Raw genomic sequence first — 137,989 nt, 5'->3', positions numbered from 1 at the left:
CCCCTCACTCACTGAGGTAGGGCCCCACTCAGCAGCCCCCATGCCCCACAGGCTGAAGGCAAGGCCGGGGTCCTGGAAGCCTCCCACCCCTACTCCGTACTGTCCCCTGGCTGTTTGTGGCATGGCCCCGGAGGCTGGCTGTCCCATCATGCAAAAGGTGGACGCCATGGCCCCTAGGTGCCCCGGATCCCCGGGCATGGTGGCAGCTCCTGCTCTCAGCAGAAGTTCTGCCCCCTCCTTCCTGCTGCCGCCATCAGGCTAAGGCCACCCAGGAGGCCATGCTGGGGGAGGCCATGCTGGGGGAGGCTGTGCTGGGGGAGGCTGTGCTAGGGGAGGCCGTGCTGGGGGAGGCCATGCTGGGGGAGGCTGTGCTGGGGGAGGCTGTGCTGGGGGAGGCCGTGCTGGGGGAGGCCAGCTGGGGGGGAGGCCGTGCTGGGGGAGGCCGTGCTGGGGGAGGCTGGGGGACGTGCTGGAGGAGGATGTGCTGGGGGAGGCCGTGCTGGGGCAGGCCGTGCTGGGGGAGGCCGTGCTGGGAGAGGCCATGATGGGGCTGTGCCCAAAGGCCAATGGGCCAAAGGGGCGAAGGGGCAAGCAGCTCGGGGCAGCCGCATCACTGGGATCTCCCCGGCCCAGGGACTCATTCAGCCAGCAGCAAAGGCCCAGCTCTTGGTCCAACACCAGAGTGAGGAGGGGGCAGCTGGCTCTATGGGCTTTTAAAATCAAAATGTGTCAAAAGCGATTCTTTAATCATAACAAACGCACCACACTAATGGAAGACGTTAGTTAAAATAATGACCTGCCAAATCCGATCCTCTCAAATGCTTTGTGTAGTGTGCACAGGGTTTTAAAATTATTGTAATTAGTTGCCAACTTTAAAATCAGGAGCCTGAGCCTGAAGACCTGGATCTGGCTCCCCTTGGAAGGTTGAAAGACCAGCCACATGGGACCAGGAAGAGGGTCCTCTGCTCTGGGTGGCTGCACTTTCCTGGGGAGACCTGCCCCCCTAGCGGAGCCCCCACTGCCGCCATCCCCACCATGTGACACTCCTGGCCGGTCACTTCTGGGACATGTGGGCCTGTCCTGGGTTGGTGGCGTCTGCACTAACCCGGCTCTCACTGAACAGATGGGGAAACTGAGTTCTGGGGAGGGGTGGGGACTCCCTGAAGTCACCCAGCAGGCAGGTGACCAAGCCAGGACAGGAGGGAGTGGGACAGAAGACAGAGGGAAGGAACATGAGAGCATCTCAGGCTCCCCCATCTCCCTGGCCATCACAAGGGCACTGCATCCCCCCGCCCCCCACCTCCAGCTTGGGAGGGAATCTGCCGGGGAAGCGTCAGAGACTCATGGGCCCGCTTGTTCCAGAAGCCCTGATCCGCAGCCAGGACGACGCCTCTGCCAACTTTTAAAAATCACCCTGGATAAATTTTCAGAGAAACTACATTTCTTTTTTTAAAAGAAAAAAAAAAATGTATTGATGGGGTAGGAGGAAGAAGGACCATGTAATTACCCCGATGTATTCCTTCCTGTAGTGTTTGCCATGGAATTTCAAGTCTACCTGCCATCCCGGCCTGTCCCACCTATTCCTCGGCCCAAGGCTCCCAGGTGGCTGCTCCTCTTGGCTGAACCACAGGGTCTGAGCCTGGGCAGGCACAAGGCCCAGTGGCCTCTGGGGCCCTAGAGCACCGCTGCTGGCCGGGCTGGAGCCCAGCTCTGTACCTGGGCAGTAGGGGAGGCTGGCTGGGCAGACACCACCACGCACTGGGAGTCTCTTGGGGTCAGGGAGTCTCCCCACAGACCCTGGGCCACCGGCCCCCTCATTCAATACTATCTAGAGAGTCTCTGAGGCCCTTGGGATCAGCCACTGTGTGGGCTGTGTTCTCTGAAGACAGAGTGTCCCTGATGAGAGCTGACCTGAGGCCAAATCCGCATGACACGGGCACATCGCAAGGAGCTGTCAGAGTCAGCCTGGGGCCGGAGTCTCCCTGCCCAGCAGCCCCAATGTTGGGGGTGCTGTCAGAGTCAGCCTAGGGCCGGGGTCTCCGTGCCCAGGGGCCCCACTGGGCAGGTCAAGGTGAGGGGCAAGTAGGAGCTGGCAGCCTCGTGTCAGACAGCCAGGCCCTGTGACCCAGGTCTGACCTTGAGATGAGCCAAACCTCATGTCCAGGGCGTGTTGGGGACACAGGGACCAGTCCACAGCTGTCCTGCCTAGGAGCATGAGCGGCAGCCCCTGCTCACAGCAAATGCACTCTTCTGGGTGTGGTAGGAGAAGCACAGCTATGGAGGTGACACTCGGGTGGCAGCTCCTTGCCCTCAGAGAGTTTGCCGACGCCAGGAGTCGTGGCCCATCTGTGTGGAGTCGCAGACACAAACGTGGCCAGGTTTGGCCTGGGAATCGCTGCGTCAAGGGCAGGGCCCATGCGGAGCTGCAGCCAGCACAGCGTGCGCTGTGGTTGAGCATCCAGGGAGCACAGCGGGGGCCTGAGTTCACCCTGTGCTCTGGGGGCCCCACATGCTCCTTGAAGAGGAGCAGGAGACACTCAGGCCGAGTTCCCACCTGCCTGAGGGCAGCCTTCTAGTTACCTGCCTGCTCCGGGGGGTGGGGCTCACCCTCTCCCTGGCATACAGTCACCCTCTCACCACTCTCCAGCGGGTTCCTAGCCCGGACCTTGGGGGCATTGAGCAGGTCTGTGACGTCCCCCATACAAGAAGGCTGCTGAGTTTGAAACCACAAGGGCCTGCCTCAAATCCCTGGGCACCTGCTGTGGTCCTTGAGCTCTGGAGGCAGTCCCAGTTTCCCCAGCTTCACCACCTTTGGGGTCATTGGGCCAATGCCATGACCCCAGTGGACCATGGACCCCCAAGGGTGGGACCTATCTCCTTAACCCTTGGCCTGTGACTGGCCATAGTAGGTGCACCTGCAGCTGGCTCAGAGCAGAGCACCCACCAAGTCCCACCTAAGATGGGGCCAGGCCCAAGTCCAAGATCCCTCATGGCCCTTGGAGGGTGATGGTGGAGGATGCAGAGAGGAGGGGCCCAAGCCCCCACCTGTCACCAAGGAACAGTGAATGGCAATGACTGCTGAGTGAGAAAGCCACCAGCCCACGGAGCCATCATCCAGCAGGTGAACTGAAATTGTAGGAGGGTGTCTCATGGAGTTCAAATATACCTCAGGAAGGTGAAGAATGGGAGGTCTGCTCTAAAGGCACAGGCAGGTGGTTTCGGAGAGAACCAGAAATTAAAGTGTAAAGAGGAGGGTTTTTTTTTTTTTTCTGGAATTAATCCCCAGGCTCTGTCCTGACCTTCTGCTATTCAAAAGGCAAAGGGCCAGAGCCCACAGGGACAGAAAAGGGGCCACAGCACTTTCCCATGGTGAGGGTGGGTGCTAAGATAATGATGATGGTTGTGATGATGGCGGTGATGGTGATGATGAAGACAGTGATGATGATGATGGTGAAAATGGTGATGGTGGTGATAATGGTGAAGATGGTGATGATGATGATGATGCTGATAGTGAAAATGGTGTTGATAATGATGTGGTGATGGTGATGGTGAAGATGGTGGTGATGATGATAGTGCAAATAATGATGGTGATGATGGTGATGGTTATGATAGTGATTGTGATAGTGATGATAGTGTTGGTGATAGAGATGATGGTAATAGCTGTGATGGTGGTGGCAGTGATGATAGCGATGATGATGATGATAGTGGTGATGGTGATGGTCATAGTGGTGATGATGATGGGGATGATGGTGGTGGTGGTGATGGGGATGACGGTGATGATGATGGTGATAGAGACAGTGGTAGTGATGGGGATGGCGGTGATGATGATAGTGATGATGGTGATGGTGATGGAGATGGTGGTGGTGATGATGGGGATGATGGTGCTGATGGTGGTGGTGGTGATGGGGATGATGGTGGTGATGGAGATGGTGGGGATGGGGATGATGGTGTTGGTGATGGTGATGATGGTGGTGGTGATGATGGTGATGGTGATGGAGATGGTGGTGGTGATGGGGATGATGATGGTGGTGGTGATGATGGTGGTGATGGAGATGGTGGTGGTGATGGGGATGATGATGGTAGTGGTGATGATGATGATGGTGATGGTGATGGAGATGGTGGTGGTGATGGGGATGATGATGGTAGTGGTGATGATGGTGATGGTGATGGAGATAGTGGTGGTGATGATGGTGGTGATGGTGCTGATGGTGGTGGTGGTGATGGGGATGATGGTGATGATCATGGTGATGATGATGGTGGTGGTGATAACCATGATGTTAGGAAAAGGCTGTGAGGGACCAGGGGCAGATGCTTTTCCTCCTACCTGTTTCCCCATCTGCTAAATGAGGGGACTGGGCTGGATCACTTTGGGGTCCTGTCAGCTCCCGTGATCTAAGACTAGCCAGAAGGAGCTCTCCCCCTGAGCCTAGAGAATACCTCAAACCCTCCAGGCAGGCAAGTGGGCTGGCTGAGGGGAGGGTGAACAAATGAGCAGGTCAGGATGCCTTAAGGACAGGAATAAGACAGAGACTGACAAAGCAAAGTGCAGGTGCCCCCTCCCTTTCACATGATGCCAGCAGTGAGTGTCATATGGGGAGCATCCCCATGACACAAACCTGCCTGGGAGACAAGGAGTCCTTCCCTGGACTCTCAGAGGCGAACAGTCCCTCGTGCTTGTGCCCATCTTGGTGCTGCCAGCCCCATCCTGGCATCCAAGAGCTTGCTCTGGAGCCTGTGCGGCCGGTGCATTCTTTGTCTGCCCAAGAGGGAGGGAGATGGCCACGGCACTTCACATTCCACTCACCCTTTCCCACTTACATTCCCGCCTCCCCGGAGAGGATGCTCAGCCCCTCCAGCTGCCAGATCCAGCCTGTCAGTCAGGCCACCACTGGTAAGCCTGGGCCAGGAGCGAGCAGACGAGACGCAGCCCCCACCAGCCTCCCCTTCCCCTCCCCACTCTGTCCTGGCTCCTGCTGTCTGTGTCTCCCGCCTGACGCCTGACGCCTTTGGTATCAGAGGGGTCAGAGGCTGGGGAAGCCAGGGGCCTGCTGATAAGGGCATGCTGCCCACCTGGGGCTCTAAGGTCACAGCCCCCATCCACAGCTTGGGGGGTCTCTGATAAGGTGGCGTTGGAGCACAGGGCTGAGGGAGGAGATGAGGAGAACCAGGACATTGGGGTCGGGGCATCACAGGGAGGAGGATATGCAGAGTCCTGAGGCGGGAGTACGCTCATTAACGACGTCCTGAGGGACCTCTAGGTGCAAATTCACCTTGGCGGTGTCAGGAATGCAGGCTTCCTACACTGCTGAGGAGGGGTCACCTGCCAAGGCCAGATGACCGGCTTGTCAGGGGCTAGGGGAGGCAGCCAGGGCACCCCATCCACCCCAGCTACAGGATTGTGGCAGCGCTGGGCGGGGAGTCTGAGAATTGCCCTCCACAGCTTGGAGAGCTTAGTAGTTTTGAATATTTTCCCTTAAAAGGATTCCCACCGAAGGTTCTCCAGGAGACACGTGGGGACAGCCGTCCTCGTCCCTTGCACCCAACAGAGGGTCTGTCCTGGGGCCCAGGCACTTCTGCAGTGTCTGTGGGGCATCCCTTCTCGGGGGCGGTATGCTTTCCCCTCCCCACGATCAGATCCAGGGAGCGGGACCAGCGGCTGCCTGCACTCCTCGCAGGTTGAGCAGCTGCTGGCAAAGGCCAACTGAGGGGCAGATGCCTGGGGTCCCGACATGATCAGGAAGGGCAGCTCTGGGCCAAGGCTGCTCACAGGCCGGGAGGTGGGGAGCAGGGCGAGGTCAAGCACCAGAGGAGGGGGCTGGCAGGGGCGACCAGGAAGAGGAGGAGCAGGGACGTGGGGAGCCAGTGCATAGAAGCTTGCAGCCCCTCCCATCTGCTCGAGGGGCTTCCACCTGGGAAGAGCTGAGGCCCAAGGCCCACCGCTCTGTGGGAGCCCCACCTGGCCCTGGGCTGAGCCCATGGGTCAGGGCAAGGCTGTGTCCCAGAAGCATGAGCTGCCCCCAGCAGACCTGCTCTCCCTGCCACAGAGCCCCAGGAGCTGTCAGGGAGCTGGGCCCTTCCCTCGACCCTCACGTCCCCACCTGCCATGACCTAGCTCCCGAGAGACGACCCTGCTGGGAGCCTCCTGGCTGGGCCGCCCCTAGCAGGCCAGCTCAGGGCACCGATCCTTCCTTAATCCCACCCCACACACCAAGAACTACACCCAGGCGGGGGATGGAATGGGCAGCAGAACCGTGGGTGGCCTAGCCCACTACACTCACTTGAGATCCCTGAGCAGCCTGCGACCACCTAGCCCCACCTTAGGGTCTGAGTCTCGGTGCATCTGCGAAGTGGGTCTTTATGAGTCCGCTCTCACACTGCTATGAAGAAATACTCCACTGGGTAATTTATAAAGAAAAGAGGTTTGATTGACTCACAGTTTCACCTAGCTGGGAAAGCCCCAGGAAACTTACAATCATGATGGAAGGCACGTCTTCACAGGGTGACAGGAGGAAGAATGAGCACAGAGCAAAAGGAGGAAAAGCCCTTATGAGACCGTCAGATCGCGTGAGACTCATTCACTGTCATGAGAGCAGCATGGGGGAGCCGCCCCCGTGATCGAATCACCTCCCACGAGGTTCCTCTGCCAACCAACACATGGGGATTCCATGCAGATTACAACGCAAGACGAGATTTGGGTGGGGACACAGAGCCAGACCGTATCAGGGTCCATACTCGGGGTGGTGAGGGGTCCATGCCACACGCTGGGAGATCTCAGCCCTGCCAGGCACAGGCTTAACTGACAGTGTCATTGCCAAGTACTCACAGCCATCCTCAGAGCCACAGGCTGCCCATGGGCCCAAGGTCCCGCTGCCACACACAGACCACCCTTGACTTCACAGGTGCCCCCATCTCTGCTCACAAACCCTCTGGAGGTGTCAACACAGGGCCAGGTACAGGGCCAGTCTGCTGGGGTCACCTGGAGCCAAAGAGAAGATCCCGGTCCTGGAGCCTGCTGGGGGGTCCCCACTACACACTCAAGCCACCTGAGATGCTGCCGTCACAGACCAGCTGCTCAGAGAGCTGGGGCTTCTGGGCTTGCGTGGTATCCACGGCTCCCAATCCATGGCAGTACACGCAGACACATGCTCACCTGCACACACAAACACCCACACTAGCAGTACACGCAGACACACGCTCACCTGCACACACGAACACCCACACTAGCAGTACACGCAGACGCACGCTCACCTGCACACACAAACACCCCCACACTAGCAGTACACGCAGACACACGCTCACCCGCACACACAAACACCCACACTAGCAGTACACGCACACACTCACCCGCACACACCCACACTAGCAGTACACGCAGACACACACTCACCCGCACACACGAACACCCACACAAGCAGTACACACACACACCCGCACACACGAACACCCACACTAGCAGTACATGCAGACACACACTCACCTGCACACACCCACACTAGCGGTACATGCAGACACACACTCACCTGCACACACCCACACTAGCGGTACATGCAGACACACACTCACCTGCACACACCCACACTAGCGGTACATGCAGACACACACCCACTTGCACACACCCACACTAGCGGTACATGCAGACACACACCCACTTGCACACACCCACACTAGCGGTACATGCAGACACACACTCACCTGCACACACCCACACTAGCAGTACATGCAGACACACACTCACCTGCACACACCCACACTAGCGGTACATGCAGACACACACCCGCACACACGAACACCCACACGAGCAGTACACGCAGACACACTCTCACCCACACTAGTGCAGGAGGCAATGCCTGCACACACCTTCACACGTATGGACATACGTGTGGACCCATGCTCACAGAGACACCCTCACACTCAGAGATACAGTAAGACATGCCTGCACACACCTTCACACGCGTGGACACACAGACACGCTGGCTTACCCCATCACACATATACAGTAAGACACAAATACACCCTCACATTCATGCATATACACCCCTGCACACGCCCTCACACGCCTGGCCACACCCTCACATGCACAGTGTCTGTGCATGTGACACCCTCACAGACACCCTCACACCTGCACGTATACAGTAAGACACGCCTGCACACACCCTCACACGCATGGACACAGACACGCTGGCTCACACCCTCCCCCGCCCTCCCGCACACCCCCGTTGGACGCGGCCTCGGGCTCCCCCTGGTGGTGAAGTGCCGCACACACCGGGCATTTTCTCTGGGGACCGACGGGCAGGGGCAGCCCTGGGCCCACGCTCTGGATTATGACCGCCTGGGGGTGGGGCGGTCGGTGCGGCTGTGACCCTCCTTGTTCACTCTGAGCTTCACTTGAGTCTGCGCTCCTGACTCCTCCCGGCTCCGGCCCACCACACACATACAGCCGTTGCAGGAATAAGGCTTCTCCCACAGACGCACAATCACGATGCTGAGTTATGAATGGAGATGCTTAAGTTTATTTTCCCAAGCACCTTGTGAGTGGAGCTGCTGGGGCTCCAAGCTGCCCACGGCGTCTGGCCGAAGTGGAGGGTGCGCTGGTGTCTTCTACGCCAAGGGGACAACTGTCCAGGTGAAGCGTCGGCCCACATCCCGATTTCGGTTCCTGGCCTGGCTCGGTGATGCGGGACGGAGCTGAACACTCCGTGAGGGGCTCACGGAACACTCCTCTAGATCCTCGTACCTTTAACTTGGGATAATCTATTGTGCACGATCAGTTCTTCCTGTTTCTTCTCTGTCTCTGTTTGAACAGGTGCAACCCCAGGAAGACAAGACCTCCCGGCGCCAGGTTCTCAGAGGCAGCTGCCACTCAGTTTCTTTAACGTCCTTAAATAAATCTCTTTCTAAAGGAACCCACCATGGTGGCCACAACAGGCAAAGCAGCGTGGCTCTCGACCTGCACAGCGACCACAGAAATAAACCAGGAACTTCCCACAGAGGCTCGCCCATCCCAGCCTGTGGCTCCTTGGTCCCCAGGACCTGAGCTGGGCTTGGAAAAGCATTAGGGACCCACGGCACCAAGAAGGCTTCCTGCTTGACAAGGCAGAGGACAGAGGGGACTGGGATGTGCCCATTGCTCCCACATAGGGGGTCCCTGCCCCATGCCGAGACCAAGGACCCCCCTCGCTCCTGCCTTGCTCTTCCCCAGGGCAGCTCTCAGCTGCTGGAAAACCCCAGCCCACCTTCCTGTCACCTTTGCTGCCATAAAGAGTGCCTTCTCTCCCTGGAAACTCTTGGTGACTGACTGGTAATGACAGTGCAGCCGTCTCTCTCCTTCCCTGTCTCCCTGGCCTCACTTCCCAGACTGCTCTCCTCTGCCGCCCGCTGCCTGCCAAGCCCACCTCTCTCAGCCTGTCGGGGTCCAGGGAGGGGTCAGCCAAGGCAGGTCCCGGTTGCCCCCACCCTCCAGAAGCTATCCCAATACTGACCTATCCCAACACTCACCCACCCCAACACTTACCCACCCCAACACTCACCCACCCCAACACTCACCCACCCCAACAGCCATCCACCCCAACAGCCACTCACCCCAACACTCACCCACCCCAACAGCCATCCACCCCAACACCCACCCACCCCAACACTCACCCACCCTAACAGCCATCCACCCCAACAGCCACTCACCCCAACACCACCCACCCCAACAGCCACTCACCCACCCCAACAGCACTCACCCCAACACTCACCCACCCCAACAGCCACTCACCCCAACACTCACCCACCCCAACACCACCCACCCCAACACTCACCCACTCCAACAGCCATCCACCCCAACAGCCACTCACCCCAACACTCACCCCCCCAACAGCCACTCACCCCAACACTCACCCACCCCAACAGCCACTCACCCCAACACTCACCCACCCCAACACCCACCCACCCCAACAGCCACTCACCCCAACACTCACCCACCCCAACAGCCACTCACCCCAACACTTACCCACGCCAACACCCACCCACCCCAACACTCACCCACCCCAACAGCCATCCACCCCAATAGCCACTCACCCCAACACCACCCACCCCAACACTCACCCACGCCAACACCCACCCACCCCAACACTCACCACACCAACACCCACCCACCCCAACACCCACCCATCACCAACACAGACCTACCCCAGCACCCACCACCCCAACACCCACACACACCAATACGCTCGGGTGCTGGTGGCCCTGGGAGAGGAGATTCAGTCTGTTTGCAACAAGCAGGAGTCACACTGGGTCAGGGGGCCTAAAGCCCAGGTGCTGGCTGGGTCCCGAACGCCCGGCACCTCCTGGAGACCCTCGCAGACCCAGGTCCCAGAGAAGTGCCCCGCAAGGCCACCAGGGGGCGCGCATCGCCCGTCAGCCCTCACCCCGCAACCCCCCAACCCATCCAGGAGGGTCGGGCGTCGCCTGCTGGAACCCCCACCCCCACCCCGCAACCCCCATCCCTCCCAACCCACCCAGCAGGTCCAGGGCCCGGGAAAGGGGCTCAGGTGGAGGACGCACAGGCCCTGCGCATGGCTGCTCAGACAGCGAGGGCGGACCAGGGTCTCCCTGGGTCTGGCCCTGCGGGGGTAGAAATAGGCCACTCAGCGGAAGCCCCGCAAGCCCAGTCCTCCACTCCCCAGGCAGCCTCCCTGACCCCCCTGCACCTCCGCGGGGCCACCATCCAGGGACCGCTTGAGAGCCCAGGTGACAGAGGCAGGCCAGCTCCCAGAAAGCCAGGAAAGCCTTGCGGATGTGCTGAGGCCACTGGCCCTGCGCTGGCCCCCACCTGTGTCCACACACCCAGCCCCTGAATGGGAATCACCACTGCTGACCCATGGGACAGGGCCAGGTGGAGACACACGGGTCCCAGCCCTCCCTACAAGAGGGAGTGGGTGGGAAGAGGAGGGGGCGCAAGGCTCAAAGGGCCGGACTCAGGAGCAGCCGGGAGACACCAGCAGCCAGAAGCTGGGGCTGTTTCTTTCTCCTCTGCAAACCGAGCTGAGCTGTGGGCAGCCGCGCCCCCACCTGTGAGAAAACAGCCTGGGGAAGGTAAATGGCCTTCTGGGAGCCTTTGGAGTGATCACCTTCCTGGGTGCCAGGTGAGTCCAGGGTGAGTCCAGGGACCGCCAGCTCCACGGGAGCTGCTGGGAGCCTGGGCCGGGGCTGGGAGGAGCAGGGAGGCCACAGGGGCCAGAGCCGAGGGAACCTCTGTCTGTACCCCTCCCTCCAGAAGCCTCCATCTGTCACCCACACGTGCTCAGCAAACATCCCTCTGCGGCAGGTGGTGAGGAAGGTGGATGAGGCCTGGCCTTGGTGGGCTAGTCCGCTTGGGAAGACGGGAAGGAGCCTTCACCAGACAGACTGGGTGGGGTGAGGGGCCCTCGGGGCCAGGGCAGGCAAGGAGAGCTTCCTGCAGGAGGCAGCAGAAAGAGGCCATGGCTTCCCCGGGGCCTAGGCTCCCATCTACCCACAGCCTCCTGAGGACGGCCTGATCCAACAGGAGGGCGCCAACCTCAGCCAGTCTTGGCACTATAGGGGGCTGAGGACATGCTCGCCACGTCCATCTGTCTGCTCTGAGTGTCCATTAGGGACCCCACGTGCCTCCTCCCGATAACGACCCCCCGCCCACCCCACAGGACATTCAGAGTAGATTCGGCTTTCTGGAAGACTGTGTGTTGTTGAGCATTAATTATCGGACACTTGGAATAATGTGTTCCGGGAAGTTTCACAGCTATATTTAGTCTGGCTGTTTTTCAAGCCAACTGACATCTCCCCGAGCCTCAAAGGAGAAGAATTGAGTGCCAGGCCCCATCCTGGCGCTCGATCTGCACCCAAGGCCAGCGCCAGCGTCCTGGGGCAGGGCCCTCCTGCTAGAGACCTGGTGTGTCCTCAGTTTTCCTGTCTGCGATGCTCATGTCAATCTGTTCATTCCAACTGCAACCCACCAGCGCCCCCAACATCCCTGCACCCAGGAGGCCAGTATCTGAGGCTCTGCAGACTTCCCAGGGGGGTGCTATATGTCCTGTCCCAGGGCCCAGGTCGAGGTCTGACCATTTTAAATCTCCATCTGAACAGCACTCACAGGAGACAGGAGCCCTCAGTAAACTCCTGTCGCAAACGACCCCTGCCACCTTCTTGTATCTGCAGCCCGGCCCTAAAAATAGGCTTGGGATGGGGGCGGGGACTGTGTGAGGCAGGATTTCACCTTGAGAAGGCACAGTGGGGGAAGACAGGAGCAACCATTTCACACACCTGGGGAGTGAGCTCGAGGCCTGGGCTCCCACACTCGCACTGACCTGGCAAGCTGACAACCTTAGACAGGTTACCTGACTTCCCTGAGCCTCAGTTTCCCCTCTTTGGGTCCCCAGCAGAGGTCTCGTGGCCTCATCAACGCTGCCCTGGTCTGAGGGGGTTGAGGAGCTTTGGTTTCAGGATGTCCTGGGTTCAGATCCCAAACCCAACACTCTCCGCTGGTGGGGGGGAGGCGCCTGAGCAAGTGCCTCCTAATTCTCATCTGTAAAATGGGTGGCAATAATAATACCGCCTCCGTGGCAGACAGAGTAACAGCTCCCCAAGATGTCCACATCCTAATCCTAGGACCTTTCAGTATGTCACCTTAGGTGGCAAAAAGGACTTTGCAGAGATGGTTAAGGACTTTGAGATGGAAAGATGACCCCAAATTATCCAGGGGGGCCCTACATGCGACCACAGGAGTCCTTACAAGAGACAGGCAGAGGGAGATTTGACAGACAGAGGAAGAAAAGGCCCCATGGAAGACACAGGCAGGGACTGGAGCAATGCAGCCTCAAGCCCAGGAATGGCCGGAGTCCCCAGAGGCTGCAGGAGCAGGAAGACTCCTCCCCCAGGGCCTCCAGAGACAGCAGCTTTGACTTTAGTCCCTTAAGGTTCACTTAGAACTTCTGACCCCCAGCACTGTACCCTGAGGAACTGGTGTGGTTGAGGGCCCCAAGTTTGCAGTGATTTGTCATGGGGGCTTGGTGACTAACACTCCCGGGGCGTCTGGAGGGTTCCACACAGGACCTGCGCAGAGGCACTCGGTCCATGCATGGAGGCTCCTGCCTTCCACCTGCTGAGGCCACCCAGGGCGTCTCATCCACCCTCACCCTGCTGGATCCAAGCAAGACGCCCCCACCACCTCCCTGTCCTCTTCCCTGCACAGCGCTGCTGGGACCCTTCCAGGGCTGGGGGCCTCACCTAAAGCAGCCTGCCCAGAAAGCAGAGCATGACGCCAGCATGGGGCCACCTGGGGTCAGGATCACAGACCCCCGAGGCCAGCCCTGCCTGGGAGGCTCCGGGGTCAGTCCTTGGGCTGAGCCTATGCCAGCCTTGCCCCCACGCACCCACGCGGCACGGGAGTTTCTGGCAGCCAGCTCTCTGGTCCCCAACCTTCTCTGGCATGTTTTTTTTTTTTTTTTTTTTTTGAGACGGAGTCTCGCTCTGTCGCCCGGGCTGGAGTGCAGTGGCCGGATCTCGGCTCACTGCAAGCTCCGCCTCCCGGGTTCACGCCATTCTCCTGCCTCAGCCTCCCGAGTAGCTGGGACTACAGGCGCCCGCCACCTCGCCCGGCTAGTTTTTTGGTATTTTTTAGTAGAGACGGGGTTTCACCGTGTAGACCAGGATGGTCTCGATCTCCTGACCTCGTGATCCACCCGTCTCGGCCTCCCAAAGTGCTGGGATTACAGGCTTGAGCCACCGCGCCCGGCCTTCTCTGGCATGTTCTATCTCCCCACCCTCCTGGCTTCGCTTCCAGGGCTCTGGATACTTCTGATTTCCCTCCCAGGGTCCTGGCATGTGTGCCCAGGGCAGGGATCCCTATCTGATGCCACAGCCACTGGGCACCTGCTGTGTCTGGACACAAGAAGGCACTGCCTGGGCCTTGGGGAGGTGGTCTCCAGGGCCCTGGGAGCTGGGTCTCCACTAGGGTTCCAGGGCAGGCGGAGAGAGTTCCTGGAGGGGTGCTGAGCGGGCCGGGCACAGCTGCAGCAGGTATGAGGGGACTTCCTAGGACCCCCTTGGCAAGGGCACAGGAAACCCCACCAAGAAGGGAACAGGAGGAGCAGCTCCAGGGACCCAGTGGGAGGCAGGGCTGGCTGGGCCTTCAGAAGCTTAGCTGTGCCTAGAGGAAGTGGGGGGCTGTGGGGTTTCCAGTGAGGCTGGCAAGAGCTGTCCCCCCTCCCTCTCCGTAGGCCCCAGGGGCTGTGGGGTTTGGGAGTCACATCGTGCGAGGCAGCCTCTCCCCAGGAGCCAGATGCTCCACTGGGCCGGAGCCCCATGCCAGGCTCCCCACAGCTATCCTGCCCAAACAGGTGGGGCTCAGCACGCCCCAGTGTTGCACAGCTCCCGTGCTCCAGGCCTCTCTTGTGGCTGCAGCCCCTAGAGGTCTCACATCTCACCAATTCCCCTGCTGGGGGGACTCTGAGGTGGGCCCCAGCTGGGCCTGCTGCACTGGGAGAAAAGAGGCCCCACCCGCAGCTGGCCTGGCCCCGGAAGCCCCAGGGCCCTGGGATCAGTAGCTCCCTCCTCCCCGCCACCTCCATCCCAGCCTCAGGCGTGAGTGGCTACTGTGCAGCAGCTAGGCTTGGGCTGTGCTGGAGGTGGGGCTGGGGCTCTGGGCCCTCATCATCCATTCTCAGCACCCACATCACCTTCTGTGGGAGGCCTCCCTGATCACCCCTCGAATGTCAGCCCTGAGGCTCTGCTGTTTCTGCTGTGCCTTCCTCACCATCTGTCCTTGTTTCCATGTTTATTCTTCTTCTTTTTTTTTTTTTTTTTGAGACGGAGTCTCGCTCTGTCGCCCGGGCTGGAGTGCAGTGGCCGGATCTCAGCTCACTGCAAGCTCCGCCTTCCGGGTTCACGACATTCTCCTGCCTCAGCCTCCCGAGTAGCTGGGACTATAGGCGCCCGCCACGTCGCCTGGCTAGTTTTTTGTATTTTTTAGTAGAGACGGGGTTTCACAGTGTTAGCCAGGATGGTCTCGATCTCCTGACCTCGTGATCCGCCCGTCTCGGCCTCCCAAAGTGCTGGGATTACAGGCTTGAGCCACCGCGCCCGGCCTTCCATGTTTATTCTTTTCCCCTCCCATAGGCCCAGGGACAGGGCCTTCCCTGCAGGTCTCTGCCCCGTCTGTCTGCAGCACCCAGCCCACCATGAGGTCCATGCCTGGAGGGCCTCCCTGTCACCACCACAACTGCGGACGCATCCTGCCAGCCTCACCACTCAAGCCCTGGGTGCCCGGGAGCTCCAGGGAACCTCAGAAAGCTCAGGCCCCACCTACAGCAAGAGAGGCTTGGGAGACGGACCGTCTCCTCCATCTGCAGAAATAATAGATTCTAGGGCTGCAGGAACCCCTGTGTCACGAGAGAAAGAAACTTGGCACTTTGGAGCAGTGAGGCCATCAGGGTGGAGGCCCGACCCGCACAGCGGCCATTCTCCCTACAGGCCTCCAGGCCCCTGCTGCTGCTGTGCCTTTTCCAGGAAAACTCCTACTCAGCCTCTGAAGCCCAACACAGAAGCCCATTCCCCTTGGGCAGCTCCTCTAGATGCCCCCCTAGGTCACACTGGGAAAGAATCCCCAACCACACCAAAGGAGGTGCACAGTGGGCACCTGGCAGGGCCAGGGAGAGGCTCCCCTGGGAGCCTGGTGGGGGTGGGGTGGGTGGAGCTGGGAGAGAGGAGAGGGCGCTCTGGGGTGGGGGTGAGGGCTCGGGGGGCTTCCTGCAACAGAAGGGCCTGCAAAGAGAAAAGGGGGCGGTGAGGACGCCTGGCAGAGATTAGAGGCTCAGTGTTGGCTCCAGGCAGGCAGAGAGGAAGGAGAAAGGGAGGGAGACAGGAGCGTGAGTGCAGGCAGCGGGTCCCCAAGTCATGCCCTTCAGAAGAGCAGACTAGTGTGAGGGTGGGAGTCGGGCTCACAGCTGGAGTGGGGAGCAGGCACAGACAGGAGGTCACTTAGCAGCCGCAGGCCCTGAAACCCAACTGGAGCTCCCCTCATACGTCTTCTCACGGGCTGGGTATCCTCCTCCAGAGCTCTCTGGGGCTGCTGTCCCAGGCACTGCACCTGCACACAGGGGTGCCTCCCAGCCTCCCTCTGGGGTGGGGGTTCAGAGTCGTGCCGCTCTCCAGGCTACGGTGCTCCCCCACCTCAGGACTCAGTTTCCCCAGAGGTGACAAAAAGGTTGGAAGGGGCCAGTTTCTGTGATCGCCCTGTGTCCAAAGCTCCACGTGGCATGGGGAGGAACAGGCAGGGGTGCTGAGCACAGCAGGTGGGAGGGGGACAGGGCCAGTGTGAGGGTGAGGGGCAGTGTATTCATCAGGGTTCTCTAGAGGGACAGAACTCACAGGACAGATGTATTTATAAAGAGGAGTTTATGAAGGAGTATTAACTCACATGATCACAAGGTCCCGGAATAGGCCATCTGCAGGCTGAGGAGCAAGAAAATCCAGTCCCAAAGCCGAAGAACTTGGAGTCCAGTGTTCAAGGGTAGAAAGCATCCAGCACAGAGAAAGTTGCGGCTGGGAGGCTAAGCCAGCCTAGCCTTTTCACGTTTTTCTGCCTGCTTTATATCCTAGCAGAGCCGGCAGCTGATTAGATGGTGCCCACCCAGATTGAGGGTGGGTCCGCCTTTCGCAGCCACTGACTCTAATGTTGATCTCCTTTGGCAACATCCTCACAGACACACCCAGAAGCAATACTTTGCATCCTTCAATCCAATCAAGTTGACGCTCAGTATTAACAATCACAGGAGGCCGGGCGCGGTGGCTCAAGCCTGTAATCCCAGCACTTTGGGAGGCCGAGGCGGGCGGATCACGAGGTCAGGAGATTGAGACCCTCCTGGCTAACACGGTGAAACCCCGTCTCTACTAAAAAATACAAAAAACTAGCCGGGCGCAGTGGCGGGCGCCTGTAGTCCCAGCTACTCGGAGGCTGAGGCGGGAGAATGGCGGGAACCCGGGAGGCGGAGCTTGCAGTGAGCCGAGATCGCGCCACTGCACTCCAGCCTGGGCGACACAGCGAGACTCCGTCTCAAAAAAAAAAAAAAAACAATCACAGGAGGGGAAGGTCAGGGCAGGTGCCAGGGGCGGCACAAGGGGGCAGCGCAAGGGTGAGGGGTAGGGGAGGGAGTGACAGGCGGGCAGGTTGCACAAACATCACTGCCTCAGGGTCTCTATAGTTAGAGCCCCGCAGTCCAGGGTGACCCTTGAACTACAAGGACCCCAGGGCCAGCAGCCCTATTCCTGGCCGCATCAAGGGATCCCGCCAAGGCTCTGCACAGCAGGGCAGCTCCCATCCCTCCCGCCTGCTTAGTCCCTGGGAGACTCCGCTCTCTGGTGGGGAGTGGGCCCCCCAGGGCCCTTCCCTTCTCTGGGAGAACATAGAGGCACCCCGCAAATCACGATCCTGCCCCACGTCATCACTCACCAATCCCCACACATCCCAGTCGGGAAGGAGCTACTATGAATCCCACTTTACAGATGAGGAAACTGAGGCACGGAGCGGCTCAGCAGATTGCCTGGTGTCAATAGGGAGGAAGTGTGGTTTGAATCAGACACAGTGGTCCCAGTGCCCATGTTCTTGGATCTGTCCCCGCAGCCCCCAGGAGCATGGAGGGCCTTGGGCTGAGCAGAGGTGCCTGCTTCCTCCAGCTCACAGCCTGGACAAGCTGAGCATCCTGGCCCTGAGCTCTGCAGCCCACTCTGTAAAGTGGGGGACAGACGACCTGTGGACTGTGACACTGTTAGTTCTCCATCTACCCTTGCTCCCCCTCCCTGGGACTCAGTTTCCCCAGCAGTAGCAAATGAGTTGGAATGAGTGGGTCTGGAATGGTCCCAGAGTAGCCCAGGCTGCCCTCCTGGGGAGGGAGCTCTGCCCAGCACAGGCTGCAGGAAGGGGAATGACGTTGGGGCAGGGACTCCAGGGAGCATGGCTGGGACACTGAGCCTGTCATCCTGACTTATGGCTGGATGAGCAGTGAGTCACTGCCTGTTATAGGCTGTGTCATGCACCACCTCCCTGGGGCAGCCCCTTGCCCTCCTGTCCCAACCCTCGGGACACCCAACTTTCAAGGCTAGCACCCCCATCTGCAGTTGGGATGTTGCTAAAGGTTAGGGTAGTGTGTGCTGGGGGACGCCCTCTCCCTGGCCATCAAGGGCCCAGGCTCAAAGTCCAGAGCTGCCTGCCTACTGCACCAGGCTTCTGTCTCAGAAGTCCTCGGCTGGCAGGAGGGGCCCGGAGCCCACTGGCCATGCTGGGCCAAGCCCAGGCTCAAGTGCAGAAGGCCCAGGTGAAGCCTGAGGGCCGAGCCACTTCAGGACAGTGAGAGGTGCAGGGCACACTCAGGGTAATAAAGTGCCACAGGCACAGGTGAGTGTCTTCACCCCTCCAGTGGCCAAACATTTTTTTTTTTTTTTTTTTTTTTTTTTTTGAGACGGAGTCTTGCTCTGTCGCCGGGGCTGGAGTGCAGTGGCCGGATCTCAGCTCACTGCAAGCTCCGCCTCCCGGGTTCACGCCATTCTCCTGCCTCAGCCTCCCGAGTAGCTGGGACTACAGACGCCCGCCACCTCGCCCGGCTAGTTTTTTGTATTTTTTAGTAGAGACGGGGTTCACAGTGTTCGCCAGGATGGTCTCGATCTCCTGACCTCGTGATCCGCCCGTCTCGGCCTCCCAAAGTGCTGGGATTACAGGCTTGAGCCACCGCGCCCGGCCGGCCAAACATTTTAAACAGAAACATCAGGCATGGAGGGAGAGGAACCAGGCCTGCCAGTGCACAGCTGAGATGTCCTTCATTTCTGGAAGAGATCTGTTAAATGACATGTCTGTAACTGTCCCCGCAGGCCCCCTTCGGGGAACTTGTAAAGGCCACTCACTGCAGCCGTTTACGTGGGCTGGGAAAACTGGACATACCTGCATGTCCATCTCCAGGGACTGGCCAAAGCTCCTCATGCATCCCATCGCAAAACATCCTGCATCTCTCAAGGCAGGGAGAGCAGACACCCAGCCTTCTGGGGGCTTGTGGGGAAAGGGTGGTGTGTGGGAGAGGCAATGGATCATTGCTTTTCTTTTAGAAACTGTATTTTCTAAATGGTTACTGTCAGCGTGCATTAGTCTTTCAAAAAGAAAGTCCAAAAGGAAATCCTATGGAGGGCTTTGCTTTGCAAAAAGAAAAAGGAATTGATTCTTCTTGACTTAGCACCCACCATCTTCCAGATAAATCCCCAACTCCTTGGGCACCCCCGACCCCCAGGTGTCCTTCCCCATCTTCAGTCACCCCAGTTCCAACCACTCACTCATAGCAGTCACTCTCTATGAGCCTCAAGACCCTTCTTACTACCCCTAACCTGTTCCCTCTGCCCTGAAAACCCTTTCTTCTCATTTCACTCAGCAAACTCCTACTTATACCTCAAAGCCCTGCCCAAATGCCCTCTCCTCTTTAAGGCCAACAGACACACTTCCATGGTGGATAAGCTCCAGGCTGGGGCAGGCTGACCTGGAGAGGCCTCTAGGTTCTTCCTTATGGAGCCTGAATGATTGGTCTTTAGCTATAAAACAGGGCATGATGGAGAGTGCTGTCCTCATGAGCTCTAAGTGGTTGACACGGATGGTGATAATCATGACAATGATGCCATCATTGTGAGGACCACGAGCCAGACTGGGGTGAGCTCTTCCCACCTCCCACCTCCCTGCGAGGCTGGGCTCATCACCCCACTTCTTGGATGAGCGCTCTGGGCACATGGGGTGCTGACTTGCTCCAGACACAAAATGAAGGAAGGGCTGGAACTTGTACCAGGAGGGCCTCCTGCCGAGCCTGAGTCTATGTGCCCAGAAGCCTGTGTGGAGGACCCGGTCTCAAACTCATTTCCTACTGATTCCCAGGGCTTCCTGGTCAACTGGTCCGTGGCCACAGGGCCAATGTAGCTCAGGGCCACAGCTGGGAGGTGGGCAGTGGAGGATGGCTCCCACTCATCCGTGCCCCAGGTGACAGGTTCCTGCCCAGAGGGGCCTCTTCAACCACCGGCACCCCTTGCCCTATTGGAAAAGAAAGAGCAACAGGAAGGGGGTTTTCACGCCACCCCCTCTCCCTCCACCCCCAGCCCCAACAGCCTGCAGGGGCCAAGGCGGGGGTGGGGAGGGCGGACTGGGCAAAGCCCTGGTGTTCTCCAGCCAAGGCCAGGGGATTATGCAGCCAGATAAGGCCTCTGGCTGGAGCAGGGCGCTTATCAGACCTCGGGCAAAACCAACAAAGGAATACCGCAGCAGGGGTGGGTGAACGCCCCATCCACCCTCCCCTGGTGCAGCCCTCTGTAGCCTTCTGTCCTCTCCTCGTCCCCGGGTGGGGACTAGCTCTGACTTCAAGGCTTATCTCCAGGGAAAATGTTCCCCTCCTTGAATCAGGTGCAAATGCTGCCAGCTGCGTGACTTATCAGCCCCCAAGTAAGGAAAGTGTGAACAGCCTTGGGGGAGACACCAGGAGATCTGTGGAGGCTGCGGAGCCCCCGGTCTGCCTGGTAAACAGGCCCCGCCTCACCCAGAAAAGGAACCCGAGCAGGGAGAGCCCACTCCTCCCTCCCCGAGGCTCTGAGACCCCAGGACTCCACAAGCTGAAGTCAGCTCACAGAAAAAAGATCCCATCCCTCCCCCAGCTCTCAGCGGGGAGGGGCAACAGATGGGACGGTGGGGAGCACAGAGCCACAGTCAGACCTGTCCCGTGGCTTAGTCCAGCGCTGCTGAAAGATGTCTGTCCGGAGAAACCTCCTCGCAGAGCCACGGTCAGTGCCTCAGAGAACGTAAAGTATCTGAGCTCTCACTCCCAGCCCCAGGCAGGGCGCCCGAGCCCGCCAAAGACGGAGGGCAGAGACCCTTCCTAAGCCCATTTCTGTTTATTTCCTCCTTGTGTTTCAACTCCGCAGTCCTTTTCCAGTAGTGCCTGTGAGGGCCCCGCCAGGCTTGCTTTGAGAAACCTGCTCCGCGGATTCCATTCATCCAGGCCGATACGGGTGAAGGAGGGACCTCCGAGGTCTGTCCCCAAGAAGAGAGAGATAAATGTATCCCCTCCCACCTCGGTGGCTCTCTCAGCCATCTCTAAACCTCCCAAGCACCAAAGCGATGGAGAACTTCCCCACCAAAGGAGGGCTGTCCTTCCGCCGTGTGCCGTTGGAGAGCGCACTTAGAGGCCAGCGTTCCCACAAAGGCAGCCACCGCCAAAGGCTGTGCAGTTCACACGTTGCGTCCACAGCGCAGACGTGGGCACACACAACGCTGCCCTCTGCGGCGGAAGTTGGGTGCACACAGGGACCTGTGGCAAAGAGGCCGTCCCCAGCTGTGAGCTCTGTGCTTAAGCATGAGCAAGTCTGCTGCTTCTGAGAGCCTCGGGACAGTCCCACGACACAGGCGTTAGCCCCTCTTACAATGGAGAAACCGAGGCGCAGAAAGGCAAAGTCCTGCTCAAGTCACAGGGTGAGCGGTAATGAGTGTCCAGTCCCGCGTCCAGGCCAAGTGACCTTCCTGAGAAGGATGGCCTCCCCGTGGGGGCTGGGTCTTTCAGTGAAATATCTGAACCAGGGGATGGGCCATGAGGAGGCCCAGCAGGGACCGGGTGAGACAACAGGGAGCGGGGGCGTCTACGGCAACCAAGAGCACTGCCTGTTCCGAGGGAAGAGCCCCCAACTTGTAGAAACAAGCCCACGGTGGTCACACTTGGCTGTCAATTTTTTTCAAGAAAAATAAATCTGGGCTTTTACATGAATTGTTCCAATTTTTAAAAACCTGTTGGGATAACCGCAGCCACAGGTTTGCAGCCTCTGACCTCAGACAGAAAGGCATCCCCAGCCAGGGCGCCCATGGTGCTGGAGGTGCTGGGGGCTGGGTGGTGGTCTCCGCCCCCGCCCAGGGAACTCGTGACAGTCGCTGTGGGAACCCCCTGGCCCTTTCTGCATCGCCTATACCTCAGCGAGACTCCATGGTTTCCCTGTGTGCCTCTCCACGCCTGCCATCCCACCCCTGGAAGGCTCCAGAGGGCAGCCACATCCGCTCGTTCACCCTCGTGTCCCCATGGCAGACGCCATCACAAACTTGGAGAAGGAGTCAAGGAGAGAACACATTTGCTCTTCCCTGGCTGTGCCCAGCTCCAGCTGGCTCTGACTGGGAGATGGTGCCCCCAGGAATGAGCCCTCCCTATGCCTGGGCACGCTTCAGAGCCCCTCAGTCCTGGGTTGGCTGGAGTGGGCCACAGCTACAGAACGGCCCCCAGGCTGGGTGGGTGGACCTTGGGCCCTGAGGGCTTCTGTCTGCAGCAAGAGGGGAGGGGGCTGCAGGGGCTGAGGGAGGTCAGCGGCTGCCTCTGGCGCCTCCCTGTCAGCGTGCTGGGCGAGCTCTTCAGCCTACAAGATGCCAGGAGCCCCTTATCTCCCCTCCAGAGGAAGCCAAGCCGGGGACAGGGGATCCAGGGCTCGGACGCCAGCCCATGTCTGCAGGAGGAGACGGGAGACGCTGGTTTCCCTCAGAACGACCCATCTGGAGACAAGTTCCAGCTGCAGCGGCTGCGGCTGCTCGGGAAATTCTTTGCACATGAGGAATGGGCTTGGCCATCTCCAGTCAGGCACTTGGAGGCAGGCGCAGCCTGGGACGGGTAGATTCGGGGTGGAGCAGGGCAGCTATTGTGGGGGTCAGCCTGAGAAGGCGTCCACAGACCTGCCAGCCCTGCCCTCCTGACAGGGGACAGCCCAGCCAGCCTGGGAACTGCCCAGTGATCTCAGCGGCCCCAGGCCCCTCAGCTGGCTCTGGGCAGGGGTGTGGCCGGGGCTGCAGCCTCTCCCGGGCTTGGGCGGCCAGGACAGCAGAAGCCGTGGACTTTCTTACTGCCCTGCCGGTTGCAGGGCTGGGGACTTTTCCAAGAGTGACCGCGGTGGCTCCTCCTTGCTGCCCTGCGGTGCCAGCCAGTGCTCCCTGGGTGCATTTCTCATTTCCTCACATCAACCCCACCATGGATTGGGAAACTGAGGCTCAGAAATGGCAGGACCTGACAAAGGTAATCCCGTCCACAAGCAACAGGGCAGGTTCTGATCCCAGAAACAGAGTCACATTCCAGCAGGGACTGGCCGCCCACCAGAGCAGCCCTGAGAGGCCACCCTCGGACTGTGCTCAAAGAACCTGGCAGGCCTGGGGCCCTCACCCTTGAGATGCAACCATCGTCCCGAGAGATAGTCATCACCACCCTCCTCCAGGGTCACAGACCGAGGCGCAGAGCATGCAAGTGGCTCCCCCAGCATCCCAGAGCCCAAGGGGCAGGGCTGGGCTTGACCCCAGGTGGCTCCCCAGGGTCCCACACATCTCACAGCCACTCCAAGGTGACACCCAACTCCCTGCTCAAAACTGTGCTCTGTGCAGCCCCCAAACAGTGGACGACGCACGCAGGCAGGTATCCTGAGGTGTGGGGGCAGCAGCTCCAGGCCGGGTCTCCAGCCACCCTCTCCAGAGGACCTGGGGGTCCTGCTGCCTGCAAAGTGCCCTGGAACACAAAGGCCCTGCTTGGTCCGTCTGCCTCCACCTGCCAAGACCCTGGGCCTGTGGAACATCGCGCAGGGCTGCTCTGGCCCCCTCAGCATCAAGGTGTCAGTAGGCCTGGCCCCCAGCTCCTGATCAATGGGAATGCCTGCCCTTTGCTCTGCTCCACCTGGCCTCCACCTGCCAGGGAGGAGTTTCCATAAGGCCAGACCCGCCGACATGCGGAGCATTGGACATTCTTTTGCTGCCCCAGGACCCTCACTGGGCACTGAGTCAGGGACTCAGCAGATGCAGGAAGGGCCCTGGTTGCCCATTTGGAGGTCGGTGCCCCAGATGGCTGCCCACCTACGTGATCAGGCCACTCCAGGGTACTCACCTCCCCTACCCTGAGCCTGACTAGGGTGAGGAGTGACTGCGGACTGGGGCAGGGAAATAGGCAGCAGTGCGGCTGCTCCCACCGAGCACGGCAGACGTCGTCGTATGGAGAAACAGTCACCTTCCAGGCCTCTGCGAGCACACATGCCCGCGGGCGTCCATGTAGAGGCGTGTGTGCGAGTGTTCAGGTGCATCTAGATGTACACACAGAAGTATACCCAGGGGTGTCGTGAGCACTGAGTGGGTGCATAGGAGTGTGTGTAGGTGTGCATGTGCACGTGTGCATGTAAGTGTGGGGGGCACACAGGTGTGCATGCATGTGAGCATGGGCCTGCGTGTGTGCACATATATGAGTGTATGCATGTATGTGTATATGCATGTGTGTGCACAGGCGTATGTGTGTGGCTGCACACGGGTGTGCATGCACAAGCTCAGCCCTTGCTATCCCCATTCTCAGACAGGACGCACCCCACGGCTGCGCCTCTGGAATGACAGTGCTCACCCAGAAAGCCAAACCAAGACCTCGGTGCTCCTTCTCCTTCGCCGCTGAAGACGAGCAGCTTTCTCTCTTTGCTCAGGCCCAGCAGATGTGTGTCTTTGTTGCAAATCCTCCGAGCTTGAAGCGGTGGCTGGGCCGAAGGTGCCTCTGCGTTCTCACTCCCTCAGACAGGGTTTTGCATAATCCCCAGAGAAGCTTCAGCCAGACCCTAGAAAAATGTTATTTTCCTTTTCTGATTATCTCTTTGAATCATCCATTAAATATTTGAGTCTCTATTATCAATGAACTTTGTTCATGATGGAAAATACAGAAATGCAGAATAAGTTAAAGGATGAAAATAAAAGGCTCGCACCGTTCCAGCCCCTCAACCATCCTTTTTTTCTGCATACTTTTGGATGCTTTCCGAAGCCTTTTAACTCCCCTGGATTCACATCTCGGTCCCCTCCCACCCACAGAGTGGGGCTAACGCTTTGACACTCACCGAAAGCTGAGCATCCGGCAGACATAACTGGAACTGACGAACTCTGCTCCTAGCCAGGAAACCCCACTGTCCTGCTCAGAGGCGAACAGGCGGCTGCAGGGCTCCCGGGCAGGAAGTGGCAATGCAGCCCACAGGCAGGCCGGGCTCTCCCAACTCCTCCACGCTGCTCCTCTGTGGACAGCCCAGCCCAGGACAGGTCCCCTTGATGAGGCTCCAAGCCTGTCACTGGCAGACCTCTCCAGGAAGACAGGGGAGAAAGAGGAACATGGAGTCAGGAGGCTGTGGACTCCCCAGGCTCCTCTATCAGGGGGTTAGGAGTAGAGAAGGAATGAAGGAGCAGGCAGGCCAGAGCAGGGAGGGAGGGGAGGAGTGGAGAGACGTTTTTAAAGACCAGAGCAAAAGAGAAAGCAAAGGCTAGAATGCGGGGGATGGGGGGCGTCCCAGGCACCAGGCAAAGCCCTCCCCCAGCTGCCTGGGCCAGGCTATGAGCCTCCAGCCACCCTCTGGCTCTAAGTCTCCAGAGTAAATCCTGCCCCCACATCCTAAGGAGGTGGTGTTGCTGAGGTGGTGGCCAGGCTCCCAGACAGGGCCACAGTCTAGTCGTGCTCAGCCCAGCCCAGTTGACACCTCCCCTCACCCCCACATCGGCACCTGAAGGCGAGAATTGGGTGCAGGCCCCGTCATAAACACAGGGCCAAGGTCATCACCAGCCCCGTCTGCATCCCCAGGTAAGTCTGTCATCTGGGAGACTCTAAGGGTGCGGAGAGGGTGTGACAATGGGTGTTGCCAACTGCAGGGACACCAAAGCATCACTAAGATGCCCTTGGCCGGGCGCGGTGGCTCAAGCCTGTAATCCCAGCACTTTGGGAGGCCGAGATGGGTGGATCACGAGGTCAGGAGATCGAGACCATCCTGGCTAACACGGTGAAACCCCGTCTCTACTAAAAAAATACAAAAAATTAGCCGGGCGAGATGGCGGGCGCCTGTAGTCCCAGCTACTCGGGAGGCTGAGGCAGGAGAATGGCGTAAACCCGGGAGGCGGAGCTTGCAGTGAGCCGAGATCGCGCCACTGCACTCCAGCCTGGGTGACAGAGCGAGACTCCGTCTCAAAAAAAAAAAAAAAAAAAAAGATGCCCTGCAGGCCCCTGGCTTGCGGCCCTAACAGCCCAAACCTGCTTCCCCTCCCTGCCCTCCGGAGGGCATGCCTGCGGTGGGTGGGGGGGTATCCCAGCACGTGGCAGGACGTTTGAGAACCCTGCAGTCACGGGGCAGACCTTGAGTGTGATGACCTTCTCCCCGAAAACAAACTCGCTCTGGGCTCATCCCCAGAAGACCGCCGGAGCGGTCCTCGGTGATCTGGCGGCCAGTGCCTGCCATGCCGAATGCGGAACCCGCGTTGCAAGGGGCTTTGAAAGCAGATTCGGTTACACAGGCGACGGAGCTGAGAGCTGTTTTCCTTTCCCGCTCCCTTTTCTTGGCAGCCAGTTTGGGCCTGGCCGGCCGGGTCACCCACAGTGCAGGCTGTTTCCAAGGCCCAGCATCTTCCGTTGGCAGGACCTGGCCACCACCTCCACAAAGCCTGCCCAGGGGTTGGAGATGGTGCTGGTGGGTGCGGGGCGCTGAGCTCTCTCCCCACCCCGTGGACCCTCTGAGGGCTGCAGGCACCTTGGACGAAGGAACACCCACAGAGCAGGCGCCAGAAGGAGCTGACAGGAGGCTGCGCAGCACCCAAGAGGCACACAGCTGGGTTCAAATGCCAACTCCACCCCTGCCCAGCTGTGGCCCTGGGGCAGCTCACTTCTGTCCTGGCCTTGGCTTCCTCATTCATGAAACCAATATGAGAATCACCCACCTCACAGGATAGCTGTGAGCTTTCAAATGTCAGCTTGCTGAGCTGAACCAGGCACATGGGATGCTCCAGAAGTGCCCAGGCTGGAGTCAGGCAGAGAGGGGACACTGCCAACCTGTCCTTGCCCCTGGAGACTGACCCAGAAGTGGCACCAGCCAAAGGGGCAGTGAGCCTGGGCTGCCCTTGGGCTGTTGAACTCAAAGGTTCCTGCAGAAGGGGGCACACACTGTGTCCAAAATGAATTCTTATACCTGTATGGTGCCCCCAGGCTCCCTAACCTCACCCAGTTGGGACCTAGGCACCCACCTCCCTGGCCGCCCTCACCATTGATGAGCTCTGCAGTCCTTGGCCTTCAGGTGAATGGAGCCCCCTGTGTAGGAGAAGTCCTGGAATGCTGCCTTGTGGATCCCAAGGGGTGGGAGGTCCTGAGGGTGCTGTGGGCCCAGTGGGCTCAGCTGATGCCCCAGGCCCCAAAGCCCTGCCAGGGTGGAGCCTGGGGAGAGAGACAGTGCTGAAGGTGGGGAGGGGGCCATGAACTGACTTTTCTCCCACTCTGGGGGCCCAGGGGCCCTGCTGGAAGCAGATCTGCCCCTCCCTCTAACCTCCTGCCCCTCAGACCACAGGGAGCAGCAGAAGGCCTCCCCTTTCCAGGTCCCAGCACAGCCCCCAGGCCTTCTCCCCTGCCCTGGGGTCTCTGGGGCCTTTCCCCACAACTTCTTATGGCCTCCCCACTTGCAGGGAGGGACAAGAACCAAGGAACCCCAGGACTGAGGTTGAGGGGGGTCATCCCAATCCCACTCCTCAGGCAACCCTGACAGCCCCCTTCTCAGGGGCACCCTCCCCCTGGCTGGACAGAGGGTGGCCTCACCGGAGCTCAAAGCCCCAAGTGGGACCATCCCCAGTGCCCGCAATGCAGAGCATCCAGCACCTGCAGGCAGCGTGCAAGGCGGGGACCCATCTGCCAGGGCTGCTCCTCGAGGGGGTCCTGCCCAGGACTGTTCCTGGGAGGGGCCCTCCCTGGGGCAGTTCCTGGGCGGAGACCAAGGCCCCTGGGGGAGGCCATGTACCCAGGACTCCACCCACAGGGGCAGTGTCTGAGGCGTCTCCTGGGAGCTGGTCCTTATCCTTCTGAACAATGAGACTGTTTTCTTTCCCTTGATAAGTATGTCTGCATTAAGGGTTCCCAAGCTCGGGGCGGGTGGGGGGGAGGGTCTGCAGACACTACTAGGAAAGTGACAGCGGGAAATGAAACCCAGTGCCTGAAGGTTGGAGCCTTCCTCCCCCAACCCTCAATGCCAGCCACCCCCCCAACACCCACCCACCCTCACCCCAGCCCCATCCCAGGCCTCTCAGGCCCCCAGAAGCCCCTCACAGCCCAGGACTCATGGAACTTAACTCTGCATGGCCACCAGGGGTTAACATGCCCACTCTCTTATCTCACTGGGGGTGGGGTCCCCACCCAGGCCAGCCCTGGCAGGTCCCTGGGTCCCTGTGAACCAAGGAAGCCTTCAGGAGAGAGGGGTCACCCGTGGTAGGCCCAGAAATTCCTTCCTGGTCTTCGTCACCTACCCTGGTTCCCTGGCTCTCAGGGCCCTGGGCACACAACTCAGAGCCTCCATCCCTGCATTGGGGCCCTGGGTACATAGCACAGAGCCTCTGTCCCTGCACTGGGGGGCCCTGGGCACACAGCTCAGAGCCTCCATCCCTGCATCAGGGCCCCGGGCACACAGCTCAGAGCCTCCATCCCTGCACTGGGTTTTATCTCAGCCAGCATTAGCCCAATGCCTGCTGCATGCCCATCCCGGGTCAGACGCTCTTAGTATTCAGTCTCACTAACGCCTCCCCAAAGCCGCTGTGAGAGGCAGGCACTATCATCACCCCCACCTTACAGAAGAAGAAAGGCACCAAGAGGGAAGCAGCTCACCCAAGGTCACACAGCCTGGAGATGCCAACGCTGAGTCCCAAAAATGCCCACTCGATGCCCTGACCCGCTGTTCCTAAAGCTGTCCTCCTGGCTCAGCTTCTGCTGAGGTGACAAGATGGAGGCACACAGCCATTTGACCACACAGCACAATGAGGCACCAGGAAGGGAAGAGAGCAATGTAGGAGAAGGGACAGGAAGGGACCTGCAAGATGGGCCTTGAAGGATGTGTAGGAGTTTGGCAAGTAGAGAAGAGGGCAAAAGGCCCATTCAGGAAGCAGCATGGGCAAGGTCCAGCAGAGAAGAGGGCTTGCTGCTGGGTGGGGTAGCCTGGTGGACTGGGTCACCTGGCTCAGCGGCCACCTCCTTCCTGAAGGGCCCAGAGCACTGGGAGTGGAGAGCTGCACAGAAGCATGGCTCATGGGGGTCAAGGAGGTCGGGGGCACCTGGGTTTTGAGGTTTGAGCTGAGACTCCTCTCTTTTTGGCTCAAGTAGAAACAGATCTGAGAAGAGGTCCAGATACTGTCACAGACAACCCCCGCGATGGGTGCCCACCCCCACCGATCACTGTGGCGGCAGCTGGATCCACGTGGAAAACGCCACCAGTGGCTTCTGCTGCTGCTGCAGAGCAGGTGAGCTTGTGACTTGCCTAGCAGGACACCAAGTGACCAGAACAGCCCGGACTCCCAGCCCTGTACTGCCTGTGTGTGGTGTGTGTGGGCCGCAGCCTCGGAGGTGTCTTCAAAGAGTGACTTTTCCCTTCCCTGCTCTCCATGGAGTCCCAGGGCTTAATATAAATGTCCACTGTAGATATTTATTAACTTAAAAAAGCAACTCACTGCTATCACTCAGAGACTCCCTTCCTTGTTTTAATTGGCTTGTTTAATTGCTAGCTGTGTGGCCTGGGGTAGGTTAGCTCACCTCTCTGTGCTCTGTTTCTCCATCTGTATATGGGAATGATAATGTGATCTAGTGCATAAGATTGATTTGAAAATTCAATGGAAATGTCAGGACAAATCACAGCACCCGGGCAATGTTGGTGTTTCCTATTCAAGAACTTTGCCGATTTTATTACTTACTTGTGCCCTCCCCCATTCACCCTGCAGGGTACCAGGTTTGCTGTGGCTCTTTTCTTGTTCTCTAGACCTTTCTTGGGGTTACGGGTGGCTCAGTCCCCAGCAAGTCACGAGTATCCCTTTTTACTTCTCTTCATTCTTGGTGCTCATGAGGGCTCGGTAACTGAGGCTTTGAGGGCAGAGGGGTCAGAGCTTGGGTCCAACCAGCTTTGCTGCGCTAGAGCCCTCTGCAGCTGCTTGGACTGCGCTGCGCCCTCTCGCCTGCGCGGAGGCCCGGCACCTCTCCCCACCTTCATGGAGTGCACTGCCATCCACAGACAAAGTCTGCAGGTGTGGGGGCAAAGAGAGACCCTCGTGGAGACCCCGAGTGCGGGGAGAGCAGAAAGCAGGGGAGTCCACACAGGGCAGGCAGCACCAACTGGGGTTTCTGAGGACAGGAAAGGGAGTGTCTGGTGGGAAGCTGGCGAGGAGGGGGCTGGGAGCTGGTAAAGGGGTAACGGAAGGTCGCCTAGCTCCCTACCCCAATGGCACTCACCCCCCACCCCAGCCTGCCGCGCTGCACCCTCTTCTGCACAGGCCTGAGCCCGCTGTGGAGCCCTCTGTGGGGTCCCAAGGCCCCCACAGACCAGGGGCTCCAGCCTGCTGCCTTCCCAGACGCAGGGACCCTGGGTGCCTCCACAAGCACCCTGAATCCTTATCTGCTGTGGGCGAAGAGGAAAGGCCAGGGATAAGCGCGCATGTGGGGCACCCCAGCTCTCCCCAGACGGACAGCGCTGGCCGTCCAGACCCCTGTGGGGGGGATCCAGTGACACCCACCCCAACAGCTCCACACCGCCGCCTTCCTGCCTTCCCAGGTCTTCACCCGCCACCAAGGAGAGAAGCCAGCGTCTGACAGGAGCTAAGGGCCCGTTTCTGCAAGGAAAAACTTTCATGTGGTGGCTCCCGCCTGTAATCCCAGCACTTTGGGAGGTCGAGGTGGGCGGATCATCTGAGGTCAGGAGCTCGACCGAGACCAGCCTGACCAACTTGGTGAAACCCCATCTCTACCAAAAATACAAAAATTAGCCGGGTGTGGTGGCGGGTGCCTGTAGTCCCAGCTACTCGGGAGGCTGAGGCAGGAGAAGCGCTTGAACCTGGGAGGCAGTGAGCCGAGATCGCGCAGCTGCACTCCAGCCTGGGCGACAGAGCGAGACTCCGCTGAGAAAGAAAGAAAGGGAAAAACTTTCATGGCCCCAAGCACCGCCGCCAAAGCCTGGGCCCAGCCGGTGTGCTCCGTCCGAACCCACGGGTCCGGTTCCCGCCACCTGCGGAGCTGCTCCGCCGCAGCGAAGCCTCCATGCAGCCGTCACCGGGAGTGCGAGCGGGACACGATTCCCTGGCCTGGGTCGCTTCCTCCCTACCCGCATTTCTGGCTCCTGAAGGAAACTCTTCCCGAGTCCCCGAGAGCCGGCGGAGAGTCCCACCGGGATTGCGGGCTTCGCGCCTGGCACTCAGATCCAGCCTTAGAGGCTGGACCCTGCCCGCCTCCCACTGCGTCCCCGAGCCTCGTGGCCCCCGCTTGCTCAGAAACCGAGGAAATCGCGGGGCTCCCGCCAGTGCACCCCGCCCCGGTCCAGCGACCCAAGCCGGGCAGTCCCTATGGAAGCCAGTTCCCTGCACCGAGCCTCGAATGCGGCCACGCAACGAGGGGGCCCACGGAGTTCCACTGCCGCGTGTCCTTCGGTGAGCGGGGCCGGGATCACCGACTCAGCCCCCAGACACGGAGCCCGTCTCTAGGCCCGCCTTGGGCGGGGCCCCGACCAGGGAGGAACGAGGGCTCCGGACTCGCACAAAGTTGGAGAAGTTTCTGCGCCCGACTCGCCGGGGCTCACGAAGCTCTCGGCCCGCCTGTGTAGCTGCACCGGTCCGGGCTCCGCGCTGGCCGCCCCGTGTCGTGCGTCCTTGTCGCCCAGCCCCGCGAGCTGAGAGCCTGCCCGGGTCACGTGGCTCTGCGGCCGGAGCCCCAGCGCTGACCCTGCGAGGAAGGAGGGGCGGGCGCGGGGAGGGAAGGGGCGGCGCGGCGGGGGCGGGCCGGGGCGGCGCGGAGGGGGCTGCGGAGCCTCACCGCCCCCGGCTTCCAGTCTTCGGCCCGCCGGTCGCCGACCCACCGCCGCCACCGCCGTGCCCTCCCGCCCTCCCTGCCCGCTGGTGAGTGCTCCAGCCCGGGCCGCAGCCGCGCGCCCCTCTCCACACGGCCCCTCCCAGCGCGGCGGGGCCCCGCTCCGAAGGCCCTGCGGCCTGCGGCCGCGCCGGGCCCGTCCTTCTCAGCCCCCCACCGAGCTCACCCCGGGGACCCACGAAGCCCCGGTCCGGGAGGAGGTGGGCTCGACGTTGTGACTGCCCCGGGGATGACGCGCTGGCCGCTCCCATCCCCGCGGTTCCTCTCCCTCCGGTTCGGGGACCTGCCCCGGGAACGGCCCGGGCTGGGGAGTGGGAAGCGCGGCCCGAAGCGGCGGCACCTGCCCGGCCCAAGCTCGAGCGCTGGCGGAGGGCGCACAGCTCCCGGGACCTCCACACCTGACCCTCTTCCCTGCAGGTCAAGACCGCGCCTGGGAGGATGTACCAGAGCCTGGCACTGGCCGCGAGCCCCAGCCAGGCAGCTTACGCCGACTCGGGCTCCTTCCTGCACTCTCCGGGCACCGGCTCTCCGATGTTTGTGCCGCCGGCGCGCGTCCCCTCGATGATGTCCTACCTGTCTGGGTGTGAGCCGAGCCCGCAGCCCCCCGAGCTCGCTGCGCGCCCCGGCTGGGCGCAGACCGCCACTGCGGATTCATCGGCCTTCGGCCCGGGCAGCCCGCACCCGCCAGCCGCGCACCCGCCCGGGGCCACCGCCTTCCCTTTCGCGCACAGCCCCTCGGGGACCGGCAGCGGCGGCAGCGCGGGGGGCCGGGACGGCAGCGCCTACCAAAGCGCGCTGTTGCCTCGAGAACAGTTCGCGGCGCCTCTTGGGCGGCCCGTGACGACCTCGTACCCCGCCACCTATCCGGCCTACGTGAGCCCCGACGTGGCCCCGTCCTGGACTGCCGGGCCCTTCGATGGCAGCGTCCTGCACGGCCTCCCAGGCCGCAGGCCCAGCTTCAGTAAGTGCGGGGACTCCACAATCTCGGGGCCCGGGGCTGGCCGAATCCGGGTGCAAACCCGCACCCTGCGAAACGCTCCCCTCCTCCTGCCCCACGGTCCGAGCCTCCCCGCCAGGAGCCACACCAAAGCCTGGGGAGCACCCCGCGGGAGAAACGGCCGTCCACAATTCTGTTTTAACCTGTTAATGAGAACATCTATTTCCAAACAGCATCCCGGATTGTGCCGATGTGGAGCCTAAAAAGTCTTAATCGTTTTGGGGTTTTTTTTCTCTTTTTTTTTTGAAAAGTTTTGGAAACGATTTTTACAAAGTCCAAAACACCGGTTTATTTCAGTGGCCACGTTCGTCTCGGTTCTAGAATGCTTACTTATTTTAATTTCAGACCTGGTTTCAGTCGCTCCCCTAGTATCAGTTTGGAGAATCGGATTCTCAGCCTGTGAAGGGAGCGGCTGTTCCCGGTTGCAGCGTAGTCACTTTCTGGCGAAGGCGGCGCCTCTGAGCTCCGCAGGGGCCCATCCCGTCCCTCCGGGACCGTGGAGGCCTCCACACCCAGCTCCGGAGCTGCCTTTGGGACCCCGCCGGTCCCTTGGCGCAGGAAGCGGGCTCAGCCGCACCCGCAGGACCCCTGGCCCCCGCCGCCCTGGGCAGCCCCGCGGCTGGCGCCCACCCCCGGCGGGGCGATGATTGATCCCTGCCCCACCCCCACGCGGCGCCCGGGCCTCCCTCGCGCCGGCGCCGGGCCGGGCCTGGAGGGGACCAGGAAGACCTCCACCCCCCGCCGCACAGTGTGCGAAGCCCGGCCCCAGGGGGCTGCGAGGCGGGGCTGGCCTTCTAAAGGAAGGACTCTGGTTGCGACCACAGCCAAGCTGACAGAAGCACCTCGTCCACCCTCCCAACCCCGGCCCCTGCCGTGGACCCGCTTTGCAGAACAGGAGGACAGCGGGGTTTGCGTTCCCAGGAGAGCCCAGGGGAGCCCAAGAGTGTCTGCTAGATAAAGCCCCTTCATCCCTCCCCTGCCAGTGCAGACATCCTGCTTTCCCGGCAGGTCAAACACGCAGAGGCCCGTGCTGGCCCCTGATCCTGCAGCGGGAGTCCCAGGTGTCTGACTTCAGGTTCTATTTATTAACACACCAACCTTGAAAAAGCAACCCTAGCGAATTTTATCATATGTGAATTAAAAATTTAAAAATAAGATTAACTAACCAAGTAAATTTTAAAATAAAATAAATGTAAGGCACAAAATCTGTGCCTTAAATTTGTTCGTCTGACGAAAGCTGCCAGGCTCCTGGGAAGGGGAGGGTGCTGGCCCACAGGCTGGGGAGGCTCCTGGGGAGGGGAGGGCCTGGGCCTACCAGCTGCCTGTCCCCTCAGTGTCCGACTTCTTGGAGGAGTTCCCGGGTGAGGGTCGTGAGTGTGTCAACTGCGGGGCCCTGTCCACACCACTGTGGCGCCGAGACGGCACTGGCCACTACCTGTGCAATGCCTGCGGCCTCTACCACAAGATGAATGGCGTCAACCGGCCCCTTGTTCGGCCCCAGAAGCGCCTGGTGAGTTCGGGCTGGGCAGAGGGGGGCCTGGGCGCAGTGCTCCCCCGCGGGGACCTCTTGCAATCCACCCAGGTGACACCGGAGCCCCTGGGGTGGGGGGATAGGGGAGTGCGCCCAAAACAGCCTGGTTGCCCCACCCCCACCCCCGGTCGGTCAGGCCAGGCTGGCTCAGGTCTTCTCTGAGAGAGCTCAGGGCAGGCAGGGGATCCCAGTGGGGATGCCAGGGGCCACCCGCTCATAGCGCCCAGCCCTGGGAGTGCTCTGGGGGCCAGGAACCCAGGCTCCGGAGCAATGGTGCCAGCCAGGCTCTGCTCAGTGCTGGGGCCAGGAAGGGCTGCTGCCAGGAGCTCAGCCCTACGAGTCGGTGGTGGCTGGCTGTGGCCTGGCCCGGTCTCCGAGGCCTCAAGGTGACCCTACCTGGGATGAGGCTTAAGGGAAGGTGGCTGCTGGATACTTCACTGAAGGGCGTTGAAATCTGAAATTGGAGAGTCTTTGGGTCTGTAGTCCCCTTGGGGAGCACTTTCTACCCTACTTCAGGGACCGCAGGGACACCAGGTTTATGCCTGTGGGCAAAACTTGTTTTCACTTTTGGTTCTTCCTGGCTTGTGGCTGAGCAGGGAGTGGGGGACTCCAGAGCCCGGACTTTTGCCCCAGGCAGGGCACAGTCCCCAGAGGCTGGAAGAGGCTGAAAGTTACTTTGTTCTGTACGTTTTCCCAGGCAAACCTTGACTTTCAAGTAATTTTACAAATAAGAATTTGGGGTGTTGATGCTGTTTGCAAGTTATCTAAAATTGAGGAGGCCGCAATGGCCCTTGGGTCAGAAGGCTGAGCAAGGGTATGTTCCTGGGCACCAAGCCCTCCTCTGCTGGTGGTGTGGCCTCCGTGCGGGGTCCATCAGCCAGTTCCCGCTGTCACCCTGGGTGGAGGCCAGCCCTCCTGCCGCTGTCCTGTGGGTTGGCTGTTCTAGATGGCTGGATTCGCGCCCTGTGCCGGTGCAGCTCTGTATGGCCCTCAGCCACAGGCTGAGGGGAAAATCTGGGACCCTGGGCTATGGGGGACCAGGATCTGAGCATGGAAGGTCCCAGTGGAGCATGTGGGAAGAAGGACCGCAGGCTGGGGGCAGCTGTCACCGCTCTTCCTTGGAGCTGGCCTAGGGCCTGGGGCTCTGCAGGCCCGGCCTCCTCCCATGCCTGCTTGTCAGAGGGAAGGCTCCTAGGAGTCCATCCCCCTCTTGGCCTGTTTGTCCCTGTGACTGTGCCTGTGCTCCCAGGTGTGCTGTTCCAGCCTGGTGTCCACGTGGCCCTCAATGAGGGGTTAACCATTGAGGTTAAGAAGGGGTAGGAGCCAGGCACGGTGGCTCATACCTATAGTCCCAGAACTTTGGAAGGCTGAGGCAGGAGGATTGCTTAAGCTTAGGAGTTCGAGACCAGCCTGGGCAACATAGCAAGAATCCATCTCCAGTAAAAATTAAAAAAAAAAAAAAAAAATAGAGGCCGGGCACAGAGGCTCACGCCTGTAATCCCAGCACTTTGGGAGGCCGAGGCGGGTGGATTATGAGGTCAGGAGATCAAGACCATCCTGGCTAACACGGTGAAACCCCGTCTCTACTAAAAATACAAAAAAATTAGCTGGGCATGGTGGTGGGTGCCTGTAGTCCCAGCTACTCTGGAGGCTGAGGCAGGAGAATGGCGTGAACCCGGGAGGGGGAGCTTGCAGTGAGCCGAGATCACGCCATTGCACTCCAGCCTGGGCAAGACTCCGTCTCAAAAAAAAAAAAATAGATTAGCTAGACATGGTGGCACACACCTGTGGTCGCAGCTACTCAGGAGGCTGAGGCAGGAGGATCACTTGAGCCCAAGAGTTCAAGGGTATACTGAGCTATGATCACACCACTGCACTCTAGCCTGGGCAACAAAGGGAGACTCTGTCTCTAAAAATACATAAATTTGTCCTGTGCAATGGCTCACGCCTGTAATCCCAGAACTTTGGGAGGCTGAGGCAGGAGGATCACTTGAGCCCAGGAGTTCAAGACCAGCATTGGGCAACATAGGGAGACCAGGTCTCTACAAAAAATTTAAAAATTAGCTGGTCACAATGGCACACAACCATGGTCCCAGCTACTTGAGAGGCTGAGGCAGGAGGATCTTTCGAGCTGAGAGGCTGAGACTGCAATGAGCCTAGATGGTACCACTGCACTCCAGCCTGGGCAACAGAGCAAGACCTTATCACAAAAAAAAAAAAGAAAGAAATTGAATAATTACATTTTAAGTTAAATTAAATTTATTTAAAAAAGAGAAGTGGTAGGAGCTTGGCCCAGCTCCTATGAGACTACAGCCTAGATGTCTCTTCCCCACCCTCGCCTATGCAAAGGGTTGCCCCTCCTCTGGCTGCATCCACTCTCCCCCTGCCAGGCCTTGAACTGGGCACTGGGACACACTGGTGTCAGGAGGAGCTGCTGGGAGGGAGCCCCTCCTGCTGCTCTGCCCTGCCCTGCCCTGGGTCTTCCAGCCGGGCAATGCCTGTGTCCAGCTGGATCCCAGACTCCTAGGCTGTGGCATCTTGTAGACAGTTCCCCAGCTCTTTGAGCCTTTGTCTCCTCATCTGAGAATTGGGAAGAGAACTTGGAACCGTCCATGCCTTGCTGTAAAGATTAAATTAGCTGGTATTGTATGCTTGGGCCTTGACTCTAAGGACGGGCTGATGGGGTCCCTTGGCGTGATGAGGCCTCCATTCCCTGGTCTGGGGGATGCAGGGTGGACTTTGGGATGTCTTCTAGGGGAAGTTCCTGTTTACTGTCCATCTTGCCAAGACCAGAGGCCTCGGAGGGTGGGGACCATCTGGTACCACCGTGCCCTCTCCCTGTGGTCTGGCTCTGTGCATGGACACGGTTGGGAGCTCTTGGGCCCCTAGCAGCCCACCCCCAAGAACACTGGAGCCTGGGCTGAAGCCTGGAGCCTGGCAGCCAAGGGCAGTGCAGGCAGCAGACCTTCGAACCCAGGGCCACCTCTGGCACCAGCTCCAGGAAGTAGCCCAGTGTCGCATGGGGCCAAGCGTCCCTTCCCGCTGAGCAACCTGTCCCCTACCTGGAGTCAGGCACCTGACACCCACCCAACCCCAGGGTTTCCTTCCTTCGAGCCCCTCACAGACCCGAGTCCCCAAGTCAGTTTGCCCTCAGCCAGCAAGGGGCATAGGCGCTGTATCAGGTGCTTACTACATCTTCCCTCCAAGATGGGACCCGTTTGAATCTGGAGACATTCCAGCACTCATCGGTCCCCAAGACTCAGACTGTGGCACAGCAGCCTCTGGCTGTCCACAGCCCGGTCTTCCATCTCAGAGGAGGCTGCTGTGCTTCGGGTCGCTGTGACCTGCACCTTTACTCCAAAGTGTTTCCCGGCGTGCGCGCTTCATCCCTCCACAACAGGCTCAGGCTGAACCTCCTTCCCTCTCCCGTGCTCCCTGAATTTCCACCAGCATCGGCCCAGGCCCTGCCCTGCCCAGAGCCTGATTTATTTGGATGTCTCAGATGCACGCAGAGCCTGGTGCTTAGAGCGGCTCTGCTGCACGCAAGCAGCCTTTGAAGTTTGACTTCTTTTGAAAAGAACCAACAAAAAAGAAAAACGAAACACAGCCGGGAGAGAGGCCTGGGGGGCTGCTTGCTGGGCAGTGAGGAGGGACAGATGGAGGCATCGTTGATACGGTGGCACAGGGAGCCCCAGCGCAGCAAGCTGCTGGGATCGTGTCCCCAAAGCATCTGGCTGAGGGGGACAGTGCTGTCCACCCCGGGCCTTCCCAGTTTCCTCTGGTCCCTCAGCTCCTCTGAGCCTCAGTCTCCCACCCGTACAATGGGGATCTGGTGAAGATTTAGGAAAGGGTAGGTGAAGACGCACTTTGAAAATTGTTGTGAGGTCCATGTTTTTCCCGTTTTCCTAATTTGATAGAAATGAAACATGCTTACTGTGAAAACATTCAAGGTAGGTTCCAGGTGTTTCCCTGGAACTCACAGGGGTGCGGGGTGAGGGGCGTGTCCTCTGCTGGGGGCTGTCCCAACCCACACACGTCCTGCACGCGTCCCACCTTGTTTCTCTCCACAACCCGTGTCTCAGACGTGGCCCCATCGGGGCGTGCTGGCAGCTGTGGGGGACGTGTGGAGTGTGCTCACATGTGTGCACCCCTATCTGTGTGCGCTAAGGGGCGATGGCCGGTCCCAGACCCGAGGGTCCCGCTGGTTCGGAGAAGAGGACGGGCCTTGGACCATGGATACCTCTCAGTCTGAAGGCGGAGACTGCTGGGGCACAAGGAGGGAGTCAGCAAATAAAACTCCAGGCCACACGCAGTTCCATGTGATTTCAGATAAACACAAATATTTTAGCCCTCATATCCCAAATACTGCAGGAGACAAAGGATCCATCATGTATCAGAAATTCCCATCTACCTCGGCGTGCTGGGTCGATGCGTCTGGCAGCTCTGGGGGAGATTTCTTTCCACTTCAGGAAGACAGACAGACGGGTGGCTGTCCAAGAGGCGGGAAGGAGACCATGCCTCATGCTGGACGGTGGCCTGAGGCCACCAAGGAAGCAGCCACAGCTCCTGGCACCCGACAGGGATAGAAGAGAGGGAGGCTGGACCAGACTCAAATCCTGTCCAGTCACAGTAGCTGCTTCTAGACCCGTCAGGGTGTGGCGGGGGCATCCCAGGGAGAGACACCAGCTGGGGACCCTGGGTGACCCCAATTGCTCCTGCATGAAGGGTGCCCACCATCCAACCGGGGCCAGGCACCATCTCCCTTCCAGCTCTGCTGGGGCCTGGGCTGGGCCCTCCAGCGTGAGCACAAGTCTCACCCCCAACGTCCCCCCAGGGAGACCCCTGAAGACCCTGAGTGGCTGGATGCTACTGGCCTAAGGTAGGGGACATTGTCCTTCCCCAGTCAGGCTAGGAGCTGCAAGCTGAGGCACTTCTCAAGCCTCCCCAGCCTCACTGGCCGGACCCCTTCCTTTCCTTTCTGCCTCTTTGTCATGGAGCTCAGGGCAGGGTCCTGTCTGGAGACAGGAGGCCCCAGATGAAGCAGGGGCGGCGTTCCCAGAGCCTTTGGCAACTGCCTGCAGCCGCGGCTGGGGGTCAAGGAGGTCTGGAGTTTGGGGGCTGGCTGGTGCTGGCTGGCTGCTGCAGGCAGGCCCCACTCTCCCACTCAGGCCTTGGACAGGGAGGCCTGTGCCCTTGGCAGCAGCTTGGGAAAGGGTGGGCAGGAGATGGTCAGCAAGGCCGGCCCTCATCTGATCATAGAGGGCAGTAACTGACGGAGAAACTGAGGCAGGCTACAACAGATGGGGAAGCCAAGGCTGGCTGTGTCTGCTCACGTCAGTAACAGACAGGGAAGCCGAGGCAGGTTATAACAGGCAGGGAAACTGAGGCAGGCTATAACAGGCAGGGAAACTGAGGCAGGCTATAACAGGCAGGGAAACTGAGGCAGGCTATAACAGATGGGGAAGCTGAGGCTGGCTGTGTCTGCTCACGGCAGTAACAGATGGGGAAACCGAGGCTGGCTACGTCTGCTTATGTCAGTAACAGACCGTGAAGCTAAGGCTGGCTGGGTCCACTCAGCCCTGGTTCAGGATGGATTCTTTTACCCTAGCGTGGCTGGCTTACTTGTGACTGCTCTCTGGCTCTGTCCCGGTAGAGAATCTGGGGGCATGGCTTTGAGGTGGGGGCCTCGTCCTCACAGGCCTGAGGCACACTGATGGTCTGGCCCTGGCTGCCGCCAGGAAGGCAGACAGAGCTCCCGCAGAGCCACCACTGTGATCCTGGCAAGACGAGCCAGGAACCTGGACCAGGCAGGGGCTGTGCAACCCGAGGGAAGGGGACCAAGGGGGTCAGGGCAGGGGCTGGGGTAGAACCAGCAGCCCCCTGGAGAACCAGGTCTGGGGACAGGTGGCTGGGAAGGGTGGTGCCACCAGCAGAGCTGTGTGCTGAGATTCAGGAAAGGGCTTCAAGTCTGAGGTGCCTCTGGAGCCCTGGGCTGGAGCTCCCAAACACCACCTCTCTCCAAGCACCAACCTGTGAGGCCAGCAGGAGAAAGGCCGGCGTGAGCTGGTGGGAGGCCCCTGGTCCTCCTTCAACAGGGACTCCCCAGGCTGCCAGCTCGGAGCCTCCCAGGCCTCCCTCAGTCCAGATTCCTGAGCCCCAGCTGAGCTCACGGACTGGGGCCCTGAAGGTTCGGGACCTCTGACTGGACCTGGACCTGCCAGATTGGGGGTCAGTCTCTACTGAGAGCCACAAGAAGGAGGGAGGCAATGTTGGGGCCTCCGGACGGTTCCAGATGGGTCCAGTCTTGCTCTAACACCACGTACAGTGTACAACAATGGGGAAACAGGCAGGTGGGACCCAGAGCCCTCAGACGCTGTCCGATGGGGCCCCCGGCCTGGGAGGCAGGTGCACAGGGGTAACACAGGCCCTGATGCCTGCTGTGTCCTGGCCTCTGGGGGGGCCCTGTGGCCTTGGGGTGCTGGTCCACTGCAGAATTGCGGGGTCCAGGCCCAGGGTTGGTGCTAAAACAGACAACAGGAAAACCACTGCCGTGTCTAGGTGCCCGGCCCCCACAGGCTCTGAACCCCACAACCAGCCTGTGGTGGGTCTGTTATCAACCCCTTTTTACTGGGCGAGGGGGAGAACTGAGGCCCAGGAAGGTAAAGTTACCTTTTTCAGGACTCGAAGGCGTGTCCAGGCAGAGCTGCCAGGCCAGTCCATTGCAGAGCCCACGACCTTCATGCTCCAAACACCTTCTCACTGGGTCCTGCGTGGCCTCAAGGCCAACCTGAGTCTCGCTTCCTTCCCTCTGCTCCAGCCGTGCACACGGCCGGGGGCTCACTCCAGTCTCCCTCACCCCCACAGTCCTCATCCCGCCGCGCTGGCCTCTGCTGCACCAACTGCCACACGACCAACACCACGCTGTGGCGGCGGAACTCGGAGGGGGAGCCCGTGTGCAATGCCTGCGGCCTCTACATGAAGCTGCACGGGGTGAGTGTGGTCCCCGGGGCAGGGTGGGAAGGCCTCTGTCCAGCCTCCTAGTGAGCGCCCTCCCGACTCCCAGACTAGGAGGCTGGGGAGGAGCTGGAAGGATAGCTGTTGTCCCCTGGGCTGTATTACACACATGTCCCGGCTGACGGCAGCACCACCCCCCGGGGGCCCGGGCTAGTCCTGTTACACTCATGGCACAGACGGGTTGACTGAGGCTCACCACAGCCATTCAGCCGGGGCCAGACAAGGACACTGCTCCCGCCCTCTGGGCACCCCTGGTGCCTTCTGGCCCCTGGCAGCTCTGTCGGACAGGGGGATGGGAATCCAGCTCCACGGGCTCCCCCTCACCCAGCCCAACGGGCAGCTGACCCACCAGGGCTGTGAGGACACAGCCAGCTCCAGGAGTGACCGGCTCTGGGGGACTGGAATGAGGGGGTGCTGTGCAAGGGGCCCAGGGGTGAGCAGGGACGGGACCAGCCTCCACCCTCGCCACCCCTGCCAGGTGCCGCGGCCTCTGGCCATGAAGAAGGAAAGCATCCAGACACGGAAGCGGAAGCCAAAGACCATCGCCAAGACCACGGGCTCCTCAGGTGCGTGGCCAGGCCCTGTGGTCAACCCCCTCCTGCGGGGTGGCCTTCGGTGCCGCCAGTTCCGTCATGAGAGACCTGCGTGTTTGGTTCAAGCACAGTCCTCTGGAAGTCCAAATGCCCTCAGCTCTGCCCTGTGGTGACCTTGCTGGGGGGTGTGGGGGGCCAGGGTGGTGACAGCATGTGGGCAGCAGGGGCAGAGGTGGGGCCAAGGAAGCCATGCCCGGCCCCACCGCCCACGCCCACGGTGTGACCGTGAGGAGTCTCCAGACCTCTCTGGGCCAGAGCCAGAGGAGACCTGGCTACATGGCAGGAAGGGGAAGTGAGGCCACACCTGGGCCTTCTGTAAACACCCGCTCTTCCCTTCCAGGATCCACAACGAACGCCTCGGCCTCCCCATCTGGTGTCCCCAGCACTGACAACTCGGCAGCCACTTCGAAGCCCAAGCCCAGCCTGGCGTCCCCAATGTGCCCTGGGCCCGGCATGGCCCCCCAGGTAAGGGGGCGGGCTAGGGTGCCCAGAACTGGGGCCCTGTGCTTCCTCGGCCAAGTCAGATCCCATCAGAGCCCCTTGGAACCTTTTCCAGCAGGTGGGCTGGACACACCGGCGGCCTTCAGCCATCAGTATGGTGGCCCTTCCCCTAGAGCTGACTCTGCCAGATGGGGGAACCCCAATCCCTCACGAGGGGTCCCCCATGCCATTCCAGGGCATCAAGGGGTCCCTAAGGGCAAATCCCGGTCATGGGAGCTCCTGACCTAAGAGGCCACAGCTGCCTCCCCACCCCCCACCCCCTACCCCGCATTCTCATGCTCTCCTGTCCCTGCAGGCCTCCGGCCAGGAGGATGACTCCCTTGCCCCCGGCCACTTGGAGTTCAAGTTCGAGCCTGAGGACTTTGCCTTCCCCTCCACAGCCCTGAGCCCCCAGGCTGGCCTCGGGGGGCCTCTGCACCAAGAGGCCTGGTGTGCGCTGGCCTTGGCCTAGGTCCCCAGGCCATGTCAGGGGAACAGCCCGGAACAGAGCACCCACTGATTCACCTCCGTGCCTGCTTTGCTCCAGCACAGCAGAGACCAGCAGGCCCACCCACCCAAAGACACTGGGTCTCCTGGAGTCTCCACACAGCGGTGGGGAGGCCTTCTGTGCAGACAGCAGTCGGGCCCCAGAGCAGGAAGGCTGGTGGGGAAAGGGCTCAACTCCCCACCCCACGTACATCAAGGGACTCCCCAGGTGCAGCCCAAGGCTCTGGACCACATTGGCCCCCTGCGGCAGAGGCCAACGCAGGGCACCACCGCCAACTTGAATTCCGTCATCAGCGCTCACCGTCAATATGTTTACAAGTTGTAGCAGTTGGGGGAAAACAATCAACCTCCTGATGTAAAACCAAGATTCCAAGTGAAGCACCTGAGGCCAAGCAGGGGAGAGGAAGGAGGGGAGCAGCTGGACAGGGGCCTCCTGAGGCCTTGGGCTGCCCTTCGTTGCCCACATGGATGGACGGAGCTGTGGTGCAGGACTGCCAAGGATAGGAGTGCGGGCCACGCACAGTGCCAGGATTCCGCCGAGGGGAAGCCATTCACATTGCAGTCATCACAGACTTACACGCTTGTTTGGATGGTTTTTCCAGAGGGGATGGGAATGGGCCTTGTTCTGGCGGAATCTGTGTATCATGACTGTGTCTGACAGGCAGAGTGAATTGTCTGGGAGCCCTGGCCTGACCCATCCAAGCGCAGCTGGGGCTGGTGATGACGTGGCCACGTGTCCTGGTGCATTTGGGGCCGGGCAGTTTAGTCTCTTGTCCCAGGAGAATTGTGAGTGACCCCTCTTTCCCTTGCAAGCCCCCTCCACACTGAGTTGGATGATACCTTACTGGGTGACGCTGGCGAGAGGCACCCTACCCTACACAGCTGTGGATGGCCCGTGACATCATGTCGGGAGGCCACAGGGAACGGAGGAGTGGTGCAGGCGACCACAGCACCCTGCGGGGAGCATGTCCTCGCCTCCGTCCGGCTGCCACCCTTCACCAACAAGCCCTGATTTTTCCAGCAATGCCAGAAACCTGAATTTTAAGTCTTCCAATTTGATTCAAAAATATTTTTAACATTGTGAGCCAGCTAGACCCCCAGCGCACCGCCCTCTATTGGAAACCAGTCATGTCTGGCGTCAGCTTCAGGAGCACACCGGCTGTCCTGGAGCTGTCCCTCAGGAGCGCACCGGCTGTCCTGGAGCCGTCCCTCAGGAGCGCACCGGCTGTCCTGGAGCCGTCCCTCAGGAGCGCACCGGTTGTCCTGGAGCCGTCCCTCCAGAGGTTCTTCCAGCTCATTTCTATGTGATGTCATCTTTTCTAAAAAAGACAATGAAACCACAGGAAAAGTGAAATAAAGCCTTGAACCTCACTCTCCCTCCCCCTGCCCATCACCCGTGGAGTCTTCCATCTCCCCTCACCCATCACCCGTGGGGTCTCCCAGCCCTGCCCTGCCTGCTGGTCACCACCCTCCTAGCGAGTTCCAGCCATCCTCTGCGTTCTGAAACATCCCCGGCCCCCTGCGTCCCCCCAGGTGCCCTCGATGACATCTCCAGGCCCTGATGATGCTCAGGACCACCAGTGCCCCCCAGGTCCCCAGCGGCTGGGAGAGGGGTGCCAGGCAAGGCAGGCGTGAGGCTTGGCAGTGGCGCTTAACAAGCCTGGGGCCTGTTCTAGAGGTGCAGCAGAGGGGCTGGGCTGGTGGATACCTCCATTCCCCCAGGCTGGGTCGCTGCTCAGAGCCTCCTCCCAGCCAAGCCCACCTCCTCCTGGAAGCCTTCCCTGTCTTCTCCCAACCTCCTCCGTCCTATCAGGCACTGGGGTGAGGACTGCGAGCAGCTCTAGTAACTTCCTCAGCCAACTGCCCCCCGCTGGACCTGGCTCAAGAGAGAGGTCAGACAAGGCCCCTCATTCTAGCCCATGCAGTGGGAGCCATGCTGAGGGATTTTCAGATCCATGGGATCTGAGGAGGGCCCGGGAGTGAGCATTTTAAACAGGAACCCCTCAAACCTGCTGGGTGCCTGGGGGCCCACACTTTGAGAAACCCTGCACTATGATGCTTCAGGGTCTGAATCCAGTTCAAGTCCCTGCCCTGCCCTGCTCATCTGACCTGGGGACGGGGAAATGGACTGCGGCAAGGTGGCCCCTGTGTCCCCATAAGGGTCACATGTGGCATCTGGGCATCGTTGGGGTTCTCTTGCTACTGTCCTGTTTCCAAGCCCAGAAGACTCAGGCTGCCTTCCCGGGTGCCTGTGCACCGTGAGGAAACTGAGGCATGGGGGATTGAGGGTCGCCCCCCATACTGGTTCCTGCACATCTGTCTCAGGGCTCGTGCTGGGCGTTGGGTCCCTGAATGGGAAAACGGGTGGCAGTGACCTCCCAGGCCTCTCCAGCCCAGGCCACGGCTGGGGAAGGACAGTCTGTCCCCTCACAGGTTGGACGGTCACTGCCTCTACCACCTGCAGGGCTGACCTTGGGAATCCACGTCTCTATGGAAGGTAAGTCCAGCCCAGCCTGTTCTCAGCACCCCAGACCCTGAGTGAGGGGGTGAGGGGGCCACAGACCCAGAGGGAAGGAGGCCTGAGGACGTCCCGGGGGATCCAGGGGGAAGACGCAGAGCTGCCTGGGCCAAGGACCTGGAGCAGGAGGTAGCCGGCGACTGTCTGTGTCGTGGTTTTCACATCAGCGCCTCCCCATGTCCGCTGCTGGGTGGGCACTGTGCACCTCATCCTTGCACTCGCCACTCCCAGGAAGCAGGCGCTAGTTTTCCTCTTCCCTGATAAGAAAAACCATGGCTCAGAGAGGTGACTCAAGGTGCCAGAGTCAGAGGGCACAGCACGGCGTCCCCAGACCACAGTGCTGGGTGCAGTGGAGCTGGCCACGTTGCTTCCATTCCAGCCTCAGTTTCCCCACCTCTGCTGGGGAAGGGGTGCCACATATCCGTGGCCATATCTGTAATCCATGCACTTGTGTAGAAGGTGGGTCCCTGGGAGGCCCCAGTCTAGGGAGGTGGCACCAGGCACCAATCCCTATCTGGAGAGGCTTCCTGGAGGTGTTTGTGGGTGACATGCAGGACAGACAGGGTCCCCACAGGTAGAGAGGAAGGAGTCCAGGTGCTGACCGGACTGGGGGACTTTGGCCCTGGACACACCCCATCTGTGAAGGGAGGTCCCCAAAGGGAACAGGAGGATTTGCCCATGAGCAAAGCGGAAGCAACCCTTTCCCTGTTTTATTCCATTTTTAGGGATGTGTCCAGGATGACGGAGGCTGACAGTTCCACCGCTGGGCATGGCCACTGCTGCTAAATTTAAGCCTTTCTCCTCTTAGGGCGGAAGCCATGAGGAACAGAGCCTTAATATAGCTGCCAGGCGCCGTGCGCTCTCCCTCCCGCCAGCCTACCCTGCACTCTGCCCAGCCCGCCATAAACAACCAGACGAGCCGGAGGCTGGCGGGCAAAGTGGCCCAGCCCCTTATCAGAGTGACAGGACTAAAAGGAAGGTCACTTTACCTGCACTGTCTGGACCTGGGCACACTGACTTCCCATCACCTTTGAACCAAAGCAGATGCCCAGGCAGCCTGGAGGAGGAGGGAGCGGCACCGGGAAATCCCCAAGGACCTTGCAGTGGCCCCGCCAGCCTGCAGAAAGTGTCCATCAAGCCCCACGGTGCTCCATCCTGGGCACCCTGGGGGAGCGAGAAGGCCCTGGTGAAGCCCCAAAACTGAGCGTGGGCGGCATAGAAAAAGAAGAGAGACGCAGAGCCCCGTCAGCTGGGGCTTCTTGACCCAGAACCATTTATAGAGCCCTCCCACTTCAAGTCCTTAATTTATTGCTTCATTCAGAGCAGAGCAGCAAGCCTGAAAGCATCCAGGCCCTGAGGCTGCGGCCCTCGCCCTCAAAGCAGGCCCAGACGCTGGCACGTCCTCACTCTCCCACCATTCCTGGACCTCGCTGCCACCAACCAACATGGTGCACCTTCACCCCCGTAGGTGTGTCTTGGCCAAACATGGACACCGGATCCCGAGAGCCGCCCTGTATAGGCTTCAACCCGACCGGCGGCTGAGTCCTGGGCACACATCGCATCTCCACTGTGCTGGGCCCGCAGCTTCCAGGGGTGGGCTCAGGGAGAGGGTCAGTCTCTCCTTTGATGTTGCAAAAGACAGCTCATGGCTAAGTGGACATGAAGCCCCTAAGGCTTGTCTGAAACATGCAACGTGCTCATTAAGGAGGGAACATGGGAGGCTGAAGTAGGAGACTCACTCGAGCCCAGGAGTTTGAGACCAGTCCGGGCAGCATAATGAAAACCCGTCTCTACAAAAAATAATAAATAAATAATCCAGGTGCGGTGGCGTCCGCCTGTAGTCCCAGTTGCTCAGGAGTCTGAGGTGGGAGGATCACTTGAGTCTAAGAGTTCAAGGCTGCAGTGAGGGCTGACTGCACCACTGCACTCTAGCCTGGGTGATAGAGCAAGATTGTCTAAAAAGAGAAAGAAAGAAAAGGAACATTGTTAACAAAAAGTACCTCCTTATTTAACCAAATAGAGACATCCCTCCGAAAAAAACAGTTCCTATTGTCACCATCGTCAAACAGGTTACTCTGCCACCAGGAACACTGGTGTCGTGTCTGGAAGGGGACATCTTTACCCAGCTATGCTGGTGCCACAGTCTCACAGGCTCAGGGGGCTGCCTCCTCCAGGGTGTGTGGACAACCTTCGGGGACAGCCAGTCAGACGTGGGCTGAGTCAGGGCCTGGTGTGTGGTGGGGAAGGCAGGGCAGCTGAGTGAGCAGAGAGAAGAGACAGTGGGGAAGGCAGGGTGGCTGAGTGAGCAGAGAGGAGAGAAGGTGGAGAGCGGCCCAGGCATGAGGGAGGCAGGACGGCCTTCAAGTCCAGGCTCTCACCTGAGAGCAAGGCCGGATCCACAGCCTCAGGGGCCATGTTTCTGGGGACATCAGACTTGCCTTCAGAAGCTGACCAGTACCTGGTGTCCCAGCCCAGGCTCCCTGTGGCAGGAGCAGCTGGCACTGTGACCCTCGGGCACCCTGGGGCCCAGCCTCCTCCTCGGAGGGCCCACGATGGGGAAGGGCCTGGTGTGTGTATGGTGGGGTCCCCGAGGGAGGCTGAGTGGGGCTCTTGACACACCAGGGCCCCCAGCCCGGCACCGCCAGCTGCAGCATCCCCTCAGCAGCAAACCCACCTGTGCAGGCTGGGCCCCATCTCCACACGGCCCCCAGGTGCGCTCAGCAGCAAACCCACCTGTGCAGGCTGGGCCCCATCTCCACACGGCCCCCAGGTGCGCTCAGCAGCAAACCCACCTGTGCAGGCTGGGCCCCATCTCCACACGGTCCCCTGGTGCTAAGCCACCAGGTGGAAGGTGAGGCCCAGGGAACCAGCGCCCAGGCCCAGCCCCTCCACGTCTGCCTCTGGGCCGTGTCTGGGCCTCCACACGAGGACCGTCATCCCACAGATGAAGAAGTGACGCTTGAGGGACCCGGCACCCCCGAGACTGTGAGGCTGTGGCTGGGGATAGACCCCAGGGTGCCCACATTCACCCCCCCAACCGGCGCCTCAGCAGTAGAGGCTGCCTAAGCCCACAGCCTCCCACCAGGTGGGGGTGTCCCTGGTGGGCAGCCCCCTCCCGCACAGTGCCCTGTGCAGCCGCCAAGATGTTGACACGGACGGCTCCAGCCGCCTTATTTATTATCTGATAACGCACTCTTGGCCCCACTGCTGGACGGCGTCGGGCCGCACTGGGGCCACAGGCCTGGGGGAGGAGGAAGGCGGGGTGGGGGAGCCAGGAGCCCAGCCGTGGCCACACCTCAGCCAGCGGGGCCTGCATGCTGCACTCTGGGCCGGGTGCACTGAGGGATCCCCACACCTCCGCCTCCATGCAGGTCTTCCTTCTCCACGGCCCAACAAGCTGGTGGGCCTAGAATGAGCCGCCTGGGGTCTCCCTGCATGGGGAGGCCCCCGAGACCTGCCCTCCCTGGTCCCGGTAAAACTCCAGTTGGGTCCCTCCTCTCAGCGCACCCCTCTTCCAGCTCCAGCCGCAGCCCATCCCCCACGCCCCTGCACTTGGCCCCAGCTTGGATTTCCATGATGCAAATCTGGTTCTGTTTCTTCTTCGCATCCAAACCCTCGCTCCCTCACAGCCCAGGCTCTGCTGCAGCAACTCCACACAGCTGGCCCGGCCCTGGCTGCCCCGTGGCCTCAGGCCCCCGGGTCCTGACACCTGCGTCCACTCTCAGGTGCAGGGACCAGACCCATCACATGTCGGAGTCTCCACACGTGCTGCTTCCTCAGATCAATGGCCCTCCTTCCTCCGTGTCCAGCCCGGGACATAGTGCTCAGGGGTCGAGGCCCTCCGATGCCTCCTCCATAGCAGCAGGAGGGATCCCGGTGCACAGAGCCCTCCTGCCTGGAGGTCAGGAGCCCAGGCCTCCCAGGAGGTCCCTGGCTGTGTGGACAACCTGCGTGACAGTGTGTGCACCTGGGAGCCGAATGTGCGTGTACACCAGGTGTGGGGACATTGCGATGAGAGGCGTTGGGCCCTCCTTTCAGTGCCGCCCCAGGGGCCATCCCCTGCCCCAGGCTGGCCCCTGCCCGGTCTCTAACAGATGGAGTCATCACCGGCCCCTGGGCTGCCCTGGGACAACGGGAATGGTGCAATTCCAAACAAGAGGGGCTGCCCAGGTGGCTCGAAGGCACGTGTGTCAAGGAGCCCTCACCCATCGGTGCCCTGGGAGGATGTAAGAACGCAGACACACCACGGAAATGCGGGGTCTCAAGCCATGTACGGGGTCTCATCCATCCCCTGTGTGGACAAATACTTAGTGTGTAGTGATGTTTGATCTGGAGGGGAGTGGGTGATAACGATAGTTCTCTCTCGACAATTAAACCTTATTCTAAGTTCTTTTTTCTAAATCTTCTCCAGTGAATCAGCGTTGATAACCAGGAGGGAAATGACGAAAGCGGCCTTCATAGGCTCCCGGGCCAGCCCTGTAGCCGTGCCATGTCCCCTCACCAGGGACACACCCCAAGGAGGACAGCAGGGAGGCTGAAGGAGGCAGGTGAGGAAGGACCCAGGCCTGTGTGAAGAGAGTCCCCGGGGCCTGTGTGAAGAGGGTCCCCGGGGCCTGTGTGAAGAGGGTCCCTGGGGCCTCTGTGTGGGGACGGTCCTCGGGGCCTGTGTGGGGAGGGTCCGCAGGCCTGAGTGTGGGGAGGGTCCGCAGGCCTGAGTGTGGGGAGGGTCCCCAGGGCCTGTGTGAAGAGGGTCCCTGGGGCCTCTATGTGGGGAGGGTCCCCGCGGCCTGTGTGAAGAGGGTCCCCCAGGCCTGTGTGTGGGGAGGGTCCCCGGAAGCAGGTTCTGAGAGAAGGGTTGTTAGTGATTGGGTGGGTGTGTGGAGGCCGCAGCATGAGCTCCATCCCGGTGATGTTCCCAGCACCTGCCTGGCCTGCAGGGATCCCAGAAGCACCGGCTGGTGCTGTCCTGCCACAGGTGGTAGGGAGGCTGCTATGCGCCCGCTGCTCTGCGCTCAGGTACACTGTGGAGGGGCTCCAGGACCCTGTGGTGAGTCCTCTGCCAGTCCCGGGCTGCCCGTCAGGGTGGGCACTGCTCCAGGTGGGAGGCAGCCAGGAAGAGAATGTGCCAGGCGGTGGTCTCCGTCCTCTCCAGACTGCCCTGCTCATGTGGGAGGCCCGATCCTCGCTCCCCACGGCTGCTGTCAAGGTGCAGCAGGAGGTGCAGGCACTCAGCCCACTCCGAGCCCACTCAGCCTCTCCAGGTCGGGGGAGGCTCGGCTGGACCCATCCTTGCCAGTCACCGGACTCTCCCAGAACTGTGCCGGAGCTCGAGAGCAAGGGGCCTGCCGCGCTGCCAGGAGCCCAGGGAAGCCCAGCCAGGAAAGGTCTCTGGAGAGGCCCTTCCCAGGCGGCCACTCTGAGGCTGCTCCCAGCAGTCCATCCAGGGGAACAGCGGCCCTGGCCCCAGCCCAGGCGGGAGCCGCCGCACAGGCTGCACGCCCTTCGGAGAAGCCTGTGGACGCTGGCTGGGCCCAGTCTGCTGGATTCTGGGTCCCAGAAATGTGGGAACGATGTGAGGCTGTGGGGAGGAGGCCTCAGTGGCCCAATGATGTGAGGCTGTGGGGAGGAGGCCTCAGTGGCCCAATGATGTGGGGCTGTGGGGAGGAGGCCTCAGTGACCCAATGATGTGGGGCTGTGAGGAGGAGGCCTCAGTGACCCAATGATGTGAGGCTGTGGGGAGGAGGCCTCAGTGGCCCAATGATGTGGGGCTGTGGGGAGGAGGCCTCAGAGGCCTCAGTGACCCTTTACTTACTTCGAGGGCTTCCCCTTTGACCTCGGAACTCATCATTTCTGAATTGTAATGCTCGTGTGTAAAACGTGCCAAATAATTTGCCACACACACTGTCGAGGGTCTGCCATTTTGAGGCCTCGTTCTGCACCCCTTCATTTAGTCATCTGCAGGACCCCAGGACATGCAGGGTCCTTGATCTTGACCTCCAGGAGGCTCTGGTGACAGGGATGGGGACAGGTCCAGTCAAGTCTGTGGCACGCCGTGTGCACGGGAGGGAGGGCAAGGCTGCCCCTCTGCAGGGAGCAAGGAATGGGGCCAGGACAGGGGCTCATGAGGCAGAGACATGGAGACAGAGAAAAAGACGGAGAGACAGAGAGGGAGAGAGACGAGTGAACCAGGCCCACTGACCCCGGTCTGATAACCATGACCTCCTGGGGACTGCATTCTGCCCTCCACCAGCCTCCTGCTGCACAGCGCCCATGCAGGCCCCAGGGGGCACATCGACAAGCCTGTCCCTGTCGGCCCTGGAGGGTCAGGGAGGGGCGAGGAGGACCAGGGCCAGGCTGGGCAGCTGCTCAGCCAGAGCCTCCCTGCAGAGGCTGCCCGGCCAGGTCTCCAGCAACAATCCCAGGGGTGTGGAAGGCAGCCAGGGGTGTGGAAGGCAGCAGAGCAGCTTTTCTGATGGCTTTGAAAGAAACACAGAAAACGCTTCCCCGCAGCACGGTCAGGACCCCCAGCCCCAGGCCAGGATCCCGTCAGATCCTCACACAGGTGTCTCCTAACAACCTTTCCAAAGGGAGGTGCTGGGGGCAGATGGAGTCTGGGGAGGAGGCCCCACAGGGGCTGGGGGCCACCACCAGGTGCCTCCCCACCTCCTACTGGGCACTCTCCCCCAAGCAAAGCTCAGAGGTCAGCCGAAGGCACTGGCCAGCATGAGGCCGGGACAATGGTCCTGCCAGCCCGAGATGGGACACCAGCGTGAATTAGCTGAGAGACTTTGGGGCCCTGAGCTCAGATGATTTGGGGGTGGCATCCCCTCAGAGGATGGGTGACGGTCATCAGCCTCAACGTGGTGCCCCCTGGCCCATCTCCCTGCCTCAGGGAGAGCTGAGGGGGTGCAGAGAAGGGGCCTGGGAGGCGGGGCAGCTTCAGGAATTCGTCCTCAGTCACACAGGGTGTCACTTCCTTGGCTGGGCCAGGACAGCCCATCCCAGCCTCAGCTGAAATAGGATCAGCCGAGATGAACGGCGCTGAGGGACCGTCCCCTCAGTGACCCTGGCCCGGGCTCCAGAAGGATCTGGGGAAACGGCTGGTCCCTCCGTGAGCCTCCACGTCCAACGGCCTTTTCTGAGCCCTCAGCCCGAACCGAGATCGCCGCTTCCAGAAACAGTTAGGGAGAGTGCTAATGAGTTTTTCTGAAGATTTTAAAATAAACACAGAAAACCCTCAATACCTGGGCCTCCTTAAATCAACAGCACTTTCGAGCGGGTGCCTCTGCTGACGGATGGCTGCTCTGCGGCCCGGCTCTCCCCCAGGCCTCCTCTGAAGCTTCACTGGGATTTTCTAGTGAAAGATTTAAGGCCCTCCATCCCAGCCCGTTAACCTCCCTAACGAAAACACCAGGTCCGTCCGCTTCCTGCCCGCACCTCCCTTGCAAGCAGACACTTGGGTTGAGTTGTGAGCAGCGCACGGCGCTGTGGGCCCAGACTCCGCAGAGAGCCTGGAAGAGTTCACAGTCACTTTCAGATAAATCTCCTTTGTTTATTTTATGAATCAGAGGGGAAATTAAATACTCAAATAAAGTTGTACATCCACACACTGGAAGCCCAAGAGACACTTAGACCCCCCAGCTCTTGTGGGGGCCAAGGGAATTCCCACCAGAGCCCCAGGGGCAGCTGCGAGGGAGGTTTGGGCATAGCACAGGCCTTGCCCCCAAGCCCAAAACTCAGGGTCGGGTCGGAGGCCCTTGAGTCCAGGTCCAGGACAGAGTCTGGAGGTCTGCTGGCAGGCCAGGCAGCTCAGATGTCCGGCAGAGTGCAGTCGGCTGGGAAGTGGCCCAGGCCAGAGTTCAAGTCCCAGCTGCCACTGAATGTGGAGGGCCCAGGGTGAGCTCTCTGTGCCTCGGCCTCCCTGTCTACAGAGCCGACGAAGATTCCCAGCCAGGTGCCCGCCTGATGGTCAGTGCTGGCCACTCAGCTGGTCCCTGAGACATCCTTCCTGCCTTTACTCCTGAATCCCCTTTCACGGATGGGGCTGCCACTTGGCCTCAGCTCCGCTCAGCCCTCCTTCAGCCTCCAGAGCAAGACGGGGTCTCCTGCCCTCTCCCCGCACTCCGTCTCCTTGCAGATGGATGAATGTGCCCACACGTGCCAGGGCCGCTCCAGCTCTGCAGAGGAGCTAGGGCACCCCGGGCCCATCCTCTGGGCCCAGACAGTGCACACTGCCTTCTTGGTAGAGACGAGGTTAGAGGAACCTCGTAGGGATGGACAATAGGCTCTAAAAATACCCCAAAGGCAGGCAGGATTTGCCAGTAACATCTGTAAGTTCTGTCCGGCGGAAGTTATAAATACTCAATAATGTTAATTCATTTGTCATCTGGGGACAGTCGTGTCCTTTGTGGGGACAAGGGATGTTTTTCCAGATTTGTAATTTATTGCTCTTTACAGTTAAATCCAGCTACAGACCAAAAAAAAGGAAAAATTTTAAAAAAGCAGGGTCTCCTCCAGAACCACTGAGAGCTGGTGCTCAGGAAAGATCAGGGGTCATGCCAGGGCCGCCTCCGTCCTGGCTCCCAGGCCCATGGGAGGCCCTGGCCATCAGCCCCACCCCACTCCCCACTCAGGCAGCGGACCTCTATGTGCCCCCATAGGACCTTGGGGCCGTCCTTGGTGTCCCCAGGCAGCCAATGTCAGCCGCACCTGCCTCCAGAGAGGGTGACAGTTCCTTCACTTGACCCCACCCCTCCGCCCTGGGGTCTGCAAACCCACCTGGGTGACCTTCGCGGTGTCCTTCTCTCCCCACCAAGTCCACGCTGCCATCTACCCACTCCCTTCCCACAAAGGCCCCGTGGCTCCTCAGGGCCCCCCAGACTCCCGCCTCAGTGGCCCTCGAGGCTCTGCCCACCTGCTCCACGCAGACCCCCTGAGCTCACCCCCCACCTCCCCATCCTCACATGCCCAGGCCAGGGCTCCACGCCTCTCCCGCCTGGGCACCCTCTGTCTGGCTGTGTCCCCCACCCCGTGGGTCCCATCATCCTTCCAGGCCAGCGTGGGTCTGTGTGGCCCTCAGTGCCCCTCCCGGAGCTCAGCCGCCCTCACAACTCCTTAGTTATTGGTGTCACTGGCAGTTTGCAGTTGTCACTGAATCCCAGCGCCAGAAGGATGGGTCCCACGTGGACCACGTGTGTTACAATACAAAGGGGCCTGAACAGGCCCTGGCATACAGCGGGGGCTCAATGAGCTCCGTCGGGCAGTTGGGACCACGCAGTACCCACCGGGGTCCCCTCTGAGGGCTGCTGCAAGGGCCTCAGTGGCCAAGCCCCAGTGAAGGGCAGCCAGTCCATGTGCCAAGGACCACATGGAGCTGCAGTGGGTTGGCCTGAGGGTGTGAGCACAGCTGGGTAGGTGACCAGTTATCCCCACTTATCACAGAGCAGGTGAAATGTCACTGAGGCAGTGCAGTAAAGGGCTCCCTGCCCCCTTAGACTTCCTCCACAGCCCCAGCCACACCCAGATCTGCCCTGACTCCGACCCGATCCGGGGCCTTCCCACCTCCCAGCACATCCCGCCCAGCCTGCCTCCCCGGAACCCTGACCCCTGCCTGGAAAATGGTCCTGTTTCCTCCCCAGGGTTTTGCATCACAGGAACCTGCGGAGGAGCCCTGCCTGAGGCCCTGGAGGGCGATCTGGGTGGAGACCCCAAAGAGGCTCCAGAGTGGCACCAGTCTGCTGGTAATTGCTGTGTGGCCTCAGGCAGGTCCTGAACCTCTCTGAACCTCAGTTTCCTACTTTGAAAAGCAGCGGCAGTAAGAAGTCACCCCCAAAGCACAGCAGCACCCTTAGAATAACACGGACACCCACCTCCCACTCACACAGCCTGGGCACAGCGAGGGCTGAGGCGAAGGACTGAGGAGGGCTGGGGGCTTCCAAGAGCCAGAGGGCCCTGAGGCGAACCTGAGCCCAAGAGACACCTGGGCCTGCCGTGCTGGGGTGCTGGGCGCTAGGACCATCCTGGCATTCTCACAGGGACAGCCCGAGGGCAGGACTAAGGTGCAAATTCGTCTCCACCCTCTGCCCTCCTCAGGGTAGGTTAGGCCTAGGCTCTGCCTCCTCAGGGTAGGTAGGCCTCTGCTCTGCCCTCCTCAGGGTAGGTAGGCCTCTGCTCTGCCCTCCTCAGGGTAGGTAGGCCTCTGCTCTGCCCTCCTCAGGGTAGGTAGGCCTCTGCTCTGCCCTCCTCAGGGTAGGTAGGCCTCTGCTCTGCCCTCCTCAGCTCTCTGTGTATCTCTCTCTCGCCCCATCTTTCTCTCTCCCTCTCCTTCCCTCTCCCTCCCTGTCTCCTTCCCTCTCTTCTTCCTTCTCTCCCTCCCTCTCCCCACTCTCTCCCTCTCTCTCCCTCCCCCATCTCTCCCTCTCTCTCCTCCCTCTCCCTCTCCTTCCCCCTCCTCTCCCCCTTTTTCTTTCTCTCCTCCCCCCTTCCCTCCCACTCTCTCCTTCCCTCTCTCTCTTCTCCATCCCTCTCTCTCCCTCCGCCCTCCCTCTCTCTCTCCCACCTCTCCCCACTCGCTTCTTCCTCCCTCCCTCCCTCCCCACTTCCTCTCTTTCCTCTCCTTCTCCTTCTTTCTCCCTTCCTCTCGTCCTCCCTCCCTCTCTCCCTCCTCCTCTCCCTCCCTCTCTCCCCCCCCTTCTCTCCCTCTCTCTTTCCCTCCTTCTCTCCCTCTCTCTCCCTGTCTCTCCCTCTCCATCTCTCCTTCTCTCTCTGCTGTCTCCTCTCTCTGCCGCCATAAAGGCCCGCCCTCCCCAGATGCATGCGCTCATCCCTTATCCTTCAGGAGGCTGTGAGGCCCGGGGCCGGCCAGGTCGGGGTCCTGGGACGGCCTGCACTCCCTCTACCTGCCCTGATCGGAATGTCACCACCCGGGCCTCCATGGCCCAGGTGAGACCCCTGATTCCACCGTGTGTTGATGGATGATGCCAAGATGGCACCAGTCAAATAGCACCCCCCAGGTGCCTGGTGGAGTGGGGAGCAGGTGGGCCTGGGGTGCTGAAGAGCCACAGCTGAGGCTCAGAGAGGGACCCCGTCTGACCTGGGGGAAGGCGTTGGCCTTAGCTCCCTTGGTGGCTGCTCTCTCTCCAGGTCCTTGCCAAGGCACTCTGTCCCCTTGACCCCCCCCACAGAGAGCCATCTCCTCAGAGTCAGGAGATGGTGGCTATTCCTGTCTCTAGGACGATGGTCTGATGGAGGGGAAGAGGAGGGGACGGAGGGTGTGCTAGGAGGTAGAGGGAGGGAGGCCTGGTGGGGAGGGAAGGGGTCCTGGGAGGGGACCTGGGGGAGGAGGGAGGAGGGCCTGGGAGGGGTGAGGGGATCCTGGGAGGGGAAGGGAGGGGTTTCGGGGAGGGGTGGGGGAACCTGGAAGGGCAATAGAGGGGCTCCTGGGAGGAAGATGGAGGGGGTCCTGGCACAAGGAGGGAGTGCATGCTCATGGGCAGGGGCGTCCTATTCCCGTTGCAGAACTGTCCACCTGGTGCCTGCCTGGTCTTGCACAGCCACCCCTGCATACTGGTGACCAGCACAAGTTAGGCACATTCCGCCCTCCTGGGACATTGGAAGTCAGAGGGGGCACATCACCTTGTGCGCTTAGAGGCTGCCTGCCCCCTGGGCATAGTCCCCACTGTCCCACTCAGAGTGAGGTTAGGGGGCTGCCTGGGAAGCCATGGGGACTGCAGGGCCCAGACCACACAGGCCGGACCCTCCAGCACAGGCCGCCCTCTGCTAGCGATGAGGGAGAAGCTACAGCCCAGCGCCCTGGAGTATCTGCCCGCCCAGACAGTGGCTGCTCACGGTCAGGTCCACACCATCCAGCTCACAGCTCTCGCCCACTGAGCGTCCTCCCCATGCCTGAGGAACTACCCCAGGGGGCCAGAGCCTTATCCTGAAGACCCTGCCAGCCCTGGCAGGACAAGCCTCCGGGCAGGATGGTGAAGAGCAGCTATGTGGTCAGGAGGAGCGGCCGGTCCCGGAGCCCCAGAGGCAGCACGGCCAGGGTGAATGACCTCGGAGGCGTCTGCCACACGCAGGGGAGGGATCCTGGTACAAAGGTTCCAGAAACAAGAAACAGCCGTAAGCCAAAGGGCAGCTTCCACGGAGAAAAGGGTGGGGGCCGATGCGGCAGGAGTGCGCACGGGAGCCGCTGGCCAGGACGGATGGGCGGCAGGTGCGGACGCGGGTCCTCTGCTCCAGCAAAGACCCTCCTGGGGGCTCCTTTCCCTAATTCTCTCAGCAGAAGCTTCCTGAGTGGCCGCCGGGATTCACTGGGACCCAGATATGCCCCAGAGCTCAGGGCCTCTCTGAGGACAGATAAGAAATCGTGAAGGTCTCTGGGTGCCTCCCCAGACCTGGGGCCCAAGCCTTTTCCATCTTCCTGGGGCTCTGGAATATCAAGAACTGAAAAAGGTGAAATGGACCTAACACGGCGTCAAGTGTGACGTATCTGAAATGTTTCACAAATTCATCCTTCACCTATCGTATGCATGGCGCTGAGTCGGCCGGGCCTGCTCAGGGGATGGGGACGCACAGGTAATAGGGACACAATCCCACTGGGACTGTCTGTCCTGGGCTGACGCAGACGGTGGAGAAGCGCCCGCAGTGCCGTATGCAATGGTGCTCAGGGCTGAGAAGGCTGGGGACGCTCACTCATTTGTGCAGGGTTGGGGCGGGGTGGAGGCCGCCAGATTCAAGGGGAGAGAGTAGAGAAACCCCCTGGGTGGGAGGAGGTCAAAGGACATGGGCGTTTGAAAGCTGCGTGTAGCTCAAGAAGGGCCTGGGTGCCTCTGGGCTCGGAGTGGCCCAAGGATTCTGGGTGCCGGCGTCCTGAGCCAGGGTGAGCCTGGGGGTACAACCCAGCCAGGCCTCCCCGGCGCTGGGTCTCTGCCCACAGGAAGGGGTCCCACGTGTTCCGCCTCCTGCGTGGCTCCACGCGGCTTCTTCGCCTGCACAGCCCAGGGGCTCTGTGTGTGCCTCCACCTGCTCACAGCTGTCCGTTCCCAAGGAACACCTTCGGCCAGAGGGGGCCAGGACCCACCTCACCCAGAAATGCCTGCTTCTTCGGGTGATGGTCAGCAGCAAGCACAGAGGTGGAGGGAGGTGGGTAGGGCAGGAGGATGAGCCCCAGAGAGGCCCCCGCCAGGAGCCAGCTGGCCATGGGCCCTCGCCTTGCCCTCATCCCCTCTGACCCCTCTGCCGCCCATGCTGAGCTGAGTGGATGGGGTGTGCTGAGTGCAGCCAGTGAGTGAATCCCTGCGTGGATCAATGAATGGAGCGTGCAGGGAAGGACCCGCTCTGTCCCCACGTGTAGCCAGCAAGTGTCCACAGTCCAGAGCCCACCGTGTGCCTGGTCTGCTGCTGGGCGGTGTGAACACAGACCCCCAGGCCCCACCTGTGAGACCACCACAGCCAATGGCTGCCAGAGGAGGGTGCAGGGACGCCCCTTATGAGTGAGGGGGGCCGACTCTGGGGTGTGTTTCAGGCTCTGGGGCTGTGACTGGGCTGTGGCTGAGAGTCCCTCCCAGTGCAGCTCTCCCAATCCTGCATCCCACTCCCCCTTCCTCCTGGGAGCACCTCTCAGTGAGTCCCTTGCACAAAAATTTCCATCTCAGACTCCGCTTCTCGGGAAACTGTGCATTGTAGTAAAGCCTGTGGGAACCAGGGATGAGACAGGTGTCCCCAGCACCGATTCACCCTGACCCTGGGGCTCCCGGCCCCATTCTCAACCAACTCCAAGTGCCATGGGACTCGGAGCTCCTGCAGACAGGGTCCAGGGTCCAGAGCTGCTCATTCTCACATACCCTAGGTGATGTGGGTGCACCTGTGTTTCCCAAATATTCACGTTGAAGTCCTTTCCCCAGCACCCCAGAAAGTGGCCTTATTTGGAAATAGGGTCACTGGTAATGTAACTGGCTAAGATGAGGTCATGCTAGGTTGGGGTGGACCCTTATCTAAGATGCCTGGGCCCTGAGAAAGGGGAAATTGGGCACAGACGGGCACAGGGAGCAGGTGCGAGTTGAAGACAGAGACCATGATGCTTCCACGAGCAGAAGAGCAGCAGAAACCACAGCACAGCACCAGAAATCGGGAGTGGGAAGGAGGTCCCTCACCCCCTTTCAAGGAACCAGGCCGGCCAGTGCCTCAATTACCAGACTTGGGGACTCTGGAACTGCAAGACAATGGATTTCCACTGTGGCACAGCACCAGAAACTGGGAATGGGAAGCAGGTCCCTCACCCCCTCTCAAGGAACCAAGCCGGCCGATGCCTCGATTGTGTGGACTTGTGGCCTCTGGAACTGCAAGACAACGGATTTCCACTGTTTTGGCCACCCGGTCTGCGGCACTTTGCTATGACAGCCCACACCAGGCCACCGGCCTCTCCACCACCTTTCCACCCTTCCTCTGGTGTCATCTGCCCAGGAGAGAGGACTTAGCTCTGCTAATATCACCCAAGACCACAACCCATGCACCCATATGGGCCTGGACCTTTCAAACAAAGGGCCTCTGACCTCACAGCCAGGGCTCTTCCGAGATGCTCGGCAGCCTGGTGAGATGCCTGGGTGGCATCTTTGTCCCCATCACATAGATGAGAAAACTGAGGCCCAGAGACTTCAAGGCGGGGTTCTGTACCTGGGCCACAGTGGGTCAGAGACTGCCCCCCAGAAATCTGCCCACTGCAGGGTTGGGAGGGACAGAGCAGGCAGGATGGGCCAGGTGGGGTGAGCCACTTAGGGTCCACCCTGTGGCTGGGCAAGGCGGGGCACTGACTTCCGTCGCATCAGTGACTATCATCCAAGATGTCATCATCATTGGCCCACTTGTCAGATGTCTGTCTCGCTGTCCGGGCCGGCGCTGCCCAGTGTGTGACTTCAAACATGCCAGTGGCCGTGCTAAGAAAAGGAAAAAGAAACAGATTATTTTAATGATATATGCTAACCCAGCGCATCGGAAATGTCATCAGCTCAGCACATTATCAGCCTAACACGTGAGGAGTGGTTCTTCTGTTTGTCCCAGGTCTTCACAGTCCACATGAGCTTTGCGCCGGCCCCACAGCTCACCAGGGACCAGCCAGTGTGACTCGAGGCCACTGAGCCAGAGGAGATGGCTCCATGGCACCCCGATTCCCCATTTCCACACCCACAAGCGAGGGCGTGCCAGGCTATAGACGATTATTCTTACTTGCTATAGGAATGAATGACCACATGGACAAATGTGCTGTGACCCGGGCTGGGGTGAGGCCAGGGCTACTCTTTGTGGGTGGGCGGGAGGCTGCACATGGCTCCAAGGTGTGGGTGGGAAAAGACAGCTGGGTGCAGGGGCAGGACGCTGCCCCTGGTGCCCTCCCCAGGGGACAGGAGGAGGAGAGGGCAGGGTCTGGGACACCACACCCTCAGTCTCCTCCATGAAACCCATGGGGAATGGGGACAGGTACTTTGTTCCCCATCCCAACCCTGGTCAGCCAGATCCCTGTACCTTCATCAGCCCCACAGATGAAGGGTTGAGTCGTGTGCAGAGACGCTGCGCCTTCCCCATCAGAGTCCCCAGGCCCACAGGCAGACCGCCACTCGGTGGTAGATGCACTGGGGTTTCCACGTGGTCTTCCAGCCAGCTCCCCAGAGTAGCTTGGCCACCCAGGTGGGGTGAGGGTCGTGCCAGCGTCTGCTGCCGGGTGGAGGCGTCTGCTGATGTCCCTGGTGAGGAAGGGGCCTGGTGGGAGCGAGCAGCAGGGAGTGGAGACTCAGGTTTTCAGGGAGAACGCTGAGGCCAGGCCTGGGGGAGGCTGCTGATAAGAGGGGGCCCTGGTGCCTCCCAGGGCTGCTGCTGTGGGTGGTCGTCGGCAGCGAGCACAGAGAAGGAGGGACAGGAGGATGTGCCCTGGGAGGCCCCAGTCAGGAACCGTCTGGCCAGGTGTGTACAGCTCTGGAGAGCAGGCCCCGGGCCCCAACCCTGCCCTCACCACCTGTGGAACTTGTCCCCCATGCATGCGGCACGAGGCCCAGAGCAAGGGAAGATTGACAGGCATGCCTACGTCCATGTTTACCCTTCTGTCCACAACACTGCAAACAAATGAGAAGAAAAACAGCAATGGGCTACAACATTTGCAACATAGATGAGAAAGTATTATTAGGCTTAAAATATAAAGAGCTTTTAGAAATCAATAAGAAAAAGATGAAAACCTCATCATGAAAAAAGACACCAGACAATGTGAAAGCAGTTCACCAAAAAAGAAATGTGACAGATAAATATGACAAATGATCAACTTCACAAGTAATCTAAGAAACCCAAAGTAAGGGCCAGGCGTGGTGGTTCATACCTGTAATGCCAACACTTTGGGAGGCTGAGGCAGGCGGATCACCTGAGGTCAGGAGTTTGTGACCAGCCTGACCAACATGGAGAAACCCCATCTCTACTAGTAATATAAATTAGCCAGGTGTGGTGGTGCATGCCTGTAATCCCAGCTACTCAGGAGGCTGAGGCCGGAGAATTGCTTGAACCCGGGAGGCAGAGGTTGTGGTGAGCAGAGATTGTGCCACTGCACTCCAGCCTGGGCAACAAGCGTGAAACTCCGTCTCAAAAAAAAAAAAAAAGAGAAACCCAAATTAAAATAAGATACTGTTTTACCCAGCAACTGGCAAAGTTGAAAAAGATGTGATGTCCCCATTGGTGAGAATGTGCAGAAATAAATCATCTCAGGTCTGCCACGGGGGTCAAGGGGAGGACTCCCGCAGGGCAAATGTCGGTGTGCAAAGAGCCTTAGAAATGGGCACAGCACCACCAGGGAGTCGAGGTCTCGTTTAAGAAGAAAGAACGAGTGCGGCATAGCCCCCACAGGTTCAACTTCTGGGGACCCTTCCCAAGACATAACCTCAGAAGAGATGTGCCTGGAGATGTCCATATAAAGATGCTCATTCCAGGTTGTTTATGAGACCCCCAGATAAAAGTGAAAACAGCCCCAATGCCCAACCAGAGCAGCTCATGGATCCCACGTGACTTTACGCAGCTTTAAAAATTATAGCGTGAGCTGGGCACGGTGGCTCAAGCCTGTAATCCCAGCACTTTGGGAGGCTGAGGCGGGCGGATCACGAGGTCAGGAGATCGAGACCATCCTGGCTAACACAGTGAAACCCCGTCTCTACTAAAAATACAAAAAACTAGGCAGGCGAGGTGGCGGTGCCTGTAGTCCCAACTACTCGGGAGGCTGAGGCAGGAGAATGGCGTAAACCCGGGAGGCGAAGCTTGCAGTGAGCCAAGATTGTGCCACTGTGCTCCAGCCTGGGTGACAGAGCGAGACTCCGTCTCAAAAAAAAAAAAATTACAGCATGAAATTCAAAAATGAGAGAACGCACCCATGAAATACTGTTAAAGTGAAGAAAGCAGTTTGTGGCATCAGCTCCTCAACCTGCACAGCAAGCACATTGGACCCCAGGGCCCAGGGACGCCTCTCTGCCACAGTGGGGCTTCCTAACCCACCTAGGGGCCTGCAGCACCCTGATCGCCAGAGAGAACCTGAAAGTCTTGCTTCAACCGCAGCCAGCTGACCATGACCCTGACCATGACCCTGACTATGACCCCGACTGACCCTGACCCTGACTGACCACCACCCAGGGCTGACCGTGAGCAGACTGGCCTGGACTCCCCCCTGACTCTCAACCCCAGTGGCCTCACACCCTGGAGCAGGTGATTCAGCCTCTCTGAGAATCCATGTGCTCACCTGCAAAATGGGTTTTCATGGGTGCCGGCCCCGCGGGGAGCTGCAGTGACTCAGAGAGACACATGTGGAGTCCTCACAGCCCATCAGTGTTCAGGAGGCATCCTCTGTGGAGGGAGGAGGAAGACCCAGGCTGGCCTGCAGGTTGCCTCACAGGCAGCCTCCCTGCACCCTGCCCCCCGGGGCACGCCCCCTCCTCTCAGGGTCACAAGGCACGGCGCTGGGTTTCCTGTGTCTTCACCACCCTCGCCCACGCTGGGAAGGCTCTACCCACCCCTGCCCCCAGGAGGAGGCGTGCACTGTCTTTTCCTAGGCCCAGCTAAGACCCAGGCAGGGGACGCCGGAGCAATGGCCTAGGGGAGTCTCCAGCAAAGGGGGGTTCAGGAAGAGGATCCCCAAAGGTATGAGAGGAGGAATAGCTGGAGGAGAGGAGGGCCCTGGGCTAGATGTTACGGATGGGACAGCACACCAGCCTGGACGCTGGTGACCCTGGGAGCAGAGGGCGGGGCACGGGGCCCTTGTGTGGGGAGCAAGCTGGGAAGGAGCGCCAAATAGCCCTTCAGACATGGACTGCAGGAGCCTCCAAAGCCCCCGAAGCCTGCAGGACACCCCTAAGGCTGCCAGCCCCTCTAAAGGACAGAGTTGAGTGGAACACCCAGAGTTGCCCCTTCAACTCCAGACACCTGGGCCAGGCATCCCCCCAGGGGTCCTAGGTGCCTCCCAACAGAACAAGCGCCCAGCAAATGCAAAGCCCGCTGTGCTGGGGCGAGCGCTCAGGCTCTGCCTGGCAACTCTGCTATGAGCCCAGGTTCTCCCGTGCACTCTGAGCTGACCCCAGCCTTGGCCAACATGGCGTGGAACTTTGCAAACCAGTCAGTAACACTCTCCCAAGCGCAGACACTAGGGCTCTTAGGCAAGGTAGGCGGGACCCTCTGCCTCTGCTCGCTGCAGACCATGAGGCCTCCCGTTGTGCCCCCAGCCCCACCCCAGATCCTCCACCTAGCGTCTCCCAGGGGCTGGCTCTGCAGTGACACTCAACATCTTTGGGGGAGCTCAGTCTGGGTCCTTTCCCATCCTCCATGGCCTCCCTCCCAGACAGCTACTTTTATAAAATCATTTGCAAAATATTAAAAACACACACCAAAAAAACTCACACTTAAAATTGCTTAAAGATGCACAAGTCCCCCTTGTCCCCTAGAGGTCACCCCATTCCCTCCTCCTGGGCCCCCGGCATCACCAGAAGTGGCGGGCCAGCCATGCCCGCATCATCCCCTTGACAACATCTGCCTCCGGACTGAGGTCTGGAGCTGGAACGGGTGTCCTGAGCCAGGGGATTACCTAAGACCTGGGTGGATACCAAAGCAGTGGTCAATTCTGTAAAAAGAACATTCTGGGCCCTGGTCAGGAACCCAACCCTCAGGGTGACATGGACATCCCTCAGTCAGCAGCCAGCCATTGCCTCAAGGCAGATCCTGTCCCCAACCAGGCAAAGTCCACACCCCTGGATACCCCACTTCCCAGCAGGAAAGCCAGGCTGTTCCAGAATGCAGCTGCTGCTCTAGGAGACGACCCCACAGGGCAGGCACTGAGCACTCATCCGCTGTTGACAGGGAAATGCATGGGACTAAAAAGCAATCACAACTCCAGGAATGTCACAATGAACGCACATTCATCCATCACAGCGGCGTCTACCCAGGTTGGGACCTCTGTCATGCTGGGTCGGGTTCTCCAGAAGCAGAGCCTGAGACCGAGCATCTGGTGACACATTGAGGCTGCATTCAGGAGAAAGGTGAGGGAGGCAGGGCAGGATGGGGAGGCAGGGTGGCATAGGGAGGACTGGGCAAGAATGGGGTCCCGGAAGCGTCCAGCCTCCATCTGCTCCTGCGGGGAGCCCTGCAGGGTGAATTGCACCACAGAGGTTCTCCCATTCAGAGGCAGGGGCCGGGTGTTACCCCAACACTGCTCAGCCGTTGGTTGTGGGCTGCCTGGGGGCAGGTGGGAAGACACAAGCTCCCAGGCCCTTCCTGGTAGGGTGGCTCTGGTTTCTTAGAGCAATTCTCAGAAGTGACAGGTGGTGGCTGCTGGGGACATAGGTGTGGGCTGCTCAGGGCACAGGTGTGGGCTGCTGGGGTGCACTTAGGTGTGTGGGAGATGTTGGGGTGCACTTAGGGGTAGGCTGCTTGGAGTACACACAGCTGGGGAGACATGCATGTCTCAACCCAGTAACAGGGATCCAGTAACCTGGGGGAAGCCTGACAGTGTCTGCACCTCAGCCCCAGTAGCACGTAGCCCTGCTGGGCAGGTGTTCCAGCTCACAGGTGTGGAGCCAGGGCTCTGGGTCCCCAAGCCAGGCCCTGCTGGTGGATACAGCTGCACACACCACTGAGTCACATTCTGGCTGAACACCTGCTTGGAGGCCACCCTGGGAAGAGCTGGTAGGAGGAGCAGGCAGGGCCAGGTGATGTGGAGTAGGAGCAGCGTCCCACCCGCAGGGAGGGAGAGAGAGAGCAGGTCAGGGTGAGCTGGGCAGACCCATAGCTTGGAAGTTAGTGGCCTGGGAAGGTGGAGTGGCCCCCAGCAAGGAGAGGCCTAGAGAGCAACTCAGGAGCCAGGCATGAGGAGCGAGAAGCCCAAAGCCCAGCCTCAGGGTGCCTGCAGGCTCAGCACTGAGCCTCAAAACAAGACTTGGGAAGCACCAGGCTGTGAGGTTCGCCTGCAGCCCTGAGTCCTGGCTGGTGGACTCAGAGAGCACACTGAAGCATTCTGCACTTCCTCATCCTCTCACAAATGTCTATGGAGTGCCTTTCTGGATGGTTTCAGGTTCCTAGGCTTCCACAAAATGAGCAGCTTACAACAGAAATTCATTCTCCCAGCTATGGAGGCCAGGATCCCAACATCAAGGTATGTACCAGGCCGCAAATGAGCCCCGATAACACGCTCCAGGGGTATTGTGAGATGCTGGGGTACACATTAAGTGTGGGCTGCTGGGAGCACAGGGTGCCCTGCTACAGGCTCCTTTTGCTTCTGGTGAGCTTTGGGTGGCCTCACTCCGGGCTGCGCCTCCTCTCCAAGGCGCTCCCTGTGGGTCCAGGATCACGTGAGCTTCCTGTGAGGACGCCGCCATGTGAGTCAGACCTCCATGACTTCATCTCAACTTGACCACATCTCCAAGGCCCCTATGCCCACACGAGGTCACTGGGGACCAAGGGACCACTGCAGGTGCAGTGCCAGGGCTTAGAACTTCAGCATATCTTCCGGTGACACGAGTGACACCCCCACCCCCGCTGTGTGCCTCTCAGACCCTCAGTATCTTCCTCTGTAGAAGGATAAACAACCGTCTCCTTAGCGGTGAGCCTGGGATAGGGAGGGAGTCACGCCAAAAGCTGAGTGTGCCGTTGTCAGCACAGCACAGGGAAACGCCGGTGTTTCACCAACTCCCTGTGCTCTGCATGTCTTTCAGCATCGTGGCACCAAGAGAGAGGGTAACAGGAGAGGCTGAGGAAGCGCCGCCTCTCGAATCCACCCAGGCCAGGCTTTTCCAGTGGAATTATCCACATTTTCCGATGGAATCTGCAACACCCCCACCTGACCCCGGAAGGGTGGGGCCAGGCCCTCATGAGGCCCCCCCAAGCCTGGTGACAGTGGTGGCCCCGTCTCTCTGCACAAGAGCACCGGGGCCTTTCCACCGAGGCCCTGCTATCCCCAGCCACGTTCTGCCAGCTCCGGGCAGCCCTCCTGCACCACTGCTGCCCCAGAAGGGCTGTCCAGTGTGGGGGTCCCCTGGCCCAGTCACTCTGCACCACTGCCCTGTGCCGACACCACACACACTCCCTCTCCCATTTGCGTGCGTCCTCACAGGCCTCACACGGCCACCGCCCAACCCCAGCACACGACATCACGTGACACACAGGGAGGCCGAGAGCAGGCAGCGCAGGCCGGGCCGGCAGTGAGGACTCCACTCAGGTGTCTCGACAGCCCGGTGGCAGTCGTGGGCCACGCGCCCTGGAGCACCACGTCTTTGGAAGGACAGCGCTTGGCTGCCAGCTCCCCGGCGCCAGCTGTGGCTCTGAGGCGGGCAGCTGGCCAGGGCCTGGCAGCTTGTGAGGCTCACAAGCCCATATGGCCCCCACCCGACACCCCTCACCCGTGAGTCCCGAGGCGTCTCCCTGCCTGCTAACCCCTGGGCAGTCAGTGGCTATGGGAAGGGGCACTCACCTCCAGACTCCACTGGCCCTTCCGCCCACAGCCCGAGCCCAGGCCTGCTCTCCGAAGGCCATCAGAGGGACAGGATGGATCTCTTTCCCTTCCTCTTCTCTAAAGAAGAGACCTTTCTCCTGCCTTTGATCTTCCATAAAGCACTGTGGCTTCTCAGCCAGGACATTGACAATTGTTTATTCATTTTAAAATAGCTGAAATTCATGTCAAACATTCCACATGTTAGAAAAATGTTTATGAAGTGTTATCATCGTTTATGTAACTGTGTGTGTTTAGAAAGCAACGTGGACCGTAGCGGACCACACAGACCTCAGCCTCAGCCCAGGCAGTGTCCCCCAGAGCACAGCGACCTGTCTGGCCCCCAACAGCAGACGGCCGACCCCTGCTCCAGGGCCTTCCTCCCACGGCCTTGGGGAGGCCAGGGAAACATCCAGGCTGCCTCGAGACCTCAGTGCCCATATTTGAGGTGGGGTCCCTGTCCACCCTGTGGGGACACTATGGAAGTTTCAGAGGGGTCTCTCCCAGGATGTCGCCTGCTTGGGGCAGAAATGCTGTCCTGGTTATCTTGCTGCTTCTCAAGGCTGAAGTGTCCACTAATAAGTCCTCCAGGACCTTTCTCTGGAGGTGGACCCTTGGCTTCCTCCCATCTCTAGACAGGGTAAGGCTGGTCAGGGTGTTCCCTGCCACACTCGTGCTGCCCAAATCAACAACCCGCTGCCAGGCACAGCCCCCAGGACTAACAAGACAGGCCTGGTCTCTGCCCTCCCGGGTCTCACTTTTCAGCAGGACGGAAAGGTATCAACTGCCGCTTGCTGTCATTTCAAAGGCATCACTCTGCATGAATGCTGAGGGCACACGCCGGCCAAAGTGAGCTGTTCCGGGCTCACGGGAAGGATATAACCAGGGCAGAGGGGCAGCAGGAGCAGCCGTGCAAAGGCCCTGGGGAGAGGAAGGCACCAGCATGGCTGAAGCGGGGAGGAGAAGGGCAGGGATGGGCTAGAGGCAGGGGGGCCACCGAGGGTTTTAAGGGACAGTGGGGCATGGGGCTGTGGTGTGAAGTGAAGGCCTTTGCAGTCAGTTTGGGGCCTCAGGAGCCAGCACAGACCTGCTCTGTCTGAGAGGTGGGGTCACAGTCCAAAGGTCATGGGCAGGTTCTGACCTGCCCTCCCCACTGTGCAGCCCGGACAGGTCACTTCGCCTCTCTGAGCCTCCATTTTCTGATCTTTAAATTGTGACTAATACCAACAAGAAATGCTAAAATTAAAAAGACAGACAATACCAAGTGTCGGAAAAGGCTGGAGCAACCGGGACGCTCCCGTGCCCTGGCAGGAACGAAATGGCATGGCCACTGTGGGAGCAGGTGTGTAGTTTCCTGTAAAGTTACACAGATGCTTATCACAGGGCCTGGCCATCCACGCCTGTACTCCTGCAAAACTGGCACATGGATGTTTATCACAGCTCCGTTCACAATCGCCAAGAAGTGCAAATGACCTGGACGGCCATCACAGGTGAATGGGTGAGCAGAGTGCCACCCACACAAGGCATACGTGCCGCACAAACAGGCCTCCAGTCCCCTGTTCTAGCAGACATCAGAGCCACACAGAGCACAGATGCAGGGCAGGTGAGCCCCAGAATTGGGGCTTAGTCCACGAGGGTTCTTGGCTTTGCCCAGGAAAGAACTCAAGGGTGAGCCGGTGGCGTTAGCAGCTTTGATTGAAGCAGCTGTGCACAGCAGCAGCAGAGGGACCCCTCCTCGTGAGGCAGGACTCCCCCCTAGGCGGCGAGCCCAGAGCAGCTGCTCAGAGGCAGTGCTGCACTCATATTCGTACCTGCATTCTGATTTTTTAGTAAAAGGGTGGTACTTCCAAGTCATCACCATGGAAAGGGGGAGTAACTTCCGAGTGTTGCCGTGGCAATGGTAAACTGGCCTGGCACTGGTGGGCATCTTATGGAGAGGTGCCTTTTCCCTGTTTCAGCCAGTCTTCAATCTGGTCCAGAGTTTGAGCCCTGTCTCTAGGGTCAAGTCCCACCTCCTGCCTCAGTGTGGTTCCATTTATACAAAATCCTAGGAGAGAATTAATCTCCTGCAGTAGAAAGCAGGGCATGGGATGAAACTCACTAGGAAGAGGCACCCAGGAGCCCATGGCGACCAGAACGTCCCACGTTGTGATCTGGAGTCACACGACTGTCCGTATCTGTCAAAACCCATTGAACTGGACACTCAAGATCAAGTGTGCTCTTCTATGAACTTGTGAATTCTTCAGCAAAATGTCTGTGACCAGGTAAATGCTCAACAGAGGTCATGATTCTTCAACAGGCGCTCCTCTGAGGGAGAGAAAAACGTGTCTCAAAGCCCAAACAAAATACCTAAAAGAGCCAAAGGCAGGAGTGCGCCGGACGCCCACAGGAGTGCGCCCGGACGCCCGCAGCAGCCTCTTCCCAGCCGAAGGTGGAGGCCACCCAGACACCCATCGGCGGATGAGCAGATCACTGCAGTCCACCCATGCAGCCCAGACCTTAACGGGAGCGAAGCACAGGCACAAGCTACCATGGAGGTGAACCTCCAAAGCACAGTGCTCAGGAAAAGAAGCCACGCACAAAAGACCACACGTAGCGTGGATACAGCGATACGAAACACCCAGCTGGCAAATCCGGGGACAGACGCAGGGCAGTGTCGCCAGGGCAGAGGGAGGGAAGGGGAGGGACTGCTAATGGGTACAGGGTCTCCTTCTGGGGGCAGGAAAACGTTTTGGAACTAGGTCAAGGTGCTGGCTCATGGCAGAGTGAATACACTAAACACCCCGGAACTGACTCCCTTAAAATGAGTGATTTTATTTCCTGGAAATCTCACCTTAGTACTAATCATCTTAAAACCTGAGCGAAGCCTTAGCAGATCCTTGCCCTGGGTGTGCTCCTGTCCCCGGGGTCCTCACGCAGGCACAACGGGGCAAGAGAGAGCTGCAAACAGCCCTCAGGCCCCAGATTCCCCACTGACCCCAGCATGGAGCACAGCTGTGGGTAAGGGGCATAGCTAGGGAAGAAAAGTGATTCACCCAGATCAGTCCATCCCTCGCCCACAGGCACTCATCAGCGCCTGCTGCACGCAGATTCCAGGGTGGAAGGAGCTGGTCTCTGAGTCTGAGGGACTCGGCCCCACATGTGGTTGCATGGCTCAGGCCAGGACCTCGCCCCCGACACCCCAGGCATCCACGGTGCCTTCCACTGTCCCTTCACTTGCTCCTTTTCTGAGGGGCATTCAAGCCGATCTGTCACATAAAAGTTTAAACCTGCACCAGAGGAAATTGTCATCTGACAAGGAGCGTGTGGCAAGCCAGGAGAATTTCCTTCTGGAAAGAGCTTGGGTGAAACCGAGTCCTCTGGGTGTCCCCATCCACACTCCCTGATCATGCCCCAAACCAGGAGGGCCCGGACTTCCCGGATGCTCTCTTCCTGCTGTGCGCCCCACTGCCAAGCCCTGCAACTGTCTGGACAACCCCAACACCCTCGTCCTCTATCTCAGCTTTCCAAACCCTTCCCAAGGAGGCTTCTAACGGAGCCGAAGGTTCACGCAGAGGCTGCCAGAGCCGGCCAAGTTCATCAGAGCCGGGCGGCCCCTCCCCCACCATGTCCCCATCCAGAACGCTGGCCCAGGCCATGATGGATACTTCAGTCTCCCTTCCCACATCCTCATCATTTAACTTTCTTTTAGGCCATAAAATTCTGACTTCTAATATTTTCAGCTCTGGTTTCTCATAAAACAGCAATATTAGTATTTCTTTAAAGACACATAGACCATTAAAGTATCTTTATGATGTGTGCAGGATCTGTGATGTATGGACGGTACCTCCCCGACACCAGGCTCCTGGCCACAAGGCACAGGTTACGACATCTCGATCTGACACAGTCTCCGTGTGCTGCAGGACGATGCGGTTTTATTATCTGTGACGTGCCAGCAGACAGCCCAGCTCAGTCTGGGGATCGCTCCCGTCACAGACGCCTCCTCATCCCCGCTGTGGCCTGCCCTCCAAAACCATGGATCAAGTTATCCCGACCGACAGAGATTTATGGTCCCGTTTTACTCTCGTTAAATTCCCACAGCTCGAGGAAGCTGAGGCCACTCTGTGCAGACGCTCGGTCTGGGAGCACCGCCACGGCTGTTTCTAGCCAGGGGACGAAGTCAGCAGAGAGGAAGTCCAGAAGCACTGGCCAAGCTTGAGGTGGCCATCGCTGCCCCGTGGCAGCCCCTGCTGGCCTGAGCCATCATCCCACCTCTGTCCGGCCCGTCTGCCAAGGCTGGCACTGCCCTGGAAAACAGTGACGAAATAAGAACCATCTCAGGAGTGTCGCTAGGACCCTCGGTGGGCAGCACAGCCCTGGGCCCCTGGCACACAGCCCCTCTCATTTAACCCCACAGCCTCCAGGAGAGAGACACTAGGGCAGCCCCACTGTCCCAAAAAGGAAGCTGAGGTCAGAGGTCAAAATGGCCCAAGGCACCTGCTGGTTCACCCCCAGGCACCTCTGCCCCACTTCCTGGAGCCTCCACCCCATACACCCCAGGCAAGAGCCCAACCAGGACTTGGCCATGGGAAGACCCCTCCCAGCCAGCCCCCCAGTTCCACACACAGGGTCACCATTCCACACGTTCCCTAATTTTCACAATTTTTAACAAAGGCATAGGCACAAATAGTTTAGCCAGAGTAAAACGGTTCTGTCGGCTCTTTAGGAAGCATAGCGCTCCCCTAAACCACTCCCCAGTTCTCACCGACCAGGGCCCATCTCGTCTCAGCCCAGAGGAACCTTTAGGCTTTGCCTCTTAGGGCTTGAGTTTTCTGGGTAAAACACAACCCACTGGGGCCAGGCACGGTGGCTCACGCCTGTAATCCCAGCACTTTGGGAGGCCGAGGCAGGAGGATCGCTCGAGCCCAGGAGTTCAAGATCAGCTTGGGCAGAAAAGTGAGACCCCATCTCTACAAAACATTTTTTAAAATTTAGCCAGGCATGGTGGCATGTACCTATGGTCCCAGCTGCTCAGGAGAATGAGGCAGGAAGATCACTTGAGCCCAGGAGTTCAAGGCTGCAGCGAGCTATGGTCATGCCACTGCGCTCCAGCCTGGGCAACAGAGCAAGACCCCGTCTCAGAGAAAAAGAAAGGAAGAAATGTTTATGGAGTAGCACCATATGTCAGGGGCCAAGACTCAGCAATGAATGGGCAAACCCTTCCTGCCTCAAGGAGGTGGCACCCTGAAGACCCCCGAGCCAACACACAGTCTCTACCCAAGACTTGCATCGTACAGGCCTGTGCGAGAAAGCACTGACCTACCTACAGTCACGGGGGGCTTCCCTGTAGAGGGGTGCTCCAATGCCCAAGAGCTGGCTGGGAAAGGGAGGGGAGCAACCACAGGGGACTCCAGTCCAGTGGGCATCTGTGGGCCGGTCCAGGAAGGATCAGACCCTAAGGCTCTAAGGAGGCTGTCCCCACCTCGGTGGCAGATGAAGGTCTCAGGGAGGGGCCCACCCACCCCAGCCTGGGCCCTGTGTGCCACTATGCCCTATCTTTAGAGCAATCTGATGAGGTGGAGCCATGGGCAAACCCTTACAGGACAAAGGCCAGAGATGCCGGCACCATGCCCGGGTCTCCCTGCCAGGCCCATGCTCTGGCCACACCTTGGGACCCTGGAGCCGATTCCACCCCACACTCGCACAGCCCGGAGAGTGAGGGACTCACCTGCCATGCCCTAATCCTGTCTTTATATGAAACTCGGATATTTGGTTAATTGTGAATTGTTCCTGTTAATTTAGACTTCTTAAAAATACGGGCCTGGTGGCTCACACCTGTAATCCCAACACTTTTGGGAGGCCAAGGCGGGTAGATCACCTGAGGTCAGGAGTTCAAGACCGCCTGACTAATACGGTGAAACGCCATCTCTACTGAAAATACAAAAATTAGCTGGGTGTGGTAATTAGCTGAGTGCATGTCTGTGGTCTCAGCTACTCGGGAGGCTGAGACAGGAGAATCACTTGAATCCTGGAGGCGGAGGTTGCAGTGAGCTGAGATCGTGCCACTGCACTCCAGCCTGGGCGACAAGAGCAAAACTCCGTCTCAAAAAAAAAAGTTGAACTTAGGGTTACCATAAGCCCCATCAATTCCACTCCTAAATACACACCCTAGAGGATTGAGGACAAGTGTTCAACCAAAATCTTGCACACTCATGTTCATAGCAGGACTATTAGCACAAGTGGGAAGGTGAGACCACTAAGTGTCTGTCAGCTGATGACTGTGGTCCAGCCGTGCACTGGAATATTATTCAGCCAGGAACAAGAGGGAGGCCCAGCTGAACCTTTGAAATATCGTGCTCAGATAAAGAGGCCAGGCATGAAGAGCCAAATGCCGTTCGATTCTATTTTTATGAAATGTCCAGAATAGGCAAACCCATAGAGACAGGGTGACTGCTGCCAGGTACAAGGCTTTCTCGGAGGTGAAGAAAATGTTTTGGAATCAGATCACGATGATGGCGGCACAAATGTGTCAATGTATGAATGACACTGAGCAGTTCACCTTAAGAGGGCTGACACTCAGGCAGGTGCTCACACGGAGACGCATCCAGCAGAAAGCAAGCTCACCGCAAGCAGCAGCTTCCCTGGGGAGGGGACGAGACTCGACAATAAAAGGAGACTTTGGTCTCATTCGTCATGTCTAGTGCTTCGCAGGAGGGGGCGGAGGGGCATCCTTGCAGTTCTTGTGTTATCAAAAAGTAATTTTTAAAAAAGGGTGCCTACGTTATCTTAAGTGAAACGACTCGGACACAGAAAGACAAACACTGCAGGTTCTCACTCATAAGCGGGGGAGCTAAGTCACGAGTGCTCGTGCAGCCGAGTGTGGACGGACGGACAATGGGGCCTCGCAGGGTGGAGGGAAAGGAGGATGGGTGGCTGCTCGGGGATGCCATGTGCATTGCACCTTCCATGGATGCACCAAAGGCCCCAAGTCCACACAATACAACGTCTCAATGCAGCATCATTGTACTTATACCCCATGAAGCTACACAAATAAAAATCATGAGAACACAAAATAAGGTAACTAGCAGTGAGACCACGTGGAGGGAAGATGGGGGCTTCTTCCTTCCCCCCACCAAGAAAGCCTCCGCCCTCCCAAGTGCCCAGGCAGGGCCCACATCTGCACCCCCCCTGCCCAGCGCAGCCTGGCCCCATGGGCACACAGCACCTGCCATCACGATGCTCCCAGCCAGGCCAGCAAGGGCTTGTCTGCGGGGAGTGTGGGGATGGGCCCCCGTCATCACAAAAGGCAGCCCCACTCCTGCAGGGCCACACTAATAGGTGACCCATTTAGCTGGGGGCCAGGGCTGCAGGGCTGGCCTGCACTGCCCACCCCACTCTTTATCTATCACTCCAGTAACACAAATACCAGGCAGCAGGGCCGGCTTTTAAAGGTGCGTTTACAGCGAGATGCCTTTGAAGCTTATCTCCCACCCCTTCCAGCTCAGGGATAAAAGGCTCGAGAGCTGCCTCACCCCTGGGGTGGGTCATCGTACCCCCATCTGGCCCAGGAAGCAGGCATGGGGGGCCATGGGGAGCCCTCTTGGTCCCCCTTCCCAGGCCCAGCAGCCCCAGCCCCTCAGGGGCAGGTGGGGGTGGCTGCTGGGGCTGGGAGGTCACACACACACTTGGGCCCTCATTCCGCAGCTGTATAATGGGGCAACGGAGCAGCCCCCAAACTGAAACCTGGCCACGGTGTGCCAGCAGTGTGTTGAAGGCTTGCTGTCTCATTCCGCGATGCTTCCTGTGAACCTGGACGCCGGTGCCTGGGTGTCCATCACACCCCCCAGCTCCTGACTGATCAGGATTCAACAGACATTGGCTGAAGGAATGAACAGGTGAGTGGTACCAGGAGAGGACCCCCTTTCATCCTCATCAGCCCTGCAAGGGACAAGTAAACTGAAGCTCGGACAGTGCCCTCTATGTGCCCGATTCTCACAGCCAAAGGTCCCCTAAATGTATGAGTCACGTTCATGGCCATCCATGTGCCCAGAGCCTGGACAGGGCCTGGTGGGCGGCCAGGAAATGGGTCTTGGATGGTTGCATGAATGAACAAAGGGACACACAAACCCACGGTTGTAGGACACTGACCTCCAGCGATATTCACCCTCCTCCTCTCCCAGCCTTCCCTCCTTCTCTGTCCACGGTGCAGGTGCAGTACCAGGGGGGCGACCATGTTGCCTGGAGTTCAGGGTAGGAGGTTGCTGACCTGGGGTGCCACCTTCCCCCTGGGGACCCAGTCACAGGCACAGCCTGCACGGACACCTTTGTCCTGTATCACCAAGGCCTGGACATGGCAGGGTGGGGCAGGCAGGCACGAAAACTGGCTCAGTCCAGGAGGGTGCTTGGCTTTGCCAAGGGAGGAACTCGAGAGCGAGCCGATGGTGTTAGACAGCAGCTTTGATTGAAGCAGCCATGCATGGCAGCCGCAGAGGGACCCCTTCTTGTGAGGCAGGTCTCCCCATAGGCAGTGAGCCCAGAGCAGAGCTCACATTCATACCTGGAGGCTGCAAGTTCAAAATCAAGGCACCCGCTCGTTCCATGTCCGGAGAGGACCCACTTCCCGGTTCATAGACAGCACCATCTCGGGTCCTCACATGGTGGAAGGGGCAAGGGACCTCCCTGGAACCGCTTGTAGAAGGACACCAACCCCACCCCGGAGAGCTGCAGCCTCACCACCTTGCCATCTCCCAGAGGCCCCGTCTCCTAACATCATTGCCTTGGGAGTTAGGATTTCAACAGGAATCTGGGGCAGACACGAAAAACATCCAGACCACAGCACAAAGCAGCTACACGTGTCCACGCACACATGTGCACACACACGCGCTCACACATGCACACACAGGCACACACACGTAAGACATGCACACACACTCGTATCCACACGCACACGCTCACACATGCACACAGTCCCCACACAGGTACACACAAAACACACTCCAGCAGCAAGCAGAGCCCATTTGCAAAGGGCCCAGCCAGAAGCAGGGAGGTGGCTGGAGGAGGGGCCTCCACAAAGCTCCCAGGCCAGCCAGAGCTGGAGTGGCCCATGCCGACCACGACCTCCTCCCAAGAGCCCAGCCCTGAGTGGGAGGGCATCGTGGGGCCAGAGATGACCAGCCCTCATCCCAAGCCCAGAACTGGACCACCAGCCACCAGCAGGGGCCCTGCCAGGGAGCAGGAGGTCTGTCCTCCCCTCATGGCAGGGGCTGCAGGCCAGGCTCCCAGGCTTCCTCCTCTGAGCCCCGTGCATTCCTGGGGTCCTTGGGTGCCCTGGGGATTGTGGTCCCAAGGACTCAGGAACCCCCGGTCTGCTTCTCTGCAGAGCTAAGACAGGCTGAGGATGAGGCGGAGGCAGAGGTGGGGAGGAGGGAGTGGGGAGGAGTCGTGGGTAGGACACAGCGGGTGGGGCACGGGGGTTCAGGGCTGTGCCCTGCAGCCACAGTGTTGCTGTCCAGGGAACACACGTGAGACCACAGTGTAAGGCTGCTCCGGCACCTGGGCCGTGCCATCCAGGGCCAGGCCATCCCCCAGACTATTTGCCCCTCTGGGCTCCACCTGGCCAGGGTCACCCAGCCTACCTGGAGACCGGAGAAGCCCACTCACAAGCACTCACAGACCCCGGACAGACTGCACAGACCAGAGGCCCAGCGTGCACCCAGTCCCCCTCAAGCAGAAGGCCTGCTTTCCCGGGCAGGGCGGGCCATGCTGGGCGGGTTGCTTCCCATAGCAGCTGCTGGATTTCCGTCTGCTGGGCTCTGGCAGGGACAGATCTTGAGACTATTATCCCCAATTTACAGACAGGGAAACCGAGGCCAGAAAGGAGACTGTCGCCTGCCTATGGTCAGCCCACAGCAAGCTGAGCTGTGAACAGCAGGAGGGGCCAGTCTGCACCAGAGGCCACCTGTCCCAGGGTGGCAACACAGTACGTTTACTCACTCCCGCCTGCAGCCCCCCACTTGAGCACCCCTGCAAGCCCTCCACCCTTCCCCGCCCGGGCCCTTCGGGTCCCAGGTCCCAAACTGGATTCTCAGTGCTAACCAGCTTGGCTCCTGCCAGCAGCCCAGCCTCCTCGCGGTGATTATGAGGAAACAATCCCATCTCTATGTGGCTTCAGACCCAACCTGTCCGGCCACTTTCTGCAAGATGGCAGAACCCGCCTGGCGGCTCGGGGCAGTCTCTGCCTCCTTTCTGCTCCTGGCTGGGAGAATCAAAAACCTGTCAAGCGGGTTTGGCCAAAATCCTGTCTTGTTGCCTGTGCAGGTTCACACCCCGCTCACTTCTCTCTCCCCGTGGAGAGCGTGGGGGGCTCCGCTCAGAGGTCGAGGGAGGTCGAGGCAGGGCCAGGAGCCATGTGAGTACCCGGGACCCCAAGGCCAGGCCACTCAAGCAGCGGGGTAGGCTGGGATCCCTGGCTGGGGCACTCACCAGGGAGGCTGGAGGCCCAGCTCGGGCTCTTGCGAGGAGAGCCGTGGGGATTGGTGGGACTGGACGTCTTCCCTAAGGGGTGGCACAAGGCTGCTCCTGGTCCAGGGGCCTAGCAACGGAGAGAGCTCAGTGGGCGTTCCGGGCAGGAGCTGGGTGCGAAGAGGCCAGGTCTAGTCTGGCACCAGGGCCCAGGAAGTGTCCTGGTCTGCTGAGGGGCTTGGGGCATCAGGGACAGGCTGGTGGCCTCACCCTCCACCCTGGGCCTGCCCTGCCCCGCCATCCAGGTTCACAAGAGGACAAGCGGGCCCAGCCACAGAGGTGAGGGTGGTGCAGGGGTGCAGCATTTGCAGCTGGGCACTAAGCAGGGGACTCCCTGCCGCTGTGTCTGTGGGGAAGCAGCCACAAAGGCAGGCCTTGCTCAACCCCCTCCCCCACTGGCCAGGCCTCAGGGAGCGAGCAGGCAGGGCAGGAGAGCAGCCCGGCCCACTTCCACCTCCGGGAGGGAGTCGGGTTGCAGGGCTGCTGTTACCTGAGCTGCAGGGACATCTCGGCTAGCTCCTCTGTGCATGTGTGCACACGAGTGCACGGGGGGCGGGGGGTCATGTGCATGTGGGGTACACGAGTGCATGTGCACACATGACCTGCGTGTGCAGCTGTCCCGGGGCCCCTGCGGCGGCTGTGTGCACAGCAGGGGAGGGTGGCTGTGGCAGCGCAGGTGGCTGCTCATTGGACTGTGCACCAGTGTGTGTTCCCCGAGTTAGGATGCTGCTGTCCACCCGTGTGGGTGTGGGCGTCACGCGTGTGCACATGTCTGTCGTGGGTCCATGTGTCTAGAGGACATCAGAAACTGCCCTGGCAGAGACATCTCTGTGGACTTGCCCCCGCCCCCACCCTGAACTGGCCTGGGGAGTCACCAGGAGGCCCTGGCTGTGTCCTGGCTGTGTCCTTGCACGCTGGTGACTGTGGACAGATGACACCTCTGAGCCTCAGCTCCTTCATCTACAAAGTGAGGGTTGCTGTAGCCATTCCATGGGCGAGTGTGAGGCAGCTCCACCCCCAGGCTGGCCCTGCCAGTCCCTGATCTGGCCCTGGGGCACCCACCAGGTGCCCTGACAGCCCCCATGAGCCCGGGTCAGGACTCACCACCAACATCTGTTCTACAGTCAGAGAAACTGTGGCACGGCCAGACAAGTGACCTGGCCGAAGTCTCCATGGGAGAGGCTTTGCCCATTACCGCAGAGGGTAGGAGGAGACTGAGGCCACGTCCAGTCCAAATCTTGCTCCACCTGCTCATCTCTGATCTGCTTCAAGCCTCAGTGTCCAAACTTGTAGAATGAGACAATCAGCACTTCCTCCGAGGCCAGGTGGGCCCTGACCACATGCGTGTGCCCAGCCTAGCTAATGCAGTGGGTGCTCCGCGGGGGCAGCCAGGTGGTGGACGGGGGCAGGGGAATCCCTTGGGGAGAAGTGGGTCAAGGTGCAGAGGGCACCGCTCTGAGCTTGGCTGCCTCAGCAAAACTACAGGATGGTTTCAGTGCCCATGCAAGTGGGAAAAAGCCTGGGCATGGTGCTTGGCACAGAGCAGCATGTGATCAACAGCAGCCACTGCCACTGCCACTGCTACTGCCACTGCCACTGCCACGGCTATGCCACTGCCACTGCTACTGCCACTGCGACTGCCACAGCTATGCCACTGCTACTGCTACTGCCATGGCTACGCCACTGCCACTGCTACTGCCACTGCCACTGCCACTGCCACAGCTATGCCACTGCCACTGCTACTGCCACTGCCATGGCTATGCCACTGCTACTGCCACTGCCATGGCTATGCCACTGCTACTGCTACTGCCATGGCTATGCCACTGCTACTGCTACTGCCATGGCTATGCCACTGCCACTGCTACTGCCACTGCCACTGCCACGGCTATGCACTGCCACTGCCACTGCTACTGCCACAGCTATGCCACTACCACTGCCACTGCTACTGCTACTGCTGCGCCCATCACTGTTGCTCCTGGATAGGTGGGTAGTCAGTCAGATGGATACACAGACAGCCCAGGCCTCAGAGACAGAGGGCACCTGTGTCCAGCTCTGCACTCCTGCCCCGAAGGGCCTCCTGGGGGGCAGTGGCTGGGGTGAAGAGCAGATGGCCTGGCAGACATCCTTGGAGCGCTGGTGCCCAGACAGCTTCTCTGGTTGAGTGCCCTGGGAGAGGCGGGGAGCCCAGTGATGCCCTGGATGCCGCCTGCTCAGACAGCAGAGGAGCTCAGGGGCCCCGGCCTCCCAAAGGACAGGGCAAGAACAGGCATCACTGTGGGTGTTGCCCCTTGGCCGGACAGTGCCCAGTCCTGCCAGGGCCACGGCTGGGCCTGTGATTCCCTGGCCTGTGTGTGGGAGGCAGGTGGCATCTCCCCTGGGCGCAGCCACAGTAATGCCATGAGCCCAGTGGAGTCCATAGTGAGCGGCTGTCCGAGGATGCGTGTCGTCACTGTCAGCAGCCGGACCTCCACCCTGCGTGTGGGGAGGGCTGCATTCTCCTGCACAAGGCCTTTGTGGCAATGGGATTTGACTTTGTCCAAGCGCAGAGGGTCCTGCCGTTAGCACTGCTGGACACCTGGGGTCCCACATGAGGGAGGCACAGGAGAACTCGGGGTCTCCCTCTGCTGCTCACTGAGCACCCCCGTCTACGGAGCTCCTGGGCACACAGGCTCCACCTGTAAGCAGCTTCTAAGCAGCCCAATACAGGGGTGGGGTGCCTTCATCCCCAGGCGAGGAAACAGGCTCAGAGAGGAAAAGCAACTTGCCCAAGGTCGAATAGAGAGCAGAGACAGGTATGAGAGCCCCACATGGCTGTCGACTGGGAAGCCCACACCTTCACCCTCTGCCCAGACTGACTCTCCAGCCAGCACCCTTCAGGAATGCGACCCCTGCCCCACCCCAGCCAGCTCAGCGGGTGGTGGGGGGTGCACCCTCTCTGCTGGGGCTCTGAGAACCCATGAGGCTGGACTAACAACAGCAAACCTCTGCCCGCTCTGAGTGGCCACTCTGAGGGCCCTGGGAGGGTGGGTGGAGACCCCAGGAGGGCAGGTGGGGGCTCTGGGGGCCTTCAGAGGGAGGTGGGAGTCCCGAGGGACAGGCAGGGCCCACAGTGCACGTCCATTCCCTGGGTGAGGACATGAGGTGGAAGGTGGTCTGCCAGCCTTAGGCTCCCCATGGAGGGCTCTCCTGGGTCCTGGCTGGGGGATAAGAGGCACCAGTTTATTGGGTGGGCTCTGTTCCGTACTGGTGAGAGCAGCACGTCACCTCTTGGTTTTAAGGAGCAGTCCCCAGAAGGCAAAGGTGCTGGCACCAGTAGCACCTCACCGCAGGAGGCGGAAGTGCGGACCTGGGCTGGCCAAAGCCCAGCCCGGCTCTCACTAGCTTTGACCATGGGCAAGACCCTACCTCTGGGTCGTGTTCTCAGTGGCAAAATGGAGCAGAGGGCAAGGCATGGTGGGGTGAGGGTGGTGTCGAGGGGGACAGCCATGCACCCCTCACACCTATCCCTCCCATGGCCCAGCTGTGAGCCGCAGGTGGGACAGCGGCTCACTAGCCTGCCCTCCCCTTCCCTCACTCCTTCCAGGGAGCTCAGCACCTGCAGAGATCCTCCAGCCTGGACTCCCAGAGTGGGAGGGCTGGGAGTGGGAGGAGTGGCTGAGGGTTACCCTGGACTAGAGCTCAGCTGTCTCACCCCAGCCCTGTGAAGCCCCCCAAGAGTCTCAGCCCAGCCCCTCCCCACCCCGGCAGGCTTGCTCCCCCATCACAGTCCCACTGCAGCCCCCACCCAGGCCTAGAGGAGACCCTCCTTCCGAGTTCCCCCGGCCCCAGCACCTCTAGCTGCCCTTGGCAAGCCCAACAAACCCTAAGAAGGCTGACTCAGGAAGAAAAAGTCAGCCCCACTGACTCCCCTGCTCACCCCTGGCACAAGGCTGTGGGCCAGGTCTGGGTGAATTTCTACGATCCCGGTTCATTTCTTCTCCCCAAAAGCATCAGGGCTTGCAACTTGCCTCCATCTCCCATCCCTTCCCCAGAGCTCTCCAGCACTCTAGGAGGGTAGAAGCTGGGACTGGGGCTGTCCCAGAGGTGCTGGAGCCTGGGAGACTGATCCTGGCCACTTTGCATCTCTGTCACCTGCTCACCCTGAGGGAAGGCCCCCCCCGCCCCAGGCACTATCACTTACCGGACCCAGTGGCCTTGCCCAGGCCCACCCTACTCTGGGCCTCTGGGAAACGAGGCTCCCCAGCAGGGTGCACCCTACGGCGATGCCAGACGCCCACCAGCCCTGCCTCCGGGTATGTGTCTGCGCCGTTCCCTGCCCAGTGGGATGGGGACTCTTTCCGCAGTCCTTTGGGGGCCTTGAGAGTGGCAGCCAGGCGGGGCCTGCAGGTGGTTTGGGGCACAGAAAGGATTCTGTGGGTGGGAAGCACAGCAGAGGCGCAGTCCCGGCCTCTGTACCACGGTGACTTCACTGGGAAGGAAGCCTGCCTCTCTTGTGCAGACCTCTCCCAGGCCCACAGGTACCTTGGGCTCCCTTGGGCAGCTCCTTTATGGGCGTCGACCCAGCCCACGTGGCAGGTGCTGGGGGCCAGGGAAGAGCGGCCTGTTGGGCGGGTCCGGGTGGAATTTCAGGAACTGCAGCTCAGTCCCCTCCTGGCCCTCCTCAGCTGCTTGAGCCTAGGGAGGCGCCAGCTCCAACAGCTTCCTTCCGGGGGCCCCTTGGCCAGGAAAAACCAGCGCAGCTGGGTGCACCAGAGCCATGGGGACGATGCCCCAGTCCACACAGGGAGAGCACGCAGGACCCACAGCCCCAGGAGCCAGGCACAACCCAGATCCCACTTCCCACTGGGTGACTGAGACGGGAGGTTTGATCTGTTTGAGCCTCAGTTTTTCCATCTGGAGCGGGGTCTTCGTGATGTGGTCAAGATTCCATGGGCTGTCAGGAAGGTCTCAGTGTGTATGGAGTTCAGGAAACGGGGGTCAGAACCACTGATGATGGCCACGTGACCTACTTCCGGCAGGCTACATGCTATCCCCACCTCTGGAACTCAATGTCCTGTTGGCCCCCTTCACCGGCAAAGACATCCCTCCCAGGGAGCTCTGGCTCCCTCCCAGCCTCCCACCAGGAAAGCTCCAAGTCTTCCTGGTCCCAGGATCCCTCACCCCCCAACACAGAGCCACCAACTGTCACCCCCACTCCCTCCGAGGGTGGCTGGAGGTCCCAAAGCCCAGGCGGGTCTGTGGACTGAGTCCCTGGAGCCCAGCATCCTGATGCTCCGCCCTCCATGCGGCCCCACCAGCCCTGTCAGGGGCCCCGGGGACGCTGTGGCCACCCCCAAACAGGGGCCACACTCTGTCCCATACCCCTCGCTGCCCCACCAGGCTCAGCACTAACACGCTTGACCACAGGTGCAAGGACTCGGCGGGAATTAGGAGAGTCTCCTTCCAAGTGGCTCCAGTCACCATCCCCACCCCAGGCCCCGGGACTTCTCTTGGGGTCCCAAGGCCTGCCACCCTGAGTCACAGGCACCCCCAGCCTCAGCCCCAAAGACACCCACCACCCAACTTCCAGGGTCCCAGGGCAAGTGCCTCTTTCTGTATTCAATGCACCCTCAAGTCTGTCTCGGGTGGTTTGGCCACGCTGGGATGGGCATGGGGCCAGGTGGCCGCCACGCTGGGATGGGCACGGGGCCGGGTGGCCGCCACACTGGGATGGGCATGGGGCTGGGTGGCCACCATTCCACCCATCATGGGATGGGGTTTGGGGGTCCCATTTGGGATGGTTCTGTAGAGTACTGCTGTGGAGAGGACCCTCATGTGAGCGTCTTCAGGCTGACCTTTGAAAACCCAGATGCAGCCATGGCCGCTCCCCTCTGTGGTCCACTTGGGCTGGGCTGGCCATTGCAAGGCCTTGGGCATGGCCTCCAGCTGCAAGCCTAAAGTTGGATTTTGAGCAGAGTAGTGCGCATCTGAGCAGAGACCAGAGCTTCCCAGGGATGGTCACCCTGGAGAGTGGTTCTGGAGGAGATGCGGAGAGGTAGGGGGTTCAGGGGAGACTGAGGGGGAGGCCAGGCAGGGAGGAGACCAACACAGTTGTTCAGGTGATGCACCAGTGGTCCCACGGTAGGTTGGTCATGCACACACACAGCACACACACACACAAAACACATGCACACCAGCTCGGGCATGAACACACAGCACACACACACACACAAAACACATGCACACCGGCTCGGGCGTGAACACACAGCACACACACACACAAAACACATGCACACCAGCTCGGGCGTGAACACACAGCACACACACACACACACAAAACACATGCACACTGGCTCGGGCGTGAACACACAGCACACACACACAAAACACATGCACACCGGCTCGGGCGTGAACACACAGCACACACACACACACAAAAAACACATGTACACCGGCTCGGGCGTGCACACACAGCACACACACAAAAACACATGCACACACCGGCTCGGGCGTGCACACAGAGCACACACACACAAAACACATGTACACCGGCTCGGGCGTGAACACACAGCACACACACACAAAAACACATGTACACCGGCTGGGGCGTGCACACACACAGCACACACAAACACAAAACACATGCACACCGGCTCGGGTGTGAACACACAGCACACACACACACAAAACACATGCACACCGGCTCGGGCGTGAACACAGCACACACACACACACAAAACACATGCACACCAGCTTGGGCGTGAACACACAGCACACACACACAAAAAACACATGTACACCGGCTCGGGCGTGCACACACACAGCACACACACACACACAAAACACATGTACACCGGCTCGGGCGTGCACACACAGCACACACACACAAAACACATGCACACACCAGCTCGGGCGTGCACACACAGCACATACACACAAAACACATGCACACCGGCTCGGGCGTGCACACACACAGCACACACACAAAAAAAACACATGCACACCGGCTCGGGCGTGAACACACAGCACACACACACACAAAACACATGCACACCGGCTTGGGCATGAACACACAGCACACACACACATGCACACTGGCTCAGGCATGCACATACACAGCATGCACACATGCACACTCGTTCGGGTGTGCACACACACGGTACACATACATGCACACTGGCTATCATACACACACACGGCACACACATGCACACTCATTCGGGCGTGCACACACATGGCACACACACACGCATACTTGCATCCAGAACATGTCAAGGCACTGAGATGCAAGGGTTAGGTAGTGGCTCCTACCCCTTCCTGGAACCCTCCAGCCTCTGCGTGTGGGAGCTGCTTCTGGGTAGAGGGGGCTGCTGTGGCTGTGTGTGTTTCTGTGTACCTGCAACTGCGTGTGTAGCCGTGTCTCTATGTCTGCACAGATTTACGTCAGCATGTACCCATGTCTATGTATCTCTGTGTGTTGTGTGTGGGCATCTCTGTCTGTGTACATATGTGTTGTATGTGTGTCTGTAGGTGTGCGCATGTGTGTTGTGTATATGCATGCTTTGTGTGTGTGCGTGTCTGTCGGTGCATGTGTGCTGTGTGTGTACATGCTCTGTCTTTTGCATGTGTGTGCATATGTGTTGTGTGTACATGCTATCTGTGTGTGTATGTGTGTGTGTGTGCCTATGTGACTAGATTGAAGCTGCCACAGCATTGGAGCGGGGCAGAGATCCCAGAAGGGAACTGGGTACAAGGGCTCCGGTGAAAGGGAAGGAGCCGCTGTGACCGTAGTGTTGGGGCTGGGGTGTGTACAGTGGCATGGTCAGGTCTGTGGGGCTCTTGCTGGTGAGGTCTGACTCCCAGCGTCACATCTGGGCAGGTGCCACTGGCACCATCCAGCTCTCACCAGGCTTCCCTGTCCCTCCATTGAGGTCCAGGGGCAGGGCTTATGTGGGGACAGGCCAGGCACTGATGGGCTGGATACCTGGGGAGAACGGGGCGGCTCAGAGGGGCCGGCACTCACCCCCAGATGCCCCCTGGCCCCTCCATCCCCTCCCGCACAGCAGCCAGCACCCTGCCCTCTGGCCCCCGTCCACATATGTGTGGGAGGAAGCCACACAATGTACTACCTCTGCACCTGTCCGTGGGGTTCCGGAGCCTCCAGCCCACCTCCCATGAGTGGCCCTACAACATGACGTGGGGTCTGTTCCACATAGACACAAGGAGTCCCAATCCTCTCCTGGACTCCACAGCCCACAAGCCCTTCCTGAGCAGATCCCTGTCCCCTCTTCCTCCTCTTCAGGATGGACACAGAGGGGCTGTAAAGGCTGCAAACATCTCCACAACCCCTGCACAGAGGGGCCCGGGCCAGGGCCACAGGGAGCCATGGAGAGCTTCATGGAGTCACTGAACAGGCTGAAGGAGATCCACGAGAAGGAAGTCCTGGGTGAGGGGCCAGGGACAGATGCCGGGCTAGGGAGGGGTCTCCACAGCCCTTACCTAAGGGCCGGGGCAGGCCAGGGTGCACCCCTGATCACCTCCAATTCCCAACAAGTCAGGGGACGGACACTGTCTTTTTGGCCCAGGTAGGGGAGTCCTGATCCAAGGCCCAGAGCAACAAAGTGGACAGACGCCCTGCCTGGGCCCCACAAGTGCTGACCTCAAGCTGGGGTGTCCTCAAGCCACTCCCAGAGTGTGGCCCCGAGGGGGAGGAGCACTTTCAAGGGTTGCCACCAACACCTCATGGCCACCTGCCACCCGAAGGCTGCATGCTGCCCATGCTTTGTTCTCCCATGGGGCTGGCCATGTGGCAGAAAGTAGAGCCCACCCTGGCCGGCCTGCTGAGCTCACCACAGCAGACAGCCACTTCCAGAAACAGGAGCTTATGGCTCTCTGGACCCATCCAGAACATATCAAGGCACTGAGATGCAACTCTTCTCTTCCTTCTAGGATACACCCCAGGCTCCGCCCCTGTCCACTTCCCCCACCAGGGACAGGGCCCAAGCCCCCCCCCCCCCCCCAGTCCAGTCCCAGAGCCAGCACCTTCCCCTGGTCTTTCCACTGAGCACCCGCGCCCACCTGCAGGTCCAAGGACCTGGCTGTCTCCAGGCAACCCAGAGAGGTGGGGCTGCTGGGGTTAGCCAGGCCCAGGCTAGATCCAAGATATGACAAGGAGGAGGTCTGGTGGGGTCTGCCCCAAAAGCTCATCTTATTTCAACACTAGCTATGACGCACACATACACACACACACACACACACACACACACACACACAGACAATGGCCCTCCGGTCCCTCTGCCTTTCACAGGTGGCTGGTCACTTGCGGCACCGGGGTCCCTGCTCACCCCCAGACACCCCTAGACAGATGCCAGAGGCAGGGACCCCAGGGGAAGCGGCAGATACTGGGCCAAGACCACCGAGTCTCAGGCAGCCCTGGGCCTAAGCACAGACAGGGGCCCACCTGGCAGGGCTCCCCCAGGGGGTGCAGGGGACGGGAGTGCCACATTGCAGCTCTGCCCAGACCCCGTGGTGGGGAGGCTGCAGGGAAAGCAGCAGCTGGGCCTGACCGCCCCCTACTTGCCCCTCTGCTCGCTCCCCCAGGCCTGCAGAACAAGCTTCTGGAACTGAACTCAGAGAGGTGCCGGTGAGTCAGGCCAAGCAGGGCCCCCTCCGCAGGGGCCACACGAAGCTCCAGTGTGCCAGCACTGCCACCATCCTATGGTGCAGAGGGGAAACTGAGGTTCAGTGTGGGGGCAGGGGGAGTCACTCATCCAAGGTCACATGGTGAGCAGGACTTGAACCCAGGTGCGTTGGCCTCCCAGGGGCGGGGCAAGCCCTCTACTCAGGGTGTCTCCCACCCCAGGATCATGATCAGAATATCAACAGTACGTTCATGGTGAGCTGGGGTCATGTCTGGTCATACGCTGGCGGGCAGGCAGGCTCCCTGCGTTCCGGGCTTATAGACCTGGCTGTGGCTCTGCCTGCACCATGGCACTAAAGTGGTGCGTGGACAGGACAGACGTCACAGAGGGGCGGCAGATGACTGGGGGAGCACCGGGTTAGGCGTTGCCGGGTGAGGCGTTGCCCCCACAGGGCCCACTTCAAGGGCAAGTCCCCACAGTGAGGGGCACCGAGCAGGATCCAGCCCCAGACCAAGGCTGCAGGTGCCAAATGGCACTGCCCCCCCAGGCTGGAAGGTGGGGACAGCATGTGTCTTCCTGGATGGAACAGGACCCCACCTTAGCTGTTTCCCGCCACAGGGACACCCAGAGGATCGAGGAACTCTTTGCCAAGAACCACCAGCTCCGGGAACAGCAGAAGACACTGAAGGAGAACCTTCGGGTGCTGGAAAACAGGTGGGCCTGGGAGGACACCTCGCAGCATGGCCAGGACCGGTGGGCTCAGGGGAGGGGGAGATGACAGGGCTTCTCGGAGAACGAGTTTGGGAAAGTCCAGGACAAACTGAACCAGGAAGGTTTCTCCACTGCAGAACATCTCAGAGCCTTAAGTAAACTGCATTTTCAAGATTTCTCCCCAAACTCAGTGAAACATGGGACCCCTTGCCCACGGGGTGGGAAGAGGCCTGGGGCTCTACAGAATAGTTTGGGAAGGGCAAGGGCACTTCCCGGCAGTGGGGCGGTGGGTCTCAGGCCCTCTGGCTTCCATGCCATCCCTCAGACTTCCTGTGTCCCCATCCCTGCAGGCTGCGGGCCGGCCTGTGCGACCGCTGCTTGGTCACCCAGGAGCTGGCCAGGAAGCGGCAGCAGGAGTTCCAGAGCTCCCACCTGCAGAACCTACAGCACATCTTCATCCTCAGTGAGCCCCACCTGCCAGACAGCCGGGGTCCTCTCCCACGGGGCCAGGCGACCTCAGGGCCTGTTCAGTCCATGTGGGGGTGTGGGGAAAGGAGGCAGGGCGATCAGCCCCACACCACTGGGGGAACCTCACAACCCAATCTACTGACACACACAGCCCCCAGCTGGCGCTGGTGTGGCCCTCCCTCAACACAGCCCCCTGCCCCTGCGCTGGGGCATCCCTGCCCCCACAGGGCATGACCTTTTTCCTGTGATGCGGAAGGTCCTGCAGTCCTGAGTTCCCGTGGCCCTCCTGATGACCGAGGGCGAGCCCCCTTCCCTCGAGGCCGGCGCGGCTTATTCAACGGCATCCAATCAGCCACGCATGCAGCAGCATCCACGGCGCGCCTGCTGCCTGCCAGGCCCTGGGCTACGTGCTGGGGGCACTGCTGAGGGGCTTCCCTGGTGCTGTGATGACCCCACCCCAGCCCCTGTCCCCCCCAACCCCTGCCTGCTTTGCTAATCAGTGCCTTTTGCAGCCCACGAGGTGAACGGACTGAAGGAAGAGAACGAGACCTTGAAGGAGGAGGTGAAGCGGCTTCGGGGCCTGGGGTGAGTGGGAAAGAGTCCCAGGCTCAGACACCCCACTCCCCAGCACCCCCTGGGCAGCACTCGGCACACGTCCCTGGGGGAACCACCCATGGAGGGCTCTCGGGCAGTGTCGGGACCGCTGCGTCCCCTGGGGTCACCCAGGAGCAGGCCCGGCTTTTCTGATCATCTCTTGGGATATTACTCTCCCTCCCCCTCCCTGTCTTTCCCTCCCCTCCAGAGAGAGGCCCAAGCCCCTGGCCAAGGAGGGCACCTCAGACCCCCCCTCACCCCTGCTGCTCCCCTCCCCTGGCGGCTGGAAGGCCATCACAGAGAAGCCACCAGGAGGCCATGAGGAGGCTGAGGAAGACCACCAGGGCGCAGGCCTACAGGGAGAAGGTACTGTGGGGACCGGGTGAGGCTGAGAGGCTGGGCCCCCGCAGGACCAGGGATCCTCCCCCTGGGGCTGAGCCGCCGCCCCTCTGAGCACCTCCCAAGCTCTCACCCCTGGCTTCTCCTCCCACAGAAAAGCCAGCAGGGCACAGGGCATCTCCAGTGGCCAAAATCTCACCAGGGGCCACCCTGCCTGAGTCGTGGGCCCCAGACATGGTAAGTGCAGGGACCTGGAGCCCACCATGCACAGCTGGGCCAGCGCAGGCAGGAGGCTGGAGGCAGCTGCACCTGCAGTATGCCAGCCTCTCATGCGCCTCACCCCGAATGTGCCCCTCCTTCATCCCAGGCAGGAGCCACTGCGCTCCATTTGGTGTGGGTGGGGGCGCAGCTCTGAGTGGGTGGGTCCAGCAGTGAGCAGGGGCAGAGTGGGAGCAGCCCAGGGCAGGCGGCAGAGGCCATAGCAGAGGCCACACATGCCCCTGCCCAGGCTGACCCACCCATCCTCACAGAGCCCCCAGCGCATCTCCAACCAGCTGCACGGGACCATCGCCGTGGTACGGCCTGGGTCCCAGGCTTGCCCTGCTGACCGTGGGCCCACCAATGGGACGCCCCCACCACTGCCCGCCAGGAGCAGCCCACCCAGCCCAGCGTATGAGCGCGGCCTCTCTCTGGACAGGTACCCGCCTGCCCCACCCCATCCAGAGCAGCCTCAGACAAGCTCCTCTCTCACCCCGGTACCAGGGCAGTCCCTCTGATTGTCCCCAGACAAGCTCCTCTCTCCCCCAGTGCCAGGGCAGTCCCTCTGATTGTCCCCAGACAAGCTCCTCTCTCCCCCGGTACCAGGGCAGTCCCTCTGATTGTCCCCAGACAAGCTCCTCTCTTCCCCGGTGCCAGGGCAGTCCGTCTGATTGTCCCCAGACAAGCTCCTCTCTCCTCTCCCCCGGTGCCAGGGCAGTCCCTCTGATTGTCCTCACAGCCCCTGACCTTCTCTGGCTTAGCTTTTTCTGGGCACCCAGCCTGGACCCAAGTTCCCAGGTGGACAACTCTGGAGTGGCCGGGTGTGGGGTGTGGGGCAGGGGATGGGGACATTGTGTGAGAACAAGTAGGGGGTGGAGGGTGGGCAGGTGGCTAGGACCCTCCAGGTGAGGAGCAGGGGACTGATGTCCCCGCCAAGAAGGCACAGAGGCCTCGGCATCTGGCCCTGCCTTGGAGCCCAGACCACAGGCCACCTCTGGCCGGGTCCACACAGCATGGCCTCCAGAGCCGAGGGCTGAGCCTCCCCTCCCTCCACTGCCTGCCATGGGACCCATGCAGCTTGCTCCACCTCTCTGGACCTCAGTTTCCTCACCTGTGGAGTGGGTGCCTGTCATCTCCCCCTCTCAGAGCTCACTGGGACGGTCACAGCTCAACGTAGCCATGGTCATTGGGCTTCTCCTCCCTCACAGCTTCCTGCGGGCCTCCCGGCCCTCTGCCATGACGCATGAGACCCTGAAGCACTCCCCGAAGGTGGACCGGCTCTGCCTCCTAAACCGCCCCCTCTCCCTGCACCTTCGGAGCCCCCGCAGCAGCCCCCTGGCCCCTGCTGCAGCCCCCTGTGACCCCCGGCTCCAGGACCTGAAGGCCGGAGAAGCAGAGGCCTGGGAGGAGCCTATAGAACTGCTGGGGCTACCCCGTGCCCTGGCGGGCATGCAGGACCTTCGCCTGGAGGGGGCACTACACCTGCTCCTGGCCCAGCAGCAGCTGAGGGCTCGGGCCAGGGTAGGCAGTGTCAGGCCAAGGGGCCAGCCCACACCTGGGGAGATGCCGCCCTCCCCACCAGTCGGCTCCAACTCTGAGGGCCCTGAGAGTGAGGGGGCCAGGGCAGCTCTGGCCGCAGCAGCAGGCCTGCCTGGAGGGCGGCACACACAGCCTTTAGGCCCGGGCCGCGCCCAGAGGACGGAGGCTGCAGCAGCACAGGACTGTGCCCCAGACAAGCCCCTGGACCTCTCGGAGTGGGGCCGGGCCAGGGGCCAGGACACTCCCAAGCCAGCCGGCCAGCATGGGTCACTCAGCCCTGCCACTGCCCACACTCCCAGCCCCGAGCCACCCACCGAGTCTGGACCCCTGACTCGCAGTCCCCAGGCACTCAGCAATGGCACCAAGGGGACCAGAGCACCAGAGCAGGAGGAGGCTCGCACTCCCGTGGTAAGGAGCCCGGCCCTAGCTCAGACCCTGTCCTCAGCCTCCACATCCCCCATCCCGGGCCAGCCTCCAGCCGGACCTCGGGCTGCTCTCTTCCCTCTGCCCACCAAGTTGGTTCCCAAGGAGAAAGCAAGGCTGCCTCAGCCACACTAGAAAGGGAAAGGCAGGCCCCCCCACCAGCTGCAGCCTCAAGAGGGGTCCCACCGGCCATCCAGGGCTAAGTTGGGGGCAGGAAAGTCTCCCAAATAAACTCCAGCCACCTGCTTGCCTCCCCCCAGGACCCCTCACGCCCACTTCCAGGGTCCCAGCTCAGCCTGTCCTCTCCAGGCAGGACAGGAGATGAAGACACAGGGAGGCCTCTGCCACCTCCCCACCCACAGCTGCCTCCCCACCCACAGCTGCCTCCCCACCCACAGCTGCCTCCCCACCCACAGCTGCCTGACCTGGACGGCCACTCAGGTACAGTGAGCACCTGGGGTCAGAGTCCAGCTGGGAGGTGTTTTCCCCATGGGGAGAGAGGGTGGTGGTCAGTGACCACCGGGAAGAGGTGTCTCCAGGCCCAGCTCTGCCCTGCCGACCTGACGGGGCAACTCCAGGCTCCAGGGCTTGGCTCTTCCACCTGCAGACACTGGAGGAAGCTGAGGGCCCGGCAGGAGCTTCTCTAACCACACCCAGTGAGGGGGAAAAGCACCTTAGCAATTAGGGTTGCAAGCAGGCTGTGAGTCCCCATCACACAGCATCCAAGCCAGGGGCGGGCACCCCAGCTGCTGGGGACACTGGGCCTGAGCCCAAACCCCAGTCTGCCTCCTGTCAGCAGGTGCCCTGGGGCAGGTCACTTGGCCCTCTGTGCCTCAGTTTCCCCATCTGCAGAGTTGTCTCCACCCATCCTAGTCTGGCAGGCTTGGGAGACTCCCGGGGCCACCAGCCTGGCCTGATCCTACACCCTGCTTCCTTCAGAGCCCAGCAAGGCTGAAGTGCTGAGACCAGAGTCCGAGGAACGGGATGAGACAGACACCCCAGGCGGCGAGGTGGGTCCAGGCCACACACTCCACAGGGCCGTGCCGGGAGGTGCTCCTCTTCCTGACCACACCCACTTCTCCCCAGGCGGACCAAAGCATGACTGGGGAGGGGCCCGGGTGTATCTGCGCCCAGGATCACGGGCAGGGTCTGCCACAGAAGAGGAAGCAGGCCTCGGAGCCCGGGGACAAAGGTACAGCCGGCATGGGGCAGGTGCAGAGAGGCGGGGCAAGGGTAGCCACAGCACTCACCTCTCCTCAGTGCCACCTCCCCTCCTGGCTACCTGGAGAATGGTAGCCTCAGAATGATGGAGCCAAAAATGAACCTCAACCCTCCCCAAATGAACCCCACAGAGGAGCGCAGGGGCGGCCAGAATGAGTCCTTCCTGTGTAGCCTCTGACTGTGTAGCCTGGTGTCAGGTCCTTCCAAATCTGAGCCCCAGTCTCCTCGCCTGTAAGGGGGCTGACATTAGGGATTGTAGGAGATTTCAGGGAGAGAAGGAGCCAGGGGATGGTCATTGTCCCCACCATCGTCCTGGGAGGAAGGGCGTCCTGGTGCATAGGATAAGCCACTGACATGAGGAGCAGATCCCTCTTGTCCACCTGCAGATGGACAAGAGCAGGGCCTCTTGTCCACCTGCAGATAGGGGCAGCGCAGAGGGCACAGCTCCAAGGGACATGGGGCACATTTGCTCCCCTGGGGAACTGCGGATGGCTCCAGTGTTTGCCAAGGGCAGTGTCCTTGGGCCCAGCTCCTCCCAGTAAGGCCAGCAGGAGCCTCAGCCCTGGTCCGAGGGTATCGGGACAACTTTTCATTTCCTGCTCTGGGCTCAATGGCAGCTCCAGCTGGGGTCCAGGAGCCCATGAGAGACTTTGAACACCTAATCATACGGCCCTGGTGTTTGTCCGGGCAGGGCCCACAGGCAGCAGGCAGGGTGGTGCTGCCAGTATGTGACATTGTTGCTGGCAGGCGGCCGTGGCCTGCGTCTGCCCGGAGCGGCAATGGAGACGAGCACGGCCCTTATTCGAGGCACTTCCTGCTGAGTGGGTGGAAATGACCCCGGGGGGTGCAGTCTGTGAGCCAGCACCCCCTTGTGCTCCTAGCTGAGCCAGGGCCAGGGACACTGGCAGGGGTTCCTGAGAAACAGACATGGTGGTCAGTGAGAGCAGGTCCCTGCCCAGCATGGGCACAGCTCAGCGCCAAAGCCAGTGTCCTCGTGCCTGGCGCCCCGGGAGAGGGGGTGCAGCTGTGGCTGCCTGTGAGCCTCACGACCCTGCCCAGCAGGTGGGATCATCACTGTTTGGCTGGTGCAGAAATGGAGGCTGAGAGGGGAGAGGTCACTTGCCCAAGGTCACAGGTCTGGGAGCTGGGTCAGGATCCAAACGTGACCCATTTACCTCAGAGCCTGAGCTCATTGTGCCCCAGAGACGGCCTGAGCCCAGCATCTCAGCAGGATCCCCATCTCCGGACCGTCTCGGGGACCAGGCGTCCCTCCCCTGCGGCCCCAGCCCGGGGGCAGGACCACTGAGGCCTGCAGCCAGTTTCAGGCCAGCTACTATGGCCTGGCTCCCTCCGAGGTAGCAAGGGGGCCGCTGGGGTCAGCGCCGTCTTCGGGGTTACACAATCGGGAGAGTGTCCACCCTCCACCCAATTCTCAGGGTTCACCCTCAGATCAGGCTACCCCTGTTCTGGGCACTGGTTTCTGTAGGAACAAGGGTAGCCAGTACACTTCCCCAAGCACCCAGCTCCCACGCCCAGAGGAGACCCAGGAGGCCCTAGGTGAGAGCCAGTGTTGCCTCAAAGCAAGGCACGCAGCTCCAGCCTGACCTCCAGCCACTTCCCGTAGCCTCCAAAAAGCAATCCAGAGGGAGAAAGAAACTGCCAGCCACTGAGGGCCCCGGGAGCCCAAGGGATGCCAAGGACGACAGTCCCTCCCCCGACAGCAGCCCCTGGGAGGAGACCTAGCCAGCCTGCACCAGGGTCCACAGCAAGCCCGAGGCGGCCCTCCACCTGCCCACCAGGGCCTGGAGAGGGCACACCATGCAACCAGCAGGCAGCCCCGCACAACCCCTGGGAGGAGACCTACCCAGTCTGCACCGAACCCACAGCGCGCCCAGGGCAGCCCTCCGCCTGCACACCACAGCCTGGAGAGGCCACACCACCCAACCAGCAGGCAGCCCCGCACAGCCAGTGGTGGGCACATCCTGGCCCACTTCAAGAAGGGCTGGAGGACCAAGAGGGGTCTCAGGCTGGCGATTCACCCTGTCTCCACCCACCTGGGAAATGCTCTGTGGCCCCTCCCACAGCCCAGCACCTGCTCCCTGGGGGGTGTGGGGACTGGAGGCAGGATCACTCAGGCTCCAGCCCAGCCCCACCCCTGCTGTGCACTGCAGCCCTTCCCACGCAGTGCCCGTGCTCTGGGAGGCAACAGACCACTCCGACCCCCACCCCTGCGCACCAAGCTCCGAGCACAGTCTTGGACGCCCCCTCGTGGGCTCCCGGCAAACAGATGTCTAGCAGTGAGGGTGGAGGGAGGCGGTGGGCAGCAGCACCCTTGCAGACGGGGTCCCCTGAGTGATGGAGAATAAACACCTGAAGAATCGTGCGTGTGTCTGGCAGGGCCGAGTTCAACCGGGCCTCCACCTGCCCGGGCCCCAGGACACCTCTGACTGTGCAGGGACTGAGAGGTCACCCCTTGCGGGAGGGCAGAATGAAACCAGCTCCTCTGCACAGTCTGCAGCGGGAAGGGACCAGGGCGCCCTCAGGGAAGTGCCTGGCAACGGCAGCGGGCGTGTGCACCTGCCCTTCCTCACCAGTCCCTGGCCTGGTAGCCACAGGGCAGCTCGCCAGGACTCCACCGGGAGCACTCAGGGCTGTCTGCTCCTCCAGGGAGGATGGGTATCAGTCCCTCCCAGCTTTGTGGGAAGAGCTTAAGAAACAGATTCCTGGGCCCAACCCCGGATCCACTGAACCAGGACCTTGGAGGTGGGCCTGGAGTCTGTGTTTTAAGAAGCTCCCAGGGATAATTCTCCTAAATGTGAAGTTTGAGCATTGCCCTTTCCAGGGCAGAGACAATGGGCACTGACACCTCTGCTGGGCACCAGGGAGTGGTGGGCAAAGGAGCAATAGCACCAAGTCATGGCTAGTGTTGGGGGACGGGGAGGAGAGCAGGTGTCCCTGGGAGGTCAAGGCAGGTGGCACCTGCAACCCGAATGTGGGTTCTGAGGGATGAACAGGAGTGTGCCGAGTAGGCAAGGAGCTAGAATGTTCTGGGAAGTTTGCTGAAACCCCAACTCTAGAAAACTGGACAAGGATCAGGCAGAAAGGAAAGGTGGGGGCCACGGACGGGTGTCAGGTCAAGGGGGAAACTAGGAAGTCAGCCCGAGAGCCAGGCCTGCAGTCAGGGACATCCAGACAGAGCACTGCGCTTGACACCTGCTCAGAGTTCAGGGTAAAGGCCAGGGAAAATCAGGAGTGAAACTCATCAGCAGGACCCTCTGCGGCCACAGCACCAAGGTGAGCTGGGCGTTTAAAACCACGCGTCACAGGGATGGCAGGACACAGGCCAACAACTGGGCTGGGTGAAGCCTGGGCCACACTGGGGTGCGGGCCTGGCTCGGGGGCACTGCCTCCCACCTGCAGCCTGTGGCTTGTCTGCCTGTTGGCCTGAGAGGCCAGAGGGACGGAATCACCAAGAGGGAAGCCCAGGTGTGTTAACGGTTGCTTTAATTTCTCCAGAATCACATGAAGCAAAAGCCGTGTGTTCCCTACACACCATCTGCAGGCCAGGTTGGCTTCTGGCCACCCATCGACACCCTGGGGAGGGGAGAAGCCTGGCAGTGGGAGCCTAGCAAGGGGGTTCAGCAGACCCAGGAAGAGACCCCTTTCCTGCCTCAGCATTCTTCCTGGTCCCTCAAATTTCAGCTTAGTGCCAGCAAAGAACTGGCTAGGAGCCCTCCCTAGTACACAGCCAATCGTCAGGGCCTGGCGCTGCAGCCAGCGCGGACAGCTGCCTCCTGCCTCCCGACCTCCACCCTCACTTGCCCCTTTCTGTTCTCATCTGACACCAGATTCTCTGCAAGCTGCTGGTGTATGGCTCACCCTCTGCTGTCAGGCCCCTCCTCCTGGTGACAGCCAGCAGGGATGGAGGGCCCACTGTGTACCTGCCCCAGCCTCAGCACCTTACACTGTTGGTCGCACTCACTCCCCGCTCACGGGATCCCCCAGGCACATACAGTTAGCAGCCCACTCTGTGGATCCACAATCCGCAGCCGCCCCTCCGCCGTGCCACCCAGCCCCACATTCTCCCGGACAGGACAGCTGCCCACCTTCCCCTAGGCCTGGCAGAGGCCTTGGAGGCCAACTTGGAAGGGCAGAGGGAAAGGAAGCGGAGGTGCTGAGTGCTGCGTGAGCCCCAGTGGTGGCCTGTGAAGGCCCACAGGAGGGAGCAGGGCAGGTAGGAGGCGGGGAGGGGCCTGAAGGGCAGGGGCCCATGCTAGGGGTTGTGATGAAGACCCTGTCTTGCCCACTCACCCACTGTCTTGTTGACCATCATGCTGCCTCCCCACACACCAGGTGCTCCTAGGGCCAGCGCTGTGCCTGTCGGTCCCACCGAGTCCCCAGCACCCAGCGCAGGAGAGGCTGGGCGCATGCCGGCGGGTGTGGAGGTACTACGGTGCATTTGCGGGCTGACCACTGCATGTGTCTGGCCTCCAGCCACAGCCCGATCCCCTCACTGAGCCAGTTTCATCCTGACAATACCCTGAGGCTGAAATCACTGTCCCACTTTAAAGATAAGTAAACCCAGGAAAGAAAGCTGGACAGGGCAGGCAGGTGGCACAGAGGTGGCTGCAAGGCCCTGAGTCCCTCCACAAAGAAACAGTGGGTTCCCCTCCAGACCGCAGACAGGCTCCCAGGCTCCAGAGGCAGGCCCTGAGCATCCTGGCGGCGCTGGCTCGCAGGTTCTGAAGTCAGGGACACGCGGGGACAGAAAAAGGCCTGGGCACAAGGCAGGCTCAAGATCACTTTGCTGCTGCAGGAAGTGCAGGACTGCCCGGGCTTCAATCACAAGCAGGTGCCTTCTCCACTCAGACCCTCGGTCCCTTCTGTCAGTGAAGGAGGCCAGGTGGAACGCCGGCCCTTCCGGGAAGCGGTGGGGCTCCTCAGGGGCCGCCCTGCGCCTGCTGAAGCGCCGCCCAGACACACCTCCGGACAGGGAAGTGTGCTGGACCTCACCCACGCCGCCCTGGGTCCGGAGCCTTAAAATGCGCGTTCGATGAAGGTTGACCGCGAAAGCCGCCGTACAGCAAAGGGAACAGAAGGCCGGAGCCCCGCGGCCGCAGCTCCCAAGACGGGGACTCGAACCGGCGGGGAGGCGCGCAGCTCCCGACTCCCTGCGGCTGCGCCCGATGGTCTCTAGGACCCAGGGGAGCGCCCCGAGCGCGGCACATCGCTGACCAATAGGCGAGCGCGACGGAGACATATTTGCATGTGGGCGCGCCGCGGCCAATGGGGGGCGGGCGCGCGGGCGCGCGGGCAGGGGGCGGGGCGCTTCGCGGCAGCGGGCGCAGTCTGAGGATGGCCGCGGCGGCGGCCGGTGGAGCGCAGGGCCCAGCCCCCGGCTCCGCTGGGCCCCCGCCTACCGCTGCGCCGACTTCGGCCGCTCGGGCCCCGCCGCAGGCGCTCCGGAGGCGCGGGGACTCGCGGCGCCGCCAGGCCGCGCTCTTCTTCCTCAACAACATCTCCCTGGACGGGCGGCCCCCGAGCCTGGGCCCGGGCGGAGAGAAGCCCCCGCCGCCGCCCGCCGAGGCCCGCGAACCGCTAGTGCCGCCGCCGCCGGAGCCCCCAGCCGGCTTGCCCGGGCTGCCCGCCAGGACCCCCGCGCCCCAGGGCCTGCTCAGCCCCACGCAGGCGCCCACCGGCCTCGGCCTGGACGGGCAGCGCCAGAGGTGAGTGGGGGCCCAGCCAGGTCAGCCCAGGACGCTGGGTACAGGGACCGGGACGGGGACGGGGACGGGGGCGGGGTCAGCCCAGGACCAGGGGTCAGGATTACTTGGGGCCTCATCAGCCCAGGACAAGGGGGTCAAGGGGGTTAGGTGACCTGGGGCCTTGTCCACCCTGGACACAGGGGTCAGGGTCACCTGGGGCCTCATCAGGCCAGGACAAGGGGGTCAGGTGACCTGGAGCCTCATCAGGCCAGGACAAGGGGGTCAGGTGACCTGGGGCCTTGTCAGCCCTGGACAGAGGCCAGGACAAAGGGGTTGGGTTCACCTGGGGCCTTGTCAGCCCTGGATAGAGGTTCAGGTGACCTGAGCCCCTGTCAACCCAGGACACAGGGGTCAGGTGACCTGGGGCCTTTTCAGTCTTGGATACAGAACTGGGGGTTCCTGGGCCCGATGAGGGTTTCCTCAGGCCCTGTCAGCCCCCACACGTAGGGTTCATTGTCCCCTGAATTCTCTCAGCCCCTGGATATGGGGTCTGGGACTCCACGTTGTCAGCCCTCTGAAATGGGTTTTAGGGTTCACTCAGCCCTTATTACCCCTGAGACCCCCCAGCCCTGTAGGCTCTGGACATGCTCCCACTCTCATCCACTGGTACCAGTGCCCGGGACACAGGGACACACGGAAAGCCCTGTGCATCTCCTCGAATTCTCTGAACCGGGCCACACCCTCTGTGCCCACCTCCTCTGATGCAGCAAGTGGGCTGGGGTCCTCCTGGCACTGTCACTGACACCTGTTCCTAGAGTCCCCCGCACAGCCAGACCTCCCATCCCATAGCCACTGGTCTCTGGCACCCTCCTCTACCTGTCACTTCCCTGCTGATGCCCGCTCTCCCCCATCACTCTCAGCTCGGTACCCTTGGGCCTGTCACGCCTTGGGTTTGCCATTGCTCCCCCCACCTTGATTCCATTTCTGGGAACTACCTCAGCCCATCCCAGGGCAACCCCAACCATGAGCCCTGCCTGTCTCAGCGTGTGCCTCCTGCCCAGATGGCCCCTCGCTGCCCGACACCCTGTGTCCTTCCCCCAGAGGCCATAGGGCCTGGGTGACCCTGCCTCCTGCGCCCCGGGGCGGTCCCACCCCACCCCGCAGCCCTCACCTCCGGGAGTGACTGTGGGCTCTGGGCCTAGGACTGGCTGCTTGTTGTTGCAGTTCCTTTTCAAAGGGAGCCACTGTCCACGGGTCCAAGTGCCTGCTGGGCCGCTGTTCCCAGAGGCAGCCCCTGCAGGTGTGCACCGAAGGGGGCTGACACAGAGCTCTTGGGTCAAGGCTGGCATGGCCTCCTTGGTTACCTAGAGGTCATCAGAGTCGCCCCACACCCCTGGCCTTCAGTTGAGGCATTGGGTTCCTCTAAGGCCTTTGGTTGGGGAAGTTTGGGCCCAGAACACAGCACTCTGTCCTCAAAGACGATGACGTCACATGCAGGTTGCATCACACGCAGGTCGCAGAGCACTCCATCCTTGGAAGTGTTCCTGGCCGTAGCCAGGCTGAGGGCGCCTGCAGACCCAGACCTGTCCACAAGATGTCCCCCCACAGACATGCCTGGCCACTGCTCCAGGGAGGGTCAGAGGGGTGATTGGAGCAGAGGGATGGATTTGCCCGAATGTGGCAGCCAGGCCCCATGCACTTGGCATGGCCAGCTCCTTCGGGAAAGCGGGAGAGATGGAACTAGGTGGCGACTCTCCAGGGCGGAGGGGCAAGGCCCCAGGGTGTGGGCTCCATGGGAAGTGGGCTCTCCCCAGCGGGCCGAGCCCTGCAGGTGTGCTGGGCTTCTCCCTCACTCTGGGCCCTGCTGTTTGACATGGAAGCAGCTTTCTCCCTCAGTCCTGCATGTGAGTGTCCAGAACCGGATGGTGACGCCAGGCAGACCGGGTGCTGTCGTAGGCCCTCCTTCCACAGAGTTCATGCACTTCTGTGTGCACCAGGCCTGGCATGGAATGGAGCCCACTCCAGTGGAGGGAGGCAGGGCATAGCGATGCTGCGGGGAAGCGCCTGTAACTGAGAAAGCACCCCCTGCAGGCCCAGAGCCTCCGTGGTGACAGTCCTGAGTGCAGCATGCTGCCCATGTGCAGCACGTCCCTGCCCTGTGGGATCCTAGAGGGTGTGCTGTGGCTGGCATCCCTGGCACAGGATGGGACGCGGCATGGGCTGGGTGCCTGGGGTCCTCCTGCCATACCCACCATGGGCCCGAGCGCCCCCACCCCTTGCCTCACCCAGGGCGGTCTCCTCCCTTCCCTCCTCCTCGGCCCCCACGTCCCTGTTCAGGTCTTTCCGGAACCCCACTCTGTTCCTGGTGGGGAGGCATCCCTCCTGGGGCTCTGCTGCCAAGTTCGTGGTGCTGACCTTGGGTCTGAGGGCCGCGGCCCCTCCCCTGATAGGCAGCCCCCAATGTGAGGACATCCGTTTCTCCCTGTGTTCCCTGGGCCTGGCTGCTGGGCGAGGGAAGTGTGGCTACCCCAGCAAAAGGGGCTGCTAGCTCTTGGCTCAGGAGTTCTAGGATGAATTGGTTTCAGCAAATGGAGAGATTTCTGAAAGTCCTGAAGGTAGCCCTGATGTTGGTCTCGTGAGTGTGGTGGTTTGACCTAGGCTCTGGGAAAAGACTTGGCTTAGAATCCCGGCTGCACTGTGCAGTACCTCTGTGACCTTGAACAGGTGACATGGCCTCTCTGAGCCTCAATCTCCTCTGAGAATCAGGTTCCCACTAAGCACGGCCTTCCTGAGGTTAGAGGTCAGATGCGTGCCCAGGGCTCAGTGAGGTATGTGGCAGGAGTCAGTGTGAGGTGAGCAGAGCCTCTTTTTTTTTGAAACAGGGTCTCTCTCTGTCTCCCAAGCAGGAGTGCAGTGGCACAGTCACAGCTCACTGCAGCTTCTACCTCCTGGGCTTGAGTTATCCTCCTGCCTCAGCCTCCAAGTAGCTGGAACTATAGGCGCACACCACCACACCCTGCTAAGTTTTTATTTTAGCAGAGATGGGGTGTCACTATATTGTCTAGGCTGGTCTTAAACTCTGGCTCAAATGATCCGTCTTAGCCTCCCAAGTGCTGGGATTTCAGGTGGGAGCCACCACACCCAGCCAAATGGAGCCTCCTGTTACATACAACAAGGCTGCTCAGGGAACAGTCACATCTCAGTCCCTAATAGTTTTTCTTTCCCAGGGAGGCTCAGCCTGGTGTGGCACATTGTGTTGAGCCAGTGGGTGAATCATTAGAATCTTTGTTTTCCTCACAGCACTTCCAACCAGGTTTATTTTCACTTTTAACATTGCCATTGCCTAATGTCCAAAAGCAAGCAGCATCTCTGGGCCTCCCCAGCTGGGTTTGAGCAGGTGCTGGGGTGCTCCATCTGCAGCCTCCTCCCCACCGACTCCTCCCCCAAACCCGGCGGCTCATGGCACCAGCGTGGCCTCTCCCAGCTCTGGAGGCCAGAAGCCCAACCTCAAGGTGTGGACAGGCCCACACTCCCTCTGCAGGCTCCAGGGAGGATCCTTCCTGCCTCTTCCTACTTCTGGTGGCTCCAGGCGCTCCTGGGCTTGTGGCTCCATTTTCTGCCTCCGCCTCTGCCTCCGCCTCCGCCTCCGCCTCCGCCTCCACGCCTCACTGTTCCTGCGTGTCTGTGTCTCCCCGTGGTGATTTCCTCACAGGGACACCAGTTGTTGGATTAGGACTTACCCCGTGACATCTTAACTTGATGACATCTGCTAAGACCCTCTTTCCATCCGAGGTCCCATTCACAGATGGGACTTTATCCTCTCTTGGGGGCGACACAGTTTAACCCACAACAGCCCTTGGTGAGCGTCACAGCGTTAATGAGGTGGGAGTGGCATCCCCTCAAGCAAACAAGTTTCCCGAATTGCAGACAGATGTGGCCCAGCAAAGAGCCGGCATGCAGCCATCAGCAAGCAGAGCCCCCAGTTCTGGAGGGTGTGTGCCGAGATGCATCTGGGGACAGGCCTGGGCCCCGGGCTGGGCTGCAGCTGTGGGACAGGCTGCTGTCTGGGCCAGGAGCCACTCAGCATTGCCAAGCTGCTGTCCAAGTTAAACCAATTTCAGCCTGGCATCTGGCGCCTTGTTTACAAGCCTGATTTGGGGGTTTCTTGCTCTCCAGCTGGCAAGCAGCTGACAGTGGTCAGCTGAGGCCAGAGCCTGGGGGCCCATCTCCCATCGCAACCCAGAGGCCACGCGACACCTCCCACTCCGCCCAGCGCCGGGACCCCATATGGATGCTTTCGCTGGCTGAGGCAGCAGAGAGTGCTGGCCTTGGGTGCTTTTGCTTCACCTGGGACTTGATGAGACAGGGCACCCGAGACCAGCCACGCATTCAACGGCTGTGCCCCAGGGTCCATGGCATGCCAGGTGCCCAGGCCAGGGGATGGGGCTGGGGGTGGTCAGACAAGACCACTGCCCACACTTGGAGCTGGGAGCAGCCGAACACCACCACTGCCCATGCCTTCCTGGCAAGGGAGGGTTCCAGTCTCCCCGGTGCTGGAGCGGGCACGCCATGGGACAAAAGCGCAGTCATTTGGCAGAGGCTCCCAGCTATCCTCACGTTGTCGGACCTACTGTCAAGGTCACTTCAATGGCCCCTTCGCCCAGCCGGGCCTCCTGAGTGCCCTCTGAGCCTCACAGCGGCTCCTGCACACAGCCTCGGGTTTCTAATGGGGCTGGGGTCTTCAGGCCTCAGCCCTTCTGGGCATTTCTTCCGTTACAAAGGAAAGGAAATGTACCGAACACTAGAAACAGTATTTAATAAATAGCCGATTTCTCTTCCTGTCTGTGAGCATGACTTTGGGTGGAGGCATTGGTGGCCCGCTGTTTAGTGCTGAGAGTGAGGTGTGTCCGCAGATCTGGAGGGCGGCCTTCCTGCCGCCCCAGCCCCCAACCCCTTCTTCCCAAAAGTCAGATGGAGGCAGCTTCGAGCAGGTCGCTGCCATGTGGGGGGAACCACGAGTCGGCGCTGCCGGTCTAACTCTGCCATGGCTGGGCAGGAGCGGGGCCTCCTGGGACTCAGCAGAACCCGCATTTGCCGCAGTGTGTGGGGCGTGGGGTGTGAGGTGTGGGCCTTGCTGAGGGCTTCGTTCTGCTTTGCTCGCTTGTTCCTGGCATGTTTTGGATGGAGGGGTCCGGTGCACGCAGGATGAGTGAAGCACATGGAACGTGTGCCTGGGCACACCCCATGTAGCCACTCCCCTGCTGAGACACAGGCCAGCCGCCCACCTCCCTGGTTCCCCTCCTCAGCCCCTCCCCCACACTGAGACAGTGACCTGTGTCACTACGTGACGAGCCTCTCAACCCGCGTGGCGTCTGTGTGCATGTGCAGCCATGCTGTGCATGCCATCCCCGATCATGCGTGTCCTTCCTCCTGCTGACGGGCATGTGTGCTGCTCCCAGCTAGGTGCGAGGTGGTGCATCTGTACATGCATGATCCTCTCCGTGTCTGCCAGACACACGGACACCTCTCTGTGGAGCCCGGGGCGAGCAGGGGTCCATCTCATGGGTTCCCAGCGCATCCTCCAAAGGATCCAAGCAGTGGACGCTGGCCTGAGTCCCATCTGCACATGCCAGTGCCCGTCCCGTTAGCAGCAGCGCCCTGCTCTGGTGACACATGCAGTTGTGACAGCCTGGTTCTGGAAGGGAAGCACCTCCCTCGTTTTCCCTCAGCGCCAGCTCCCGTGGAGGCAGAGGGGAAGGGAAGGCCAAAGCGGCGTCCTCCCCACTTGGCTGCCCTGCCCTGCACCCGTGGGTGCATTGTCAGAGTCTTCAACTCCTTCAGCATTGTCAGAGTCTTCTGGACTCAAACCAAACAACGTGACCTGCAGCAGGGCCAGGTTCAGAAAATGAATCCCTGAGAAACCGCGGAGAGCAGCCGCCGTTCCAGCTGACGCAGCGGGAGCGGCACCGCCGGGTGCAGCCCCCGCCATCCACATGGGCTCAGGTCCCCACTCTGTTTCTTACCAGCCATGTCATCTTGGGCAAGTTGCTAAACACCTCCGTGCCTCAGTTTACCCACCCGTGAAATGAGGGTCAGAATGCTGCCTCCCTCCTAGAACTGTGCAGATCTAGTTTACTAATAAGATGCTTACAAAGAAGAAAGGAGAAGGAAATTACAGAGAAAAATCTGCAGAAGAACCCGCTGGGAACAGATTTTAAAGCATGGTAGAGAGAACCCCATCATTCCTGCAGTGACCAGAAAATCACGGAGGAGCTGGGCCAGCCGGCAGCAGCGTCAGCCTCCCCCCTGCAGTTCCTCTGCATCCTGGGCCAGAGGCTCCAGTGGTACTGCCAGGCAGGCTGCCACGGGGCCCCCGGCTTCTGCTGGGGCCCCCACGGGCCTCCGAATGAGGTCCCAGGCATGCACATACCCAGGCATCCCCGGTAATTCCCCGTGAGAAGGAGCATCCAGAAAGACACGCAGGCTGGTCCTCAGGGCCTCCAGGCCCAGCCTTGTAGGGCAGGACACACAAACACCTATCTGGGGACAGTCCCCAAATCTCCTCCTTCACCGGCTTCTTTCCCCAGTACAGGCCCTGCCCATCCAGCCTCCGGTGGGCTCTTCTTGGGGCAGCCTGTCCACCCTCACCCATCACAGGCCAGCACTCACTCACCTGGGCTTCTCGGGACAGCCAGCATCTGCCACATACCCCCTCAGCATGCAGCTGTGTGCTGTGCCCTCCGCTGCCCTCAGAGCCTGCTGCCTGCCCTAGCTCCTCCTTCCCCACCCACCCTACTCTCCAGGCCAGCCCACTGCATCCCCAGCCCCTCCTGGTCCCATCGCCCAAGTGCTCTCTTCTGGCCAGCTGCTCACCCACCTTCTGCAGCCATCCGGCTGGCCCCTGCCCCTACCTCTAGCTGGGACTGGATGGTTGCACAGCTGTGTCTGGTGATGGGGCCAGTGGGAGGCACCAGGCGTTTTACTGGATTTTCTGTTTTCAATCCTAGCTTGTTTTCAACAAGCTCTTGTTGCCTTTGCCTTTTGAAAGATTTTAATTACATCTTAAGTTCCTGACTTCATACTGTACTTGGTACTCCCTACAACCACGTTCTTTTTCCCTTTCAGTACAGTATCCAACAAATTACAGGACCTGTTTCCCACTTTGTTATAAATACGGTGGCTCACGCCTGTCATCCTGGCACTGGGAGGCCGAGGCCTGTGGATCATTTGAGGCTCCAGACCAGCCTGGCTGACACGTTGAAACCCCGTCTCTACTTAAAATACAAAAATTAGCCAGGAGTGGTGGCAGGCACCTGTAATCCCAGTTATTTGGGAAGCTGAGGAGGGAGGATCGCTTGAACCTGGGAGGTGGAGGTTGCAGTGAGCCGAGATCAAGCCCCTGCACTCCAGCTTGGATGACGGAGTAAGACTCGGTCTCAAAAAAAAAGATAGGCTTTGTGTGAGATGACTTTGCCCAGCTGCAGGCAAGTGCAAGTGTTCTGAGCCTGTTGAGTTTGGGCTGAGCTGTGATGTCCATAGGTAGGTGTATTAAGTTAACTTGCGACTCTGTATTTTCTACTTAGGGTGGTTTTATCAAGACCTGACCCCGGCTGGGCACGGTGGCTCACACCTGTTATCCCAGCACTTTAAGAGGCCAAGGTGGGCAGATTACTTGAGGTCAGGAGTTTAAGACCAGCCTGGCCAACATGGTGAAACCCCATCTCTACCAAAAATACAAAAATTAGCTGGGCGTGGTGACAGGCACCTGTACTCTCAGCTACTCGGGAGGCTGAGGCAGGAGAATTGTTTGAACCTGGGAGGTGGAGGTTGCAGTGAGCCGAGATCGCACCACTGCACTCTAGCCTGGGCAACAAAGCGAGACTCTGTCTCAAAAAAAAAAAAAAGGACCCGACCCCATAATCAGTCCAGCATTTGTTTTTGTAAAAAAAAAAAAGGGCTGGGCGCGGTGACTCACACCTGTAATCCCAACACTTTGGGAGGCCGAGGTGGGTGGATCATGAGGTCAGGAGATGGAGACCATCCTGGCTAACATGGTGAAACCCTGTCTCTACTAAAAATACAAAACAGTTAGCTGGGCGTGGTGGCGGGAGCCTGTAGTCCCAGCTACTCAGGAGGCTGAGGCAGGAGAATCGCTTGAACTCGGGAGGCGGAGGTTGCAGTGAGCCAAGATGGCACCCACTGCACTCCAGCCTGGGCAACAGAGTGAGACTCCATCTCAAAAAATAAATAAATAAAATAAAATATGGTGGCTCACGCCTGTAATCCCAGCCCTTTGGGAGGCCGAGGCTGGCGGATCATTTGAGGTCGGGAGTTCAAGACCAGCCTGGCCAACATGGTGAAACCCTGTCTCTACTAAAAAATACAAAAAACTTAGCCAGGTGTGGTGGCGGGCACCTGTAATCCCAGCTACTTGGGAGGCTGAAGAGGAAGGATTGCTTGAACCCAGGAGGCGGAGCTTGCAGTGAGCCGAGATGGCGCCCCTGCACTCCAGCCTGGGCGACAGAGCGAGACTCCATCTCAAAAAAAAAGAAAAAAAATGACAGCATCAATGTTGGCCTCAAGGTGACAGCCTTGGTACCAACCAGGACTACACTGGCTGTGTGACTTGGGCAAAGGCCAGGCCTCTCTGTGCCACTTGTTGAGTGGGTGTGGCTGTCACTACCCCTACTGTGAGCCGTTGAGTGTTGGTGAGGTGGTGACTGTGGCACTCTCGCTGGCACAGGCAGCACCCACTGTGGGACTGTGGCTGTGTCCAACCTGGCGCCTTGGGACAAACACTGGCTCTCGGTGGGAGGCTCCTGGCGAGGGCATGGTGTGGGGACCTGGACTCCAGGCCGGCTCCACCAGAGAGGGGGCCTGAGTGTAAGCCAGGGTCCTGCTGGGGGAAGGCCTATGGGACCCTGATGATGGCGCTGGCCTGGCACCTGAAGGGTTCCCAGAAGTGACCCCCAGCAGTACACCTGCCCTTGCCCAGTTGTCCAGATTGGCTCACACTTAATAAAAAGGCTACCGTTGACACGCTGAGAACACCCCATGCCAAGCCCGGGGGCCAAGTTGCTCTGCCATCACCACCACCGCTGCCATCACCACCAGCGCCATCACCACTGCCACCATCACCACCACCACTGTCACCACTGCCACCATCACCACCACCATCACCACCGTCATCACCACCGCCATCACCACTGTCATCACCACCGTCACCGCCATCACTGCCGCCATCACCATCACTGCCGCCACTGTCACCACTGACATCATCACCACTGTCACCACCACCACCAACCGCTCCCCTCTGGGGGCCAACAGCCCTGCAGGGCAGGCAGGCTCCTCAGACGTGCCACGCCACGTCGCCCCATCATTGTCATTGCAATTGGAGTGGTTTTCCAATACTGCCAACATTGCATCAACTGGCATTGGACCTTATCTCCCAAGCTATGTTTTTGGAATGCCTTGGTGCCCAGGCACACATGTTCATGGCTCCCAGTATAAGGGAGAGAACAAAGCTTTGGAGTCCCGGACAGACCCGGGTTCAAGACACAGCTCTGCGCTTGGAGTTGCGTGGCCCTGAGAGTTACTGAACCATGTCATGTCTCCACATCAGGATGGCCTCACTTGGTCCTGAGGGTCGAGGGTCTGAGGAGCAGTGGGCATTGTGTCCTGAGGGGGTCTTCAGGGAAGTGTGTTGTACAGTCATTCAGCCAACAAATAACTGCCTGCACGTTTCACTTATGGGAAACACCTGGGAGACTCCTGAAGTCCAGGCAGGAGGGCAGGCACTGAGGACAGCAGTGAACGGGGACAGACCCTGCCCCATCCATGGGGCCGGCACTCTGGAAAGGGAGGCAGGCGGCAGGTGGGTGGTGAGGCGGGGACACCTCCTTGCTGTAGTGACCAGTGCCGTGAGCAGGTCACAGAATAGCGCGACCGAGGCAGCCTCCCTCAGGGCCACCTGTGAGCCAAAAAGTTCAGAAAGAGGTGGCCACCGGAAGAGCAGCAACACAATGTTCCAGACTGAGGAGGAGTCCCCGTGACGGCGCTGAGGTGGGAGGGTGTGGCTGACGCAGAGAGCTGCGAGCCACGGGAAGGTGGCCTGAAAGCAAGGGCTGCCTGGTGCCCACCCCGCCTGCCTGTGCCATGGTGCCCTGATGCCAAGTTGTGCTTCAGGGAGGGGCAGGTAGCACCAGCCTCAGGCAGCGCTGGGTGGGATGGGCCTGTCAGAGCTGGTGGTGCCCCCAGCAGGATGTGGCTTGGGGCCGAGTGACCCTTGGTGGGCAGGGCAGGTTGGCGTGCTGTGCTGCGCTATGCTGTGCCTGAGGAACCTGTCCCCAGGGCCGCTGGTCCCCAGAGAAGAGCTCAGTGCCTCTGAAACAGGAACCTCTCAAGGCATGCGGTGCCCCTCCTCCCCGTGTCAGTCTGCACAGGCTCTGGAAGCCCCTTGGCCTGTGGGTGTGCAGCTGCGCTGGAGAGTGGCCCTTCCCTGCACAGTGGGCGGTGCTCGGTTTCTGGCCACAAAGGCGGTGCCTGGGCTGGTGGCCCCATGCCTGTTTTTTTTTTTTTTTTTTTTTTTGTTGTTGTTGTTGTTGAGACGGAGTCTCGCTCTGTCGCCCAGGCTGGAGTGCAGTGGCCGGATCTCAGCTCACTGCAAGCTCCGCCTCCCGGGTTTACGCCATTCTCTCGCCTCAGCCTCCCAAGTAGCTGGGACTACAGGCGCCCGCCATCTCGCCCGGCTAATTTTTTGTATTTTTTTTAGTAGAGACGGGGTTTCACCGTGTTAGCCAGGATGGTCTCGATCTCCTGACCTCGTGATCCGCCCGTCTCGGCCTCCCAAAGTGCTGGGATTACAGGCTTGAGCCACCGCGCCCGGCCCCCATGCCTGTTTTGAGGCCCCATTGTCATCTTGCAGGAAGCGAGTCACGTCCCAGCGCTGCTCCCTGGAGTTTCTGGAAGATGCCGTGGGATGTGCTCCAGCACAGAGGTACACGCCCCCGACTGCCCCCAGCTCTACAACTCCGCTCGGGCTGCCACTGACCCCTGCAGGGCCAGAGGGTCCTGGGAGGACAAGAGCGACCTGTGTCCTTTGCCTTGCAGAACCAAACACACATCTGGATCACCAAGACATAAAGGCCTGAAGAAGACCCACTTCATCAAGAACATGAGGCAGTACGACACCAGGAACAGCAGGTATAAGGCCGAGCCAGGAGCCGGCCAGGGCTGTGGTCTCCAGAGGCCCACAGGGTCCTGCCCGTGTCAGCCAAGCAATCTTCCCTCCACTCCCAAGACTTCCGCCCGCTCCACATCCCACACCTCTAGAGGCGGACCCTCCTCCCCACCACACTCTTTGCACATCCCACACCTCTAGAGGCCGACCCTCCTCCCCACCACACTCTTTGCACATCCCACACCTCTAGAGGCGGACCCTCTCCCCACCACACTCTTTGCACATCCCACACCTCTAGAGGCCGACCCTCCTCCCCACCACACTCTTTGCACATCCCACACCTCTAGAGGCGGACCCTCCTCCCCACCACACTCTTTGCACATCCCACACCTCTAGAGGCCGACCCTCCTCCCCACCACACTCTTTGCACATCCCACACCTCTAGAGGCCGACCCTCCTCCCCACCACACTCTTTGCTCCACATCAGCCAAGCACCCACGGGTCCCTGGTGTCACCACAGCGAGGTCATCCTCTCTGGGCTCCCACGTGAAGGGCCACGTGTGGACGCCGGCGTCCAGCAACAGTGCTGACATGAAGGAAAATTGGAGACACAGAAACGGGCGTGGCTGTGAGATGCGTGGGGAGGAGGGCTGGGCTTTGCTGGGGGCACGGAGGAGAGGCTGCCCAAAGCTGGCGGAGGGCCGCAGCCGTGCCCAGGTGCACCCTGAGAGACTGTGTCAGGGTGTCTAGGGGGTGTTCCTGTGGCCCCGTACTCCCCTCACTGCATGTCCTGAGGTGTCCTGAGGTCCAGAGCGCTCCCTTCCTTCTGGAGTTCCCCCTGCCGGGCATCCTCCTTATGGTGACTGTGGGTCTGAACAGACCCTTCCTCCCCGTCAGTCCTATACAGCTTCCAGCAGACGTGAGTGCCAGCCCTGGCTCCTGTCATCCAAGCCAGAGAGGGGGAGAAGTTCTCCCGCTGTTGTCCCCTTGGTGAGACCCTGGGCCCAGGCAGGGCAGAGCCAGTGTCTAAGGGAGGAGAAACAGTGGCTCCTGCCTGTGCTCCCTGGCCCGGAGCCTGACTGCTCGAGCACCTTGGAAGGGAGCCTCCGGGCCAGCCTCTCTGTGGACCTGGATCAGGCCCTCTCTGGTGGCGTTGAGCCCTGCACCACTGAGGACCTCTGAGGTCTGGCTTGAGGCAGCCCTTGGCCTCGCCATCCTGTCCCCTCTAGCTGCCTCTCATCTCTGAATGAGCCAAGATCCTGAGGTGAGGCCGCCAGCCCCACCCGCACTGGGTCAGGGAGGAGCCTTCAGGATGTCACTGCTGTGCCTGCCCACGTGCAGCCATGTCCCAGGGAGGGGCACCCTGGTAGCTCCTGTAGGGAATCCACTCTGAGAGCTTGGCGGGGCCAGACTTAGTGGCTCTGGCCACCCAGCCTCCTGGGCCCAAGTCCCCTTGGGCAGCATGGGCAGTCTCCCAGCACCTGAATTTAGGCAGAAGGAATTTTCCATGGAAATGTCTGTAGCTCTGGAAGCAGCAGCACCGTGACCCCTGCCCCCAGCCCGTCCCCTCTGACTCTGACTCTGTCCCCTGCAGGATTGTGCTCATCTGTGCCAAGCGGTCCCTGTGTGCAGCCTTCTCAGTCCTGCCCTATGGGGAAGGCCTGCGGATCAGGTGAGTACTAAGCCCTTGCCTTGCATGCGGTGTGCGTCTGGGCAGAAGGCAAGGCCTGGTCCCCACGAGGCCCAGGAGGCATCAGAGGGCTCTGCGCCCCCAGGTGAGGCTGCATCCCCATCAGGCTGCCCCTGGGCTCATGTGAGGCTCAGCACGTCAACCTCCACCAAAGCTCCTCAGGAACCTGGGGCCGTTTCAGGTCCTCATTCTCCAGAGGGGCCGGTTTCTGTTCACGCTGTCGATGTACAGGTGGCCGGGCTATCCCACCTCCTGTGGACAGAGCCACATGGCCCTGTGACCATCCAGGCAGTTGTATCCGTGCGTAATTCAGGGAAGGAGGAAACAGCTGTGGGGTGGGGATTATGTGTGGCCCTGGCTTAAAAACAGTGGTGGAGAAACCTGACCAGGCGTGGGCACATGCACCTGGAGGGCTAGTGAAGGTAGGCACTGCCCCGGGGGCTCTACCAGCCAGTGCCTGTACTGGGGAAGCGGAGCTCAAAGACCCCCCTTCCATGAAAGCACTCCTGATGTGCACCTTTCTGGTCACACCAGTGCCGCCTTTCTTTCCCGAGGGGTTGTGCTGACATTGTTCCTGAGCGCACCTCGGGCCAGCAGACAGGTGGGCTGGGCGGCCGGAGCCTGAGTTCAGCGTAGGCCACAGCCCCTTGCCTCTCCCATGTTTGCAGTGACCTGAGGGTGGACAGCCAGAAGCAGAGGCACCCGTCTGGTGGTGTCTCTGTGTCTTCCGAGATGGTCTTTGAGCTGGAAGGCGTGGAGCTGGGAGCAGATGGGAAGGTAAGAGCCTCTTTGCAGGCAGACACCCAGCGCCATCAGGGCCAGGCAGGCAGGGGGGAGCAGTCCTACACGTCAGTGCCCACAAGGCAGACATGGAGCTGTGCTTCATTCCACGTAAAACGCAAGGGTGGAGTGGATGTGGGCCCGTGCAGCCCTGAGAACACGGCCCTGGAGCCCATCAGACTCCCGCGGCAGCCTGGCCGTGCCTGAGGTCTGCTCTGCTGCACTACAGCCAGGTGCTCCTGGACACCTCCCCGCTGCAGGGTGGGGCTCGCCAACCCTCCGGCTTCTGTGCTGGTGGTCAGTGGTCTTCAGAGGCAGGGAGAACGTTACAGGCTGCAAAACCCAGATAAAGCACAGTGGTGTTCCGGAATGTTCTAGCTATGTGAGAAGCAGCGTCTAGCTCAGGTGCAGCCTCAACGGCTTGATCTGAGTTGTTCCCTTCATTTTCCACGCAGGGTTCCCGGCGTGTGCCTCTGGGCTTCCTGCAGCAGGAGGCAGGCAGAGCTCACTTTGCCCTCTGGTCCCAGGAAGCAGAGCTGAGGCCAGATGCGTTTGCTTTTCTAGGTCGTGTCTTATGCAAAGTTCCTGTACCCCACCAACGCCCTGGTCACACACAAGAGTGACAGCCATGGCCTGCTACCCACACCTCGGCCCGGTGTCCCCCGGACTCTGCCAGGGTCAAGACATAAACCTGCCCCCACCAAATCAGCACCAGCCGGCACAGAACTAGGTAGCCCATGTGCCTTAACCACGGCCCGGAACAGGGTGGCCCGCGTGCCTTAACCACGGCCCAGGGACTGCAGCAGCACCAGCAAGCCCCTTTCAATCTGTAGCCCTCTGTGCACGATGGAGCCTGGGGAACAGGGTCGGGGGCGGCCACTCAGGAGAGGAACAGCTCCACACTGAATCGCTGGCCCTGGGCTTGGCCTGAGCCGGGCAGTGGGGAGGAGCTGCATCCACAGATGACTCCAGGGAGGGCCCCTCCTCTCAGGACATCCTTTTCTTGGTCTAAGCCTTGGGCCCTTCAGGAGAGCAAGAACCATGACCTGGAGCCCCTCCCCCACTTGGCCTTGTCCCGCCATGCACCGGCCTCCCAGACCTTGGGGCTAGATGGGTACTGCTCAAGCCTCCTGGTGGGTCAGGGGCTGCCTCTCTTACAGGGAGTGACGTGGGGGACACCCTGGAGTACAACCCCAACCTCCTGGATGACCCGCAGTGGCCCTGCGGCAAGCACAAGCGCGTCCTCATCTTTGCGTCATACATGGTGAGTGCCCTCTCCTGGGGCCTGGGCATAGGCCGCTGCACACCTGTCCTCGCTCAGGGCGTGCAGGGCAGGCTGTGGGCAAAGCCGCCCCAGGGGCGTGACGTGCCCCCATCCCAGATTGCAGCACCACAGACAGTGGTGGTGTGCAGGGCAGGCCAGGGAGCAGTACTGGCCACTCCAGCTGGGGTCAACCTTTGCCCTTCAGCCCTCGGCACCTGGCAGCCTGGCTGTCCCCACACCAAGCATGCATGGGCTCTGGGGTTCTCTCTTGAGCCGTTCTCAGAGATTCGGGGCCTCTCAAGCCACACCTTATGCATGTTTGCAAACCCAGGATGGTAAGAAATCCATTGTGGTACCGGGCAGGTGGGACCCATGGACTGTGGAAGGGGCCAGCCCAACCCTGTCCACTGTCTGTTGCAGACCACCGTGATAGAATATGTGAAGCCCTCAGACCTCAAAAAGGACATGAACGAGACCTTCAGGGAGAAGTTCCCACATGTCAAACTGACGCTGAGCAAAATCAGGAGGTGAGGACACCCTCTCAGACCATCTCATCGTCCTGGGAGGCTCTGCCAGCCTCTCCAGTTTCTGGTAGATTCTCTCTCCAGCTTGACAAGTCTAGCCGCTGCCCGTCCTCAACCCCCTCCCACCATCTGACCAGGCCCCCAGCAGCAGCTCCCCAACCTCCACCGCCCGCCAAGCCTGGCCCCCCGCGGCCCCATCACACTTCATCCCCCCACACACCACCGGGCCTCTCAGCCAGACCCTCGCAGCAGCCCAGGATCTTTGTAAAACTCGAGCGGGACAAGGCCTCTCTGTGCCCGGCTGCTCCCAGTGTGTGCTGTTTTACTGAGCAGGTTCCGTGGCCCTTCCCCTGGCCCACAAAGCACCCCCGTCCAGGCATGCTGGGTGCTCACCAAGACCATCCACGTGCCTCTGCTCTCACATCTTGCCACACTGAGAACTCCTGTGACCAGAGGAAAGTGAGCCGAAGGCAGCAGAACTGCTGGGCTCACTTTGGACTCCTGGCCACGGCCCTGTACTGGGGGCCTGCCCTGCCTGACCTCTGCCCCAGTGTTCCAGAGGGTGGCTCACCCCACACCCCGGCACCTCCCTTCAAGGCTCTTCCTAAAACTGCCCCTCATCAGAGGCCACTGCCCCCCACCAGGAGCAGGGCCTGTCCTCTGTGGCTCCACCCACCAGGCACAGGTGGGACCTGCTGTGGGCGCCCACCCAAGGGAGGGGGGAAGCCAAGACCCAGCCTGCCTGTCGCTGCCCTTGCACCCTGCCCTGGGCATTGTACATGGTATAGTGGAGCATACCGCCCTGAAGGATACAGTGGTGTTTCTTGCAGCCCAAAGCCACATTGCTCGAGCCTCGGTGGTGGCGGCAGGGGGCTACCTCCTCAGCCCCAGCCAGAGCCCCAGGGACATGGCTTCTGTCTTAACCCACAGCTTAAAGCGGGAGATGCGGAGCCTGTCGGAGGAGTGCAGCCTGGAGCCCGTGACGGTGGCCATGGCCTACGTGTACTTTGAGAAGCTGGTCCTACAGGGCAAGCTCAGCAAACAGAACCGCAAGCTGTGCGCCGGCGCCTGCGTGTTGCTGGCCGCCAAGATCAGCAGTGACCTGCGCAAGAGCGGTGTGAAGCAGCTCATTGATGTGAGTGCTGGGTTCCACAGGCGCTGCAGGCAAGGTCATGACATCCAGCCAGGGCCACTGCTGGGATGGGGCTGGCTGGGCAGGAAACGTGGAAGAGGGAAGGCTCCCATGTAACCCTTCTCTCTCCCCTGCAGAAGTTAGAAGAAAGGTTTCGATTCAACAGGCGTGACCTCATCGGGTTTGAGTTCACAGTGCTCGTGGCCTTGGAGCTGGCCCTGTATCTTCCCGAGAACCAAGTGTTACCTCATTACAGGCGCCTCACCCAGCAGTTCTAGCAGAGGCTCCACAGAAGGCTCAGGGCACCGAGGTGCACTTGCCAGCCAGGGAGGTGTCTCACTGAAGCCCCGCGCTGCCTCCTGCCAGTGCCCCCAGCACCCGCCAACAGGAGGCACCTGGCCTCCGCTGGTACAGCTCTCCTTTTTGCATCTTTGCTGTTTCCTTGGAAAGTGACGTCGCTTTCATCCCCAAATGCACTGTCCCTCCAAGGAGATTTCCGAGAATTCGCCTGGATTTTTACGTAACTAAATGTGGGGTTTTGTTATTGGTATTTTTTTCACGTGCCTCAGACCAGCCTGGCACCAGGATGTTTGGTTCACAGCGTGTAGCAGTGAGCCAGCTGCAGTGTCTCTCCCCACGCCTCGCCTTCTGTAAACCACCGCAGCCACCACAGCGTTGGGGTGGAGATCTGGGTTTCTAGACTTCACTAAACACACTGAAATGGCTGAGTTTAACTTATTTAGGCATTTGTCGTGGAGATTTGATTTTTCGGGTGTGGATTCCTCAGCAGCATCTCCCAACATCTGCTGTGCCGCTGGCTCTCAGCCACCGAAGCTGAGTTCCTCCAGAGCTTTCTCCGCCCACCTCACTGCGTCCCAAATGGAGCTTTTGGTGTCCAGTTAAACTAGCGGGAGCAGTCTCCTGATTTTTCTTGATCTCATTCTTGGACTCTTGGTCCTCTGTTCTTCAAACATCGTGTCACTGTGAAATCCTGACGCCTTTGTGTCCTACAGACCAACGGTGCAACAGACAGCTGCCCATCCCATGCCATGCTCTACCCTCTGCCTCTCACCAGGAGACACGCTGGGCCTCCAGGACAATCGCTGCTTGCCGGCTCTTATTTTTCTAAGCAATATTGTGATGGAGAAAAATAACGTATTTATTGGGATTTGGTTTTTTGGGTCTTTTTTTTTTAAGGGAACAAAAAATGGTTAAATGAGGTCTGCTAAAGTTGACCTGAGCCTCAGGCAGGAGGGCACTGACCACCCCACACAACCTCAAAGGGTCAGTGCATCAGTCTTTTTCTTCTGAGGCAGGAAACAGGTGCTGTCTTGGCCACCTCAGCCAGGGCAGCCCACCATGCTAAAAGGACTCCAAGTGGTGGTCAATGTCCCTTCTGTGCAGGGCCCCATCTCCAGCTGTTCCACATCTGTCTGAAGTTCTTGCAACACATTTTACATGGTCCAGCACTCCAGCTAGCTGCCTCATCAAACACTGAATAACCAAGCACTGCTGAGTTTTTCTTCATTGGGTCAGCTGGTCTCAAAACTGGCCACTGCCTCAGCCACCAAGCTTTTTCCTACCACTACTTTAAACCTCCCTGGCCCTGGAAGGACTCTGGGATGACTTTGTCTCTAGCCCATTACAATACATTCTATGCTATTTGCGCAGACTGGTGCTTCCGCAGAAAGGGGATGCCAATTCTGGTGATCACAGAACTCCACCAGCAACTCCACCTGACCCCAGCAGTGGTGCAGGACAGCTGCCAGCACCCACCTGGCCCTCCTTTTCCACAGCCACTCACTGGGATTGAGACCCAGAGATGGCTGGTGTGTAGGAGAGACTGCAGGATGAGGACAAACCAAAGCCTTTGCCCTTATTTACTGTGGAGCATCCCCTTCATCGAGCAGCCCTCAGGCCAAGGATGACCCCCTGGAACCCAACGTGCACCCAGAGGGGACTCGACTTCCAAGCTGCTCCCCCACGCTGGGTCCCAGGCAGCTTTCCTCTGAAAAGCAACCTCTCCTGCCACCCAGATCCCATCTCAAGAGCTCACCCATGTTATGAGCATGTAAGGGACTGACTTCCTGATAACTGTTCCAGTTTACAACCTGCCCTCCAGGGACACACGTCTCCATTGTTCTTTCTACACATGAAAACAAGAAATGGCTGATAAGCACAGTAATTTAAGTGTATTTATGTAGTGAAAGTTATTAACCAAACCGGTCTATGTGAAGTGTGAAGCCTTCCCTTCAGTATGTCCATTGTCATGATGCCAAGAGCTGCCACTGTGTGGTATTTGAGGATTATTGCAACAAAGCCAGTAGTTAAACCAAACTACACTATCAGCATGTCATCCCCTAGAACACATCCAGGTGTCGGGAGCTGAGGTGTTCAGCTGGGCCGTGACTCTACAAAACCAGGCCTGGTGGTGCTTCCACATCGGTAGCAGTTGTGGATGTCAATGTGCATAAGCGAGTCTCTGACCTCAGAACATTTGAGTCATTTTATCTTAGATGTTTCTAAACGGATAATGTATCCTTTAAACCTCGGTTTTGCAATACGTTTCACAGCTTGTCTCTTTTCAACTAACTGGGTACCCTACCCCACCCTTGTCACCCATTGACAGCAAAACCTCAACCCTGGGCCTTCAGACACAGAATGAACCTGCACAGGTAGGTTTTCACTATTTATTTATGACAAATATTCCACTTCCATGATTTTCTCCAGTCAAAAGTTCCTAGAACCAGGGGAAAAGGAAAACGTTAAGACCACGCCTGTGGAGCAGCCCTAGTCCACTCACTCTGCCCAAATGTGAGCCCCCAACCTTACTTTGAGACGATGCCGTCGGCCTTGGCCAATCGGAGAATGGAATCATCTGACTCACCCTTAAGGAAAAAAAGCACACTAAGAATATTTGCACTCCGGCTGCTTGAAATGACAGAAGGCCAGCTGCACCACCAGCCCCTGTCTCTCCCTCGCTGAAGGGGAGCCGCCTCTCCCGACGGGCAGCCTCCAGCCTGACCATGGCGTGAGACTGGGGGGGAACCTCCTAGTGGGAGGCAGGGTCTGCTGCCTGAGTGTTTTCTCAGAGCACCCCTCTTCCACCCCCAAGCAGCAGCAGGCAGCCAGCCCAGCTGGCTCACACTACTCTACCAACAAATCTACTCAAGCACCATCACATACTAAAATGCGCAGGGTAAAGTCCACGATGTCCCGCAGTGATGCGCAAAGCCCAGGGAACACTCACCATCCTACGAATGGCCCCGCAGATAGCATAAGTTTTAAACTGGCCGTTAAACCTGCCTGTGACCTTGTCAACCTAGAAAGAGAAAAAGGGTCAGAAACCACTCCCCCAAGTTTGGGAAACACCAATCCTCAAAGCCAGTCTGCCTGTACGCAGGGGCTCCTCACAACGGCACATACATCCCAACCTTCCCGCCTCCCGGGCTCCCAGCTCACCTCGGCCACGTTCATCTGGATGGATGCGTGGTCCTTGGCACCGATGATGCGGTTGCTAGCGGAGCTGTGGAGAAACGGAGCAGTGAGCAGAAGGGACATGGGGGGTAAACACGAAAGAGGGCACGTGGAGGGTTGGTAGGGTCTGCATGGAAAAGAGGAACGTCCGGGGAAGGATACGTGAGGGACGTGGCGGGGTAAGGGCAGGAGGGGTGTGGGGGGACAAGGGCAGGCGAGGGGACGTGGTGATTAGGTGAAAAGGGAAGAGGGGCATGTAGGGGGGCGCTCACCATTTCCGCGGCACGTACAGGTCCACGAACTCGCCGGCGTCGTTCTGCATCTCGAGGCTGAGCCTGCGGAGTCACCACGCGGCGCCGTGAGGACGGCCGCAACCGTGCCCCGGCTCCCGGCGCACACCCGCCCTTAGGGTCACGGCCGCAGCCGCACACCGCACCCCGCACCCCGTCCCCCGCGTCCAAATCCCCGCTTACGCCCCAGCCCCAGCCCTGAGCCCAAAGCCAGCGCCGAACGCCACACCTGCGGCCACCACACCGCGCGCGAGAGAAAAAGGAAGCAGCTAGTTACCCGGCAGAAATATCGGCGGGCAAGGCGGGGCCTCGGCGAGCGCTTCCGGGTCACGCCGCCACAGCGAGTCTGCGTGGTGCGTTCTTGCCGGCCGACGCCCTGACGCACTTCCGCTTCCGGCGGAGGAGGCTCTAGGGTCCGCCTTACTGACCCTGGGGCGCGGGGCGTCGTTGCGGGTGGTCGGCCTGTGTGGCGTCTTAGCCTAGCCCGTGGGTTGTGCCCCACGGACGCAGTCGACCCCTGTGAGCCCCTCGGGAGCCCCGAATGAGCAGCTAGGAGAAGGGGCGGGGACTGAGCCTCGCTGACCGCTGCCGACCGGGCCAGAGATACGGGGTACCCCCCCATAGTGCGCCTCCAGCCCCCGGTCCCTTCACCCTGCGGCCACCTGGGGCGTGGGGCGGTGCTCCTGCCCAGGCACGGAGCCTGTGCGAGCGGAGGCCTGCTCCCGTGGTGCCTGCTATTCACACTCCCTGGAGCCGGTGGGCGAAGGACACCCGCAGGAACTCGGCAGAAGAGAAATTCAGACAGTTCCTGAGGGTAGGAAAAGGTCCCGGCCCACCGCGGGGTCAGAAGCACCCGACCGCTCTGCCATCTCGTGCTTCACTAGTCAGACCCCCAGGGCAGGGCATGGGAAGCAGAATGCAAACCGGGGCACCGTTTCCCTGAAGCATTTTGGCCGCATTTGTCATAGTGCTAGAGGTGCATACTCTTGGACCCCGCAAACCCGCTCCTGGGAATTTGCTCCAGGGAAGTAAAGAAGATACAAAGATGGACCCACGAAGTGTGGTCGTTGGTTGTGGGTGGGTTCTTGAGGAAGGCCTTGTTAGCAGCCTGAACCTGTTGCCAGGAGACGCTCCAAGCCGCAGACGGAAGGAGCAGCGGGGCCTATGTTGGGTTCTTGTCTGGGCGGGGGACATGATCCTAAGATGTAGAACTAGCCTCAGAAAACTAAGGCCCAGTGGCCAGGCGCGGTGGCTCACGCCTGTAATCCCAGCACTCTGGGAGGCGGAGGTGAGTGGGTTACCTGAGGTCGGGAGTTTGAGACCTGCCTGGGCGACATGGTGAAACCCCGTCTCTACTAAAAATACAAAAAATCAGCTGGGCGTGGTGGTGGGCGTCTGTAATCCCATCTACTCGGGAGGCTGAGGCAGGAAAATTGCTTGAACCCGGGAGGCAGAGGTTGCAGTGAGCCAAGATTGCACCACTGCACTCCAGCCTGGAGAACAAGAGTGAAACTCCGCCTCAGAAAAAAAACAAGGCAAAAGCAGGGAAGGGGCCTGGCCAAGACTAGTGGCAGAACTAGGGCCAAACCCTACAGCCCTCTCCCTGTCCCAACCCCTCCCAATTTCCCCCATCCCATTCCTTCGTGCAGCAGTATTGACTGAGAAGTGCTGATGTCATGCCCATTCCTGGTGCCAAGGGTCCGTTAATGGAGAAAACAGAAATCCCAGACTGTGACACTAACATCTCAGAGTCGCCCCTACGCCACCTTTGTGGGAGTGTGTGTGGCAGTCCCTCAGTTAAATGTCCACTTGGAACTTTGTCTTCCAGATGAGACAAGACCCCACAAGGACAGGCTCAGGACCACGAACATCCTACGTCTCCTATAGCAGCCCCATAGGCTAAGCCACAGGAGCCTCTGGAAACAGCTGGTGCCCCCACCACCGCTTTGCCTGGACAACCCTACTCCACACTGAGCTCCAAGTCTCAGCTCCCACATTCTTTCGCTGACCCAAGCCCATGTCAGCTTATATGGTTAAGGGCTCTCAGAGAACCCACTTCTCGTGACAATCTGCTTGTCATTAGACACTGATTTGTGGAACTGTTTGGCATCTTCCCTGTGACCTGGGGCTGCTGGAGCTGCGCTCCTGTGGGGCTGCACACAGTAGGCACGCTGGACGCAGGATTAAGTGAAGGCACCAAGGATCCCTGACACAGCACTGTCCGAGTCAGGCCAATTTCATTCCGACTGTGGGAAAGTGTAACATCTGGACCTGGTTGGAACTGAGGCTGCAAGTTCTGTCTGGCTTGGAAACCACGTGTTCATGTGGGCAGTGTGTCTGCTGTTGCTTCCACTGAACTCCAGCAACCAGGCGTCAGAAGTGAGGTCACTGAGGCCGTTGTCTTTCAGAAAGGCCACTCTGTGCATGCAGGCCTGAGATGTGTGCTCTTTCCAGACCCTCAGCGTGTGCACAGAGATGTCTTGATGTTTGCAGCTGGAAATCTGCACAACTGGCCTTCCCATCTATGTCTGTGTGTGGGTTGCCCAGCGAGGTCTGGGGGGTTAAGAGATTTTCTGCAGCTGAAAAGCCAGAGACGGGGCAGCCAGAGGACTAGAAGGGACAGAATAGCAGAAGGAACTCCAGAGGTCTGCAGAGGGTCTTCCTTGAGTGGTCAGGAGAGTACTGTCAGTACATTTCCTAGAGGCTGGGGAAAAAAAACATCCAGAAAGATTATTCAGTGCTTACACGGGACTGGAAATAGTACTTGCTTTCCTCAACTTTTCCAAACTCACAATCACAAGACATTGGATGGAGTACTCAGAAAGGTCTTGCCTCAGTCATGGAGAATAATTATCCCTGCCCTGAATGTTTCCCAGGTCCCGCCTAAGAAATCATAAAGGCAAGACCTGAAAGAATCAGACTGCTTCCAAGTCATTTAATTGCATCCCAGAAAAAAAGCTGAAGAATATTCACAGGAATACAGTAGTACCAAGCACTCAGTGAGGTAAAAGTCACATTGTGGCATCCAGTCAAAGACTGCCAGACATTTAAAGAAGCAGAAAAATATGGCCTGTAATGAAAAAAAAAAGCAATCAATGGAAATTGTTCCAGAACTAAAACAGATGCTAGAATTAGCAGATAGGGCCATTATTGTAACAGTTTTTATATAACACCCTCCATACAGTGAAAAAAAATTTAGCAGAGAAGTAAAAAAGATCCAGGGCCGAGCATGGTGCTTCACGCCTGTAATCCCAGCACTTTGGGAGGCCAAGGCAGGTGGATCACCTGAGGTCAGGAGTTCAAGACCAGCCTGACTAGCCAGGTGAAACCCCATCTCTAGTAAAACTACAAAAATGAGCTGGGCGTGGTGGTGTGGACCTGTAATCTCAGCTAGACCTGGGAGGCTGAGGCAGGAGAATCGCTTGAACCTGGGAGGCAGAGGTTGCAGTGAGCCAAGATGGTGCCATTGTACTCCAGCCTGGACAACAAGAGCAAAACTCCATCTCAAAAAAAAAGGATCCCACTTATGGTAATAGATACGAATTTCCTCAGCTGCTGCTGAAGTGGGGAGCAGGGAAGCCAAGGCTGTGCTGGGGTGAGGTCGCCCAGGCTGGAGTGCAGTGGCCGGATCTCAGCTCACTGCAAGCTCCGCCTCCCGGGTTTACGCCATTCTCCTGCCTTAGCCTCCGAGTAGCTGGGACTACAGGCGCCCGCCACCTTGCCCGGCTAGTTTTTTGTATTTTTTAGTAGAGACGGGGTTTCACCGTGTTAGCCAGGATGGTCTCAATCTCCTGACCTCGTGATCCGCCCGCCTCGGCCTCCCAAAGTGCTGGGATTACAGGCTTGAGCCACCGCGCCCGGCCGAGGCCCTCATTTCATCCCGCACTTAGCACCACAGCCAGCAGCTAGCAGCCCCGCAAGCCCATATCTTGGTCTCTATCCAAGCTTACCTGCATCTACGCAGCCCTCATCCTGCATGACAGTGAAGTGACTGTCACAGAGGACAGGATCAATGCCCTCACTGAAGCAGCTAGTGTAAATGTCGAACCTTTCTGGCCTGGCCAGTGTCACCATCAGGAATCTCACTGGCAGTGGGGGACTGTTGAGCCTGCTCCAGCGTTGGTGCTGCCCCAGCAGGAGGTCCTGTCTCTTCCACCACAGCTGCCTGAGCTCGGGAGAAGAAAAGAGAAGGAAAGAAGAATCTAAGGTGTCTGTTGAGGACATGGGCTTTTGTCTTTCTCGCTAAACTTTTGAAACATGTTCAATAATAAGTTGCACTCTAAAAAACTAACAGATGTGACAACTACAATATGAATACAAAAATATAAATGGTACAATAAAAATATATACTATAGAAACGTATAAATGTTTATTAAAAATACAATTTTTTTAAAAAAGCCTGTAATCCCGACATTTTGGGAGGCCGAGGTGGGCAGATCACCTGAGGTCAGGAGTTCAAGACCAGCCTGGCCAACATAGTGAAACCCCATCTCTACTAAAAATACAAAAATTAGCCGGGCGTGGTGGTGCATCCCTATAATGCCAGCTACTCGGGCGGCTGAGGCAGGAGAATCACTTGAACCCAGGAGGCAGAGGTTGCAGTGAGCCAAGATCATGCCACTGCACTCCAGCCTGGGTGGCAGAGTGAGACTGGAAAAAAACCTACTTCTGTATACTAGGGAATTTGACAAAGCTGCATACATGCATGTCCAGGACAGGACGGATGCTCTGAGAAGACCACTGGCCGTCTATACATTCAGTGCAAGCAGGAAGTAAAAGTGGAGCAGAATTCTGAATGGCATGCTGAGCCAGCTGTGGTGGCACACACCTATCATTCCAGCTACTCCGGAGGCTCAGGTGGGAGAACTGCTTGAACCCAGGAAGCAGAGGTTGCAGTGAGCCAAGATCACACCATTGCACTCCAGTCTGGGCAAGAGTGAGACTCCATCTCAAAATTTAAAAAAAGGTAAGCTGGCCAGGCACGGTGGCTCAAGCCTGGAATCCCAGCACTTTGGGAGGCCGAGACAGGCGGATCATGAGGTCAGGAGATCGAGACCGTCTCAAAAAAAAAAAAAAAAGGTAAGCTACTAATAAAGGAAAGACAGATATGTATAAATAAATACATACATATGTAAGGGGCATGCTTAAATGTTAAGGGAAGCCAGGCATGGTGGCTCACACCTGTAACCCCAGCACTTAGGGAGCCCAAGGTGGGAGGATTGCTTGAGCCCAGGAGTTTGAAACCAGCCTGGGAACACATGGCAAGACTTCATCTCTACAAAAAATTTTAAAAATTACGGCCAGGCATGGTGACTCACACCTGTAAATCCCAGCACTTTGAGAGGCCGAGGCGGGTGGATCACCTGAGGTCAGGAGTTTGAGACCAGCCTGACCAACATGGCAAAACCCTGTCTCTACTAAAGATACAAAAATTAGCCCGGCATGATGGCACATGCCTGTACTCCCAGCTACTCGGGAGGCTGACGCAGGAGAATGGCCTGAACCCAGGAGGCAGAGGTTGCAGTGAGCTGAGATCGTGACACTGTACTACAGTCTGAGTGACAGAGTGAGATTCCGTCTCAAAAAAAAAATTTAAAAATTAGCCAGGTGTGGTGGTGCCTGCCTGTGGTCCCAGCTACTTGGGAGACTGAGATGGGAGGATGCTTTAGGGGGTCCAAGCTACAGTGAACCATGTTCCCACCACTGCACTCTAGCCTGGGTGACAGAGTAAGACCCTGTCTCAAAAAAAAAGAAAAAGGAAAAAAAAAATTAGCCGGGCATGGTGGTGAGCGCCTGTAATCCCAGCTACTCAGGAGGCTGAGACACAGGAATCACTTGAGCCCAGGAGGCAGAGGATGCAGTGAGCCAAGATCATGCCACTGTTCTCTAGCCTGGGCAACAGAACAAGACTTTGTTTCAAAAAACAAAACAGGGCTGGGCGTTTGAGACCATCCTGGCTAACACGGTGAAACCCCATCTACTGAGTAATCCCAGCTACTCAGGAGGCTGAGACATGAGAATAGCTTGAACCCAGGAGGCGGAGGTTGCAGTGAGCCGAGATCATGCCACTGCACTCCAGCCTGGATGACAGAGTGAGACTATAAAAAAAAAAAAAGGCCGGGCGCGGTGGCTCAAGCCTGTAATCCCAGCACTTTGGGAGGCCGAGACGGGTGGATCACGAGGTCAGGAGATCGAGACCCTCCTGGCTAATACGGTGAAACCCCGTCTCTACTAAAAATACAAAAAACTAGCCGGGCGATGAGGCGGGCGCCTGTAGTCCCAGCTACTCGGGAGGCTGAGACAGGAGAATGGCGTGAACCGGGGAGGCAGAGCTTGCAGTGAGCTGAGAGCTGGCCACTGCACTCCAGCCTGGGCGGCAGAGCAAGACTCCATCCCAAAAAAAAAAAAAAAAAAAAAAAAATCAGTTCTTACTAAATTGATACGCAGAGTCAACACAATCCCAATCAAAACCCCAGTATTTTTAAAAGTTTTTTTAAGCCGGGCATGGTGGCTCATACCTGTAATCCCAGCACTTTGGGAGGCTGGGGCAGGCGGATCACCAGAGGTCGGGAGTTCGAGACCAGCCTGACCAACATGGTGAAACCCCATCTCTACTAAAAATATAAAAATTAGCCATGCATGGTGGCTGGCGCCTATAGTCCCAGATACACAGGAGGCTGAGGCAGGAAAATTGCTTGAATCTGGGAGGCAGAGGTTGCAGTGAGCCAAGATCATGCCACTGCACTCCAGCCTGTGCAACAGAGTGAGACTCCATCTCAAAAAAAAAAAAAAAAATTAATATCACTTATAATGGCATTAAAAAAAAGAAATATGGGCCAGGCACAGTGGGTCACACCTGTAATTCCAGCACTTTAGGAGGCTGAGGAGGGCAGATCACGAGGTCAGGAGATCGACACCATCCTGGCTAACACAGCATAACCCCGTCTACTAAAAATACAACAGCCAGGCATGGTGGCGGGCGCCTGTAGTCCCAGCTACTCAGGAGGCTGAGGCAGGAGAATGGCGTGAACCGGGGAGGCAGAGCTTGCAGTGAGCTGAGAGCTGGCCACTGCACTCCAGCCTGGGCGGCAGAGCAAGACTCCATCTCAAAAAAAAAAAAAAAAAAATCAGTTCTTACTAAATTGATACGCAGAGTCAACACAATCCCAATCAAAACCCCAGTATTTTTAAAAGTTTTTTTAAGCCGGGCATGGTGGCTCATACCTGTAATCCCAGCACTTTGGGAGGCTGGGGCAGGCGGATCACCAGAGGTCGGGAGTTCGAGACCAGCCTGACCAACATGGTGAAACCCCATCTCTACTAAAATATAAAAATTAGCCATGCATGGTGGCTGGCGCCTATAGTCCCAGATACACAGGAGGCTGAGGCGGGAAAATTGCTTGAATCTGGGAGGCAGAGGTTGCAGTGAGCCAAGATCATGCCACTGCACTCCAGCCTGTGCAACAGAGTGAGACTCCATCTCAAAAAAAAAAAAAATTAATATCACTTATAATGGCATTAAAAAAAAGAAATATAGGCCAGGCACAGTGGGTCACACCTGTAATTCCAGCACTTTAGGAGGCTGAGGAGGGCAGATCACGAGGTCAGGAGATCGACACCATCCTGGCTAACACAGCATAACCCCGTCTACTAAAAATACAACAGCCAGGCATGGTGGCGGGCGCCTGTAGTCCCAGCTACTCAGGAGGCTGAGGCAGGAGAATGGCGTGGACCCGGAAGGGGGAGCTCGTAGTGAGCCGAGATCGTGCCACTGCACTGCAGCCTGGGCGACAGAGCGAGACTCCATCTCAAAAAAAAAAAAGAAAAAGTTTTTTTATGTTTAATTTTTTGGGGTACATAATGGGTGTGTACATTTATGGGGCGCAGGAAATATTTTGATACAGGCATGCAATGCATAGTAATCACATCAGGGGAAATGGGGTATCTATCACCTCAAGCATTTATCCTTTGTGTTACAAATAATCCAGTTATACTCTTTTAGTCATTTTAAAATGTGCAATCAAACACTAGGTCTTGTTCGTTCTTTCTTTCTTTTTTTTTTTTTTTTTTGAGACGGAGTCTCGCTCTTTTGCCCAGGCTGGAGCACAGTGGCGCGAACTCGGCTCACTGCAAGCTCCGCCTCCCAGGTTCATGCCATTCTTCTGCCTCAGCCTCCCGAGTCGAGTAGCTGGGACTACAGGCATCCGCCACCGCACCAGGCTAATTTTTTGTATTTTTAGTAGAGACGGGGTTTCACCGTATTAGCCAGAATGGTCTCGATCTCCTGACCTTGTGATCCACCCACCTCGGCCTCCCAAAGTGCTGGGATTACAGGCATGAGCCACCACGCCCGGCCTCTACTCTTTTTTATACCCATTAACCATCCCCATTTGCCCCCCACCTCCCTCTCCACTACCCTTCCCAGCCTCTGGTAACCATCTTTACTGTCTATCTCCACAAATTCAATTGTTTTAATTTTTAGCTCCCACAAATAAATGAGAACATGTGAAGTTTACCTTTCTGTGCTGGGATTATTTCACTTAACATAATGACCTCCAGTTCCATCCATGTCGTGGCAAATGACAGGATCTCATTCTTTTTTGTGGCTGAATAGTACTCCATTGTGTACATGTACCGTATTTTCTTTACCCCTTTGTTTGTTGATGGACACAGGTTGATTCCAAATCTTGGCTATTGTGAATAGTGCTGTGATAAACATGGTAGTGCACATATGTCTTTTTTCTTTTCTTTTCTTTTTTTTTTTTTTTGAGACACAGTCTTGCTCTGTCACCCAGGCTGGAGTGCAGTGGTGTGACCTCTGCTCACTGCAACCTCTGCCTCCAGGGTTCAAGTGATTCTTCTCCCTCAGCCTCCCAAGTAGCTGGGACTACAGGCACCAGCAACCATGCCCAGCTAATTTTTTGTATTTTTAGTAGAGACGGGGTTTCACCGTGTCAGCCAGGATGGTCTCCATCTCCTGACCTCGTGATCCACCCGCCTTGGCCTCCCAAAGTGGTGGGATTACAGGCGTGAGCCACCGCACCTGGCCAGGTATCTCTCTCATATACTGATTTCCTTTATTTTGGGTATATGCCCAGCAGTGGGATTGCTGTATTTATGGTAGCTCTGTTTTTAGTTTTTTTGAGGAACCACCAAACTGTTCTCCATAGTGGTTGTACTAATTTCACCAGCAGTGTACGAGAGTTCCCTTTGCTCCACATCCTTGCCAGCATTTGTTAATTTGTTATTGCCTGTCTTTTGGATAGAAACCATTTTAACTGGCATGAGATGATGTCTTGTTGTAGTTTTTTGTTTTTTTGTTTTTTGTTTTGTTTTGTGTTTCTGAGACGGAGTCTTGCTCTCTTGCCCAGGCTGGAGTGCAGTGGCGCAATATCGGCTCACTGCAAGCTCCACCTCCCGGGTTCACGCCATTCTCCTGCCTCAGCCTCCCGAGTAGCTGGGACTACAGGCACCGCCACCTCGCCTGGCTAATTTTTTGTATTTTTTAGTAGAGACGAGGTTTCACCGTGTTAGCCAGGATGGTCTCGATCTCCTGACCTCGTGATCCACCCACCTCGGCCTCCCAAAGTGCTGGGATTACAGGCGTGAGCCACTCTGCCCAGTTTAGATTTTTTTTTTCTGTAGAGTTGTTTAAGCTCCTTGTATATTCTGATTACTAATCCCTTGTCAGATGGGTAGTTTGCACATATTTTCTCCCATTCTGTGTGTTGTCTCTTCACTTTGTTGATAGTTTGCTTTGCAGAAGCTGTTTAGCTTGATGTGACCCCATCTGTCCAGTTTTGCTCTGGTTTCCTGTGCTTGTAGGGTATTACTCAATAAATCTTTGCCCAGTTCAATGTCCTGGAGAGTTTTCCCAATTTTTCTTTTAGTAGTTTCATGGTTTGGGGTTTTATATGTAAGTCTTTTTTTTTTTTTTTTTTTTTGAGACGGAGTCTGGCTCTGTTACCCGGGCTGGAGTGCAGTGGCCGGATCTCAGCTCACTGTAAGCTCCGCCTCCCGGTTCCCGCCATTCTCTTGCCTCAGCCTCCGGAGTAGCTGGGACTACAGGCGCCCGCCACCTCGCCCAGCTAGTTTTTTGTATTTTTTTAGTAGAGACGGGGTTTCACCGTGTTAGCCAGGATGGTTTCGATCTCCTGACCTCGTGATCCGCCCGTCTCGGCCTCCCAAAGTACTGGGATTACAGGCTTGAGCCACCGCGCCCAGCCATATGTAAGTCTTTAATCCATTTTGATTTGATTTTTTTATATGGCAATAGATAGGGATCTGGTTTCATTCTTCTGCATATGGAGATTCATTTTTCCCAGCACTATGTCTTGAAGAGACTGTCCTGTCCCCATTTTATGTTCTTGACACGTGTCAAAAATGAGTTTACTATAGATGTATGGATTTATTTCTAGTTCCTCTATTCTGTTCCATTGGTCTATGTGTCTGTTTTTATGCTAGTACCATGCTGTTTTTGTTACTATAGCTCTGTAGTCTGATTTGAAGTCAGTTAATGTGATTCCTCCGGTTTTGTTGTTTTTGTTCAAGATAGCTTTGGTTGTTCTGGGTCTTTTATGGTTCCATATAAATTTCAGGATTGTATTTTTCTATTTCTGTGAAGAATGTCATTTATATCTATATTTTTTTCATACAGAGTTTCGTTCTTGTTGCCCAGGCTGGAGTGCAATGATGCAATCTCAGCTCGGTGCAGCCTCAGCTTCCCAGGTTCAAGCGAGTCTCCTGCCTCAGCCTCCCAAGTAGCTGGGATTATAGGTACGTGCCACCATGTCCGGCTAATTTTTTGTATTTTTAGTAGATACAGGGTTTCACTGTGTTGGCCAGGCTGGTCTTGAACTCCTAACTTCAGGTGATCCACCTGCCCCAGCCTCCCAAAGTGCTGGGATTGCAGGCATGAGCCACCACGCCCAACCAGATGTTTTTTTTTTTTTTTTTTTTGAGACGGAGTCTCGCTCTGTCGCCCAGGCTGGAGTGCAGTGGCCGGATCTCAGCTCACTGCAAGCTCCGCCTCCCGGGTTTACACCATTCTCTCACCTCAGCCTCCCGAGTAGCTGGGACTACAGGCGCCCGCCATCTCGCCCGGCTAATTTTTTGTATTTTTTTTAGCAGAGACGGGGTTTCACCGTGTTAGCCAGGATGGTCTCGATCTCCTGACCTCGGGATCCGCCCCTCTTGGCCTCCCAAAGTGCTGGGATTACAGGCTTGAGCCACCGCGCCCGGCCCAACCAGATGTTTTAATAAGAATTGCATTGAACCTGTAGATTGCTTTGCATAGTGTGGACATTTTAATAATATTTATTCTTCCAGTCCTTGAACATGGAATATCTTTCCACTTTTTGTATGTGTCTTCTTCAATTTCTTGTATCAATGTTTTAGGGGGTTTTGTGGGGTTTTTGTTTGTTTGTTTTTTCAGGTGGAGTCTCACTCTGTCTCCCAGGCTAGAGGGCAGTGGCGTGATCTCAGCTGACTGCAAACTCCGCCTCCTGGGTTCAAGTGATTCTCCTGTCTCAGCCTCCCAAATAGCTGGGATTACAGGTGTGCACCACCACGCCCAGCCAATTTTTGTATTTTTAGTAGAGACAGGGTTTCACTATGTTGGCCAAGATGGTCTTGAACTCCTGACTTCAGGTGATCCACCCACCTCAGCCTCCCAAGGTGCTGGGATTACAGGCGTGAGCCATCGTGCCCAGCCAATGTTTTAGTTTTCATTGTAGAGATCTTCCACTTATTTGGTTAATTCCTAGCTATTTTATTTTATTTGTAGCTATTGTAAATGGGGTTACTTTCTTGATTTCTTTTTAAGATTGTTCACTGTTGGAATACAGAAATGTTACTGATTTTTGCGTGTTGATTTTGTATCCTGCAGCTGAATTTATCAGTTTGAATAGTTTTTTGATGGAGTCTTTAGGTTTTTCTGAATATAAGATCATACCATCTGCAAACAAGGATAATGTGACTTCTTCCTTTCCAATGTGGGTACCCTTTGTTTCTTCCTCTCGTCTGACTACTCTATCTAGGACTTCCCCTACTATGTTTAATAACAGTGATAAAAGTGGACATCCTTGTCATATTCCAGAACTTAGAGGAAAGGCTTTCAGTTTTCCCCATTCAGTATGATACTAGCTGTAGATCTGTCATATATGGCTTTTATTATATTGAGGTATATTCCTCCTGTACCCAGTTTTTTGTTTGTTTTTTGTTTTGTTTTGTTTTGTTTTTGAGATGGAGTCTCACTCTTTCGCCCAGGCTAGAGTCAGTGGTGCAATCTTGGCTCACTGCAAGCTCCACCTCCCGGATTCACGCCATTCTCCTGTCTCAGCCTCCTGAGTAGCTGGGACTACAGGCACCTGCCACTACGCCCAGCTAATTTTTTGTATTTTTAGCAGAGATGGGGTCCCACTGTGTTAGCCAGGATGGTCTCAATCTCCCGACCCCATGATCCACCCGCCTCAGCCTTCCAAAGTGCTGGGATTACAGGCGTGAGCCACCTCACCCAGCCCCTATACCCAGTTTTTTGTTGTTGTTGTTTTTTGTTTTGTTTTGTTTCGTTTTGTTTTGTTTTTTGAGATGGAGTCTGGCTCTGTTGCCCAGGTTGGAGTGCAATGGTGCAATCTCAGCTTACTGCAACCTCCGCCTCCCAGGTTCAAACAATTCTCCCACCTCAGCCTCCCAAGTAGCTAGGATTACAGACACCACTACCACGCCCAGCTAATTTTTTTTTTTTTTCTTTTTGTATTTTTAGTAGAGACAGGGCTTCACCATGTTGGCCAGGCTGGTCTCGAACTCCTAACCTCGTGATCCACCTGCCTCGGCCTCCCAAAGTGCTGGGATTACAGGCGTGAGACACCGTGCCCAGCCCCCTATACCCAGTTTTTAAAGAGTTTTTGTCGTGGTAGTGTGCTGAATTTTATCAAATGCTTTTTCAGCATTAGTTGAAATGATCACATGGTTTTTGTCCTTCATTCTGTTGATATGATGTATCACATTGATTGATTTGCATATGTTGCCCAGGCTGGTCTGGAACTCATAGGCTCAAGTGATCCTCGTGCCTCGGCCTCCCAAAGTGCTGGAATTTACAGGTGTGAGCCACTGCACCTGGCCCAGTCTGTGGTTTGTACTTACTTTGTTGTTGTTGTTGTTGTTGTGTTATTGAGATGGAGTCTCACTCTGTCACCCAGGCTGGAATGCAATGGCACGATCTTGGCTCACTGCAACCTCTGCCTCAGCCTCCCGAGTAGCTGGGACTACAGGCAACTGCCACCACACCTGGCTAATTTTTGTATTTTTAGTAGAAATGGGGTTTCACCATCTTGGCCAGGCTGGTCTTGAACTCCTAACCTCATGATCCACCTGTCTCGGCCTCCCAAAGTGCTGGGATTACAGGCGTGAGCCACCTCACCCAGCCCCCTATACCCAGTTTTTTGTTGTTGTTGTTTTTTGTTTTGTTTTGTTTCGTTTTGTTTTGTTTTTTGAGATGGAGTCTGGCTCTGTTGCCCAGGTTGGAGTGCAATGGTGCAATCTCAGCTTACTGCAACCTCCGCCTCCCAGGTTCAAACAATTCTCCCACCTCAGCCTCCCAAGTAGCTAGGATTACAGACACCACTACCACGCCCAGCTAATTTTTTTTTTTTTTTTCTTTTTGTATTTTTAGTAGAGACAGGGCTTCACCATGTTGGCCAGGCTGGTCTCGAACTCCTAACCTCGTGATCCACCTGCCTCGGCCTCCCAAAGTGCTGGGATTACAGGCGTGAGACACCGTGCCCAGCCCCCTATACCCAGTTTTTAAAGAGTTTTTGTCGTGGTAGTGTGCTGAATTTTATCAAATGCTTTTTCAGCATTAGTTGAAATGATCACATGGTTTTTGTCTTCATTCTGTTGATATGATGTATCACATTGATTGATTTGCATATGTTGCCCAGGCTGGTCTGGAACTCATAGGCTCAAGTGATCCTCGTGCCTCGGCCTCCCAAAGTGCTGGAATTTACAGGTGTGAGCCACTGCACCTGGCCCAGTCTGTGGTTTGTACTTACTTTGTTGTTGTTGTTGTTGTTGTTGTTATTGAGATGGAGTCTCACTCTGTCACCCAGGCTGGAATGCAATGGCACGATCTTGGCTCACTGCAACCTCTGCCTCAGCCTCCCGAGTAGCTGGGACTACAGGCAACTGCCACCACACCTGGCTAATTTTTGTATTTTTAGTAGAAATGGGGTTTCACCATCTTGGCCAGGCTGGTCTTGAACTCCTAACCTCATGATCCACCTGTCTCGGCCTCCCAAAGTGCTGAGATTACAAGCGTGAGCCACCGCGCCTGGTCTGTGGTTTGTATTTTCTAACAGTGTCTTTGGAAGCAGACATTTTAAAATCTTGATAAAGTTCAGTTTATCAATTTATCCTTTCAGAAAATTATGCTTTAGGTGCCATATTTAAGACATCTTTGCCTAAGCCAAGATTACAAACATTTTCTATTCTCTTCTGGAAGTTTATTTATAGTTTCACATTTATATTTATGGTCCACTTTATTGTTTTATTTTTCACTTTTCCCCTCACAAAGCATAGGTCATTAATTTTCCCTCTAGGTCTGAACTCAGCACACAGATAGATGGCTTCTCTTCACCCTCTGGGCTGCAGTGTTTTCCAGGCTGCCGCTCCTATATAATGCTCAGCGTAGAAGGCACTCGGGTCCTGCACCGTGATCCTGGGCCCCATAGGCCCCATCTCGCGTCCTATAATAATGCTCAGCATTGAAGACACTCAGGTCCTGCACTGTGGCCCTGAGCCCCCCGTAAGTCCCATCTTACTCATGTCCCCGGGGCCCAGGAACCCATTCCATGGGCTCCTTGGAGGCTGCGGCCACAGCATCCCCACGTCCTGAAAAGCCCTTGAACGGGGTTGTCTGGAAGGCTTCCACTTTGGTCTTGACTGCATTCACCCTCTCCAGCACCTTCTCCTGGAGTAATCCCCTGAATCCTTTCCATCCTTAGTCTTGGAGATCAGGTGCTGGATCCCTGTGATCACCAGAATGCATCTCTCTTTGAGAGTCCAGCCTTCTGGCTTAACTGGGGCAAGCAGGGACAGGACCTTCTCACTCCCAGCGAGACATCTGCACTTAAGGACTTCCTTCTTCCGCTTGTCTGTTTCCATCTCCTCATCCTTGGGAGGGGACTCTGGGATGGGGATGTCCAGTGGGGCCTGGGGGGAGGTCAGGTCAGCCACACAGAGGGGTCCAAGAGCTGACTCAGGTGTGTGATTTTCTGGAGGGAGGTCAGGTCAGCCACACAGAGGGGTCCAAGAGCTGGCTCAGGTGTGTGATTTTCTGCGGCAAGTCTGTGAAGGAACTCCTCCACCTCCTGGGAGGAGCCCAACCTGAAGGCCTGTACCTGCTTGTGGGCTTCTGGCTCAGCCCCCACAAGGCTCGTCCCCCACAAGGCTTGGCCATGCTGCTCCCAGTTCTGGGTCTCCCACACCCTAGGGTCTATTTTTAGGTAATTTTTGTATATTAACGAGGCATGAATTGATTTTTTTTCCATATGAGCTGCCATGTTTTCCAGCACCATTTGTTGGAAAGATCATCCTTCTTCCACTGTATCGCCTTTGCATCTTCGTAAAAAATCAGTTGTCGACACACATGTGGATCTGTTGCTGAACTCTCTGTGCTGTTTCACTGATCTATTTTTGTCTTTACATCAACTATCTTGATTACTGTAGCTTTAATACTAAGTCTTGGAATCCCAGCACTTTGGGAGGCCGAGATGGGAGGATCGCTAGAGGCCAGGAGTTTGAGGCTACAGTGATCACACCACTGGACTCCAGCCTGGGTGACACAGTGAGACCCTATTTCTAAAAAATAAAATAAAAGGCCAGGCGTGGTGGCTCACGCCTGTAATCCTGGCACTTTGGGAGGCCGAGGCAGTGGATCATGAGGTCACGAGTTCAAGATCAGCCTGGCCAACATGATGAAACCCCGTCTCTACTAAAACCTACAAAAATTAGCTGAGCGTGGTGGCATGCGCCTATGGTTCCGGCTACTCAGGAGGCTGAGGCATGAGAATCACTTGAATCCGGGAGGTGGAAGCTGCAGTGAGCCGAGACCGTGTCACTGCACTCCAGCCTGGGTGACAGGGCAAGACTCCATCTCAAAAAATACATACATACATACATACACACATACATACATACATAACATTTAAAAAAAAACTTTTAAAGTCTTGAAATCAAGTTGTGTTAGTCCTCCAACTTTTTTTTTTTCCATTAGACTTATTCTACATCATTTGCATTTCTTTTTTTTTTTTTTTTTTTTTTTTTTTTTTTTTTTTTGAGACGGAGTCTTGCTCTGTCGCCGGGGCTGGAGTGCAGTGGCCGGATCTCAGCTCACTGCAAGCTCCGCCTCCCGGGTTCACGCCATTCTCCTGCCTCAGCCTCCCGGGTAGCTGGGACTACAGACGCCCGCCACCTCGCCCGGCTAGTTTTTTGTATTTTTTTAGTAGAGACGGGGTTTCACAGTGTTCGCCAGGATGGTCTCGATCTCCTGACCTCGTGATCCGCCCGCCTCGGCCTCCCAAAGTGCTGGGATTACAGGCTTGAGCCACCGCGCCCGGCATCATTTGCATTTCTATACAAATTTTGGAATTTGCCTGACAATTGCTACAAAAAAGACTGCCACAGAAATTCAGAGAAATTCAAAGGATTGCTAGTGGCTACTATAAGCAACTGTATACAAATAAATTGGAAGATCTACAATAAATGGATAGATTCCTAGACACATACAACCTACCAAGATTGAACTGTAAAGAAATCCAAAATCTAAACAGACTAATAACAAGTAGTGAGATTGAGGCCCTAATAGTCTCCCAGCAAAGAAAAGCCCAGAGCCCGCTGGCTTCACTGTCGAATTCTACCAACCTTTTTTTTTTTTTTTGAGACGGAGTCTCGCTCTGTAGCCCAGGCTGGAGTGCAGTGGCACGATCTCGGCTCACTGCAAGCTCCGCCTCCTGGGTTCACACCATTCTCCTGTCTCAGCCTCCCGAGTTGCTGGAACTACAGGCGCCACCACCGCGCCCGGCTAATTTTTTGTATTTTTAGTAGTGATGGGGTTTCACCGTGTTAGCCAGGATGGTCTCGATCTCCTGACCTCATGATCCACCCACCTCAGCCTCCCAAAGTGCTGGGATGACAGGCTTGAGCCACCGCGCCCGGCCTACTGAACATTTTTTAAAGAACTAATACCAATCCTACTCAAACTATTCGGAAAAATAGAGGAAGGGGGATGCTTCCAATCATTTTATGAAGCCAGTATTATCCTGATACCAAAACCAGACAATGACACATCGAAAGAAGAACGTTAGAGGCCAGGAGTGATGGCTCACGCCTGTAATCCTAGCACTGGGGGAGGCCGAGGCAGGTGAGTACTTGAGCTCAGGAGTCTGAGACCAGCCTAGGCAACATGGTGAAACCCCTCTACAAAAAATTTTAATAATTAGCTGGATGTAGTTTTGTGTGTCTGTAGTATCAGATGTTCAGGAGGCTGAGGTGGGAGGATCAGTTGAGCCAGGAGGTGGAGGCTGTAATGAGCCATGATCATGCCACAGTACTCCAACCTGGGCAACAGGAGACCCTGTCTCAAGAAAAAAAAAAAAGAAAGAAAAGAAAAGAAAGAAAAAACCCACAGACTGGCAGAAAATATTTTCAAAACCTGTATCTGATAAAAGACCTGTATCCAGGCTGGGCACAGTGACTCACACCTGTAATCCCAGCACTTTGGGAGGTTGAGGTGGGTGGATCACTTGAGGTCAGGAGTTCGAGACCAGCCTGGCCAACATTGTGAAACCCCGTCTCTACTAAAAATACAAAAAATTAGTGTCCAGGCGCAGTGGCTCACTCCTGTAATCCCAGCATTTTGGGAGGCCAAGGCGGGTGGGTCACCTGAGGTCAGGAGTTTGAGACCAACCTGGCCAACATGGCGAAACCCTGTCTGTACTAAAAGTACAAAAATTAGCTGGGCCTGATGGCACAGTCCTGTAATCCCAGCTACTGAAAGGTTGAGGCAGGAGAATTGCTTGAACCCAGGAGACGGAGCTTGCAGTGAGCCGAGATCTTGCCACTTCACTCTAGCCTGGGTGACAGAGCAAGACTCTGTCAAAAAAAAAAAAAAAATAGGAAACATGTCCATACAGAGACTAGTACTGAAATGTTGATCGAGGCTTTATGTGTAGTAGCCAAAAATGGAAACAATCCACACATACACCAACAGGCAGATGGATAAATAATGGCATGTGCCCCTCAAAAGACAGCACACTGTGTGATTTTATTTGTATAAACTCTAAAAATTGCAAACCAATCCAAACTGACAGGAATCATGTGGGTGGTTGCCTGGGGTAGGGGTTGTGGGCAGGTGGGATCACAGACACACACACACAGGAGATGGGGGGAGTGATGGAAGGTATATGCTGTCTTGATGGTGGCAATGGTTTCACAGTTGCATATAAAAGTCAAAACATCAAATTGTATCCTTTGAAAAGTGGATTTTATTTTGCATCAGTTATAGCTCAAAAATTTTACAGAGACTACAGGTGCTATTTGGCAAGACTCTAGGGCACACTCACTCACACAAAGCATTAAAGTTCGCTCCCTCTGGGCACCGGGTCTCCAAGGCTGAGTTCTTCAAGGGAAACCTCTGCAACCTACATCTCCTGAGCCCAGGAAATCTGGATGAGCACTTCTTTAAG

General features: G+C 58.6%; 4 protein-coding genes and 2 long non-coding RNA genes across 10 annotated transcripts; 5 read left to right on the top strand and 1 right to left on the bottom strand.

The window, feature by feature from the left end:
* The first annotated feature begins 31,825 nt into the window (after positions 1-31,825).
* Positions 31,826-44,164, top strand: GATA5 (GATA binding protein 5). Of its 2 annotated transcripts, none has more exons than XM_033187010.1 (7): positions 31,826-31,930; positions 32,319-32,862; positions 34,233-34,408; positions 41,294-41,419; positions 41,922-42,009; positions 42,377-42,501; positions 42,833-44,164. In XM_033187010.1, the coding sequence occupies exons 2-7, from the start codon at positions 32,340-32,342 to the stop codon at positions 42,986-42,988; spliced, it is 1,194 nt and encodes a 397-aa protein (XP_033042901.1). In that variant the 5' UTR covers positions 31,826-31,930; positions 32,319-32,339; the 3' UTR covers positions 42,989-44,164. The 2 variants fall into 2 exon arrangements, with proteins under 2 accessions (XP_033042901.1, XP_033042902.1); XM_033187011.1 differs by lacking the exon at positions 31,826-31,930 and adding an exon at positions 31,974-32,101 and having other exon boundaries at positions 42,833-43,308.
* Positions 44,165-75,063: 30,899 nt separating this feature from the next.
* On the top strand, positions 75,064-95,588 carry RBBP8NL (RBBP8 N-terminal like). Of its 2 annotated transcripts, none has more exons than XM_033187008.1 (14): positions 75,064-75,406; positions 86,314-86,457; positions 87,612-87,654; positions 88,271-88,366; positions 88,714-88,826; positions 89,344-89,416; positions 89,634-89,791; positions 89,919-90,001; positions 90,295-90,461; positions 91,231-91,969; positions 92,245-92,425; positions 92,924-92,994; positions 93,071-93,176; positions 94,830-95,588. In XM_033187008.1, exons 2-14 carry the CDS (start codon positions 86,397-86,399, stop codon positions 94,946-94,948), a joined length of 2,010 nt encoding a protein of 669 aa, XP_033042899.1. In that variant the 5' UTR covers positions 75,064-75,406; positions 86,314-86,396; the 3' UTR covers positions 94,949-95,588. The 2 variants fall into 2 exon arrangements, with proteins under 2 accessions (XP_033042899.1, XP_033042898.1); XM_033187007.1 differs by lacking the exon at positions 75,064-75,406 and adding an exon at positions 77,699-77,919.
* Positions 95,589-98,534: 2,946 nt separating this feature from the next.
* Positions 98,535-118,042, top strand: CABLES2 (Cdk5 and Abl enzyme substrate 2). Its single transcript, XM_033187003.1, has 10 exons — positions 98,535-98,931; positions 109,835-109,906; positions 110,020-110,112; positions 111,684-111,761; positions 112,448-112,556; positions 113,124-113,289; positions 113,720-113,823; positions 114,244-114,350; positions 115,278-115,482; positions 115,617-118,042. Exons 1-10 carry the CDS (start codon positions 98,561-98,563, stop codon positions 115,755-115,757), a joined length of 1,446 nt encoding a protein of 481 aa, XP_033042894.1. The 5' UTR covers positions 98,535-98,560; the 3' UTR covers positions 115,758-118,042.
* A 113-nt stretch (positions 118,043-118,155) lies between these two features.
* Positions 118,156-119,588, bottom strand: RPS21 (ribosomal protein S21). 3 transcript variants are annotated; one of them, XM_033187006.1, is made up of 6 exons: positions 119,476-119,561; positions 119,229-119,291; positions 118,942-119,005; positions 118,730-118,801; positions 118,312-118,367; positions 118,156-118,219 (listed from the first exon to the last, which is right to left on the bottom strand). In XM_033187006.1, the coding sequence occupies exons 2-6, from the start codon at positions 119,276-119,278 to the stop codon at positions 118,210-118,212; spliced, it is 252 nt and encodes an 83-aa protein (XP_033042897.1). In that variant the 5' UTR covers positions 119,279-119,291; positions 119,476-119,561; the 3' UTR covers positions 118,156-118,209. The 3 variants fall into 3 exon arrangements, with proteins under 3 accessions (XP_033042897.1, XP_033042896.1, XP_033042895.1); XM_033187005.1 differs by having other exon boundaries at positions 118,156-118,801; positions 119,524-119,588; XM_033187004.1 differs by having other exon boundaries at positions 118,156-118,801.
* Positions 119,289-122,310, top strand: LOC117069043. The gene is made up of 2 exons (XR_004431359.1): positions 119,289-120,060; positions 121,075-122,310. It is a non-coding gene; the product is annotated as an uncharacterized LOC117069043 (long non-coding RNA).
* Positions 122,311-122,651: 341 nt separating this feature from the next.
* Positions 122,652-123,632, top strand: LOC117069040. The gene is made up of 2 exons (XR_004431358.1): positions 122,652-122,846; positions 123,113-123,632. It is a non-coding gene; the product is annotated as an uncharacterized LOC117069040 (long non-coding RNA).
* The last annotated feature ends 14,357 nt before the right edge of the window (positions 123,633-137,989 follow it).

Source organism: Trachypithecus francoisi, unplaced genomic scaffold (assembly GCF_009764315.1).
Source record: "Trachypithecus francoisi isolate TF-2019V2 unplaced genomic scaffold, Tfra_2.0 Lachesis_group21, whole genome shotgun sequence".
Taxonomy (NCBI): domain Eukaryota; kingdom Metazoa; phylum Chordata; class Mammalia; order Primates; family Cercopithecidae; genus Trachypithecus; species Trachypithecus francoisi.
Note: the sequence above shows the minus strand (reverse complement) of the source record. Positions and strands in the feature narration are given on the sequence as shown.

Excerpts from the sequence above, each read along its gene's own strand:
- GATA5 (XM_033187010.1), top strand. The coding sequence starts at position 32,340 with ATGTACCAGAGCCTGGCACTGGCCGCGAGCCCCAGCCAGGCAGCTTAC. Across the intron at positions 41,420-41,921 it reads TCTACATGAAGCTGCACGGG|GTGCCGCGGCCTCTGGCCAT; the intron begins GTGAGTGTGGTC and ends CACCCCTGCCAG. Across the intron at positions 42,010-42,376 it reads CAAGACCACGGGCTCCTCAG|GATCCACAACGAACGCCTCG; the intron begins GTGCGTGGCCAG and ends CTTCCCTTCCAG.
- CABLES2 (XM_033187003.1), top strand. The coding sequence starts at position 98,561 with ATGGCCGCGGCGGCGGCCGGTGGAGCGCAGGGCCCAGCCCCCGGCTCC. Across the intron at positions 111,762-112,447 it reads GGGGAAGGCCTGCGGATCAG|TGACCTGAGGGTGGACAGCC; the intron begins GTGAGTACTAAG and ends CCATGTTTGCAG. Across the intron at positions 113,290-113,719 it reads ACCAGCCGGCACAGAACTAG|GGAGTGACGTGGGGGACACC; the intron begins GTAGCCCATGTG and ends CCTCTCTTACAG.
- RBBP8NL (XM_033187008.1), top strand. The coding sequence starts at position 86,397 with ATGGAGAGCTTCATGGAGTCACTGAACAGGCTGAAGGAGATCCACGAG. Across the intron at positions 87,655-88,270 it reads CTGAACTCAGAGAGGTGCCG|GGACACCCAGAGGATCGAGG; the intron begins GTGAGTCAGGCC and ends TTCCCGCCACAG. Across the intron at positions 89,792-89,918 it reads CGCAGGCCTACAGGGAGAAG|AAAAGCCAGCAGGGCACAGG; the intron begins GTACTGTGGGGA and ends CTCCTCCCACAG.
- RPS21 (XM_033187005.1), bottom strand. The coding sequence starts at position 119,278 with ATGCAGAACGACGCCGGCGAGTTCGTGGACCTGTACGTGCCGCGGAAA. Across the intron at positions 119,006-119,228 it reads CTGTACGTGCCGCGGAAATG|CTCCGCTAGCAACCGCATCA; the intron begins GTGAGCGCCCCC and ends GTTTCTCCACAG. Across the intron at positions 118,802-118,941 it reads TCCAGATGAACGTGGCCGAG|GTTGACAAGGTCACAGGCAG; the intron begins GTGAGCTGGGAG and ends TTCTCTTTCTAG.